Here is a 144,179-nt window from a genome sequence, read left to right on the forward strand (position 1 = left end):
GTGTTTTGTACCCACTGAAATTGCAGTGATCTTTTATGTTGTATGTGTTAATGCAGTGAAATGATGTGGGGATTGTGCAGAGCTCAACATGCTGTTGAACTGTAATCTATATTTGTTTGATACATGTATCTCATCTTTAATCCCAAAACAGGTTTAAGGTGACTTAAAAAAAATCAAAAAGATAAAATTAAAACAATTATTTTATAAATGTTAAAAGGGAATTAACATGTGAAGATAGTTTAAACACTTAAAATATATGTAAAGAAATTTCCAATAAAAGATAAAAAGATGAAAACATTAAAATATATATAAAAAATTTAAAAGCACACCTCTTGTACACATACAAACACACACACACACACACACTAGCATCATAATTGAAAATTTAAGATTCAAAAGTCTGTTCCAATAAAATGTTTTTCACCTTCCCAGCAGTCTTAACTGGCATATCTAACAGTGAGAAGTGCTGGGAGTTGTAGTTCAGTGATGACACACATATGCATACTCTTGTATTAAAGCTTCCTAGAAAGTTAGGGCCCTTCCAGACAGGGCCCATATCCCGGGCCCTGTTGGATTTTTACCTGAGGCATCCAAACAATGCCACAGGTAAAAGTGAAATATTTTGAGACAAAGAATGTCTCAATTATATCCTGAAAGCCCCAGTTCTAATGGGGTATGGGACCTGTGGGGACTCCCAGGTTGTCCTGGAACTACCCAAGGGTCCATTCCCACAACCCACCTCAGTTCTTCAGGCTTACAAAACCCCCAGAAAACCATGGAGGGCACCTCTTCTTACCAACCCCACCACCAAAAGCCTTAAACATAAAAGAAAATTTAACAGGTCATCATTAGGTCACCTTGGAGGTCTCCTGGAACATACCAATGACACCTCCCCCCCCCACTTCCTAGTGCATCATTGGTACATTCCATTTTTTTGGGAAGGGGACTTAAACCCACTTCAGAATGAGTTTCTTAAATCCATTCTGAAGTAGGTTTAAGTGTAGTCTGGAAGCGTCCTTTGAGAATACAGCTGAGGGACTGCTGCTTCTCAAGACTCTTGAAGACTCTTCCAGACAGCATGAAAATGCGGGTTTTAAATGGAGGATGGACAATAAAACTCTAAAAGAAATTAAAGGGGGTCCAGTGATCTCATCCCTGGAGTGCTGGAAAAATGGCCAGGTGAATTCCCAATAAATAAAGTAGATATACTCCCAGTACGGTTTCTAGACAGTAAAAAGGAACAGATATTTGGCAAAGTAATAAAGATCTCACAACCTCTGAGGATGCTTGTCATAGATGCAGGAGAAACGTCAGGAGAGAATGCTTCTAGAACATGGCCATATAGCCTGAAAAACATGCAACAACCCAGTGATTCCAACCATGAAAGCCTTCGACAATACAAAGTAATAATAAATGTGAAACAAAATGGAATGAACTTGATAAAAGATCTCCTAAACCCAGATAGGACAATTAAGGATTGGGAGACGATAAAGAACAAATGTGGTCAGTGTAACTGGCTCCTTTGAAATGGATTGAAACAAAGATTCATGAAGTGGAGAAGAAAGGAAGGCCCAGAAACAGATTTTGATCAAATTTTAAAGTGGAAATTAGAAAAGGAGAAAGGCCCGATGGGGTTCATATGCAAGTAATTAGTTGGAATTCAATATAATTTGAAACAAACATTGGTGGAGATATGGAAAGAAGAGCCAAATATACATCATGCCGAATCAAGAAGACCTGGGTTCAGAAATGGGGAAGATTGATAGATAAAGTCAAAGGAAAAGAAAGATATAAAGAGCTGAACCATTCTCTTTCCACAATTGTTCAATTAAAATAATATTTGAATGAAGACCAGTACTGTTCCCAGAGCGTGGGGGTGCGGGGAGGGGGTATAAAATCGATAGACACAAGTGGGAAATAAAGGTAGAATAGGTAAGGATAAGAACATTATGAAAACAATATTTGATATGTATTTGGAAATGGTGATATTATTCTACCTGTGTCAGCAATAAAAACATACATTTAAAAATTTGGAGGTCAAAAACCTAAGGACCTGAGTACATGACCCCTTACAGCACTGTGGGTCCTGGGATTTCTTCCGCCGCCATCCTCACAGGCTTCCTCTGTATAGGAACAAGATGGAGGGCGGTCAGGTGACATCCAGTGGAAGTGGTTTTTTTAAAACAAAATCACTTGGTTATGCACTGGACCATATATGCACACATATGAATATCTTAATATAAATATGCGGTTCAGCACATAATGGAGGGGTCTTTAAAAAAAACTTCAGCTGGATTTCTCTCTTCCTCAATTGTTTATTCAAACTCTGTTTAAGATTATAATTTTTAAAATAAAGAGTTTCAGAAAGTTCTAACTGCTCTCAGTTTGTGCTTCTTTTAAATCAGCTGTGTGTCCGTTTCGCAGCTTGATCAGCTGTTCTGGGCTCTTAAAAAGCGGACATGTAATGAAGCAGTTTCCACAGTGGGAGGGAAGGAAATCACTTTTTTTTTTGCTAGTGCAGGGATACACAGTGATACAAATATGCACATTTTCCAGCTGGAATCAGGATAAAAGAGTACCTTTTTACCTCAAGTTTCTGTTTGTGGCAGCTTAACAAAGTGGATTTACTGCTAGCATCATGTAGCCACCCCCCTCCTTTTAACTCAGGAAATCCCGTATTTTAGGTGCTGTGTAGATGGGCCCAAAGTTATAAATATTATTAATTTGTTCCCAGCAGTGCACCAAAATCCTCAAACTAAGGCCCGGGGGCCGGATGCGGCCCTCCAAGGTCATTTACCCGGCCCTCGCTCAGGGTCAACCTAAGTCTGAAATGAGTTGAAAGCACACAACAACAACAACAACAATCCTAACTCATCAGCCAAAAGCAGGCCCACACTTCCCATTGAAATACTAATAAGTTTGTGTTTGTTAAAATTGTTCTTCATTTTAATTATTGTGTTGTTTTAAGTTTTTTTTCCCACTACAAATAAGATATGTGCCGTGTGCAGTGGGATTCATTCATGCTTTTTTCAAATTATAATCTGGCCCTTCAACAGTTTGAGGGACTGTGACCTGGCCCTCAGTTTAAAAAGTCTGAGGACCCCTGGTTTAACTATTCAGAATTCAAAAACAAAATTTTACTAATGAATAACTTAATTAGTAATGATCAAGGGGGACTTTCCATTGCCTGAGCTGGGAAGGTGTAAAATTTCACAAAATGTGCAGAGAATACTTGTGCAAGACTCGGGTGGGATATTTTTATGCTGTATTTTTTGCACTGGTCACAAGAATTCACAACATAACAACATAATTCACTGTTGGATTCCTGCTCGATATTGCCACTCACTAAGATACTCTAAGATCATTTCCACTGCTCAGGCCCCTAGCCAGGATTTTGATTCGGGGGGGGGGGGGGGGTTGAGTCTGAGTGAAAGAGGGTCTAGCCTAGCAAACCTTTTGTATCGTTACCCCAATACCCCCATGCATATGGGATATATTGAGCATGGTGATCAGATCATGATATGAATAAACATAAGTTTTAATAATGTACCAGTAAGGCCTTCTCGTGGACCACCATGAGAATGTTGGGGTGGAGGGCTGAAGGCCCTCAAGCCCCCCCCCCCCCTCTACATGCCTGCCACTGCTATATGTACACACGCCCCACTGAAAAAACAAAAGGTGAATCCAAACTGCTCCAGATGAGCAGCTAAGATGCACTGCTCTTGTTCAACACTAGATGGCAGTATCCTGCAGGAATCCCAAGAGTGGAAGTGGTATTACATAAAGGTCCAATCTTGCTTTCAAAAGGACTAAACAACTGCTATAGGGCCCTTTCTACGCTGTCCTTATTTCCCAGGATCTGATCCCAGGTTATCTGCTTTGAGCCAAATTATATGAGTTCCCACTGCCATAAAATCTGGGATAATCAGATAATCTGGGACCAGATCCTGGGAAATAAGGATAGTGTAGAGGGGGTCTAGGCCTGTACTACTACATTACAAGAAACTGATTGGACAAAAGTGTGGTGGAGGCTCCTTCTTTGGAAGCTTTTAAACAGAGGCTGGATGGCCATCTGTCAGGGGTGATTTGAATGCAATATTCCTGCTTCTTTGCAGGGGGTTGGACTGGATGGCCCATGAGGTCTCTTCCAACTCTTTGATTCTATGACAGATACTTGAAACACAAAAACTGAAATATTTTGATATAAGAAGAGAGGAAGGGGCAACAGAAAAAAAGAAATAAGACAGATATAAGAAGGAAAAGGAAGAAGCCACATGGAAGATATCCAGGAGGTCAACAAACTCTTTTTTTTTTCTTACTCTCTCTCCTCCCCTTCTTTACTTTTTCTATTTTCTTCCCATATCCTTTCTCTTTATTCTCTGGCTATCTAAAGATTTTATATACGGTATATTATTTTGTTTTTATGGAAAATTCTCAATAAAGATTATTTAAAAAGAAAAGAAAATCCTTTACAGATATTTATGGAACCATATATTAAAAGGATATTGTACTGAAACAGAGGGGAATGAACGGTAGTTTCTTCCTTTTTTTACCCAGAATATCGAGGCAGAAAATTCCACAATATGTGCTTTGAACTGGGTTATCTGAGTCCACGCTGCCATATATTCCATTTCAGAGCAGAAAATGCAAGATTTTATTCAGCTCTATGGAAGGGCCCTCACAGATCCTAAACCATGGTTGGGATGGTTATATCTGAGAGTCCCGAGTCTCTGGTTTTCATGGACCATTTTCAAGCAAGAGGAAAAGGCTGTGTACAAATCTGCAACAGCTGGGAGAATACCTTGGACTACAATTGTCTAGGCCTAATTTATGCATCGTTGCAACCAGAGGCGGCCCTAGGTAATTTTCAATGGTAAGCAAACAGTATCCCCCCCCCCCCCCCCCAAACCAATCACTGATATATATTTTCTGTTCATCGTGGGAGTTCTGTGTGCCATATTTGGTTCAATTCCATCATTGGTGGAGTTCAGAATGCTCTTTGATTGTAGGTGAACTATACATCCCAGTAACTACAACTCGCATATGTCAAGGTCTGTTTCCCCCCAAGAGCACCTCAAGAGCGCCCCTGGGCAAAATCAACTATACTGCAAATGCTTACTTTGTGTAATGGGTTGAGCCGCCCCTGGTTGCAACTTGCAAAGATTTTTCAAGGAGTCTGTGGACTTACTTAATTAATTTCCTCCTTCCCTCCTAGTTACTGTGGCACCAGGTCTCACCTTCCATTCTGTTTTGCATTCATTCTGTAGCAAGAGGTAAGTAGACTAGATTAAATATCTTCATCTTATCTCCCTAATTAAGTGAGGAGAAATAATTCTATCACTTCCCTTTGATCTGAGACTCTTCAACTAAGATTTCTTTTGAATGACAAGCTGTGAGAAAGTGGCTGGCAGTCAAGGCATAATGCTCAATGGCATCACCAGGGGTCATCCCTAAGTCTCAAGGCCTGGGACAATCCTAGTCTTGGTTGTAAGCTGAAACCTTCACAGTGGGCCCTCCCACACAGCCATATAACCCGGAATATTAAGGCAGAAAAACTCACAATACCTGGAATATCTGTGTCCAGACTGCCATATATCCCAGTTCAAAGCAGATAATGTGGGATTTTATTCAGCTGTGTGGAAGAGGCCAAGGTCTAGTAAGACCTAACTTGAACAATACTGGCTTCCCACTTCCTTTCCTCTTAAAGAAGACCTTGACTTTCATAATCTAGTCGTGGTCTTTAAAAAAAAATCTCCTTTCCCTGCTGTCAAGCTGCTTTTGGGGACATCTTACAATTAAGAAACAAGAGATACTCAAAAAGACCTCACAACCTCTGAGGATGCTTACCATAGATGCAGGCGAAACATCAGGAGGGAATGCTTCCAGAACAAGGCCATACAGCCTGAAAAACCTACAACAACCCAGTGATTCTGGCCATGAAAGCCTTCGACAACACAGATTCTCAAAAAGTTTCAATATTTTTGGTAATGGTTGCTAAAGGAATAGCTGTTGCCACGGATTCTGAAATTAACATTTTAGTTTTTAATAAAAACTAATTGTGTGGATGTGTGGGTGGTGGGGGATTAAGCTCAACCTGATTCATCTTCACCCGCTTCCCTATTTCACAAGACTTACATCCTCTCAGTTTTGCAGGAGTTTCAGTTCCTTTGGTTCAAGTTCCTTAATGTTCATCTTTACAGCTTCTTAACACAATGCCTTAATTTTATTAACTTTATTTATAAGAGGGTCCAGTAATTAATTGCTTTATATTTTTATGTTATCAGATTTGACCCAACGACCTTCACATTGTCTCATCATGACCACTTCTGCTCAATCCAAACACATTTCTATCTGACAGCTTCATAACCACTTACATACCCTCCAAACTCTCCAACTGTCCTGATTTGGCAGGGATAGTCCCGTTTTCCCATTTTTTAAATCTGATTTTAAAATGTCCCAGTTTCTCTCTCCTTCCCCTTTCAACCCTGGTCCACAGATTATTTCAATTGTTGTAAAAATAGTTCAATGTCCAAAAAAAGTTTGCTCTCAACTAATGGTTTAGAAGTGGCTTAGGGAGCTGGGTGTGTTTAGCTCGGAGAAAAGAAGACTGAGAGGGGACATGAGAGCCATGTTTAAATATTTGAAAGGATGTCACATTGAGGAGGGAGGAAGCTTGTTTTCTGCTGCTCTGGAGCAATGAATTCAAATTGCACAAAAGATTCCTGACAGTAAGAGCTGTTTGGCATAGGAATATGCTGCTGCCACGGAGTGTGGCGGAGCCTCCTTCTCTGGAAGTTTTTAAGCAGAAGGTAGATGGCCACCTGTCAGGACTGCTTTGGTTGTATTTTCCTGCATGGCAGAATGGGGTTGGACTGAATGACCCTCGGGGTCTCTTCCAATTCTATGATTCTATCGAATGCACCAGTGGGATGATTTATTTATGTTGGGGTTTTTTTTTTACAACATTTATATCCCACCCTTCTCACCCCAAAGGGGACTCAGGGTGGCTTACATAAGTGGTGTTATTCCATGCCCAAACAACAACCCTAATTAAAAACAATTAAACAGCAATTTAAAACAACATTAAAACAACATATGTAAACATTAGACAACTATTGTGCATAGATCCAAAGTCAAATAATCAGATAATCATATTCTTCAATCCAGAGTAAGTTCCAGATGTATGGCACAAATAATTATGCTGGGCCAAATGCTTGCTGGGGTCCTTGGTGACACATGGATTAAACTGCTGAGCTGCTGAACATGCTGACCGAAAGGTTGCTAGTTTGAATCCGGAGAGCGGGGTGAGCTCACACAGTTAGTCACAGCTTCTGCCAACCTAGCAGCTTGAAAACATGGAAATGTGAGTAGATCAATAGGTACCACTCTGGCGGGAAAATAATGGCACTCCATGCAGTCATGCCAGCCACATGATCTTGAAGGTGTCTACGGACAAACTCTTCAGCTTCGAAATGGAGAGGAACACCACCCCCCAGTCAAGACACCACTGGACTTAATGTCAGGGAAAAACCTTTACCTTTACTAAATGCTTCCTCCCAAAGCCAAGTTTTCACTTGTTTGTGAAATGACAGGAGGGAAGGGGCCACAGCTGAGGGGCCACCACCAAGAAAGTCCTGTCTCTCATCCCCACCAGTCATGCCTACAAAGGTGGTGGCACTGAGAGCAGGGCCTCTTAAGAGACAGAAACTTGCCTTTTCAAGTAGGCTAAAGCAAAAGCAAACTGCTTTTGCTTTAACCTACTTGGGTGTTTTTCCTTGCCATCTTGACCAAGCTCTGATATTGCTTCTACAATGTCATAGTTTGTATCTAAAATGTTGGAGGGTACGTTCTTGGCATATTTTGGCTCCACTTGCTGTCTCCCTTCTCTGTCTTCTTCAGGCAATGCCGCCTTCATTTTAAACAAAACTTTGATGACTTCTAAAACACACACAGAAATGAGCTTAGTGGTATTTTATGGTTGCAATAAATCAGCAGGGTTTTCCATGAAATAAGTCAAGCCAGTCGGTCTGTTTATTCTCTACCTGAGATTACTGTACTCAGTTGAACTCTGCCTTGGGAGCAAAGAGCAACTTGTTACATGAGCTTGTTTTATCCCAGGTCTTTCTTTCACTGAAATGAAGCTGCAGGTGGCTTCAGGTTGAGAATAGGACTGGCAGGGCCTGTTTAGGCTGTTCATTTCCAGCTGCAGCTTTTCTTGGCCCTAAAGGATAAAATATATGTGAAGTTAGAGAGTTTAAAATTACAGTGAACTATCATCTCTCATATAACCAACAACACATACCTGTATGGATTAGTTAATCCATTCTCAGGCTCCTTTGACCATAACAGGATCTGGAGTCTGATGTTTTAGAGCAAAAATGGACAATTGTAGCAGAGGGAATTTTTTGTCCCTGTACCCCCACAGCTGGCTATTCTATTATTGCCTTTTGGCAAAAATACAACCTGGGAAGACTGGAAATCAAGTCAGCTTTGCTCTTCCAGGGTTTTCCAGCAGGTTTTGGGCATTTTTCTAACTCAGGGATTGTATTATATATATATATATAAATATACTTTAGAGATACAATAAAAGCCATAAAAGTATAGGATTGAAATATAAAAGGCGCTAAGAATGAATTAAAAAGAAAGAAAAGTAGTTGACTTCTGATCTGTCTTCATTCAGCTATTCAATGTGTGTGTGTGTGTGTGTGTGTGTGTGTGTGTGTGTGTGTGTGTGGGCATCACCCTCCAGGTTTCTTAGGGCCCTTCCAGACAGACCCTCTATCCCAGGATCTGATCCCAGGTTTTCTCTTTATCCCAGATTATCATATAATCCAGTTTAAAGCAGAAAACCTGGGATCAGATCCTGGGATAGAGGGCCTGTCCGGAAGGGCCTAAGCATTGACTCTTTTCTCAAGCAAAAACACTTTTTAAATTAGTCTTCAAAACTTAAAAATGCTAAATCCTTTTCTTCTTTTTATTACCCAATCTTTTGTTGTAGGTACTACTGAGTTCTTTCATTTCTGCGCATAGCACAGTCTGGCTACTGTGACCATATATTGCAACAGTCTAACATATTCGGCGATATACAAGGACAGTAAATAAAATAAAATAAATAAATAAATAATCATTTATATCGGGATTGTATTCTGGTGCATAAATCTCAGACTCCAGACAGTATTTAAAGCATTTTATGAGTGATTTTTAATCCCTTTCCAAAAGATAAAGGGACTGTGGGGTCACAAAAGGTGTTTGGAGATCACATTCAGGACATATATTGCACACTCCCCTTCTCTGTGATAATCTATTGCAGGAAAACCAATACAGTATAGAATATAAGAGTCTGTTTCATTGAGAAGCCTGAGATACATAAGGTTCTCTGTTTACAAAGCTTGTCAGGCCAACAGCAATCTCTCTCCCTAACACTATCACATTGGTGGTGCAGAAAATCAAGGGCATTTCTTGCTTTCTCCTCCTCAAAGGTTTCTTTCCCCAGAGAAAAAATAGAAATGGATTGTGGAATGAAACAAAGGAATAGGAGGAAAAAAATAAGTTTATTTTTATTTATGCCCCTGACACAGAAGCTACCTTCAACATCTTTGCAGAAACGTGTGAAAAGCTTGGCCTCTCAGCAGGCACCAAGCAATCCCTCTGCAATGCCAGAAATACAGCTTAAGGGTGTTTAGTAATAGTTCTGTCAGATTATAGTATGACCCCTGTATACACAGTGGATACTGACATGAACATACTGTGGAAACAAGAAACCCTGGATGATGGTGACCCCTATTAGAGTGAATGACTTTCAAAAGTAGTTTCCATAGAGCACTGCTTCCTGAACTGTGGGTCCCACCTCCAGATAGAGTCTCCTTAGTTCAGTGTTGGGGTCCTGTTAAAATAGGTAACAGTCACCTCCTGCCTCATCACATTAGAGCATGGATCCAATGACTGATATGTGCAGTGTGCATAGGAATTCATTCATTTTTTTCAAATTATAATCCGGCCCTCCAACAGTTTGAGGAACTGTGATCTGGCCCACTGTTTTAAAAGTTTGAGGACCCCTGCTGTAAAGGGTCAAAATATTCAATGTCTAAAAAAAATCATCATTTCCCTCTTTTTCCCAGGAACAGGGATGATTTCCCCCATTGTCATTTCAAAATTTCTTCAAATTATCTAGCAACAACAGAAAGGACTCTCGTCAATCTTGGGGCTAATTCAAGCCACATCAGCAACCTGAAAATATAATCTGAATGAGTCTGTGCTTTGTTTTGACTTGTGCCAATGCTGTCTTCAGGCTCCTTTAGCAATTTACAACTCAAGCTTCCTTTACCACAGAGATGGCTTCAATTACACTGACCATTTAATGCAGTTTCAAACCAGTATTGAAGAGAGTGGTTTAATTGTGCAGATGATTTCAAAAGAAATCCTGATGCAGATTACGTAAACCCCAGAGTACTGATGCTCATTGAGGGCTTTCTTTTGTGGGAGTTTGTTGTCTGGCCACTGCAGCTTGAAGCTAGCTTTGAACTGCAGTGAATGATGAGTGTAGATGGGGCCAGTGTTTCACCTTCTTCTGTCAGCAGTGAAAGTAGGCTGAGGCCCCTTCCACATAGCTGAATAAAATCCCACATTATTTGCTTTGAACTGGAATATATGGCAGTGTGGACTCAGATCACCCAGTTCAAAGCAGAGATTGTGGGATTCTCTGCCTTGATATTCTGGGTTATATGGCTGTATGGGAGGGCTCGGAGAGATAAAGTGATCATGTGATTATCTAACTATTTGAGGAGCTCTTTTATCTGTTTTAGCTTGAGATAGGCAAAGAACTGGTGCCTAATACTGCCATGATACTGTATAGATCTCAAGGCACATAGTTAATATATAACTGGCCTGGGCTCCAGTGGTAGTGCAGACCAGCCTTTAAGCATTTCTTCAGCCAGTCTCCTCATCCTATTGGAGTCATTCCGAGTTTAATAATCTGTAGCTTCCAGTAAAACATTGTAGTAGTTATCAACGAAATAGCTGTGTTAGTGTAAACGGAAATCTGGCAACACCTTTATGAATTATGTTTATTTTAGCTTGGGCTTTTGTGCATGTCAGTCCACTTCCTCAGCTGCAACAGAGTAATATTAAATCCTTGTGTTTTGAAACATATTTACGCAGTTGTAGGAATGGGATAGAGAACATATAGTATGATCCCTTATTTACATATTCCACCTGTCAGAGCTGTTCAACAGTGGAACTCTCTGCTTGGGAGTGTGGTGTACACTCCTTCCTTGGAAGGTTTTAAACACAGGCTAACTAGATGGCCCATGGGGTTGCTTCCAACTCTATTATCCAATTATTCAATGTTCAACAGTCATGGTTTCACTTAAGTAAAGGTAAAGGTTTCCCCTGACATTGTCTAGTCGTGTCCAACTCTGGGGGTTGGTGCTCATCTCAATTTCTAAGCTGAAGGGCCAGCGTTGTCCATAGACACTTCCAAGGTCATGTGGCCAGCATGACTGCATTACTCATGCTCTAAAATATATTCCTCCCAAACAGTGTTTCTGGGCCTTGGCATGTCCACAAACATTTTTGCAGTGATTCCAAACAATTAATTTGTACCATAATAATAATAATAATAATAATAATAATAATAATAATAAGAGGCCGGAGAAATCCCAAGGTGTAGATAAATCAATAGAGAAATGGATCTGTTCTTCCTGTTTAAAAACAAAACAAAACAAACTTTTATTGGGTGTCATAGCTACAACGGCAATAGGTTTTACAAAGATCAGTTTCACTCTACTCAGTAAAAACATGAATGATAAGCATAGAAGTAGAATTTAAACAAATATGTGAAAGGTTAAAGATAACAGAAATAAAGGATTTTGATTATATATATATGTGTGTGTGTGTGTGTGTGTGTGTGTGTGTGTAAGTAGAGTGCATAGAAGGTTTTATATGAACACAAAGCATATTCACATAATTGTCGAAGGCTTTCATGGTTGTAATCACTGGGTTGCTGTGAGTTTTCTGGGCTGTATGGCCATATTCCAGAAGCATTTTCTCCTGACGTTTCACCCACGTCTGTGGCAGGCATCCTCAGAGGTTGTGAGGTGTGTTGGAAACAACACACCTCACAAGTAGGGTTTCCAACAGAGCCTAGTTTCCAATGCTGTAAATAAATAAATGAAAAAAAAACCCCAAATACTTTTGTGACCTTATGTAATAAAATGCAGCTACCAAATTGAACAGCAGGTATCATTGGCTTTTTTTTTTAAAAAAAAAACAACAACAATATGGGGTATGCATTAACTGGTGTGTCACATTTGTGGCGTAATGTAAAATAAACCACGTGTAGTTCACGTTTGATCAGCCCACACACAGCCTTGCCAGAGAAAGAAAATATGCCACGCAGGTGAACAGTAAAGAACAAGTAGTTTACTCTTCTTAGTTGAGAACAATATATATAAAATGTGATCAGTTGCATTAACTTACATAAAGTCCTTTTTATGAGAGACTAGCTTGAGGACCCAGGTTATTTGAGAAAGGCATTATTTGTCTGTGCTCCAAGTTTAGTCTAGATCCAATGTTGACTGGGTTCAGTGGGTGTGGGTGAACTACAACTCCCATATGTAAGTCCCATTGTCTGTGGTCCATCCTCTTCCAAACGAAACCAGGATGTAGAGTGGATCATGGGCGCTCTGTGTGTCAGGTTTGGTCTTGATCAGTCATTGGTGTGAGTTGCAGTGGCTTCAGGAAGTGTGTGAAGGTACTGCAAGTCCCATCGTCCATGGTCTGTCATCCCACAGACTATACCAGACATAAAGTGGGTCATGGAGACTCTGTGTGCCATGTTTGGTTTTGATCTGTCACTGGTGTGGGTCACAATGTTCTCTGGAAGTTAGTGAAGGTACTATAAGTCCCATCATCCATGGTCCTGCCTCCTCCAAACCATGCCAGGATGTAAAGTGGGTCATAGGGGTTCTGTGTGCCAAATTTGGTCCAGTTTTGTCATTTGTGGGCATCGCAGTGGAGTGGGGGAGGTATATTGAATGAGGATACTGCAAATCCCATCATCTGTGGTTGGGTCCCCTGCCAAACTGCACCAGGACATTAAGTGGGCCACATTGGGTCTGTGTGCCAAGTTTAGCCCAGGCTCATCATTCCTGGAGGTTGTAGTGATATCTGGAAGTAAGTGAAGGTACTGCAAATCCAATCATCCATGGCCCATCCTCCTCCAAACTGCACCAGGATGTAAAGTGGGTCATGCATGCCAAATTTGGTCCAGGTCAGTTATTTGTGGAGGTTGCATTCGCCTGTGGAATTGGCAGCCAATCTGAAAGCTGCCACATACACTGCCTGCCGCACACATACAAACACTGCCTTTTATTATATACATAGATTTGAATGGTCTTTCTCGGTCCATGTGGATAAACTCCTTCAGCAGCTCATGAAGCGAGAGTACGCTCCAAACTGCTTCTCTCTTCAAACTGTTTCTCTCTGCACTTGCATAGCTAAAGCCTGAACAAAAATGTAACAGTAGCCAAAAGTCCCAGGCTTAGCCATTTCCTTGGGCATTGCCCGACGAATGAGCTTCATCTTATTTTACAGTTGACACACACAGACTCACTGATTCCTTGCATGCTCCAACAACATTGTCTGCAGATTAGTGGATATGAATGTTCCTTGATGGAAGAATTACTTTCAGGTGACATGTATAGACTGTATATGAAACAGAAATGTCATTGTTAGACTTGAGTCCCATCTGTAGTGCGGCACAGTGGTTTGAGTGTTGAACAATGGGTTTCAATCCCCACTGTGCCATGAAAACCAACTGGGTAAGTCAGAGAAAAAACTCAGGATGGGTTGCTGCAAGTAAGAATTGACTTGAAGGCACACAACAGTAACCGATCTCCATGATGTACAGTTGGCCTTCCATATCCATGGATTCTGCCTCAATGGATTCCACACCATTCACAGATGGGAAATATTTATTTATGATATATATGCTGCCTTTCTCACCCCAAAGAAGACTTAGAGCGGCTTACAAGATATATATACATAAGGTAAAGGTTTTCCCCTGACATTAAATCCAGTCGTGTCCGACTCTGGGGGTCGGTGCTCATCTCCATTTCTAAGCTGAAGAGCTGGCATTGTCCACAGATACCTCTAAGGTCATGTGGCCGGCATGACTGCACGGTGCGCCATTTACCTTCCCGACGGAGCGTTATCTATTGATCTACCCACGTTTGCATGTTTTCGAACTGCTAGGTTGGCAGAAGCTGGGGCTGACAGCAGAAGCTGATGCCACTCCCCAGATTCGAACCTGCGACCTTTTGGTCAACAAGCTCAGCAGCTCAGTGCCTTAACCCACTATGCCACCGGGTAATATATTATTAGCATAGTACAATATCAATATTAAATATTATTATAGTGTACTATTCCATTATATTGTGATATTACTAGTAATATTACATGTAATATAAACATATAATTATGTTTATTAGTATTATATTTCATTACATAATATTATATGTATATACAATATATTATATTATTAGCCTAGCACAGGAGACAAGGTGGAACTGTCTTCTGCTCCCCTCTCTCTTCACTCTGGCCCAGAGCAGCAGTTATTTCTTGGGGGGGGGGGGGGGGGGGGAGGGGTCCCCAACTGATGACATATTTATTTATCTACTATATTTGTATACTGCTTTTCTCAGCCCTCGGGCGACTCAAAGTGGTTAACAATAGCAAAATTCAATGCTCAGAACACCATAAAACAGTTAAAAACAATTAAAACAGTAGCATATTAAACACAATCATGCAGGAGACAAGGTGGAACTGTCCCCTGGCCACCTCTCTCTTCACTCGGGCCCAGAGCGTCTACACCAGGCCTGGGCAAGCTTGGGCCCTCCAGGTGTTTTGGACTTCAACTCCCACAATTCCACCAGCTATTAGGAATTGTGAGAGTTGGAAGTCCAAAACACCTGGAGGGCCCAACTTTGCCCAGGCCTGGTCTACACTGTGAGGTTAATTCAATTTGACCCCACTTTAACTGCCGCGGCTGTTAGGAATTGTGGGAGTTGAAGTCCAAAACACCTGGAGGGCCCAAGCCTGGCCTACACGGTGAAGTTCATGGAGTTTGACTTCACTTTAACTGCTGCTGCTGTTAGGAATTGTAGGAGTTGAAGTCCAAAACACCTGGAGGGCCCAAGTTTGCCCAGGCCTGGTCTACACTGTGAGGTTAATTTAGTTTGACCCCACTTTAACCGCCATGGCTCAATGCTATGGGATGTTGGCCCTTTTGCAAGGGTTTGAGCCTTCTCTGCTCCCTGAACTGCGACTCCGAGGATTCCACAGCACTGAGGCAGTTAAAGCGGTGCCAAAGTGGGTTTATCCTCCAGTGTGGACCAACCGCGAGGGCCTCCCGGCTCGGCCCCTCCTTCTCCGGGGGGAGGGAGGGAGGGAGAAAGGGAGAGAAGGCGGGGCAGGCGGCTGGTGGTTTCCCGGCAGGGAGGACGGACGGAGGGCGAGCAGAGCGGGACAGGGACAGCGGAGGAGAAGCAGGAGGAGGAGAAGGCTGTGTCGGCGTCACCGCCGGAGAGAGGCAGCTAAAGCGTCCCGTCCAGAAAAGGAAGAGCCTCAGTCCGCTTGATTCGTTAGGCGGCGAAGCCTCTCTCTCACTCTCCCTTTCTCCCCCCCCCCCCCCCGCACCCGGCGTGGAACCCGTTGCGTCATCGCCAGTGACGTCACCATGGAGGTCGAGATGCCGCAGGTGAGGCTCACTTTAGGGGTACTTGGATCCCCTTCCCCAGGAGGGGCGGGGCAGAGAGAGACCTCCGTGCGGGAGGAAAGGGGGCGGGGTTAAGGATAGGCCACGCCCCCTCGATTGCTGCGATCGCCACAGCGGTCCAAGCCGGTGTTATTTTTTTTCCTTTTTCTAAGCCACGCCCCTCTAGGCCGTGACGTCACAGCCAGGCTCGAATGCGCTGACTCACTGGCTCTTCGGTCGGCCTTGACAAGAGGAAGGGGCCCTGTTTTGGTTTGGAAACGAGGGAGTTGTAGTTTGGAGAAGTACCAGCACTCTTGGGCAGAGAAGGGCAAAGAAAAGCCAGAAGTCCTATAACTATGTAGAATGGATCAATAAGAGTTAAAGTGGTGTCAAAAGTGCATTCATTCTACAGTGTAGATCAGGCCTGAGCAAACTCTGGCCTTCCAGGTGTTTTGGACTTCAACTCCCACAATTCCTAGCAGTCCAAAACACCTGGAAGACCAGAGTTTGCCCTAGCTGCTGGGAATTGTGGGAGTTGAAGTTCAAAACACCTGGAAGGCCAGAGTTTGTCCAGGCCTGGTGGAGATGCGCCCTGGATCTGTTTTTCTTGTTGCTTCACCACTTTGTTTTCCCACATCTGGATCTATTATATACATATAATAATAATAATAATAATAATAATAATAATAATAATATGGAGCCCCCGGTGGCACAGTGGGTTAAACCCCTGTGCTGGCAGGACTGAAGACTGACAGGTCACATGTTCGAATCTGAGGAGAGGCCGATGAGCTCCCTCTATCAGCTCCAGCTCCTCATGCCGGGACATGAGAGAAGCCTCCCACAAGGATGATAAAAACATCAAATCATCCCCTGGGCAACGTCCTTGCAGACGGCCAATTCTCTCACACCAGAAGCAACTTGCAGTTTCTCAAGTCGCTCCTGACACAACAGCAATAATAATAATAATAATAATAATAATAATAATAGTAATAAACTTTATTTATACCCCCCAACCATCTCCTCAAAGGGGACTCGGGGTGGCTAACATGAGGCCAAGCCCAAAAATACAATACAGCAAAAAGTAAAATACAGACTGCAGACAATCAAAATTGCATCAGAATAAAATATGTATAGTAGCAAAAATAACATAAATAAAGCAAATTAGCACAGTATAAAATTGAAACAAAATGGACAGGCCAAATGAACGAGATAAAATGATAAAACCCTGGATGGGGTAGGAATAAAATATGTGATTGAGGGAAACCCAAAAGGATAATAAATAAATGCACAAAAAGATTGCAAAATGTGCAGTCTAGTAAGATATTTAGACTGTTACTGAAAGGAGGCAGACTTTCCATGGAGCTGCTGCTACTTTTTCAATACGTTCATAAAGCAGCAAATTCTTTACCTTTGTGCTTAGAAGGAATTATCACTTTTAGGTAACAGGGCTGTGCCCTTCATTTGCTTTCCGGTAATAATATGGGGCTGTGATGATGCAATGAGTTAAAGTGCTAAGCTGCTGAACTTACTGATTGGAAGGTCAGCGGTTCGAATCCGCAGGACGGGGTGAGCTCTGTTAGCCCCAGCTTCCAACCTAGCAGTTCGGAAAAACATGCAAATGTGAGTAGATCACTAGGTACCATGTCAGCGGGAAGGTAATGGTGCTCCATGCAGTCATGCTGGCCACATGACCTTGGAGGTGTCTAAGGACAGCATCAGCTCTTCGGCTTAGAAATGGAGATGAGCACCAACCCCCCAGACTTAATGTCAAGGGGAAACCTTTACTTTTACTAATATTACTAAAAATAAGAAAGCATAGGCACTTTGGTGGCACATGAATCCACTTAAAATCCAGTTTCTGCCTCCTGCAGAATGCTGGGGTTTGTAGTTTAGGGAGGATCCTTTAACAGCCTCACTAAACTACAAACCCCAGCATTCTGCAGGAGGCAGATACCGGATTTTAAGTGGATTCATTCTCAAGTGTGATGAAGAGTAGAGGGTGCATCCACATTGTAGAATTAATACTATATGACAGCACTTTAACTGCCATTGCTCCAGACTATGGAATCACGATAGTTGCAGTTTGACAAGGTCTTTAGCCTTCTCTGCCAACAGGAAATAGCCTCTCATATTTAGAACAATAATGTACATAATGGCTTTCATCTGATGTCAGTAGTCTACAGAGCCATGTGGAATATTTGCGGGTCTCTCACCAAACTACAGCTCCCAGGATACCATAGCATTGAGAGCCATGGCAGTTAAAGGATCAAACTGCATTAGTGCTACACTTTGCTATCATCACAGGGCCCTTCCACACAGCCATATAACCCAGAATATCAAGGCAGAAAATCTCACAATATCTTCTTTGAATTTGGTTATCTGAGTCCACACTGCCATGTATCCCAGTTCAAAGAAGACAATGTGGGATTTTATTCAGCTCTGTGGAAGGGCCCACAGTTTCCCCCCTCCATTCTTTTTGTGGGGGAGTTGATCTACTGGATTTCTCCCCTTCAGCCAGTCTCACCTCCCACTCTTTTGGTGACTTCCCCAATCTGCTTGAGCAACTTTTTGGAGGGACGGAAGAGCTTGCAAAACCCAACTTTGTCCAACAGTGTTCTTTTTATGGTATGCCTGAATCCAGCATCATACAAACGGCAATAAAATAGTGTTGTAAACCATGGAGACTACAAAAGCCTTCATCTGTTGCTAAAGTGGTAAAAGTTTGCATTGATTTACATGTTTGAGAAGGGCTCCATAAATGTGGTGCCACCACTATATCAAAAGCCTACTCTGTGTCTAACCAGTTTTAGTTTGTATATATTGTAGATTTTAAATTGTATTTTAATGTGAGCCACTATGATTCTCAATTAATAGAAAAAAGTGAAATAATAATATCTGGGTTGCTGAGTTTTCCAGACTGTATAGCCATGTTCCTGAAGCATTCTCTCCTGATGTTTCACCCACATTTATGCTAGGCATCCTCAGAGGATGCCTGCCAGAGATGTGGATACAACATCAGGAGAGAATGCTTCAGGAACATGGCCAGACAGCCCAGAAAACTCACAGCAACCCAGTGATTCCAGCCATGAAAGCCTTCGAAAATAATAGTATGTCTGCTATCTGAAGGAAGACCGAGCATTCATTCACCAAGCACCATGTATACAAAAAGGGAACTTCGGTCCTTTCTACTCTGTCATATAATCCATTATGTGAGTCTACACTGCCATATAATCCAGTTCAAAGCAGATAACCTGGATTCCATATGGCAGTGTAGAAGGGGCCTTCCATGAGGATAATGCTGCTCTCATAAAACTTCTAAATAGTTCTCTGTTTTGGAGAATGTTCTTACGAAACCACGTTCAAGGAAAATCATTTTAATATTCCCCTCAGTTTACATACACAAGACATTCTTTAAAATCCAAGGGTAAAACTCTAGCTGGTTTGACTTGAAAAATCTGTTTATAGTGCAGATCTTGAAAGTACTATATTGCTCTTATCCTTAATGCTGCCACATGACCTATGCGCTTTACCCACCAGCCCTATCCTCTGAATTGTGGTGCACAGTCCACACTCCCATATTGAGACTTGAATTATGCAATTGTTGTTGGTTTTGATGCTTGTATTATATATATTGTTATAATGTTGTTTAAATGCTGTTTTAAATTGATGTCATGCATTCTAATGTGTTATATTTTTAACTTGGTTGATTGGACTTAGCCCATGTAAGCCACCCCAAGTCCCTTTGGGGAGATGGAGGTGGGGTATAAAATTAAAGTTGTTGTTGTTGTTGTTGTTGTTGTTGTTGTCATGGTATTCCCTTTTGGATTATATAGCCCCCCCCCCCCCCCAAAGTTGCCATTCTTTCAGGAGGACTCTGGGAGTGGTGGTCCAAATAATATTTTTTTTGTTTTGCTCTAGAACAGTGGTTCTCAACCTTCCTAATGCCACGACCCCTTAATACAGATCCTCGTCTTGTGGTGACCCCCAACCATAACATTATTTTAGTTGCTACGACACAACTGTAATTTTGCTACTGCTATGCGTCGTCATGTAAATATCTGATAATGCAGGATGTGTTTTCATTCACTGGACCAAATTTGGCACAAATACCGATACGGCCAAATTTGAATACTGGTGGGGTGGGGGTGGGGGGTTGATTGTGTCATTTGGGAGTTGTAGTTGCTGGGATTTATAGTTCACTTACACCAAAGAGCACTCTGAGCTCCACCAACGATGGAATGGCACCCAGAACTCCCATGACCAACACAAAATACTGGAAGGGTTTGATGGGCACTGACCTTGGGTTTTGGAGTTGTAGTTTGTCTACACCCAGAGAGCACTGTGAACTCAAACAACGATAGATCTGGACCAAACTTGGCATGAATACTCAAAGTGCCCAAATATGAATGCTGGTGGGGTTTGGGGAAAATACACCTTGACATTTAGTAGTTGCAGTTGCTGGGATTTATAGTTCGCCTACAATCAAAGAGCCTTCTGAACTCCACCAACAATAGAATTGGGCCAAACTTCTCACACCGAACCCCCATGGCTTGATGGGACTCGCTGGCACAGGCCTCCCTCCAGCTTCACAGATTCTCCCTTGCCCGCACATGTAGACCATGCTGCCATGCTCTGAGCACGCCTGCTCTCCCCTCGTTGCTTGGAGTCTCAGAAAAAGTCCTCTCCTTGGCTGAGAGGCCAATCACAGCAGGAGGAGGTCTGTTTCCAAAAAGGAAGAGATGGACAGACGGAGAGATCTTCAGCCTTCTCTGCAAAGAAGATATATGTTTTCTGATGGTCTTTGGCAACCCCTCTGCAACCCCCTTGCGACCTACCCAGTGGTCCCGACCCTCTGAATCTCTGTGGCCCTTTCTATACTGCGATATAACATCCAGATTATCTGCTTTGAACTAGATTATATGGCAGTGTAGACTCATATAATCCAGTTTAAAGCAGATAATGTGGATTCCATGTGGCATTGTAGAAGGGGCCTTCCATGAGGATAATGCTACTCTGATAAAACTTCTAAATAGTTCTCTCTATTTTGGAGGATGTTCTTATGAAACCACGTACAAGGAAATCACTTGTATGCCGCCCCCTCAATTTACACACACAAGATAATGTGGATTATCTGCTTTGATAATCTGGATTGTTATAGCAGTGTAGAAGGGTCCAGTGTTTCTAGAAACAGACAAATTCTGACTGACTTGCTCTGTAGAGGCTGGGAAAATACTTTAATATTTCTCGGAAATATTATGGTGCCATAAAAAGAGAAAAGGTTTTACTGTAAAATTTTACTGAATGCAAGGAATGTCACACTTGTGTTCAGGAAAAAACGTCTCTTGCAATACTACTGACCTGCACCGCAGGGTGTGAAATTCAGAACATAGGGCAATAAAAACCTCTCTTGGCATTTCCCCGACTCCTCTTGCATAATCATATTCTTCTTTCTGACTTCCCAGTGACGGTTTCTCAGGGCTTCAGCCTACGTACATAAAGACTAAAAGCCTTTTTGTTACTTCAACTAGTGCAGGCTGGTTGTGGAATGTTGAGTCAACCTATAGATAAACCCTGTTGATTAAACGGAGATAATTCTATTCAATACGAATAATTGGATTTAGGCCAAAATTTTATAGTAATGCTTAGCAGTTAACTGTGTATGAAAATGTGTCCTCCAAGCATTAGACTACAACACTGGAGACCAAGCATTAGACTACAACTCTGGAGACCAGAGTTCGAACCTCCACTCAGCCATGGAAATCCACTAGGTGACTGTAGGCAAGTCACACTCTCTCAGCCTCAGAGGGAGGAAAACCCAGGTATTCAGAGTTTTAGTCCAGTGCTTGAACCATTACACCATACTGGCTCGCTGAAGGCATACACACATACAAATCTACTTACTACATATGCAAAGGTTGTCGCCTTATTTACTACTGGGGAAACCGAACGACAACTCCAAAAGCAGACCTGTTGCTGATGAAATGTGACTACTTAGAAATGAATAGCACCATTTATTATTTCTGGGCATACTGAAGTGCTATATTTGGGGAGCGGAGAGAAATATAAAGTACATTATCTGTTATTGCATGTAGATAATCCCTTATGTAGTATTAGAGAATGTTTATTTTTGCAGTATTGGCATGTTGTGGCAAAGGTGTGGCTACCTTTCTGGGCATTTCAAATCCTTTGCTTTCACACAAGTTCAACTTAAATGTCAGTGCTAGTGAGTACACACCTCCTGTAAACAGATTAAAGGTGAGCATACAGAATTTTCAGGCACTGCTTATTACTTCTAAAATTACAATTATTGTGTCTGTTCTCGGCAGAAAAACCTTTCTAGCTAATTCTCAATGATATACCTTTCCCTGACTGAAGTGTTATGTGCCTTCAAGTCTACATGTCATTAAAAAGTTAGACATATGATTTCAGGTTACCTATTTTTGGAAAGGCATGAACTTTTAGAGATCATAACTTTTTGGGAAACCAGAAATCTCCATAGCCTTTTGGAAGCATGACCTTTATAGAGATTGGCATTTGCACTATTTGGAATAATCATAACCCTTTTGTAAAGTATGATCTTCCTGAGAAGAATTAAATACTCGTTTTAGTGAACCTTCTCCTAAGTGGTCAATATCCACTAGTATTCATACAATGCAAATTAGGTTTCTCATTTGTTAGACTGATATACCTGGCTGTCTCTCTGAACTGCTAGGAACAAAGATATGCCAAATGCACAAAATATATAGCAAATCTTCAGAAGTGTTATTTCAGTTGTCCAAAAACATATCTCACATAAAATATATTGCTTTTAAATCGTGCTCTCAAGAGACCAAAAATAGGTATACAGTCTTCGTTAAAAGTAACATAGTTGATTTCCTTACAAACTTCATGTATTCAGCATACAGGTACATTGCTGTTTGGTTAAGAGTTTAAACCAGGGGTCCACAACTTTTTAAACAGAGGGCCAGGTCATAGTCCCTCAAACTGTTGGAGGGCCGGATTATAATTTGAAAATAATATATGAATGAATTCCTGTGCACAGTGCACGTATCTTATTTGTAGTGCAAAAAAACCCCCAACACTTTAGAACAATACAATAATTAAAATGAAGAACAATTTTAACAAATATAAACTTATTAGTATTTCATTGGGAAGTGTGGGTCTGATTTGGCTGATGAGATAGGATTGTTGTTGTTGTTGTTGTTGTTGTTGTGTGCTTTCAAGTCTTTTCAGACTTAGGTTGACCTTGAACGAGGACCAGGTAAATGACCTTGGAGGGCCGTATTCGGCCCCTGGGCCGTAGTTTGAGGACCCCTGTTTTAAACAGTAAGTTCTCTGTTATTATGCATAACCAATTACTATGTAAACACTGACAATGTCCTTTACGTCTTCTGTTGCAAACCATGACTTCTAAAATAGAGTCTCAGACTGAATAGTCCCAGATCTGGTCACATGGTCTGTAGTCCCGCCCACAACCTCAAACAACATAGAGTTAAGGGAAAACTGCATGTCAAAATATAAATACAATATAGTAAGCAATCGGGAGCCCCCAGTGGCGCAGTGGGTTAAAGCACTGAGCTGCTGAGCTTGTTGATCGAAAGCTCACAGGTTCGATTCCGGGGAGCGGCGTGAGCTTCCGCTGTCAGCCCTAGCTTCTGCCAACCTAGCAGTTCGAAAACATGCAAATGTGAGTAGATCAATAGGTACCGCTCGGGCGGGAAGGTAAAGGCGCTCCATGCAGTCATGCCGCCCACATGACCTTGGAGGTGTCTACGGACAACGCTGACTCTTCGGCTTAGAAATGGAGATGAGCACCACACCACAGAGTCAGACATGACTGGACTTAATGTCAGAGGACAACCTTTACCTTAAGCAATCTGAATTATATACATAACAAATAACTAGTATAGGAGGTTTGCAGAAGATTGCTATTTGCAACACCTGTCGAGATGTGGAGACCTTATGTACTTTATAGCTGGTTTGTTTTTTTTTTGCAAGGAGCGTCTTCTTCTCAAAAATACCCTACAACATCTGATATTTCTTGGAAGTTCCCATCCAAGTACTAAACATATACGACCATGCTTAGCATCCAAGGCGTCTTTAGGATATTTATTTGCTGTGGTTGCAAAATAGTGACCACAAACAGAAGGGAATTTGGGGAGGGACAGTTTATCCTTCAGAGGCAGGACATTCGTGCTCTTGAAAGCTCAGTTGTTTGATTAAACAAGAGCCTTGTGCACCTTTATATTTGGTCAATCTCAGATCAGGGAGCAGTGGCCTTCTCCAAGATAATGCAATTTCACTAAATACATTAGGCTGGTGTCACTGTGCTGTTGAACCCGACTCCCAGAAAGAGTGCCAATGCAAGTTGTAGAATTGATGCAACTGAATTCAGCTATGAAATCATGGGAGTTGCAAGGGTAATTGCAATTGGTTTTAATGTGTTTTATTTTATCTGTGATTTTCGGGCTTGTTCCCTTTGTAAGCCACTCCGAGTCCGCGTGGGGAGATGGTGGCGGGGTATAAAAGTAAAGTTACCTACTTACTTTCAAACATCGCTGGTGCCTCGCCAAACTACAAATCCCAGGATTCCAAAGTAGTGCACCATGGCAGTTATAGCGGTGTCACACTGCGTGGATTCTTAATTAAAAACCAATCCAGAAAGCTATTAAAGATAGAATTTTCCTAACATAAAGAGGCATTTTAATTATTTTCTCCTCAAAACCGATTGATTTAAGTTGGAATTTAGCAGCAAATTGATTCCATAATTAAGTTATTTAATTAAATTATTAATTATACCATAAATGGCACAGGTTTTACATTGCCCATCTAGTCCTCTACCCAAATACTTGTTCTCGTAGATATTTCCCAAACCACTTCCTGCTTTTTATTAGTTTCACATAGCTGGGGAATTACACTGTTTGGATCACTTTTTTCAGTTCTTGATTAGCTTATGACAGGTTTGTTAATTCCAAGGTGAAAATTCCAAGGTGGGAAAGGGAAAGCAAGCGATAGTGTTTGTGTTCGGAGCAGGGATAAGAAGTGATACTTTCAAAAATTCATGTGGTTCATTATTTTCAAGGCTCAAAAAGGAGACAAAGTAGGGCCTGACATAAAGTTTTGGATAGTATTTTTCAGCTTCTGTCTGGTGAGGATTTTAGTACAGGCTTTTGACCTAAATTACAATTTAATATAAATATAATAATTTAATTGATGAAAAGTTCTTAATGAATAAATCTGACTAATTAATAGTTAAAATACTGCTACAGGGCTTATTTCACGGGTTATAAAGAGGGAGGGAATGAGCTTCTTGCAGAATAATAAACCATGTTTACTTTCCACATTTCCTTTCTTTCCTAATCGCAGACATCAAAATAATGATGATAATTGTGAATAATGCAAAAGTAAACTTGGGAGGCACTGGCTGATTTCTCTCCCAGGCTGAGAATACAGTGAAATAGCCATATTTGTCAGCTTGGGAAAATCAAACCTAGTGCTGAGTATCTGTAGCACAGTACCGTTACCAAGGTCCATGGAAAGATATGAAGTGAACAAAGTTTCATTAAACGTCTTTATCAGGTTGGATATGAAGCCAAAAAAAGGTCAGGTTGTATCTTAAGCCAAAAATGTATTTTGCTTGACATGATTTATTATTGCTTGCACTTGATGTTTCTAAGAATGTAAAATGGAATGAAGGAGAAGTTATTCAGACTAAATATGATTAGGCAGTATTTGGTGCAAAAGGATCTCATGGTGTTTAATTCCACCCTTAATGGGCTTGCAAAATGCACCCAAACACAATTGCAGCTAATGCAGTTGTGGAGAGTTTTGCTCGGTAAAACAAATATTTGGATATTTTCATAAAACTATGGTGTGCACATTCCTCAAGAGATGAGAAATTGCCAAAATGCAAATACGAACAACAGAGATGTTTATAGTACAGTACTTAGTTGTGGAGAGGATTCAAACACAGCTTCAGTTTTGGGCCTGAATCTGTCAGTTGTCAGAGTTTCCCTAAAGCGGCCCTTTTTCTACTTTAGCGTGCAAACTTCTGTGCTTTCAAAGCCAGAACGAAGTAAGAGGGTTGTGCAATAATTTCTTTTCCCGCAGGGCAGCTTAGTTTTTGTGGAATGAGCCTTGCCAGAGTGCCGTTCTAGAAGTCAGCCCATGCTGGTCACTCAGAGCAAAAGAAGGGATGGTACAAACGGTCATAATTTAACATTGATGGCTGTATTTAAAAACTGAATTTTACCATTAAATCTTGCCCCTTATGAGAGTAGCCAAGCATTGCCACTTTTGTAAATGAGTTTTACAGCTATAAATCTTTACCAGTGACTTATATCCTTATGACCTTTTTGGAGCCAAGAATGTTAAGGCTATTTTGCAGTATCTTGTGCTATGAAAATACCGGCAGTCCCCAAATTACAAACAAGATAGTTTCTGTAGGCTTGTTCTTAAGCTGAATTTGTTTTTAAGTCAGAACAGGTACTTTTAAAAAGTGTAACACCAACCAAAAATATATCCTTGTTAAGCCTTGGATTGCTTAGGGAAGGGTGAAGACCCCTGTGGAGTTTGTTTTGCTATTTGGACCCCTGTTCAGAAGATTTCACCTCCTTTTCTGTCCATGTGATAATTGGATTTTGAAAATATTGGTTTATTGTGGAAACAAGGATTGGTGATAAGGCTTCAGTTTTCCCCATAATAACTCTTTCAGGAGTGAATTTCCCTTCCTAGGGGGAGATTTCTCTCACTTCCTGTAAAAAAAAGAAATTAATAGGTTTTCTGTTTTGTTTTGGTTTTTTTAATAGATTGCATATCTTTCTAAATTGTTGAGGGTTGCCTTTCTTTCTTTTTACTGGAAGCTGATTTAAAATAATTACATATCTACGGTATTTCTTAGTTGGGACTTCATCGCATTCACATTGTGTGGTAAAGTTTTTGTAGAAATGGATTTCTCCCAGAAATTAGCCATTGCCTAGATCAGGAGTGGGGATTTTGCTGTCCTTAGATCAGTGGCTCTCAACTTATGGGTCCCCAGATGTTTTTGCCTTCAACTCCCAGAAATCTTAACATCTGCTAAACTGGATGGGATTTCTGGGAGTTGTAGGCCAAAACACCTGGGGATCCACAGGTCAAGAACCACTGGGACCACCAATAGTGAGGAATGATAGGCGTTGTAGTCTAAAATCTAGAGGCTACATGATCCACACACCTGACTTAAGATAACCTTAGAATCAAAGGGTGAAGTTCAGAAAGAGAGAAGATTCAGTAGGAATCCCAACATGTTTTTATTTATGCTGTCCTGTTAATCCAGGAACATTCAGAAAGATATGAGCTTGACTAGACTAAATATTGGAGAGGACCTAAGATCACACAAGTCAGACACAATTGTATTGGCCATGCAGCAAAATCCACAAAAGAGCCGTGCCTTTATCGACCAACAGAAATGCACGGAAAACATCATGCAAGCTTTCAAAGTTGCACTAGCTTCTTCATCAGGCCAAGATGTTAAAAATCAGACAAGAGGGAGAAAGGTAAGGCACTCCCTTTCTTGACTATATGGAGATTAGGGACAAAGGGCAATAAAAGATAGGTAATAACAATTCAGAAACCCCTTGTTGTGCAGTGGGTCAAACTGCTGAGTTGCTGAACTTGCTGACCGAAAGGTCGGCAGTTCAAATCCAGGGAGTGGGGTGAGCTCCCATTGTTAGCCTCAGCTTCTGCCAACCCAACAGTTCGAAAACATGCAAATGTGAGTAGATCAATAGGTACTGCTCCAGCAGGAAGGTAATGGCGCTCCACGCAGTCATGCTGGCCATATGACCTTGGAGGCATCTATTGCAACGCCAGGTCTTTGACTTAGAAATTGAGATGAGCACCACCCCCAGAGTCGGACACGACCAGACTTAATATCAAAGGGAAACCTTTACAATTCAATAACAATTCAACAGCATAAAAGTGACTTCCCTTGAGATCCAGGGAAGGTGTTTGACTCTTTCCTCCTTGTGCCTCTTTACCCTAAATGGTTCACCTATCTACTGGTTTGGCAGCTCTCCCTCCACATACAAAAAGCCAATCATCTCTTTATTTGAAATCTCCTCCTTTGCTTTCAAAAGGCCATCAGGGCATTTCTGTGCATTATGTTGGAAGTCGGGGCACAAGTCTGAGCAGATATTGGTTGGAGCAAATTATACATTAATTTGTTGTAGGCATGTTCTGAATTCTGGCCAGAATGAAAAAGTAGAGCACCGATTAACAGCCTAGTTAAACTTTGTTTTGGCCCGAGTTTTAACATTCCATTCCAAAGCAACCGATTTCTTTAGTTTGAACCCACTTTGAAAACTTGGAAAAAGTACATTCTAATATTTTTTCATTTTTGTAATCGAAGCCTGCTCTGGGGAAAAATGTTGGACCCTGCACAGAAAAGTATATTGAGAAGTGTAAACGTTAGCTTGAAGCACTAAAAGTACGGCAAGATTAACAGTCTCTGGAAACATTTCATCTACTGCTTATGCAACCGGCCAGTTTGACAACAGGGAATGGTCAAGCGAGGTTTGTTCTACATACCTTTAAAAAAAGTAATCTCAACCTGGCAAATATGGTTCCAGGGTCCTGTCCTGATAGCTGAGAAATCAAAATTACCCAATGCTTGTTTGAATAAGATAAAACATTAATCTGGTTTCTAAAATAGAAAACAATGCAAATACAGATAAATATATATTATGATACTCCTCCAATACAACCTAGAATTTCAAGATTTTTGTGTGTGTGTATCCCTCAGTATCCCAAACCAGATTAAAGTATATAAGTATTTAAGGCAGAGGGCCCTGGAAAGACAGACCCTATATCCCAGGATCTGATCCCAGGTTTTCTGCATTAAATTGGATTATATGAGTCCCCACTGCCAGATAATCTGGGATAAACAGAAAACCTGGGATCAGATCTTGGGATATAGGGCCTGTCGGGAAGGGTCCCCGGCATCTGATCCCAGGTTTTCTGTTTATCCCAGATTATCGGGCAGTGGGGACTCAGGGCCATATAACACAGACAGAATAACCCACAATATCTGCTTTGAACTGGAATATCTGAGTCCACACTGCCATATATCCCAGTTCAAAGCAGATAATGTGGAAGGGGGCTCATATAATCCAGTTTAAAGCAGAAAATCTGGGATCAGATCCTGGGATATAGGGCCTATTTGGAAGGCCCCTGAAACAAATCTGAAAGTGTTATACAAAGTAAGCAGACATCAGGAAGAAGACTGGCTAAACTTGACACATTTTATCCTTCTCAGTTTACTCTTTTTTGAGTTCCGACGGGATGGTTCTGTGTCTGTAATCTCATCATTATTTGTCATTGTAATCTGTCCTCTTTCAAATCTATTCCTAAATTTGCCACTTTTAGATTAAAATAAAAAGGAATTGAGGTTACAGGGCAAGATAGACTAAACTGGTAGCACATAAGTCAATTGAACTCAGTGGGGCTTACTTCTGAAAAGGCACATCATGCTGGGAATTAGATAGACAAAATTGTATATGTGCTAGCATATGGACACAGACCTGTCTGTCTGTGTCCATATGTCGGGACAAGGGTGAACCGGGACAACAGTGAACCCAAATTTGAAGGACTTTTTGTGTTAACGAAAACACAGACAAATTGCCATAAAACTCAATCTTGCTACAATCTTGCTCTGATGGGTTGATCCCATAAAAGTTTATTAATAGTTGCTATGTGCCCTCAGATCAACTTTGCCTGGTGAGTTTTTATAGGGTTTTCTTGGCAAGATTTGGGGGTTTATCCCTGCCTTCCTCTGAGCATGAGAGAAAATAGCTTTTAAAGGGCCCTTCTACCTGCCTTATAAAACTCACATTATTTGCTTTGAATTAGATTATCTGACAGTGTAGACTCATATAATCCAGTTCAAAGCAGATCATGTGCATAATCTGCTTTAGTAATCCGGAATATAAGGCAGTGTAGTAGGGGCCAAAGTCACCTAGATTTTTTCATGGCTGAGCAGGGATTTGGACACTAGATTTCCAAAGCCGCAGTTGAACATTCAAACAACTACACCCACTGGCTCAAGTTCAGGATTATATAATAGCAAAACTGTCTTGTAATGTGATAGAAGACTCTTAATCGGTTTTGATTATCTGTTTCTTCTGAAATATACTAATGTACTGACATCTCTGTGGAGATTGCATGCATACTATAGTTATTAAGGAGTAAGTTGTATTGAACTTGCTGGGTATGTTTATGATTCAAGGTGCATAGAACAATATTCTTGGTAGTTTTTGATCTATTCCTCCATTGAGTTTGCCTGTAGGGAATTTGGCTGGGCTGACTACACCAGATGCTTTTAACAGAACAGCAAAGCATTGCAGTTCACTCAATGCTTTGCCCAATAATTTTCCATAAATTAGTAGTATTATCCTGTTTGTCCAATGGCTATAACTGGTGAAGAATTGTTTAAAGCTACAGACAATGCTGTCGCTGTTGCCCATTTTTGGTCTAAAATTATTTAGTTGCTTGTGCTCCCTCTATTTTATCAGTTTTAATAATAATAATAATAATAATAATAATAATAATAATCTCCCCCAGGGGGACTCCGTGTGGCTTACATGAGGCCACGCCCATCAGTACAGTACACACAATATAACACAAAAACATAACAAAACCAAAAAATAAAATACATAAAATGCAAAACCAATATAATAAGTGACACAACAATGCAAAATCAAACATTAAAATACAAAAGATTTCACTGGGCAGGGCCAAATTCAAGGATAAAATTTTAAAACACTGGGAGATAGGACACTTATTTATGTAATGCTTTTGAGACAAAATGAATAAAAACTGTTGGCCATGCTTATTTTTCAAATGCAGGAAATTATAGCATTGAATCTCTCCTTCATTATTAAAATTCTGATATATCCTCTGGTGCAAATGGCATCCTCTGGTGCAAATGGTATAAGCCACTGGTTGAAAACCATTAATACAGTATCAAATACAAGCTTTTTAATCACAAAAAGTTCACAATAAACTTTTTTTTTGTAAGCCAAGCATCATCTTACTGTAGGTGACAATATCCAGTTGTTTCCCTCTCTCTTCCATCTGTGAGTCCTCTGATGGTCATGTATTTCTCCCAGTTAACAGCCATTTATTGATGACATTTGGCTTTTCTCAAGTATTGATTCAGCTGATGCGGTATGTTTGACACCTGCAAACTACACAAGGATGGTGCCCTCCCTTTTTTGCTGCCCTCGGGAGCTGTGCTAGATGAGAACACAGAGCTCATAAGACCATTGGGGGTAGCCCTATCCAAAAGCTATGTGCAACTTCATACTGTTTCATACTGTAAAGAGGTGCTAACATTTATTTTTTAGCAATGCACTACTAAATTAGCTTCCATTAAATTGTTTTCTGGGCCCAGCCCTATGCATATGATATGACTGTAGATCGATAACAGGGTTAAAGAGAGTTTGAACATGATAGGACAGAGCCAGTATTGCCTGTGGGGTAAACACTTCCTTTGTCCAGCTATTGCCTTTCGCCAGACTAGTTCTGCAGGTCCTTTGAAGCTCTTTGAAAGATTTCATCAAGGACGTGGGAGGTCATCTGCTCTCCATGTGAGGGGCCCAGGCCTGTACAGAACACACCAGGTTTTTCACTGATAATGTAAGGAAAGCAAAGTTTTTAAAATCAGCAACAACACAGATGCATCCTTTCTAGCCATCTGTCAGTGGATTCATAACATATGAATGCCTTGTTTAGGCTGTTCTTGAAGAGTAAAGAAATCTACACATTTTTACCTGTCTATATGTGCCTTCAAATTATCTGTTGACATGAATTTCATAGGGATTTCTTAGGCAAAAAAATACTCAAGAACTAGTTTTGTTTATTTCTTCCTCTGAAATATAGCCTGCACAAGTTGGTATTCATTGTTGGTTTCCCATCTAAGCAGTAACTGAACTTGCTTAGCTTCCAAGATCAGACAGGATCTGATGCCTTCAGGGTATTAGCACAATGTAATTATATGCCAGTATAATTATGCTGGAACCCACCAATTGTACAATAGATAGGGCAGTAAGTGAAATGACCTTGGTTAATGAGATCACTGCTCACCAAAGCCAAAAGTGAGAAAGAGGACTGTGCTTGGTGCATGCATGTGCAGTTATTGGATTTGACCAATGTTATGGCATTTAGGACAAAGTGCAACTACTGGCTCATATATATGTATTACCGTATAAACTCCAGTATAAGCTGAGTTTTTCAGCCCCCTTTTTAGGTTGAAAAAGCCCCACTTGGCTTATACTTGAGTCAAGGTTATTTATTATTTTACTGGGTTATTGTTGTTGTTGTTGTTGTTGTTGTTGTTGTTGTTGTTATTATTATTACATTTATTATTTTACTCTATTTAATATTATTATTACATTTCCATTACTTTATTATTGTTCTTACATTTATTATTTTACTCTATTTATTACTAATATTACATTTATTATTTTACTCTATTATTGGAAGGATGCGTAAGCACATTTACATTGAAGAAGGTTAGAATAATGATTTAATTAGAGTTGGATGGTCTTATCTTAATTTGCAGTTTCATGTAAATATTCAAAAACATTTAACCTACAGATGCCTCAATTAATTTTATTGGTATCTATTTTTATTTTGAAATTTACCAGTAATGGCTGCATTTCTCACCCTCGGCTTATACTCAAGTCAATATGTTTCTCCACTTTTTGTGGTCAAATTAAGTGCTCCGGCTTATATTTGGGTCGGCTTATACTCACGTATATACGGGTATGTTGGCGCAGTACAGCAGTGGGATTTTAGCCTAAGGATTATTTACTGAATATTATCTTGCTGGTCTGGCAATGTAGTAGGGTGACAGATGATTTATTTCATTTGCGGTTTTAAAAAAGAAATCCTCACAGCGATTCTGCTCATTTGCAAAGCTTAATTTGTGTAACAAGAGCCAAAAGAAAGAAGAAACACGACTTTGCTGAGTTTTTTCTTTAATGACTTGTTCTTCAAACACATGCCTATGTTAGTCTGTTGCAGAATAAAAAGAAGGGGGAATTGATGATAAAGCAGTCTGGTGGCATCTTAAAAATTAACTGATTTATTTTGCTATCGCCTTTTATGATTTTCATTCTATATCGTTGGATGCACTGATTGATCTGGTGCTCTTGAGCCAGAGATCCATCTGAGCGTCTCTTACACATGGCAAGTGAACCAAAGTGCCAGTCATTAATATTGGATTCAAATATTTTGTTTTATTCAAACTATTTTGAAAATTAGCTACACTAAAAAAGTCTAAAATCTTTTTACTTAGGCAGCTTTTACCGAAGAAAGTTTTTGAATGGGGCAGCGGGAATGTTTGTATGGTGGTTTTAATTATTTTAACAGTTTCTAAGTGATTTTAGCTGACATCTAGGTTTAATTCTATTTGGATTTTTACATGTTGTCAATTTTAAATTGCATTGTATTTCTAATGTTGTGAGCTGCTTTGGGTTTTGATTAAGAGAAAAACCAGTGTATAAATAAATATATTAATAATAGTAGTAAGTTCAATTGAAAGTGTGTGAGAAGGTGCTGGATTCCTTGCTCTTTATTTATTTATTTGATTATATAAGTAGAGTGTAACGTTATGTTTATGATATACTAAATCAGTGGTTCCCAACCTTTTTTTGACCAGGGATCACTCACCAACATTAGTACCAAAAGGGTTACGAATCAGTTTTTGGTCAACTTTAGATTCTGTTCGGTTATTTGGGGTGCCGATTCCGAAAATTGCATTGGATAGACCACATCAGTTCTAGTTTCTGATACAGAACATATGTCATCCAGTAGTCGCCCTCTTCTCACCCACAGAAAACCATATTTAATAAGCCTTGGCACTATAAGAGGGTTTTGCAAGACCAGTCACTCTTGTTGCAACAATGTAGTAATGGTGAGGCATTAGACCATATTTTAGTTCTTGCGGACCACTGGTGGTCCGCGGACCACAGGTTGGGAACCACTGTACTAAATGATGGTTTGTATGATGTCCAAATACATGCACAAAGAACCCAGAGTAATACAAAATACGATTTAGTATTTTGTCCAAATACACATATTTTCGGTTTAGTATTTTGTCCAAATGCACATCTGTTAATATTACAGTATAATGGTGTAGTACAATATAGTAATATTAAATACTAATATTGTGCTATGGTAATAATATAATATATTGTATTTACATATTACTTGTAAGCAGCTCTGAGTCCCCTTCGAGGTGAGAAGGGTGGCATATAAATGCTATAAATAAATAAATAAATAAATAAATAAATAAAGGTAAACTGTATGGGCAAAAATCTATAAGTCTTTTTTCTCTTTCTGTAAGAAAGTTCTTCAAGACCTATCAATAGTTTTTCCGTGGGTTTTTATGATGTTATGGTATTGTGATATTGTGGAGAATACAAATATAAATGGCTAGGTTTTGAGTGTCATGTATTTTCACAATCTCTTAAATTTTTTATTGTTTTGGCAAAGACAACATTGTTTTTGGAAAAATAAGGAGATCACCTTCTGCCCCAACAGCTCTTCCCAAGAAAGAGGGAAACTCTTATTTTATTGTTGTTAGTGCGTAATGACCTATTAAATAGTCCAGGAATAAATATTTTTAATTGGCCAAGGCATCTTTTAATAGGCCAAAACATCTTCTAACCAAATAATTGCCAGTTAAATTAGTTCAGGAGAAGAACTTTTTAATAGGACAAAATTTCTTCTAATTGTCTGAGTTATAACCTCATAAGCGTAACTTTTCAAGACAGTAGTAATCCAATGTGTGAATGTGGATCATGAAGGCTTCCCAGTATGGGGTAAAACGGTTAAAGCTAAGCTACTCTTACTGCTAATGCTTAGCAATTATAGATAACTTCCTGAGCTGTTCAAGTGCTTTCAAACATGCCGTCTTCTTGTAATTCCGGCCACACCTCTGTAAAGTACACCAATATCATTACCCCAGCATTGCGGGTGAAAGGGAGCGAAGGATTGCTTAAGGCACTTTGCAAGTTCTTGACAGAAGTACAGTTTTAATCATGTTTGCCCTGTTTTGTTTTCCAGCGTGGGTGCTTTGAAAATGTAATTACATTTTTATATTTTGCTTGTCACTGTATTAGGTATTATTATTTTTTACATTGTTTGAATTGGAAATTGGCCAATTTATGGCACTTTCATATGTGTCCACCCACGATTCTCATTTGTCCTTTTTTGTTACCAGTCTGTAAATACTTAGAATCACATTTAATATTTAATTTGCACTCTGTAATACATTTTCCCCATAGCATTTTGGTGTGCATTTCCTCCCAAAACATCTATTTTATAGACATCTTTGCACACTTTTAAAATTCAGAATTGTATTGCAGAATTCACAGAAACATGAAATCCAAAGAACCCCGGTTTTTAACCTGCAGATGAAACTGGGAGATATGAAATAAACTAGGGATCCATAAACATCCCTAGTTTAAAATCTTCTGTTGCAATAATCTCCTTTCTGGCTTCAGTTTGAGGTGGCGGGAGAATAATTTAACCAATTGCTCGGATTAATGTATTTACTTTACATAGTGATTTACCATATATTGGCAATAATGTGGACAATACATGCGGATGGAGATAATGTGTGAGCTCTGCATTGGTGGAGAGGTATGGAATTAGAACAAGGTTTCTCCTTAATCTTCTACTTAAAGTTGTACTTGAAGTTTCAGAAACACTTTTGACTATCCAGGTAGATATCTCATTTTCCCAAAGAGTACGTGTTCAAATGATCAGCATTGTTTAATTGTCCTATATAACAAGTTTTCCTCCTTAAAGTTCCCTTTTCAATTTTTTGCATTTTTTATCTTCTGATCTGTTTTACCATAGTTTGTTGTGGCATGCCTTCAAGTCAATTTCTAGTCAAATCCTAGCCTAAGATTTGTTCAGGTGGTGGTGGTTGCCATTGCCATGGACTATGATCCGCCCAAAGGCACCCAGTGAGTTTTAGGGCTGAGTATGGATTAAAACCCTGGACTTGAAGATTCAAACACTGACATATACTCCAGATTATCAAAACACATAATCCAAATTATCTGCTTTGAACTGGATTATATGAGTCTACACTGCCAAATAATCCAGTTCAAAGTAGAGGATCTGGATTTTATATGGCAGTATAGAAGGGGCCTCGGTGTCCTAGTCCAACACTCAAAACTCCACATGGGCCCAACCGTAGTATTTACTGTAACTCTTTACTGAAAAATATTGTATTGGTTTACTTTTTTTCAAAATGTGGTTGAACTACAGTATAATAGATGCCTCTAGAATGGCAGAAATTGTTCAACATGCTATATTCACAATAATGTATACCTCGCATTCAACTATTTTATTTTGATCTAGTTTTGCTCACTATTAATAGTATCAAATGTATTTTTTTATTTTAAAGATAGAACCTGGCTTTTTCTCATTATGAGATCCAAGGATGTGATAAATTTTAGAATGAGATCAATATATGTGATAAATAATTTATACATTTGTAAGAGTAACATTAAGAAAGATCTTTAAGATTATTTAAAAGATTAAGACTGGTAAAGTGCCTAGGCCAAATGGCTTATCAACTCACTTACTTTGAATGCTTTGAAGAAGTGTTTCTATTGCCTTTACAACAGACTTTGAATTCTTTTTCATGTATTTGGATGATTAGTGAAGCATGGGAGGAGGTAACTATAGTATTACAGTAAATTTTTAAAAAGTGTCAAAATCTGACAGTAACAAAGAACTGTATGCCTATTTGATCGACAAACAATAAGATTCTTACAACAATTTTGGTAAATAAATTGGAAACATTTTACAATATTTTATTTATAGAAACCAATGTGATAATATTAAATTCATTTCAGATATTTTGGAATATTTTGTATGATGTAATGAAAAGCAATCAGCATTGTTCTTTTTATATGCTCTTTTTGGATGCTGAAAATGTGTTTGCTAACTTGAACTGGTTTTTTTTGTTTAAAATTCTGAGTTTAGTTTTCATTAAAATTGTATTACATGGGTAAAAGCACAGAAGATACAAATATTGATGACTCAGAAAAAACCATGTGAAATACAAAAAGGAACAATATGATGTTGCCTATTGTTCCTCTCTTATTTTGACTCTAGAGATTTTGAACAGAGCTATAAAATAAAATGATGAGATTAAGGATATAGAGATTTTAAAAGGTTTCAATTAAGGGCATTTGCGGATGATTTAGTGACTGTGTTGCAATATCATTTGGAATGCATAGAGGCTTTACTGGAGAGATTAAAAGAAAAAAGATAATGTCAAAATATGAAAAAAAGATCAAGACCAATTGGTGGACAAATCTGGATTTAGAATTCAGAAAAGGGTTAAATGCTTAAGTATTACAATGACAAACATGAATTGCATGTTACTTCAGAATAATTATGTTAAAACATGGAATTAAATTAAGAGAGATTTACAAAGCTGGAAAAATTGAATTTGTAACTGCTGCAGAGAATTTCAGTGATAAAGACAAATGTCTTGCCTAGCATGTGGTCTTGATTTGAAACAATACCAATTTTGACTAATGGCACGTCATTCAAGCAATGCCAGAAAGATTTGTCAAAGTTAATATGGCAAGGAAAGAAACCAAGAATTAAATATATAGTTTCATAAGATGCAAAACTAAAAAGGGCTGGGTTTACTGGTTAAGAAAATGTACTTTTTTGCATGTATTTTGTTTTCACCGAAAGATTATATTGTATTGAGTAGTAAGAGTTTACTGGATCTAGAAGGGCATGACCTGAGATTTGGATGGCATGGATATCTATGGTACAATAAAGCTAAAGGGAATATCAATTTTAATAATAATTTTGTGAGATACACCTTGTTAAGAATTTAGAACAGAAACAAACTGAAGTTGTGCCTTAAAATACTTTCATGGGTCTCATCACAAGTATTTAATACAAAGGAAACAATAGCAAAAAAGATAGATAACTTAGCAAAAACTAGAAGAATATAGAGTTAAATTAAACAAGGTACTGTTGTCAGAAGGTGATGGTTTTCATCAATTTATATTCTTATAAATTGAAATTGGAAAGATTTAAAATTGATTAAAAGATGTATGGTTTTGAACAGAGCAAATCTGAAACCTGAGTTATTGTTATGTACTCACAATGGATATTTGATTGGCGGGATGTATAAACTTTTGTAAAAATTGGATATGGAAGAGGAACAGATTAAAGATTATATGATAAAATTGGTTCAGAATTTGAGATATAATATCCTGATGGATCCCCTGGTGGTGCAGTGGGTTAAATTGCTGAGCTCCTGAATTTGCTGGCCAGAAGGTTGGCGGTTCAAATCCATGGGACGGAGTGAGCTCCTGCTGTTAGCCTCAGCTTCTGCTAACCTAGCAGTTCAAAAACATGCAAATGTGAATCGATCAATATGTACTGCTTCTATGGGGAAGGTAACAGCGCTCCATGCAGTCATGCTGGCCACATGACCTTGGAGGCGTCTATGGACAACGCTTAGGAATGGAGATGAGCACCCCCCCCCCCAGAGTCGGACGCAACTAAATGTCAGGGCCTTTACCTTTACTATACTGATGAAACAACAGGAAAATATGTTTTCAAGGTGCTGAAGTTTTTTATATTAAGGTATTAAGAACATTTGTGTACAATGATACATGAGCAACCCCAGAAAAAATAGCTAGAATGGATAAAATTGCCTCCAACATATATTGAAAATATGATCAATATTCTGGGATAGATACCTTACGTGGTTAGACATATGATAAAACCGGGGGGGGGGGGGGGGGGAGGAATCAGATACATGGTTATATATACACTATTTTGAAGGCTTATACTCAATTAAAACATGGATGACCAAAAATATGGCAACTGTGTGCATGGATCATTGAGTTTAGTAGAAGACGTGTATGAGCCGTCGCAAACTCTGTTCCTGCGAGAGAAAACCTTGCTAGCATGTCCCTGACGTCACGAGACTCCGCCTCTCTCCCCGCCCCTTTCTCTGCCCCTTTCTCCATGCGAGCGTGGTTTTTCCTTTGCTAGGGCAGCATTGCCCGCATTTTCTCTCAGTTGGCAGAATTCAACTGAGAGAAAATGCGGGCAATGCTGCCCTAGCAAAGGAAAAACCACGTTCGCAAAGAGAAAGGGGTGGAGAAAGGGGCGGGGAGAGAGGCGCAGGCTCATGATGTCAGGGACTTGCTAGCAAGGTTTTCTCCAGCAGGAACCTAGTTTGCGACGGGCCTTAGAATAATTTTTTAGTTGGAGAAGTAAAGTTTTATATGTTAAGACTTATACCCATCGTAAAGAAAAGTAGGAAGTAATGGTACATTTTCTTGGTTTTGTTTCTTGGTTTATTTTCTCTTTTTCCACTGCTTTCTTTTTTTCTTTTTATGTATATTTTTTTTCTTTTAGTGTCTTTAGAATTCCTTTGAAAAAATAAAAGTGGAAGGATATGATTAGTTGATCTCGTATAGCAGTAATAAATAATTATTGGTAATGAAAATCATTCTTACAAACCACTGCAGCACATGGCACTTTGCATTGCTGCCCCTGACTAGTCTCAAGTATTTTCATAAAACTTTTTTTGAGTTATATCACATCACTTTGTATAAGTCTAAAGGGGGAATTTGTTGCTTGTACTTTAGTTACATAAACATTGAGTGGCCTGAAAAAAAAAACCCACTGCAAAAAGTGACTGTCCTATGACAAAAAGTTTTGTTTTCCAGACTTCCCATTTTGTATTGCTTAACAGCTGTTCACTTACTGCAAATCAGCTAAAAACTGGTTCTTTAAAAATTTGCTACTTTAAAAAACTCTTTTATGCAACAGTTCCAAATCGATGAACACTATCCTTGCTACTGAGTTGTAATATTTTTCCCTTCCTGAATTCAGAGAATAGACTTGTGGTAAAATTCTTGGAGCATGCAACTATGTTTTTCTTTTAATTGAAACACCCAGGACTGTTGGGTAATCCATATGTGGTGCTGCTGATACATAACTTTGTACAGAAAATATACAGAAATAATTTGTGATGAGGCCTATTGAGCATTATGACATCAAATGTAATAGCTGAAGCCAAGTAAGCCCTTGTAAAATTATATTTTGACTATTAAATTGCAAGATCAAAATGTATTTTAGTGAGATGCAAATCTACTTTGCTAATGTTCTTTCTTGAATCCCATTTTCCTTCTTAGCTTGATATTTAAATTATCTATTTTACCGTTCCTTCCTTCCCACATGGATGAACACTAGGTCTGCATATGGGATAGAGAACCTGGGGGTGATGGATGGGTTGTATAGCTCTTCATATGTAGCAGTGCCCAGCTTCCAAGAGTCATTCTTAAGAGGAAAAGGAATGATAGTCGCATAATACAAGTTGCATAATAACAGTAACATAATCCAATCATATACATCCTTTATCTGGAATTCTAAAATACTCCAAAAACCGAAATTAGCTACATGGATGGCTGAGATAGTGACACCGTTGCTTTCTGCTGGTTCATTGTACACAACATTTGTTTCATGCGAAAATTATTGTGTGTATATAATTATCTGGAGTCCTGGTGATGCAGCGGGTTAAACCACTGAGCAGCTGAACTCACTGACCAAGAGGTCAGTGGTTCAAATCCAGGGAGCAGGGTGAGCTCCTGCTGTTAGCCCCAGCTTCTTCCAATCTAGCAGTTCGAAAATGTCCCGATGAAGATGAATGCAGACACCGACGCGGAAGCTTTTTGCCTTTTGCCAAGGAACAAACTCAGTCATCTGTTTTTTGTAGAGTTTATGTAAAAGAACATATACACATACAGAGTCCAAATGTTCTCTTTGAGACACAAGGCTTGTGTAACTCCAAACTCTTTCCAGGAAACTCCTCTAAACGCACCTCTCCAATAATCTACCTCCAACAAACCACAGTAAGGAGTTGTACTTTGGTTCCTTTATTCCCCCTGCAGCTGCCCCACCCTGGCTGTAACTACACAATGTTGGCCAGGTGGTTTGGCTTATTCCCTGCTGCATTAATCTTTACATCACTTACTACTTGTTACTTCAGAAATGAACTCTAACAGAAAACATGCAAATGTGAGTAAATCAGTAGGTACCACTTCGGCAGGAAGGTAACAACACTCCATGCAGTCATGCTGACCTTGGAGGTGTCTATGGACAACTCCAGCTCTCCAGCTTAGAAATGGGGGTGAGCACCACCACCAGAATTGGACTTGACCAGACATAATGTCAAGGGAAAACCTTTACTTTATATAATTATCTTCATTCTGTGTGCATTTGAGATGTAAATGAAATTTGTGTTTGACTGGAATCCCACCTCCAAGATATCTCATGATGTATGTAACTGCAAATACAGGTATTCAGAAAATCTAGTCAAACAAAAATCCAGAACATTTCTGGTCCCCAACATTTTGAATAAGGGATACTCAATATGTAACAACTCAGTTGTCAAGAATTTAGCCTGACTACCAGCCCAGGTCCGACCATTTCATGTCTGTGAAAGGATGACATCCTCCAGTAGCAGCTTCCTTGCATTTTTTGTTGTTGTAATCTTAGGGTTTGCACATGAAGATTGCAAGAGCAGTGTGCTTTCAATAAGATACATTTGAATATTTATGAACTGCACCCTATCATTATCCTATCTGTATTGGCTTAATAGACAAAGCACTGTTAAGCCTGGTTGAACTGATGGTGAAGATGAACCTGGCCAGGCTTAGCAATTGAGAGTGGGGTTCCTACATATTTAGATCACATGAATACCATCCTACTTCACATCCATTTTCACCTGTCAACAGGGCATTGTGATAGATAAGATTTATAGTGAACTGTTGGGGTTTGGTTCCAGAACACCAGTGGATACCAAAATCTGTGACCCAGCTCCATTTCATACAATGGCATAGTAAAATGTTATCTCTTATGTAAAATGGCAAAATCAAGGTTTGCTTTTTGGATTTTTGTGGGGAGGGGAATATTTTCAAGAAATAGATGGTTGAGTCCATGGAAATGGAGGACTGATTGTGTCTACTTTCAAGGGAATGTGCCTATAATCAGCCCCTCACATTTGCTGGGGTTAGGGATTCAGGACCCCCATGAAAGTGAAAACCTGTGAATTTAAAAATGCTATTTTTTAAATCTTAGAGAACACTTTTTGAGGAATCTTTGGGTCTTTCAGCATGACTGTATGGTCAGTGTCTACTGGAAGCCATAGAATCGCATTGGAGAACCTAGATTTTTTTTTTAAAAAAAATCAAATCTATGAATACTCAAACTTGCAAAAGTCACACCAGCCAATATAGAGGGCCAACTGTACTTCAAAATTGTTTCTAGATCCCAGTTGCCCCCATCTCAACTTTTCCTGGTTCACTTTGGAACAAGACTTCAATGTGGGAACGCATGTAATGTGCATGAGGTGCCAACATTATAGTCCATCATTTGAACCACATGGATAAAAATATTAGAGATTTTTTCAACATTTGGTGTATATTTACAAAATTTAGAAAACCCTGATGGCACAGTGGGTTAAATCACTGAGGTACTGAACTTGCTGATGGAAAGGTCGGTGGTTCGAATCCGGGGATGAGCTCCCACTGTTAGCCCCATCTTCTGCCAATCTAGCAGTTCAAAAGCATGCAAATGTGAATAGATCAATAGGTAGTGCTCCAGCGGGAAGGTAACAGCGCTCCATGAAGTCGTGCCAGCCACATGACCTTGGAGACATCTACGGACAATGCTGGCTCTTCAGCTTACAAATGGAGATGAGCACCAACCCCCAGTGTCGGACACGACTGGGCTTAATGTCAGGGGAAAACCTTTACTTTTACCGTACAAGATTATGATTTTTCACTTCCTTCCAATTTATATTTTTAACAAAATAAAATGTCTGGTTTCCACAAATGACAGCAGCTTTGGTTTATAGTTCAGAAAGAATAGAAATGTGCTTTTTGTTTCTGTAAGAAAGATTTCCAATCACGGCACAATAGCTGTTATAATCTTCCATACAATATGCAGATGCTTCTTTCATGCGCAGGTATGAAAGACGCCACATGCGAAGTGATCTTTTCAATAGTGGTGTAATTGCACATAGGAAAATGAAATGATTTCTAGAACAGCAGTAGTTCAGTTGGAAATGTTTTCCTTTATGGCTTGAAAAAGACTTGGGAGTTTAAAAGGTGTTTTTAAAAAGAAAAATAATAAAATAAACCAGCTTGTAGAACTTGCACTCTCTTAACAATTCCCCCGTTAATACTACTAATAATTTTTTAAAATAATAAAAATGCAGTAATTATTGCCACACTTCCAACTTCTAGGCTTGAGAGGGCCTTAGCTTTGGCTATAAAATCGAAAATGCCCATTTCTCAGTAGATGGAGCAAAATGGAGTGTTTAATTGAAGAGGCTGAAATCCACTGAGAATTATTAAAAAGGTGGCGTGTGAGGAAAGCAGATCACACGGATTCCTAAAGTACAAGAAAGAAGTCTACAGTACTTCTAACCAATGGTACCAGGCACAGGCATGCATTGTATGTACCGTATATACTCCAGTATAAGCCAACCTGCATATAAGCCGAGGCACCTAATATTACCACAAAATACTGGGAAAACATATTGACGCGAGTATATGCTGAGGGTTGGAAATGCAGCAGCTACTGGTAAATTTCAAAATAAAAATATATACCAATAAAATTGCATTAATTGAAGCATCTGTAGGTTAAATGTTTTTGAATATTGACATAAAACTGTAATTTAAGATAAGACTGTCCAACTCTGATTAAATCATTATTCTCACCTTCTTCAATGTAAATGTGCTACTGTATCTTTCCAATAATCACCATAGTTCATTGTAACTATACATTTTGGGGAAAATGATGTGAGTATATGCATAAGGGCTGGTGCATTACTACACTACAACTCCCATAGCATTGAGTCATGGGACTTAGTGGTGTCAAACTGCATTAATTCTACGCTGTAGATGCACCCCTAGTTTCCAAAAATCTTTTGCTTGGTCATTTATATCTGGATCCTGGTAGATCCAGGGCTGGTTGATCCAGGGCAGAGACACATGGCACTGAAGTAGTAAGAAAACTGAAGAAATGAAGCCATCAGCCTCAGAGATTTTTTTTTTCATGTCAGGAGTGACTTGAGAAACTGCAAGTCACTTTTGGTGTGAGAGAACTGGCTGTTTGCAAGGATGTTGCCCAGGGAATGCCTGGATGTTTAATGTTTTACCATTCTTGTGGGAGGCTTCTCTCATGTCCCCGCATGGGGAGCTGGAGCTGACAGAGGGAGCTCATCCATGCTCTCCTCGGATTTGAACCGCTGACCTGTCATCAGCAATCTTACCAGCACAAGAGTTTAACCCATTGTGCCACCGGGGGCTTCTTCTCCATAGAAGATCTAACATCTATAAATGGCAGCCACCTTTAAAATGAAATTATAAACAAGTCTGACAACACACCGTTGACTTCTTTTTTCTTAAAGTAAACAGCTTCATCTGTTTTTCATTTACTTTTAAAACAAGTATTCTGAGAGTTTTCCGCACAGCTGAATGCTGACAATGCCTTTCTTCAGGAATCAGGCAAAACAGAACAAACGTCATTTTTATTACAATTTTACATTTGATGTGATTTTTTCACTATCTGGGCCAGTTTACTTGGGGTCACAATCTGAATTACTTTTTATTTTTTAAATAAGCGTGCGAGCGAAGGTTGATGGCGGTCCACGTAAGTGGGTCTGTTCTCCTTCCGTCCCCAAATTTCATTACGCACTTTCCTGTAAAGATCTTCTACCCTATAATTAATTTATTTTTTAAAGCCTCCTGGCAGGGATTTATAACGTTTGGACCACAGAAAGCTTTTGTTATACACCTAGTATAAAATTCTAAATATGAGGTCGTTGCCTTGCTCCTTTGTTTATCCTGATGCAAATATGTTTGCTGAAAGAGCCATAAGAGTTAATAGTCAAACTTTACAATGCACGCCGAGAGTTTCACATAAAATGTATAACTGACTACCCAGATGGCAAATGCTGATATGTAAATCTAAAACATGAAATTTTCCGTTGGGGTCCAGATGGCGGCTTAATGTGAATTGTTTAACATTTATGTTTATCTTATTAAAACTGCCTTTTATAAGTCCAGACAAAGCTCGCAATGTGGCTTGGAACAGACTCTGGAAAAGCATATCAGTAAATGAGTAAAAACACCAAATGCCAGTCAGCATTTAATTTCTCAAAAAGAGAGGTCTTCATACACAAGCCTGCTGAGAAATCCAAAGCATTTTGCCCGGGAAGCCCTCGTCTTTTCATTGCTGAGCGTGTAGGGACAGGTTGCGATGGTTCAGTGCCGAGGGAAAGGCACTTTTTGTATACGATGGGGAATTTGCTGTGGTTTTGATCCAGGTTTACACAGAGCAAAGTTTACTCATGCAACGCTCACACTGGAGGAAGAAACACTGATTGATTCCTCCTTGCTTGTGTAGCCCTTGTGTCCTCCATGCTGTTCCCAAGTTTAAGAGATGCCTTAGGAAAAATATGGGAGGTATGGGGCAGGAGGAAAAATGGGCCAAAATGACTCCATCCCCATTGCTCTACTATTAAAGCAGCTCGTGCTGAATGCCTTGGGCAGGAGATTCGGAGTGGCATGAAAGTGGTTAGTTACTTAATTTTGGGTGTGTTTGTTTGTTTATGTACTTCCAGTGAATAGGGAAATACACTTGTGGGTTTTTTTCTGCTAGCCAAGTAATATTGGTCATAATCTTCGTAGAGAGGGAGTGGCATTTGTTGCTTTGTAAAATATCATGGGGTTGTCTTCATTGGAAAGAACCTCCTGGATCCTCAAACTGGAACTACATTGCTATATAATTCAATTTGAACTGCATCATATGGCCAGTGTAGACCCATATAATGCAGTTTGAATTGCACTGAAGTGCATTATATGGCCATGTAGAGCCAACCTCGTCATCTTCAAAGAGGGAAAAAGCACTTATATTTATGGAAGAATAATAGAATCCTAGAGTTGGAACAGAAGCCAAGGGCCATCTGGTCCAATCACATTCTGCCATGTAGGAATGCACAATCAAAGCACTCCCAACAGATAGTCTGGATCCAACCCTTGGCTGTTTCACAGATTCTAGGACTCTAGTGACTGAGAATAGATTTCAGGATTAGTAAAGGTGAAGGTTTCCCCTGACATTAAGTCCAGTCATATCTGACTCTGGTGGTTGGTGCTCAACTCCATTTCTAAACCAAAGAGTCAGCGTTGCCCGTAGACACCTCCAAGGTCATGTGGCCAGCATGACTGCATGGAGCGCCGTTACCTTCACGCAGAATCAATACCCATTGATCTACTCACATTTGCATACTTTCAAACTGCTAGGTTGGCAGAAGCTGGGCCTAACAGCGGAAGCTCACCTTGCTCCCCGGATTTGAACCACCAACCTTTTGGTCAGCAAGTTCAGTAGCTCAGCGTTTTAACCCACTGTGCCACCAGGGGACAATATTACAGGATTAGGGTCAATCAAATTCTTCAAATTCAAGGCCTGTACAAGAAAAGGACCTATTTTCCTGACACATCACTATCCATGTTTGCTTTTTACCCCATCTATTTTGAGCACACCTGATTTCCAACATTAAAATGATTAGAAAACAGTACAAAAAGGGGGAGAGTGCAATATATATTGATTAATTCAATCAGGGAAGCCACAGTTTGCAAGATCTGAGCAGGGAAGTTGATGCCTGGGGTGTTGGAGGTTTCTCTTTCATAGAGTTGCCACAAGTTGAACTTGACTTGATAGAAAATAACAATAAGTACTTCCTAGTGAGGTTCAGTTTTAAAACTCAGCTTAATGATGAAGTTAATTGAATAAGTTTAGGCCTGAAGCCATGTAGAATTAATGCGGTTTGACATCTCTTTAACTGATCAAAGCTATGAAAACATCGACGCCGTAGTTTTACAACAGTGGTTCTCAACCTGTGTGTCCCCAGATGTTTTGACCTTCAACTCCTAGGAATCCTAACAGCTGGTAAGGTGGCTGGGATTTCTGGGAGTTGTAGACCAAACACCTGGGGACCCACAGGTTGAGAACCACAGTTTTCCAAGGTCTTTAACCTTTTCTGCCAGAGTGTTGTTGTCTCATCAAACTACAACAGCCATGATTCCATAGTGTTGAGCCATGGCAACTGAAGTGGTGCTCAACTGTATTCATTCTACAGTGTAGACGCACCCTATCTCACATAAAGTGGAAATTGAGGAAAGGCTCATAGGCACTAGTCACAGCTCATTGAAGGATTATGGGAGAGAAATATAAAAATCAAGAATAATTAATCCAACCTACTGAGAATAAAGCTGTAGTACTTAATAATCATGTTATTGTTCAGTGTAAGACTTTCTTCTAAGAATAAAGCATGCTTTCACATATAGGTCTTGACATTACTGAACGTCTACCTTAGAGCCTGTTTGTGCATTACAGAAACATGTGCTAATTGAAAACCTCTCTTGGCCTAAATACAGATTTTTATAGGTGTTCAGAGCCCATAAGCTTTTTCCTTGGGCATTCCCCTTTCTTGGAGTTGCCCAAACAGCTATTTCCTCAATTCTAATGTAGGCAATCGCAAAACGAAAAGAGAACAAAACACTTCTTGTGGAGCGACAAGTCATGTGAAAGGTCATTATACATTTCTTGATCAGGGATTGATGTCAAAGCCCCCTGGTAAAAGTAAGATACGTACACACCATTTTATACTATTAGTTATAGACATGCTGAGACTCGTTTTAACAGGAATATGGATTTGTAGTTGACACTAACATTTATGGAGCCTTTAACATTTATAGTGAAAATATATTTGGGGAAATAATATAGGATTTTACATTAAAGGGTTTTTAGAAAGAAAAAATATATTAAAAGTTAATGAAATAGTATATATGTAAGACTACAAAATTATATGTATCTTTACCAGTGAAAAAGATGTATTTGAGAAGTTTAAGTGTTTAAAAGGAAGTTGCTGCCATCTCTTTTTGTATAGAGACTGAGCTTATATTTTCCCTACGATTTTGGACAATAACTAATTTGGGCTTGCAATTTTTTTTGCCACAGTTTGCATGAATTTTAAGCCGTGTTACTACTGGAATGGTATTTCATATTCCGTTTTGCATTTTTTGGTTCATTTCTCTATTTGTGATTTGAAATTGAAATTCCTTTGAAAGGCCTAGTGTGTTGAGGAGCAAGGGAAGGACTGAATTCACGAAGCTGTGTTGTGTAAAAGTAGCGGCAGCATCAGTTATAATGGCACCCTGGAAATGAATGATAGAGACATGGAATCTAAAATCCAGATCCTGCAGTTTTATCCAGAACATATTGCAAATGCTCAGACATGAAGAAGCCATTTTAAATCGGCTGAAGCGGCTGAGCAGCTGGTAAACTACTGGCCTTTAATGAAGCCCTGCCATATTGCACCATCTTCAATTACTGCCAGACTTAATTAGTTCATTTTACCATGCCAATCTGGAGGGACCAAACCCTTATTGTGGGCAGCCGTAATAATTCGTTCAACGTCTTCACCGTTGCCTATTGTAATGAAAATTTGACATCTTTGTTTAAGAGATTTCCAAAGGTACTTGAATTAGAAATAAGTATGCTGCCAAAAAATTGGTAAACAGAGATATCTATGGAAGGTGAAAAGGAGAAACGTGTCAAGAGGAAAGCGTATCAAGCCAACCCTAGTCAAGGCCACCTTCCATCTAGAAGTCAATGTCCTCACTGCGAAAGAACCTGTGGCTCAAGAATAGGTCTCTGTAGTCACCTATGGACCCACTGCCAAGACCCTACACTTGGAAGGCGATCATATTTAGCCACGAGGGATTGCCACTGATTATGATTGTCCCTTCAGATTAAGTCCAAGGTTCATTGGCCTAGCATTGTTTATTTCTACAGCGGCCATCCAAACTTTTCTGAAAAGTTATCAAAAGAACAGGACAAGCCTTCTCTAACATTTTGATCCTCTGAAAATCATAGAATCAAAGAGTTGGAAGAGACCTCATGGGCCATCCAGTCCAACCCCCTGCCAAGAAGCAGGAATATTGCATTCAAATCACCCCTGACAAATGGCCATCCAGCCTCTGCTTAAAAGCTTCCAAAGAAGGAGCCTCCACCACACTCCGGGGCAGAGAGTTCCACTGCTGAACGGCTCTCACAGTCAGGAAGTTCTTCCTCATGTTCAGATGGAATCAATAAGTTATTTATGAATGTTGTCATTGATCAGAACATAGAAATACTACTTTTGAGGATTTACATTCAGCAGAATGTAAATTTTCCATGTTCAAAATATGTTTCCAAAACCACCTAGGACTGCATTTACTATGGAATAAATAGTTTAACTCAATTTGAACTGCCTTGAGAGTTATAGTTCTACGTGGCCTTTAGGCTTCCTTGCCAAAGAGTGCTAGTGTCTCACCAAACTACAACTGCCAGGATTTCATAACATTGAGCCATGGCCGTTAAAGTGGTGTCGAACTGCATTAATTCTATAGTGTAGATGCACACTAGGTCAGTATTTCTGAACATAAATTGGATCTATCCAGTCTTCTCATCAGTGGGCGCTTTTGCTGAGTGTAGATGCACGCTATATGCTTTTATCAAGTGTACATGTATGTATAATCTTTGCCTTCCTTCATACTCACTTGGTCCTTCAGCCCCCAGTGCTTCCGTGAGCACTTCTGTAGAAGGTTGGGGGGGCACTTCATAGCAGTTTGGGGAATCAGGATTTCACAGAAAATCAATAAAGATGCCCCTCTCTCCATTTTTGTCAAGAGAAATGCTCTGTTGGTTCAGAAGCCTTTTGTATACAGATCTCTGCATCAGCAAAAACAAATCCTAGATCCAACCCTTCATCTCTATAGCAGTAAATTACATAATTATGCATTGTGTGAATTAAATTCTTCCTTTTCTCACTTCTGATCCTTGGCTATTGGTTGCATTGGTTAACTTTGAGTTTTCACATACCATAAATGAACTATTTTCTCACTCATTCTCTTCGTGTGGATTTAGTGAAGATGCAGAAATGTAGATATGTCTGTGAATGCCAAGTTATAGTAAATGTGGTTCTCATCTTGCATTAATTAAGATTTGAAAAGTTTGGAAATGTGTTCTTATGGATATCAATAGGACATGCTCCTTTGCACTTATAATGCTTCCTTGTATACAATGCTCCCCAAGTCCCTTTGGGGGAGAGGATGGGTTATAAAGTATTATTATTATTATTATTATTATTATTATTATTATTTTACTGACACAAAAGCACAGTATGTCACAGCAAACGAGATCTATATGCTGGATTTCATATCACAAAATCACAAGTGGAACACTTCCCAAGCAATAATAATAATAATAATAATAATTATTATTATTATTATTATATACCGATACCCCTTTCCCTTGTCTATATTATTGACAAGTAAATGTTTCTGATGTCAGTTAAGTATTTATAGGATTGCCACATGAGTTCCAAGCAAATGTTCAGTCTTATTAACATAATATGACGTCCTTAATCATTAGCTGCTCAAAGTCACATTTTCTAATCAGTTAAAATAATTTAAACTAGCATGCTACAAAGAACACCCAGAAGGCCATTTTGACAATAACATCAGACCATAAAATATTTCAGGCCAGCAAATAAACATAAGCATCTTGTTATTTGATTCCATGTAAATCAGCTTAGATATGAAATGCTTGAGCATCCATAATACTCCTGTTTTTGTCTCTCAAACACAGGATATGAATCTGATTGACATTCTTTGGAGGCAAGATATTGATCTTGGAGCACGGCGTGAAGTTTTTGATTTTAGCCAAAGAAAGAAAGCCTCTGAGCTTGAGAAACAGAAGAAGCTGGAAAGAGAGAGACAAGAACAGCTTCAGAAAGAGCAAGAGAAAGCCTTCCTTGCTCAATTGCAGCTGGATGAGGAAACAGGTGAATTTGTTCCTATCCAGCCTACTCAAGCCCTTGAATCAGGAAATACTGCCATATCCAACAATTATTCCCAGGTAAAAGTACCTTCTCTTTTCTTCATGCTGATTTACATGTAACTTCCTGTGTAGTCGTTCTCCTTCAGTAGACACAAAAGCAGTTGTTATCTGAACTGAATCAATGTTTAGCAGATTTGTATATTAATATTTCCTGTTTATTTATCTAATACAGAATGTACACATTTCCAAGCAAGATGCAGACAATCTGTTTAGTGACGTATTTGATGACTGCATGCAAGTATTGGCAGAAACGTTCTTGTTTGTAGAGGACCCAAAGGTATATATTAGCTATGTTACAATCCTGTTTGTCAAATAGTCCCCTAGAACTGTTAAAAATCCCGATGTTCCCCTTTCTTTGTTAATGGTCGCAGTCTTAATACTGTGCCAATAATTCATTCGACTGTATTTGAATATTCTTTGGAGGATTGTCTGTCAATGTTATAAGCGCCAAGAGATTTCAAGGGTAACTGATGAGATCTGTTTCATAATATTCCAGGTTCCTCCAGTTGAATTTCAACAAGTGGCACCATCTGACATTGAGAGAAACCAAGTGTTTGTTGACTCCAATCATATGCAGCCCCTTGATTCATCTGTCCTTCAGCCCGCCATTTCAGAGTTTGCAGTGACTCATGGTGAGAGTACACAGGACATGGAACAAGTGTGGGAAGAATTGTTGTCTATTCCAGAGCTCCAGGTAATATTTGTAATCAGCACTTGGTTATACGGTTAATAAGAATAAGAACAATGATAATGCTGAATTTGTATCCTGCCACCATCTCCCCAGAGGGACTTAGGGTGGCTCACAGAAAACGCTCAATAGTGCAACAATATACAACAAAATTAAAAAGATAAAATTAACCCAGTTTTACACTAAAGCAGTGATTAAACCCCTGTTCATTTAAAAGATACTATAAAACCCAGCAGGCTGCGAAAATGGTGGCTGAATACAGTAAAGTGCAAGAGTGAAGTGGGGGCTACTCTAATCTCTAGGGAGGGCATTCCAAAGCTGGGGAGCCACCACTAAGAAGGCCCTCTCTCTCGTTCCCACTAACCGTAATTGAAACAAAGGTGGGATCGAGAGGTGGGCCTCCCTGGCAGATCTTAAGGCTCGTGGTGGTTCATAGAAGGAGATGCAGTCTCCAAGATAGGTTGGACCTGAACCATATAGGGCTTTGTAGGTAGTAACGTGCACTTTGAATTCGGCCCAGAAACTGATTGGCAGCCAGTGGAGCTGATTTAATAGGGGTATGGTGTGCTCCCTATAACTAGCCCCAGTTAGTAATTTGGCTGCCAACATTTGCTCTAGCTGCGGTTTCCGAGCCTTCTTCAAAGGCATCCCCACATAGAGTGCATTGCAGTAGTCCACTCTAGATGTGACTTAAGGCATGGAGCACCGTGGCCAAGTCAAGCTTTTCGAGGTACGGTTGTAGCTGGCGCACAAGCTTTAGTTGTGCAAAGGCCCTCCCAGCCACCACCGACATCTGAGCTTCAAGCGTCAACGCTGAATCCAGAAGGACCCCCAGACTGCGGTCCTGTGTCCTCAGCGGGAGTGTAATCCTGCTGAGCACAGGTTGCCACCCTATACCCCTATCGGCCTCACAGCTGACCAGGAGGACCTCTGTCTTGACTTCAGTTTTAATGCTTAGCATTATCATTGTATCTGAAATACCCTGAAGGCACCAGATCCTGTTTAAGTTTGGAAGCTAAACAGGGCCAGGGTTTGGAAGGGAAAGAGCCAAGGAATGTTAGGTGCTGTAGGCTGCATTAAGAAGGCATATAGTACCAAAAAGAGTGGAAATAGGGGGAACATGCAATCCTCCCAATGAACTGCACCCCCCATCGTGGATGCTATCAGCTATGCTGCTAGGATTGATAGGACATTGGTACTAAACAACATGAGGAGGGTTAAATGTCTCTCACCCAATAAAGAAAACGCAAAATTGATGACTTGGATGGTGTTTCTGCCAAGGTGTAGTTGTGCTGTAATTTTCATAGATTGTGAGAGAAATCTTTTAATTGTACTGAGCTTTTCTTATAAATGGAAAAAATAACCCCCTACTACTACTGATTGCATATTAAGAGTGACAATGGTTTCATAGATACTGCTGTGACGTTTGGTGATGACTCTCCACGCCTATGCATTAAAAAAAATAAGGGTTTAAACTTTTGAAGCATAAGTGAGTGGGCACTGCCTTAGTATCTGTGGCACATGAACAGTCATATCACAGGTCTCTGGTAGCAATGAGCATTTCAGCTCTGTACGCTTTCCGTCTAAACCTTTTTATTTGGACAGGCTTTGGGCTGTTAACTGATTGTGGCAGAACGGTCTTTTAATGGCTGTGCTGTACTTACAGCTTTTTACTATGCTATAAATGTGTTTTAAGCTGTTTTAAATTAGTGTTTTTAATAAGATAGCTTATTTAATGATTTTTAAAACTTCTTCCTAATAGGTTTCAGGCATACCTCATTGTAATCTGGGTTATAAGATGCCTTGGGTCTTTTCCCAAAGGCAAAAAATATTTTAGCCTGAGTGAAGGCACATTCCTAGACTACGTGCTTCCTTGAAGACGTTTGGGTTGCCTCCAACGGTTTTGTAGTATTTGTAGATATTGTCTGAAACAATGTTACAAAGGCCTAGGTAGCACTGGCATTACATTGTATTAAAACAGACATGGATTTCATCCAGTGTTGTCAACTTTCAAAATGTCTGTATTCAACTGAATTGTGTGGTGGCAGACATGCTTTGTAACATCTACATGGCTTTTAAAAAGGAAAAGGCTGCCAGTTACACAAATGCCTTTTTCTTCCTTCCTATCAAGTTATTAAAATGCCTTTCTTTCTTTCTATCCAGTTAGTCCCACCCTCTTCATAGAAATTTTCAGAAGTGAAGGAGTGCTTCTTTCTCCTGCTCCTTCTTTTCTCTGGTTAGGTTTTATAACCCACTAGAACAGTGGTTCTCAACTTGTGGGCCCCCAGGTGTTTTGGCCTACAACTCCCAGAAATCCCAGTCAGTTTACCAGCGGTTAGGATTTCTGGGAGTTGGAGGCCAAAACATCTGGGGACTCACAGGTTGAGAACCACTGCACTAGAGCATAAGGAAGCAATAATGATAAAAGGGACAATAATTGAACGTTTGTCAGTAAACATCATCAGACCTAGGTAACAGTGAAGATGGTCTAGGCAGTTCGATTGCTGAGGTGTACAATATGAAGTTTGCACTGTTGTAATGCTGAACATCTTTGTAACATTTCTTTTATAGTGCCTTAATATTCAAAATGACAACCTTGCAGAAGTAACTCCAAACACCTGCACAGCAAACACAGTCCCTGAGGCTGCGATCGATTTTACTTTCTACAACCCAGTACCCACTATGGAGAATGAAGTTTCCACCTGCAGTCCAGAGTTTCTGAAGCCTTTGGAGGCATCCTATTCCGGCATTTTGCTTCCAGAAGACCTTAGCCAAAATAACACATCATCCACAAGCACTGAATTTTGTGAAGATTTCTACCCTGATTTTATTGATGTCAAGATGAACAGCAGCATAAACAGCCCACCACCCAGTTTTGTGGACCAGGCTCTTACTGGCTTTTTAAATGAACCTATTGATTTGTCCAGTTTTGCTCAGTGCAAAGCTTTTAACTGTGATCTTGCAGGAAACCCACAAGAGTGTACTGACTCTGACTCTGGCATTTCACTGAACAGAAGTCCCAGTACAACTTCTCCAGCTCATTCTGTTGATTCATCTTCTATCTGTAGAGATACAGGCTTTGGATGCAGTGATACCGAAATAGAAGAGATGGATAGTGCCCCTGGAAGTGTGCAACAGAGCAATACTCAAATGCATATGTTTCCATTTCTGGTTCCACTCTCTCCACCTGTAGAGAAAAGTAGCCCCACAGCAGGTTCACCGCTGAAAGGTGAGGTCAAAAGAGAATTGCCTGCCAACCCTGGTCACTCTGAGGCTCCGTTCATGAAGGACAAATCCTACAGCCAAGATGAAGCTCATCTCACAAGAGATGAGCTTAGAGCAAAAGCTCTGCAGATCCCTTTCCCTGTTGAAAAAATCATCAACCTCCCTGTGGATGACTTCAATGAAATGATGTCCAAGGAGCAATTCACCGAGGCCCAGATTACTCTTATCCGTGATATACGAAGGCGAGGCAAAAACAAAGTGGCTGCTCAAAACTGCCGCAAAAGGAAATTAGAAAACATTTCGGAGCTGGAGTATGATTTAGGTTACCTTAAGGATGAGAGGGAGAAACTTCTGAAGGAGAAAGCAGAGAATGATAAAAGCCTACACCTGTTGAAAAAGCAGCTAAGCACACTATACCTTGAAGTCTTCGGCATGCTCCGAGATGAAAATGGAAAGCCTTACTCACTTAACGAATACTCATTACAGCAAACAAGAGATGGTGGTATCTTCCTTGTTCCAAAGACCAAGAAACCAGGGACTAAAGTGTGAAAAGCAAGGAGGCAAACAACCTATTATTTTTACATTTCTTTTTTCTACAGTGGGGCTTCCTATGATGCAGAGTTTGTCCTGCTTTTAAGTGACTTTATATAGCTCTTTCCTTTAGAGTTAAGTATATGAAAACACTTTAAATCATTATCATTACAACAAATATATGCACAATTGATAATTCTTCTGTAAGACACTAGTTCCTACTTTTGTAATGGCAGCAGAGACTCGTTTCTTTTCTACTGTAAATATTTCCAAATTATTTATACTCTGTTCCTATAGTTTATTTTACTCAAATGTGTATCAAGCATGATTTAAGACTGGTGACCTTACTTACTACCAAGACTAATCGTATGCTTTCAGATACATTATTTTTTAAACATAAATGAAATGTGTGCTGTTTCTTACCAATTTTTAAAAACTTCTTTACTTTATTGTAAGAGCTTGAATGTAGTGTAAACACACATAAAGTGACACCATTAAAGTACAATCTTATCAAAGCCAAGCATTTTTGAAGGCTTAAGACCTTCTGTGGCTGTGTTAAAACACAAGCAGAGTTCATTGAAATGAATGAGACTTCAAGATGTTGAAGTTTGAGCTTGACTGGGTCCTTCAAGTCTGTTCTGCATACAAAAGTATGCACTAAGGAATGCTGATCTTTAGATTTTGTACTTTTGAAATAAAGCATGTATGGTCTTAACAGAGTTTCATTAGAATATTTGGTTACAAAAATGTCTTGAAATGCGTAAGTAATCCCAGTGCTGTGTATTCCTACTGGCCAGTAGCAATCCTGATGTTTACATAAATGCCTTTTTGTGTAACAGCCAACAAAATGCATATGCTGCTGTTAAGTCACCAGCAGGAATATGTCCACAGTAGCTTTGCAAGACACCACAGGAAAATCTGAAGTTAACGAGTAGGGTTTCTAAATGCAAAGGAAAGATACTGAGAAAGTAATGGCCCAATTAAAAAAAAAAACTAAGAAAGGGGAAAGCAGGAGAGCTTTAAAAAAAAGACAGGGAAAGAACTTCACCATTAAAGAGTTTGTGTGTGGGAGAGGAGTCATTTTTTGCGTGGTGAGAGGAGAGGTAAAGCAACAGCTACTGGCCATGGTAACGGTTGAAAAGACACACGGACCAAGGAAATCATTGCTAGATCTCTATTCCCGGCCCTTCTGCTTCCAGGCATTCCAGGATAATGTATGTGATTCTGCCACAAAGATATTTTACAATTTGTTTCTGGAAAGTTGTTATATACCCAGCTGGCATTTTAATACAAATCTAGGACTGAAATACACAATGTTTCAATGTAGTCTTGTTCTCAATGTGTGTACTCATCTTGAAAATAAAGGAAAAACATTATATTTCTGTCGACCTTACAGCAGCCTATGACATGGTGCAACATAGGAAAATGCTACAGAAAGTCTACCATATTACCCGAGACTATGATTTCACAAAAAACTATCCAGACTCTCTGTGGTGAAGTGGGAGTTTTAATGTACAGTTATGTATAATTATAGATAGGTGTTTAAAAGGGCAAGTATTTAAACTAGCATAACTGGGGGATGGTAGCCAGCTTACCTCACTTTGAGCTGGGTTGCCATGGAAAAAGGGGCGGAGCCAACTGCCACTTGGCAGGACAGCCATTTTAAAACAGTTAGCCTGTAGTCAGCGAACTATAGGGAAGGCTGGTTCTGTTGTGTGTTGAGAACCAGAAAGGTAGTCTGTAGTCTAAGAACTACAGCGAAAGGCTGATTCTACGGTGTTGAGAATCAGGAGGGTTTAGGCTTTTAACCTGTGAAGTTTAGATAGGTCAAGTTGACTTATTTAGGATGGTAGTGTATGAGTAGAAAGGGTGAGAGAACCCTAGTAAGAATCTTTACTGCAAAAGAAATAACACAAGGAAAGAATAAGCTTGTACCTGAAATAATCGGTTAAGGAAAGAAACACATTTTGAAGGAAAATAAGTTCAAAACCTGTTTAGTAAAAGGAATAGTTCTCTTAAGAGTTGTTTTATGAATTGTTATAAATGTAACCACTGAAGATATGTGCCTCTAAGAGTTAAGAAACATTGAAACCATCAAGTTTCTTCTATACTTCAATAAACTTGGTAGTTTCTTCTAAAGCCAAGTCTCTGTTACAAATACTTTCAAGTTAAGCCATGCTACACATTGAAGTAAGACCAATTCAATATTACAAGCCATTTGTTGTGTTATCAATTTAGTAAGTCCTTATAAAGTGGTGGCTCGTTTACAAACAGTTACAAACGGGTGCCTTCTTTACAAATTGGTGGCCCCGTTACACTCTCCTAGAAAACTAGCTTCTATGTGGCGTTTTAGGGCAGGAAAAGTAGATGGAGGCAAAAGAATGGTTTACTCCAAGGCAGCTTTCTTGCACCAACCTCGTTTAATATCTTTACAAACCATCAGCCACAACCACCACTCACAAAGTTTTATATATGCTGATGACCTTGGCCTAACAACACAAGCAAGACTTTGAAACAGCTGAAATCCAACTTACTAATGCCTTGAAAGCTCTCTCCAGCTACTCCAGCTGAAGCCTAACCCCTCCAAAACACAAGTATGTGCTTTCCATCTATGCAACCGTGAAGCCAACAGGAAATTGAAAGTCACCTGGGAAGGTCAAGAACTTGAACACTGGCAAGAACTTGAACCTAAATATCTCAGTGTCACTTTAGATTGAACACTAGTATATAGGAAACACTGCTTGAACACCAAGCACAAAGTAGCTGCACGCAATGACATCCTGCGAAAACTTAGTGACAGCACATGGGGTGCAGACCCAAAATTAATAAGAACATCAGCCCTAGCCTTGTCTTACTCAACTGCGGAGTATGCCTGCCCTTTGTGGCATAAGTCTGCCCATCAAAGCAGGTGAACATAGCATTGAATGAAACATGCAGAATAATCGCAGGGTGTCTTAAACCTACACCTGTTGGTAAACTCTACAAGCTAGCTGGCATCCTCCCCCCCCCCCCCCCCCCCCGGGCTGCCTGGAAGTCCCTGAATAGACTCAGAAGCGGAGTGGGCAGATCAAAAGACAACCTGGTAAAATGGCACTACCTAAAAGAATCCCATACCTTGTGTGACTGTGGAGCAGAACAAACTCTGCATTTGTATGCTTGTCTATTGTGCCCTGCTTCATGTACAGAGGAGGAATTGTTGGGAGGCAACAGACAATGCCATTGCTGTTGCCCGTTTTTGGTCAAAAGATATTTAGCTGCCTGCACACCTTCTATTTTATCAGTTTTATACTAATTTATGCAGTGCTTTTGATATGAAATAATAAAATTACTATTATTGGTAAGTTATGCCTCTGAGATAATTGGGCCCAATTCCTCCTGTGCCCTTAAATTTGCTTTTCTAAAAACCTTCAGGATGGTTGCTTGGCTTCTACTGCATGCCAACTGTGCATTCTACCTACTTCACAGCAGCTTCCTTATGAGGAATTCAGAAAAAACTGGCCCCTCATCAAGAGCTGTAGTCTAATAACACCTTAAAGACCATGTGTGCTTCATTCCTGTAATAAAGGAACAGAAAGAGGCAAGTTCCTTGGCGGGAGCGGAGGGCTTTTACCAGGTACTTAACATAGAAATTTGCCATATGCAACTTTAGAGGATGAGAATGAAACTGCATCTGTGGAAGTCTACTCCATGCCAACCAGAATCCTACTCCATAAAGAATACTGCAAGGAGGTTGCTGTGTGCCTTCAAGTCATTTCTTCAGTAGCTTTTCTTCTACTGAATCGGAGTGTGGCTTCCCTAAAGTCACTTAATAGGTTTCCACGACCAAGCAGAGATTCAAACCCTAGTGAGCAGAAACCAACTCAAGCCACTGCACAATGATGGATCTATGTATGGAGGCCCCATCAATTTTAGTGTAAAGAAGACAACAGGCTAAAATAAGTATTTCAGTAAATACTCCTTCTAGCCCCTGGTGGCGCAGTGGGTTAAGTCCTTGTGCGGGCAGGACTGCTGTTCAAATCTGGGGAGAGCTGGTTGAGTTCCCTTTGTCAGCTCCAGCTTCCCATGCGGGGACATGAGAGAAGCCTCCCACAAGGATGGTAAAACATCAAGCATCCAGGCATCCTCTGGGTAATGCCCTTGCAGACGGCCAATTCGCTCACACCAGAAGCGACTTGCAGTTTCTCAGGTCGCTCCTGACACACACACACACACACACACAAAAGACTAAGGTTCCTCTTCCTCTTCCATCTTTACACAAAGTTTCTACCAGGTAGTTCTTCTTTCACTAACTCTGCCTTTCATCAGCTTCACCACTTTTCTTCTTTTCACCATATATTTAAAATTCTAAATACTTGGCAGTTACGATTGTAGTCATGTCTGTCACATTTCTATTTTCTGCTTAATTAAAATTGCCATCGTATGTCTTGGGAATCATATCTCTACTAAAATAGAAGTTTTAATAGGAAGCAAAGTACAAACCTGCAGAAGTGACGGACTGCAACACCTGTAATTCCTCACTATCCCCCACCTAGAATATTCCATCAGGAGCTAGCTGAATAGATCCCTGCAACTTTCCAGGATTTGAACTGCATGTTTATATGAAGACATATTTTTTTCAGTTTTAGCCAGGAAATCATTGCTCTTCCCAAGGCTGAAGATGATTTACAATTTAGAGACAATGAAAATAAAATCTGCTACAGCGTAACAGAGGGTTTTGTACAACTAAGGGAAAAATGCCAACCCAATATTCCCTCAAAATTCTCAAATTTAATATGTTGCAGAAGCAGAATTCAAGCAAGCTGCTCAATGACGCAGAAATGAAGACCAAACACCCACATGCAATTAGAAGACTTGCCAACTGTCACAGTAAAACTTTATTCTAGGTATTTTTTTAAAAAAAATTGAGATTACAACTTCAGTAATTTTTTGATGTTAATGGTCTCTCCAGTTTTCTTGTATATTATAGTGCAAATTCTGCATCTTATTTTAGCGTGCTGAAAAGACATGGTCACGCTGGTATAGACAGGATTAGTCAACCTGTAGAGCTGAATAAAATAAATAAAAATTAGCACATTATGAATGGAACAAGCCAGACTTGCCAATATTTACTTAGGTACACATTGACTATTCTGATAACGGACCACTCTTCTCTCCCTCCCTTGTTGCCTCTACCCACCCAAGAAATGTGTAAGTGGCTAAAGCCAAGGCCTTCCTTTTGGATCTGTGGAGTATTAGCAAACCTCTGAAACCTGGGCAGATAGGAAGAAATAAATGTACATGCACTCACCCCTTTACTATCTTCTTTTAGGGGGTGCTGAGATTCACAGCCAAACTTGACCTTATCCTGTTTTAGAAGAGGGAAAGTAATCATAGGGACTCACATTAATAAATGTCTTAAATAAGTAATAAGCTGAAGAACATATTCTAGTACAGTGGTTTTACACGAATTACTGGTTCAGATTTTGCCCCATTATTTAAAACATTTGTACAACAGGTGACAATATGATCTAAGCTTGTAAGAAAGGACAAGTCCATAATACTGTTTCCACTGTCAAAGTTAATGGCTGAAATAAAAGTGAGAATGTGATGGTATGGGCAGCATGACTTCAAAATACAGAAGAGTTGGGATCATGATTGTACCTTCAGTGACATGCAGGGCTAGTACATATAAAGCAAAACAAATTTCTAAATACTCACCAGTGTATTTAATCTTCCGGACTAAAGGAACAATTGAAGGGAAAATACCCAACAGGATGTTCTTTTATCTATTTGATACCTGAAAGAGAGCCAATGATTTGGAGGGTGCACCAGTTCTAGATAAGCAAATGGTTGGTTTTATTGCCATTTTCCTTTCTATGTTTGTTAATGAATATTAGTGACAAACTATTTGTCACAAATATATAAAAAATGATCCGTTCTTATATTTCCCAAAAGCATGACAAAAAACATGGCCTACAGAAATCCAATTTTAGCCAAAAACCCAACAGTCAAGTCATGACTCCTTTAGTCATTCATCTGCAATATATCAATCATGCTGACATGCCTTCTATAGTTCTCGTAAAAGTTATGGGATTAAATGAAACTATTTCAGAATCATAAAATATACTACATATAACTCGAGGTATAAACCAACCAGATACAAATATTAGTTAACTCAGAAAAAAACCTTTAAAATGTAAAAATAAATACTGGCACTCACCGCAAATTTGTGTTATTTGTTCCTTATCAGAAGATGGATTTTCAAAGCCCAGAATATTATCATGGAACATCAATGTTTATATATTGTATTACTGAGTCTTACCGAGCCAAGAATTTTCCGAATGGTAAAAAAATCTGGTATCTGATCAAACAGATTTCTTCAATAATCTGCAAATCAATTAAATTTTTATTATCTTGTTCATAAAAATAGTTATTCTTTAATTCATGAAAAGTGTTACGAGACAAACCTTACCTATTCTTATTCCCCTTCCTTTCAGGTCTAAACGCTAGACCTATGACTTTGGTCAACTCAAGTAGCTATGCCTCAAGGAGGTTCCAAATGGTGAAGACTTGCTAGACTTTCTTCGATATTTCAGCAGATTTAACTAGCTTTTGGAAAGCTGCTCACTATCAGCATAGTATTTTATGCCTTCACTTTTTCTGGAAGTTGAAGCTGGTGCTGTCGCTGCCTCGTTTTTCTTTAATTATGCTGACTGGTCCACATACACAACAGGCTGCTGAAGTCCTGTCTGAGTTTCCTTTGATCCACACTTTGGCTAAGAGATACATCCTAGAGTCTTTAAAGCTGGTTAATCACTGTCCTTGGCTTGCACTTCACCAAATTCAGAGAACTAGAGCTAAATCACTGGTGCCAAAAACTGACAACTTGTAAAAACTGCAAAACAGATTAATACACTAAAGAAGCGTTTCCCCTGTAACATTAAAATTCCCCCTCCGTTAAGAACAGAACAAGTACCTCAACCCAGCCTCCAATTCTGCCCCTGCAATAAAAACCACTTCTAGAAGGGATGGTTTACATCAGGTTTCAAACACGTAGCCGTCCAGATGTGTTTTGGACTTCAGGTCCAAGAATTCCTGACCACTGGAAAAGCATGCTAGGGCTTCTGGGACTTGGGTGAGCCCAAGCACCTGGAGGGCCACAAGTTTAACACCTCTGGTTTAGATCGTAGTTCGGCATCCTAAGGCCTTTCAAACGCTGTCAGGCCCCATTTCCTGTTAGCACTGATGGCATTTGCACTGGCACCATTTGGAGACTCAAAATGTACCCACCCTGGAATTAGATTTAATCCATTTTTGAACAAAGAAATGTACAGTTTCATAATCTCAAGATTCCATGTAATACCACCAAGCCTTCACATTTCTCTGTTTACTGTAGCATGGGGAGTTTCCTAAAAATAGAAAGGACATGGTGGGAGGCCAAACACCCATGCCCCAGAGTAATATAGATACTATGGAGTGTCAGGGGTGTACCAGTGCTCTTCAGCTTGTTTAGCACATTGTTTTGCTTGAGGTTTAACAACCATATTCTATACCCAACAACTATGATTATGTGCCATGTTCGAGCAACATTTTTCTTAAAGCTGACAATCCATTCCTATACTGGAATCACGTTTACCTTATACTGTTTCCTTTAGCCTAGAGAAGTAGTTAACAGGTGAGAAATTCCAGCATCATACTGGCAAGTATTTTTCTTCTACTCACTGTGCCCTACTCTTCTGGATGTGTACTGACAGAAAGCACTGCTCTGGCAATAGTTAAAAGAGAAGTCTGGTCAGATTGATAAGGATAGCAAATTATTAGGGAACACGGCTATACACAAATTTGTGTTAGGTGAAGGAGTAAACCACACGAACCATTATGAATGTAATAAAGATTTGATCATATCATTCCGATGCTTAAAAGTAGTGACTTGTTTCAAGCCAAAGGACTCACATGAGTCATAAATATATTAGACCATATATTCCCTGCAACTAGACTGGGAACTTGTTTGCTTTCACATCACCTTCAAGGCCTATAGCTGGGGCATTAGAAAGTGTGTGAAACTTCACTTGAAGTCAGAAAATCAATACCCCACAGAAGGAATGAGCCCATACTGTGAGTCTGAGTCAGTTGAAGAGGGCACACAAAATTACACACAACAAAAGGGTTACATCACAACAAATCCATGTTTTGGGGCAAAAGGTATATACAAATGAAGCTATACAGTTATAAACTAAGTAACAGACCCAGACTATTGGCTTCAAAGTTTTAATTCAATTATATCTGTGAACTGAAATCTGTTTACCATGGGAGGTGGGGGAATCTCAAGCATAATAAAAAGGCAGAAACTTGTTCTGCCGGTGCTTAATGGATCTCCTGCACATATCAATGAAATGGGAAGCAAACTGAATAAAACTTTAAAAGATCTTTCAATGCTTATTTACTTAAACTAAGAAACAAAAGGCTACAAATTAAGATATCCACAAACCAGAAGTATCTGGAATTTTCATTTTAAAGTAAGGTTTACCATTCACAAGCACTAGTTTAAACGACTCAGTCCTAATTATACAGCTAAGCAAGCTTTAATGCAAACATCTCTTCTCTCCCTTTGCGTGTGCAACTCATTTCATTTGGCTACATATGCAGAAAAACTAAGGTTCTTAAACGATTCAGCATTTCTATAGTTTAAATTAATACAGATTATAATGCACTGATTTTCCTCCTAGCAAGAATATACCCTAAAACTACATTTCTTTATTTAAAGAAGTTTCAGTAAGAAAAAACTGAACTACACAAGTATTGAAAAAATTAAAAGTTCCTCAATTATTTTTAATTCTTGGTACCACTACCACAAATTTACAGGGCAATATACCTGATTTATGAAGAAAAGACAAAGCTACAACAACAAATTAAAAAAAGAGAGTCAGGAATGTACATCTAAACACTACATTGCATTAAATCAATAGCTGCACTCTTTGCAAACTGTGGCTATGACAGTCCTTAAGAAGGGTTTCCTGTTTAAGCTGCAGTATTTTTTTCTGACTATGGTTCATCGCTCCTTCTGTGGCAGATTTTACAGTTCCTCTAATTCATTTGGGACGACTGTCTCAAAGTAACCTGCAGCTTTCCTGACAACTCCTCGCTTTCTCCTGCTAAGAACTGTAGCCTGTTGAATATAGGATAAGAAAAGGATTACTCTCAATGAAATGCTACAGTCTTCACATACAACACTTGTTTGTAGCATACCTACCCTGATTCTGGTAGGATTTTTAGAATCTTCTTCCACCATAGCCACCACTTCCTCCGCCGCCGCCTCCTCCTCCTCCAGAACCATAGCCACCTATAAACAGAATTTTGGATGTTGAAGTAATTGCTCCTCAGAAGTCTTAGCCAGATGCATATTTTAATGTTCTATTTACCACCATAGGGACTGCCAGAGCTTCGGCCACTGAAACTGCCACCTCCTTTCATGGGCCCATAACTTGAAGTTTGCTGTCCACTGTAATTGCCAAAGTCATTATAGCTTCCACTGCCACCATAGTTGCCTAAGAAGAGAATTTAATTTTTATCACTTGGATCAAACATGATTTCACAAGGCTTCAGATGTACTACACTTTATTTAGATTAGGCATCCTCAAACTGTGGCCCCTCCAGCTCTTTGGGCCTGCAATTCCTAGAAATCCTAACCAGCTCGTTCAATTGTCAGGAATTCTGAGAGTTGAAGGCCCAAACAGCTGGAGGGCTGCAGTTCGAGGATGCTTGATTTAGAGTAAGTACATTAAGCAATTATCAAGTAACAAAGAAATGGTCATGGCTTCAATTAGATGTTGCAGTGCTTGCACACAAACTTTTTCCCCGTCCAGCAATTCCAAGTATTGGAAAAAGAGTGAGCATACTATGACTTTTCTTAATTTTTAAAGTGCCACAATCGTTTGCTTAGGATACCCAGGCCTCCCCATTTTTGTTGTCCCCAAATGTCCTGTTTGGCCTGTTGCTATTCTTTCAGGCACCCCAGGCCTTCCAAGTAACTCCTTATACTCTATGGAAAGAAGGACTCCCCCTAAAGCAGCTCTTCCCCACAGGAACATAGCATATTTGCCCCATGGAGCACTAAGAAGTATTTTAGGTCAATAGAGGTTGAGCCTCCCAAACTGACAGCTGTTCATCCCTGCTATAAACAAACACATGTGACCCTTCCAAGAAAGAAAAAGCCATCACTGAATTCTCCTTATGGATAATTATCCAGAAGGGTAGTTCAATCAGAAATGGGAAAACGTTTGTTAAGTTAAATGTCTGCAAATATACTAATCAAAGTGTTAATTAGACAAAAACACTACCTGGGTAGTAAACTGTATTACTTTCCTAATTTGATTTTTAAATTTTTTTTGAAACACATTATTTTGTAAGCCTATTACAGTGACAGCTTTTTGTTTTATAGATCTCCCCAGGAGGGAAAAAATATCCAAAGCTTCCATTACCTAAAACAATTCAACTTAACGAGTCTAGTCTCAACCTAGGTTTACTTTATAAAACATTCTTAATTAGATTTGCACAATTTTTCCAAAAGGAAGGTAACTTGTCTTTTTTATCTATTATAAGAAACACAGACAAAAGTTACAGTTGATTGAGGATTCTTACCACCAAAGTTTCCTCCTTCGTTGTAACCATCATAGCCTCCACCTCCTCCACCATATCCACCACCTGGGTTACCATAGGTTGGGCTGCCACCATAACCTCCTCTGCTCCCACCATATCCAGGACTACCTCCATAGCTTCCACCTTGAAATACAATTAAAAATGTCATCATGAAAAACACTGTGTTTGTGGCAAAACATATGTGATTTCTAGATACAGCTTTCAAGACTGAATAGCATAAGTAAGACATTTTACAACATCATGACTACCAATCAAGCCCAATGTTTTGCCCTTCTGATCATGCTGGCTAAACCAAAACATCTGGAGGGCTGCAAAAAATTATTATCTTGACATAAAGCTTCTAGAAGTCACTGTGTCATAAAGTCACATTTGAACAGATCACTTCATTTGCATTAATAATAATAATAATAATAAACTTTATTTATACCCCGCCACCATCTCCCTCAACGGGGATTCGGGGCGGCTTACATAAGGCCAAGCCCAAACAACAAATTACAATAAAATAAAATTATTAAGTGTTTATTCTTAGTCGGAAAATACATCACCTGATTAAGTGCAAGTATTATATTTAAGACGGGCAGAGTTCAGTTTGATTTTACATAATTCATTTACTATTTCATGTGACCAAATACATTTGCAGACTTTTCTGCTGGCAGAAGCAGGTCGAGAAGCTACTTTAGTCAGTTCACCCTAAATCATCACCAACTTCCAAACACTTCCATAACTTTCCCCAAAGTTAATAGCTTTTAATGAGGCTTTGGTGGAAAATCACCTTAAATAAGCCAGGACATCTCATGAGTAAGTTGTACTGCTGGAAACAAGGACTCAAAAACATTAGGCTAAATTAGTTATCCTTTAATAATTTTAACAAAATTACTGATTCAACTGGAATAAGGAATATTTTCACCTGAGTCCAATCCCTCACCGATGAAATTGTCTATAGATTGTCTCCTCATATTAACATGACAGAATTGCGAAGAACAATTTATACTTAGTATGTAACCACAGCGCTTTTTGCATCTAAGTGATATTATCAGCTGTACTTACCATCACCAAAGCCGTTGTATCCATCCCCGCTACCGAAACTTCCTCTGCTACCACCACCGCCACCACTTCCACCACCATACCCTCCTAAATCAGAATAAAAGCATTAAAATACAAAATATAGAAATTTAAAGAAATATTCTGCAATGAGGAAGAGAAGAAAAACGCCTACCTCTGCTTCCAAATCCTCCACCTCTGCCATAGCTTCCACTACTACCTCCAAAATTTCCACGACCCACAAAGTTGCTTGAGCTGCTCCCACGGTCTAAAAATAAACAACAAAGAAAAATTGACTGGAATGTCTCCTTTTACCATTCTGTATGCTGTACGGTCATGTAAAAAACTTACTTCTCTGAGCAGTGGCTGTCTGCATTTCTTGCTTGGAGAGAGCTTTCTTCACTTCACAGTTGTGCCCATTTATAGTGTGGTATTTTTGAACTAGAAGAAATTTTGAGAGACTTTGTAAGTCAATCTAGTTTTCATAGTAGTATTGTTTAGATTTAGTTACTGTTTAATTAATAAAGAGTAACTCCTTTTAAAACATAAAACACTGTCAAACAAAAGCAAATTAGCAACTTTATGAAATAAAAACACTACAATTGGAAAAGCAATATATGTCATCTAAAAAGCAGGGAGGCTTAGGGAAAAAAATGTAATCCAACTGACAGGACAATAATGATCTTTCTTAGAATTCCCAATGATGGTATTCTATCAACAGGAAAAGCCCTCCTTGCCATTAGTATTAATTCTATTCTTGTGAAATAAGGTTTTTGGGAAGACTGTACTATTCTCTCCAATAATGTGGGAAAAATGAAGAATGTTCATAGTGCAATTCATAAGATTTCCTTTTCCAATTTTAGACAAACATGCCTTTGCTGCAGTTTTCTGTATGTAGACTGTGGTCAAAGGTCTACAGAAGCTCCCAGCTTATTTGACAGGTGAGGAATCACAGCACTAGCAAAAAGCAGGAATTGTCAAAATGTGGAACCTAAGTCACATCTTAACAACCATGGAAATAATGTACTATTTCACCACTTAAGACATTCTTCTTAAGATCCTACAGAAATAGAAAGACACAGAAACGCTGTTCTAGGGTGTTTTCAGCAGCCTTGACTTCTTCCTTCCTTTTGCCCCAAATTGGGTGGGCTGACTGCTGCATCTCTCAAACCAGAGGACATTGCTGGGTTGGTTTTTGATTATCTGCTCCCTTGACACACACACATACACCTCGCCCCCAACAGCCCAGTGTGGGATGGATCTTCCCCCAACCTGGTTTATTATACAGGCAAAGTAAGCAAATAATCCAAAGTGAACATCCATAGGCAAGAACTAACTAAAGAATGGACCCCGTAGCAAAGTAATGGACTTCTGTGTTATTTTCAGGTGTCAAAATAGTACAATGTTGAAAAACAGACTGGTCAAAGGTGGAAGACACCTGCACTCTAATGCGTTTCCTCTGGCCTGCAACTGGGCAACACTACAACAGGGGGTGCAGCTATTTCTCCTCTGTGCTGTTTCCAACTGGCACTGAAGTTGATGTCTCCACAAACGATTCCCTATAATCATTTTAATTCCCCTGCTGGAATTCAAGAATACACTTGGTTTGGAGTTAGTGAACTTTGCGTTCCTTAAACTGCCTTAGATGCCAGTTTTAAAGAGTTTGCACTTGTTGAGAAAGTTCATTCAGCCAAAGCGGCAGGAAATTTAGACTGACAGCAGGGAACAAAATATATGGGAGGATAAGTGCAAGGAGGAAGCAACTAGTTTCTGCAAGGGGACATAGCATGTACAGACAGTCTAGGTTTTAAAAATGCAGAGCGGTAACAGACAGGCAAATAACCCAAAGCAGAATAGAGGGAACAATGATAAGTATACATACCAACAATTTTGTCAACTGTATCATGATCATCAAATGTTACAAAGGCAAAACCTCTTTTCTTTCCACTCTGTCTATCTTCCATTACTTCTATAGTTTCAATTTTGCCATATTTTTCAAAATAATCTCTTAAATTATATTCTTCGGTGTCTTCTTTAATTCCTCCAACAAATATTTTCTTCACTGTTAAATGGGCACCAGGTTTCACAGAATCCTATAAAAATTTCAATTTACATTTAGTCTTCCAAAATACTAAAATGTTTAAAACACATTTAGATGCATAAACAATGGTGTTTATACTGTAAAATAAAATCAAGGATTGATACATTTGGTATCCAGAATAATTACTTACTTCTCTAGAAACTGCTCTCTTTGGTTCCACCACACGGCCATCAACCTTGTGTGGCCGAGCTGCCATTGCAGCATCTACCTCTTCAACACAAGAGTAGGTCACAAAGCCAAAGCCACGGGAACGTTTTGTCTGTGGGTCTCTCATCACCTTTAAGAAAAGTAGAATGTGGATAACACAATTTCAGGGATTGATTTTCAAAAAATGTTTGCTTCAGTATTATGTAAGGTATCTGGAACTAAGTCACAGTCAAAAGTGTGACCTGAGGTCAAGTGTACATGAAATTTCATGTGTAAACTGAATGGTGATAGAATCACTTACCACACAGTCTGTGAGTGTCCCCCATTTTTCAAAGTGTTCTCTTAAGCTATCATCTGTAGTTTCAAAACTCAAGCCACCAATAAACAGCTTTCTTAATTGTTCTGGTTCCTTGGGATCGTGACCCTGAAAGAAAAAAAGTCTCACTATGTGGCTATACATGGATAATTTATTGCTGAGGGATGAAAACAAAATAATGTGAAGACACCAGTACTAATTTAAATTGATTTATTCTTGGTTTCAAAATGAGTACTCTTAACTCAAGTAGCCTTATGTCTCAAATTGTTCTTTGCTTATTTGCATGAAGAATGACATGTTTGACTTCTGGACAACCTAGAATTACCTAACTTTATGAAGACCAGAATTAATCTGGGTAAAACACAAAAATAATGCTTCAGTCTTCTTGATAACATTTACTGCATTTGCTCATAGCTCAGAAAAAAGCTGAGGACCTGAAAACTATTTATGAGAAAATGCAGGGTATAATGCAATACATGGGTAATATTCTAATACACCATTCTGAAGTCAGGGAAGTTTTTCTTAAGTCATTTTTTCTTAGTCATCTCCCTTTTCTATATTTTATACACTAAGAATACTACCACAGTTAGGGAATCTTGTCTGGATCATTCACTTATTCATATTAAAGCTACAGAAATACTGAGAGACATGTCTTATAAAATCACTAAGGTACATTCGATTGTATGTAGAAAGTGCATGTTTCATAACAAGCACAAGAGTATGTGTCTTATTTTAAAGCCTACAAGCAGAGGTGATGCAATTCCCATGGATGGAAAAATGTAAAATATTACCATTCTCTTTTTCAGGGGTCAACCTATACTTCACAGATCAAGTTTAGAAGCTCTACCTCTGAAGCAGGTCAAATATTGCATGACTCTTAGTATCCAATGCTTTCTTTTTTTTAAAAAAAAATCCACAATAATTTGCAATCCTTGTAGAATTTGTACTGAATATCATGATTTCTCCCGCCTCTGTGGCATGAGACTGTAACGTCTGAACCTCTACACTAGATTCCGCAAGTCACAAAGAAAGGATCCAGTCATTTCAGCAATAGCTGTACATTTCCAGAGAAACCCGTGATAATCTTATATCCCATGAGATTTAACATTTAATGATCAAGGGAGAAATACGTACCTAGCCCACAGAGTTGTACAAGAATAGCCTATTCCATACCACTATTTCTTTGAAACATTATTGAATCTCATCATGGACTTCAGGGTCTATTTTGGAAAACTAAGGCCTTAACACCTGGATAATGGAAATTAGATGCCAATGGAGAAAACAAAGCTGAGCCGTACTGAAAGATATGTGGATCACCATGTTTAGGTGGCACTGAAATATCAGTTAAATATGTCAGTTGTGTTCAATTGATTCTATTGAAATTACAGGATAACCATGTTCTCTGATGTGCCTTCACAAGATTAGGCCAATCTGGGAGCAGATGGTCAATGAGAACATGTCCAATTCACTGTCTTGTTCTTCCTCCCCTTCCCTCTATTCTAAGAAGCACTTTTTCTTATATAAACATCTCTAAAAATGTTATGTGTCTTAGAACTGCAGGTGTATCTTATGTATATTTGTTGTTGGTGGTGGTGGTACAGAAATTAGGGTGCATCTTACAATCCATGAAAGATTACAATTGAAAAATACAGTATTTTCCTGTGGCTATCTGATATGTAATTCTGCCACAAAGATATGCCTCATCTCAATTACATATAATTTTTATCTAGTCTATAAAATTTTATTCTACAAAACAGATCATCACCCAACACATTTCTGAGGCTAAAATTTACAAAGGATATTGTGCCTGGCAGGGGAATAATGAGAAATACGCCGGCAGGGATCCACTGAAACATGTAGGGCAGCAGTTTTTACATGTTTTGGATTTAGAAATCTGTCACTTAAGTAAATGACACTTTTGTTATTCCTAGTGTTTTCACTTTCATGTTTAAATGCCTAGTATAGTTCTGCCTTTTCTTTTACTATATATCACTTCCTTGGTATCAATAATTTCTTAAAATCATAGTTAACATGGCATCAAATGACTGCAGTGTCAAAAACAGTTTTGTTGCAAAACATCTCTAAAGTATTACACCAGTCAATTGGCTTAGAAAAGTGAGCAAGTAAAACTGTCAGCCCATTAACAAATGGTATTTGGTTCTATTCCCAAAGAAGTGGTAAAATTGTCATGTGAACTATACTATTTTAGCCTGTAACTGGAAGTTTCAATGGTATAATGATCCACATTTCAGCATACTGAATATTTATCTCTGATAAGTTAGTTTTCTGTCTGGCATTTCTTTGCATAAGAGTATTGAATTACACATACATAGTCACTTCTGAAGTCTGAAGTAGTACACCACAAAATTATTACCTTGGTGAGAAATGGATCCAAGGTAACTAGGAACACAGCAAGGACCTCAACAAATTTATTCTACCCCCCCCCCCCCAAATTAAACAGAGTTCACCTGGTTCTTCTTCATTAAACCGTATCTTTTTAGAATTTAATAACCTTTACATTCAGTTAGTTAACATTTAGTAAAATACGTGCTTTCAAAATTTAGCCTGAAATTAGTATTTTGATACACAAAACTGCAACTTATGAGCTTACAATAACTATCTCAAACCAGTGCGGGGAATGAAAAACAAAATATACCCTTAAGAGGCAAGCAGAAGAGAGTAGTACAATATAAGATTTGAGCTACAGATGGAAAAACCAAAGCAGCAAGCAAGCAAAAGTTCTGTTTAGCCATGAAAAGGAACATAAAAATAAAGCATTCCACCTGTGAAGATCTTCTTCCCCTCCTCTTGTAATCTTCAACCTCTCTCTCCTCTTTACACGCCATTTTGAGAGGATGTTCTGACTCAGTTGCTCCTCTTAACCTAGGTAACAAGTAGTACTAGTAACTTACCCATTTCTATATGCTTTTTTAAAAAAATCTCATAAAAATGAAAAAAAACTTTAATTTTTAGTGGAGCAAATATTGGGGAGCCACTTTAAGTTTAATGGATGGATCTATATGAGAACATAGATCAAAATACATGTGTGCCTTTGTCTCAAGCCATTTACTCTGATAAAGTTAATGGATTTAACCACAAATAATAACTAAGGCATCATCTTAATAGGTCAGCCAGATTTAGTCTAGTAATGCTATTTATTTGGTTACTGTGTGAAAATATCATAGTATCCCTGCAACAGGAACAAGTACATTCATCATTATTTGCTATTAAGCATTGCAAACTGAACTGCTGGAGTTAACTTTTTCTGAAATGTGAAAATTATGCTTATCTGGTTAAAGTGTTTTCTGCACTCCAGCCTAGGTTATTTCAGTATTCTGATCAATTGTGTAGGCTAAAAAAAGGAAGGCACGGGGCTCTTCTTTCCCTTCCTTCTCCCTTTACTCAACTCTCTGGAGAATGAAATTCTCTTGACTAAAATATCAATGCCTCATACTCCAGAGGAGGTGAAGCTGTTGTTCCCTATCTTAGGTTGCCCTCCCTTCCCCAACAATGAATGCCAAGGGAACACGCCTATGCTTGAGTAACTCCTAAGTGCACCCCTTTTCTTCAAACTTAGACCATTGATCTGTACAGGATGCTTGTTTTTTCCAAGGATCTCCTGAGACATCTAGGACTTTAGGCCCAACAGCTTTCTGGAAGCTGAATGTCTGCTGTTGCGGCAACAGTAAGAACTACAGCATGATCAGTAAGACATATTCATTCCCACTGGGAAGCCATTCTCAAATATTATCTATTCTTCCCAAACAATTCCATGGGAAAACACTGGTTTAGACACACCAGTGATAAAGAGTACAAAAGAGGAAAATTTGCTTTTTCTAACAGGTTGACTTGGTGCAAAACACCATAATGATTTTTCAACTTTTTTTTTTTTAAAAAATAGTGCTTCCAAAATATACTAAAATCTATTCATTATCCTCATATTTCAGCTTGGAGGGAACTATGGGTCAGAGTGAGGTAGGACAAAATCAGGTTGACTGATTTATAACAATTAAAAGCTGTAATTAAATAAACTATGTCATGTGATACGCAGTTTGTGCATCACAGAATGTTGGTAGCATTGGGCATGCTCTCATATAGCAGCTACACAGAAGCAGCAGCATCCAAATCCACAATATGGATTACTCTTGTACTTCTATTTCTGATAGGGAAGTGTGACTATATAATTGCTATGACAGCCCTAAAAGTAGTCCATAGTTATCTCTATAGATTTCCAGCAAAAAATAGCATTAAAGTTCAGTTTACTTAAATAACCTCTCACTTCCCTTTCTAAATCCAATTCTACAATTCAACTGTATGCTGGAAAAAAATTTGTGCCACTGACCTCCACACAGATTAGTTCTGCTTTCATACTGTTAACAAATAGTTTCTTAAAATTAAGCAGAGTAGAATTTCCAGATTTTGCTTCTACCTTCTTTAAGGCTGAATCACAGCTACACATACATCTTAAGACATCTATACTAATTAGTACAGTGAACTCCAATTTTTGTGCATAGAAATAGTAAATGTCTATTCAAACCAGAAATTCTAGCCCTCTATTTTTTACAACTACAAGACACAAGATGAGTCACTTGTTGACACAGGTCTGTAATGCCCAGCTCAGATAAGCAAAGATACAGATAATGCAAGCATTGAAAGAGTGCAAAAAAACCAAGATACAACAGAGCCCACACAACTGGTTTCAGCAATAAAAGCTTCACTAGAATCTTAGGATGAGTAACTGTACACATTTATTGCCAGAGGCATAATACAAAGTTTCCACTCCTACAGATATCTGTTATGCTAGATTATTTACTGTCTGAAATTAAGCTTAGAATTTTTAATGAATTTCTAGTTTTCAGATGCAAAACATATGTTAATGTTATATTTTTAAGTACTTCTGAAGCTTAGTATTATGATAATATGTCTAAACTCCAAGGCTGGCAATTAAAGTTATTCATCAGAAAAAAGTGTTTCATTAAAGTACCTGTAACACAATCCTATGAACCTTTTAATTGTATTGTTTTTTAAAGTAGTGAGCCACTGCGAGTCCCACTCTTGTGGGGGAAATGGAACATAAATATAGTAAGAATATCTACTTTGAAGGAGACCTAATTAGGTTTTGTGGATTTACTCTTAGGTAAAAGTCTATAGGACTAATGTGTTCACTACAGTTAGTGCTTGCATGACATGGTCCATTGTGTAATCTTTCAGATACATTGTATAGAAACTTTGATCAATAATTATTTCCAGATGCTCCAAGTAAAGTATTTTTTTGAAAAACCAGCCCTTCTTCTATAGAAAAAATAATGTATCACTGACCTGAAGAGGAGGAAAAATGATTACTGCAGTCATAAATTCAGGCTACATGTTAATTTTAAGTCTCAAGGCAATAATGAAAACCCAATTCTAAAAGCATTTTAAGTCTTTTAATTTCTGTGTCCTATAATTAATTTTGGATAAGATTTAATGACAACAGTCTCGCGAGACTTAATTCTCAAGTAATTCTGAACTGTATCCAAATGTACTAATTCAGTGTGTACTGGATAAGCCTATAAGCACCCTAGTTGGTGAACAACTCTCATTAGTCAACAGAACTGTATCCATTAATTACACTACAAACTCAGATTTCAGGAATTTTAAATCACTCCAAAGAAAGATCAGTTTGGCAAATTATTATTATGTAAGATCTTTACATGGAACAACCTCAGGCTGGATCTACGCTGCCATATAATCCAGACGACAGTGTATTATGAAAATAAGCCTACACTGCCATATAATCCAGTTCAAAGCGGATAAATTGGATCTTCTATGGCAGTGTAAAGGGAGCCTCCATTTCTAGTTTAGTGGCAGGAAGAAAGAAATCAAAATTGGAATTTTAAAAGAGGAAATATAGGAGAATCCATTAATTTTCACCTCACGTTTTAAAGGAAAAAGTGAAAAAAATCAAATTCCTCAAGAGCACTGTATGGGAGAGAAGTAGTCTGTTTTAGCTCTCAGATAGTGCCTTTTCCTGTTGTGGGCTAACCATTTTACTTTCATAAAGTTAAAACATAAACATTGGAATTGTTAAAGAGAATGTCTGTTTAAAGAAACATAGGAGGGGGGAGAATCCATTCATTTTCACCTCATGTTTTACAGGGAAATGTTCCAACACCAAAAGTGAAATCAATTCCTCAAGAACATTTGTTAGCCTGTATTTATTCAAGTCTATGTGCCATCCAATCTAATGTGCACCTCAATTTTCAAAACCCCAAAACCCAAAAGGGTATTTACCGTATTACACAAATCTAATGCACACACTAATTTGGGAAGGTAATTTAGTAAAAAAGAAAAAGATGAACATTAGATTCGAGTAATTATGGAAATTTCAGCTTTAGAGAATTATATCTATTACAATCACATACTAATAATTTTACCTTCATAAAGATACAAAAGGGATATGTGTGCAGAGACTACCACTATGAAGCTATGATTAGATAATTTACAATTTCCAAAGGTAAGGTAGTTAGTTAGCTGCTTCTCTTATAAGGACCTATTTAATCATTCCTGCCCATGGGTCCTTTAGAGAAGCAGTAGTTGTGTTTGGAACTTTCTGCAAAGGAAAGCCAGGGCCCTTTCACACTGCCATATAATCCAGAATATCAAGGCAAAAATCCCACAATATCTGGGTTATCTGAGTCCACACTGCCATATATTCCGGTTCAAAGCAGATAATGTGGGATTTTATTCAGCTGTGTGGAAGGGGCCTATGGGCCCTTCCAGATAGGCCCTATATCCCAGAATTTGATCCTAGGTTTTCTGCTTCAAACTGGATTATATGAATGTGAACTGCCAGATAATCTGAGATTAGAAAACCTGGGACCAGATCCTGGGATATGGGGCCTGTCTGGAAGGGCCCTCAGTTCACACTGCCATATATTTCAAGTTCAAAGCAGATAACGTGGGATTTTATTCAGCTTTGTGGAAGGGGCCCCAGAATGTCTAAAACAGGGATCCTCAAACTAAGGCCTGGGGGCCGGATGCGGCCCTCCAAGCTCATTTACCCGGCCCTCGCTCAGGGTCAACCTAAGTCTGAAATTACTTGAAAGCACACAACAACAATAATCCTATCACCCAAAAGTAGTCCCACACTTCCCATTGAAATACTAATAATTTTATATTTGTTGAAATTGTTCTTCATTTGAATTATTGTATTGCTTTAAAGTGTTTTTTGCAATACAAATAAGATATGTGCAGTGTGCATAGGAATTCATTCATGCTTTTTTCACATTATAATCCGGCCCTCCAACAGTTTGAGGGACTGTGACCTGGCCCTCTGTTTAAAAAGTTTGAGGACCCCTGGTTTAAAACGATAGAGGAATGTCCTATATGTCTGTCTGTGTGTATATTGACTAGGTTTTAATACTTTCAACTATTCATTTTCAGATAGTTCTAGATATAATTGTGCTTTAGTGTAATTTTGGTTTCTTTAAATGTACATTTTACCATTATATTGTAACTTTGAGTCTCTTTTCAAAAGAGAAAAAGCGGGATATAAATAATAAATGCCCCACTTGAATATCTATTTCTGTATGTTTTAAAATTTATATGCTTTCTAAAGTTGTGCCCAGTTTTGTATCTAGCCTTGGGAGGGGTAGTGAATAATAATATTACACGTCACATTTGATGCACTTCCTGAACAAGGCACAAAAATGGGAGAAAAAGCGGGGTTCAGAGACAAAAGGTTCATGAAAACAGGACCGGAACAACCCATGCTTCGAAATTTGACTGAGCTTGGGAGGGGGGGGGGTGTGCTATTTCAACCTCTTCATGAGCGGGAAGCCCTCTGTCACACTCTGAGGAAGGAAAGAAGGAAGACCGCGCAAAATGACGCGCCTCGTCGTGCTGCTGCTCTCACTCAGGCTCTGCCTCTTCTCCTGCTTTCTCCACGCAGGCCCACAATGGCGCCCGGAAAAGACCAGGCCTCTCCCGCCCTGCTGTTACAACCGCCGCCGCGGCGCCATTTCAGGGAAACGGAGCGCGAGGAGAGCGCGAGGCACCGCACCGGCCAATCACCCCTCCCCTCCTCCTTCCCTCTCGCGAGCCTCGTCCCCCCTCCCCTTCTCCTCTTCCTCCCGCGACCGACGCCGTAACGGACTCTTTTCCCGCGCGACGCTGACCATCGTTACCTCCATTTTGTGACAGGAATTTTTTTTGCCTCCTTCAAGCCTCAATATGGAGTCGAGAGGAAGAGGGTGGGCGGGGCCGTCCGGGAGGGTCACGCGGGAGGGAAGGCGACCAATGAGCGGCGGCGCCGGGGGTCGCCAGGCGGGGGCGGGGTTTTCGGAGCGCGCGAGAGCGAGCTAGTCAGCGCCGCTCGGGGAGAGAGGGCGGGAGGCTGAGCTCCGTCAGTTCCGGGTTATTATGGGATAGCTTGCCTCGCACCGCCCCTCCCCTCGTGCTGTCTTCTCTTTTCTGCCATTGAGATATAGAGGCCTGAGGAGGTTGCGGCCTTTCTTAACGTACTGTTGCGATAAGCAGGCCCATGGCCAGAAAATAATAATAATAATAATAATAATAATAATAATAATAATAATAATAATAATAATAGGGAGGAGTTGAAACATGGTTATATAGCCCGGAAAACTCATAGCAAACCGATTGAAACGTTTTTTTCCCCCTGATATGACTTTTGAGGTCCGTGTCTCCTCTCAACAAGGCCCTGAAATTACTCACCATCATTGTGCAAAGGTTATTCACAGGCAGGCATCTCCAGCTCACCCCCTGTTTGGGTATCAGCCAGCATGTCAACGACTTAAATCAAGAAATAGTTTTCTAAGGTCTACAGAGACACTGCTGGAACACCTCAGCAAGCGAGAGTCCAAAAGTGGCAGGCTCAAACCCAGAACCTCAATCCATGGCTGATACCAAATGAGAGACTCCCCCCCCCCCGGGCACACAGAAAACTGCGCGACATGGAAGGCGCTGAACAGACTGCGCTCAGGCACCAAGAGATGCAGAGCCAACTTTAAGAAATGGGGCTACAAAGTGGAACCCTCGACATGCGAGAGTGGAGAAGAGCAAACCACTAACCACCTGCTACAATGCAACCTGAGCCCTGCCCCATGCACAATGGAGGACCTTGTTGCAACAACACCAGATGCACTTAAAGTGGCCAGCTACTGGTCAAAGGACATTTAATCAACTACCAAGCTTGCAAACTTTGCATGTTGTTTGTTTGTTTGTTAAAAAAATGCAATGCAACTGTTTGGTCTGCCCATGACACAACAAATAAATAACAGGCAGGCATGTAGCTGGGGGGGGGGGGACTTGAGGGGCTTCAGCCCCCCCCCCCCCCGAAATTCTCAGGGTGGTCTGCGAGAAGGCCTTACTGGTACATTATTTAAACTGTTCTGTTTATTCATATCATCATCTGATCACCATGCTCAATATATCCCGTATGCAGGGGGTATTGGGATAACGATACAAAAGGTGTACTAGGGTACATCCTCACACACACACACACACCCCGCCTCCATCTAAATTAATAAAATTTAGAAAGAGAAAAGAGGATATATATATATATATGAGGGTCGGTATACAAGGAAAGTAGGAGAACAATATAATTATAACAATATAATAATAATAATAATAATAATAATAATCCTTTATTTATACCCCGCTAACATCTCCCGAAGGACTCGGTGCGGCTTACAAGCGGCCGAGGACAGATACAACAGTAAAACAGTAGCATAACAAATACAACAATAAATAAACTCATAAAACAAAGCAATAAACATTAAACAATAACCCCACGACGCAGTTAAAATCTAAGGCCGGGCCAAATGTAATGATTAAAATTTTTTAAAAATGCTGGACATGACCAAGTGAAATGGATAGGTTTTTGGAGATAGGTGCGGTATGCAAATAATCTTAAATCTCTAGTTTAGTGCATTTGGGACATGATTTGAGAAAAGTAGGAAATAAAGTAAACATGGCTATTCTAGACTTACGTTCATCTTCCTCACATCGTTTTTTTTTTTAATAGTTTCTTGTTAGCTAGTAAAATTGTCTTTTCCCTCTTGGTAAGTTGAGTTATTAAGTCATTATTAACCATGGTTTCTCTCAATGTATTCTTCAACCATAGTCCAGTCTGTCTGTGTTGCGCCTCTGCCATTGTTTTTCTTGAGCAAGAAAGTTCATCTGTCCATGTTATTAATGTCCAATATTTTCCTCTTTCTGGTTTCCATTCTTTTGCAAAGACCATTCTAGCCGCAGTTGCGAAGTAAGTGAATAGTTTTTCTGTATTCAAGTCTGCAAAAAGGACTTTGTCCCACACGCCTAATAAATAATATTCAGGTTTCATCGGGAATTTCCTTTTTAAAATTATTTGACATTCTTTGTGTACCATTTTCAAATAATTTTGTGTTTTTGTACAGGCCCACCACATGTGGGATTTTATTTAGCTGTGTGGAAGGGCCCCAGTTCAAAGCAGGTATTGTGGATTATTCTGCCTTGATATTCTGGGTTATATGGCTTTGTGGAAGGGCCCTTAGTCAAGTCAACTTTATATCCCATGCCATATCACTTTAACTGCTCGATGTTATGGAACACTGAGATCTGTAATATTACAACCTATTTAGTCTTCTTTGCCAAAGAGTGCTGGTGTCTCGTCTCAGTACTGCATAGCATTGAGCCATGGCAGTTTAAGTGATATTGCAATGGTATTAATTGTACAGTGTAAATGCATCCTGAGGTGGGATCCATAAGAACAAAATACACCTGTGCACTGTACTATATTCTAGACATAGGCCCCATCTACACTGACCAAATTGTGATGGCCAAACAATAAACTCCCACACACTTTTTGAAAGAGAGGCTTCACTGTGCATCTGCTCTAGTTTATGCTATCAACATTTGGATCTCAAAACTGGTTCCAGGACTTGCCATGTAATCATCTGCACAGTGAAGCCACTGTCTTTAATACCGGCTTAAAACTGCATGAAATAGTTACTGCAGATGTGCCCTAAGGGTGCAACCATACTGTAGAATTAATGTAGATTGATACCTGTTCTGCCTCTGTGTTGCCATGAGTTTCGATTGGAAGGAATTATAACACAAAAACAGATTGGAGGCTATATGTAAATTAAAACAACGTTTTATTGAAACAAACTAAATTTCCTTTCCTTAGTTGCCACTGAAAAGTCTTTGTGAAAAGGAAATCTCATAAGCTTCTGCAGCCCTGTTCTTAAAATGTGACTGCTGTTGTTTTACTATACAGATATTAGATGTGACTACTACTACTTTACTATCTATAAACTATAATGCCACTATCTATATCTTTTGCTACCTATATAACTATTTAACTCCAACATGACTATCTTTGTATCTCTGACTGGACTATGTATCTCCGACAGGATATGAATTCCTGTGCACTTTCCATCCCTCTGTTTCCTTCCACACCTAAACTCCAACTGATCTGCCTAACTGTAAAATAACTGCAATTCTTGAGTGGAAGCTCGAGCTCCTTCCCCCTCCCATATCCTTAAAGGCACTGGCTACAAATTATAGATTCTTGCTCTGGAGGCAGGACAATACCATTTTAACTGCCAGTTATGATGGGATTTGAACTTTGGTGAGGCATAGTACCTTTTGGCTGAGAAGACTTAAAGGCCTGGTAAAACTACAGTTCCCACAATTCCATAGCATTGAACCATGGCAGATAAGGTGGAGTCAAACTGCATTAATTCTGCCCCCAGCCTGTGCTGTTACTAACTTCGTTCTCTCAGTATTTTAAGGCACTGCCCTTTTGCAGACTTTACAGGTCACTCATTCAGCCAAATAGACTCCTGAAAGCTATGATTCAGTTTCACTCTGGCAGATTTAATAGTTCTTGAAGCCATGCTTTACCTAAGCTTGCTCTTGTTTGTTCTAGAAACTGCCTGGATTTTTGTTGTTGTTTTGCTGTTGCTTTAAATAAAAACTTCCTTGCTCTGGAGGATTTGCTGCCTGGCATTTTTCTCATTCCGCCTCGGACTCCTTCCCATCCCAGTGTTCCATTATGGAGGACTTTGGTCTATCATGAAAACCATTTCTTCTCCCAAGGGCTGTCTCAGGGTGCACAGCTGGGCAAATACCAGGCAGTGTTTGCCTTTTGTGCAGCAGGGAGACTCTTTTGCGAATGGCTCCTTTGTGAAGCTGTTAGGGTTTATGCCTCCCACTTCCCCAAGGAACTCTCCTTTATTCTGGCTGTGCTGACCAGGGAACAAGAGAGAGAGGAAACAGCTGTTGCTACCATTTTTTTTTCACTTCTCCCCTCCATTTCTGAGAGTCTTTCCAGAAGCAATTTCAACACACTTAGAGCTGCTTTTTCATTTAAGATTTTGAGTGAAAAAGAAGATCAAGACAAAAGAAGCGGTGGAAAAACATAGAGCAATGTTTTTTTGACATTCCATGTAAAATTCAATTAACATGGCAGGAGTGTATGATAAATCCCCCAATCTAAAACTGTGCTCAGTCTCAGCAGTCCTTTTTCACATTTTGGTGTTGATCTACTTGAACAAATTGGGCAGGAGCTGCCACCACTTGCTCTTGCTCATCTCGAAGGGGGTCTTCCTCAGGGCAGTCTGCACTGCATCTACACTATCAAATCAATGTGGTTGAACACCACTTAAACTGCCATGGCTCAGGCTATGGAATCCTGGGACCTGTAGTTTTACAAGGTCTTTAGTCTTCTCTGCCCAGCCTAAGAGCCGTCGCAAACTCTGTTCCTGCGAGAGAAAACCTTGCTAGCATGTCCCTGACGTCACGAGACTCCGCCTCTCACCCCGCCCCTTTCTCTGCCCCTTTCTCCATGCGAGCGTGGTTTTTCCTTTGCTAGGGCAGCATTGCCCGCATTTTCTCTCAGTTGGCTGAATTCAACTGAGAGAAAATGCGGGCAATGCTGCCCTAGCAAAGGAAAAACCACGCTCGCAAAGAGAAAGGGGCGGAGAAAGGGGCGGGGAGAGAGGCGCAGGCTCATGACGTCAGGGACTTGCTAGCAAGGATTTCTCCAGCAGAAACCTAGTTTGCGACGGGCCTTAGAGTGCTGGTGCATCACCAAATTACATGGTTCCATGGCATTGAGCCATGGCAGTCAAGTGGTGTCAAACTGCAATCATTCTACAGTGTAGATTCATTCAGTCTCTTTGTGAGGCTCCTAATAATATGCCCTGCACCCTGGATGAATCTATAATGTGCCATTAATGCAGTTTGACACCACTTTAGCTACTGTGGTTCAGTCCTGTGGAATCAAAAGGGGCTATACTTTTTAGCCCTCTGCCCAATAATGCTGGCACTTTATCAAATAATAGCTCCTATGGTTTCATAGCACTGAGTCATGGCAGTTAAAGTAGTGTCAAACTCCATCAATTCTACAGTGTGGATGCACCCCATGACACTCAGGATTTTGCCAACTGAGGTAGCCGTATCACTTTGCTTAATAGTAATGGTGCCTGCCTCTGTCCAATGCCTCACCACTGCACATTCCAAGTGCTAGCAGTCCCTTGCAGGCACTACGGCTGCCTGTCCCCAGTTGAGGTGTTGGTCTTTTCTGGATTTGAGTATTCACAGATTCAATAAAAATAATTTTTGTTCTGGGAATCTCTAGATCATCCAGTGCAATTCTGTACTGACCTTCCTGTGGAAATTGACTATACATTCATGCTGGTGGACCTAGATATTCCTAGAGAGGTGTTCTTTCAGGTTAAAAAGTAATTAATATACAGGGTTAGTCAAAATGCATAGGCCAATAAGCCATTGAATTGAATGGCTTATTGGCCTATGCATTTTGACTAACCCTGTATATATTGAGATTTATATAATTCCAATAAGATAATAAAAATCCAATTAAAATAGCATTTTTATTCATGGTTTTTAATTTTCATGTGTGTCCTATGCCCCTAACCCTAGCATGTGTGGGGGGCAGGTTTTAACTAGAATGCTTTTATCTAAAATGGTATGTGGATATAATACTAAATATTGTAACTAAGCCAAAAGGCCATGCTCTGTATTTGCTCACAATTATTAATATTTCTGCCTACTTTTCAGCTGAAAATCAGTGCCCAAGGCAACATACATTTATTAATACCCACTTTTGTAATTTGAACACTTGCTTGTCTTCCTCTATGTAAAAGCATTTTAAATGATAAAAAATACAATGGTATTTCATAAACACATTAGTAACCAGTGTGTTAAAAGCAGTCTCAGAATATTTAAATTGTGGTGCATCAAAAGGGAACAGTGTTTAAAGAAAGTGTCATCTGATCCATATTGTCTCATAATATCCTAGTTTCTACACTTGCAGAGCTAGATCAAACTGTTTGTCAGTTTGATGTAGTTGTCCAAACAGTTAGAATACAAATATACTGTACATAAACACATACACACAAATACTAGATTTTCACAGATAGACATAGATGATATGCAACAAACTACTGTGGTGGCATCTAGAGAGGAAATTATTTAGAATACAATTGTAAAACATCAGTTGATTTAGGTACACATTTCAATTGTCTTCTGACATTTTGCCAAAAATCTCCAACGGCTGTGATATGCTTCACTTCAACCTGTCCTATCTATTCTTGCATGTTGGAGAATTGGACAAAATGATATTGTTAAGGTTGCATCATTCTGACAGCTATTCAAGAAACCCGTGCAAGCTTATTGGTTTAGAAACTGTCCAGCTGGGATCTGCATTCAGAGTGGCTCAGGGCTCTGTCTGATGTCATCACTAGTTGGTCCTTTGTAGTGGCGAGAATTTTGATAAGTTATAGTTGGAGCATTTGAAGTGTCAGTCTGTTTATTGATCCACCCAGGAGAGGGGCACAGTTGAGGAGGAATGCGGTGTGTCTGGTGATAATGCACTGGGATGGGACCCATATCTTCAGCTCTGATGTGGACAATAGTCTTAGGCTTGATAAATAATAAGGTGCTTCAAGGTGTTGGCCAAGTCAATACGTTTCTCCATAGGGGTCCTATATAGAGGGGCATTCCCAGGCTAGGCCAGATCATATCAGGCAAACCACACAAAGGGGACCTAAAGGTTCTGATACTAATTCAATTTGTGCCCCCCCTTCTCAATTTATTGTGTGAGAATTATGATAATTTCCTCTTGGTGAAGGTGAGGTGAGGTACCATTCTGGGGAATTTCCAGGAAATTCCATATAGAAGTTACTATAAGACAATCAGAAATAACCACGTGGCTAGCTATGTTTCCCAATGGAATCACGCCTCATAATTCATAATTTTGGGGTCTAATTTTTGATAACATATACAACTGAAATGGCAGATTCTTTTAAGAATAAATCCATCTGTTGGATTTGCCCATAGTTTAATCAATCCCTCTTATCTTCTTTGTGATTAATTTTAAAAAATGCCAAATGGGCAATCATTCAGGCATCAGTGATTAATTAGAGGGAAAAAAACCCCTGGTGAAATTGCTCTTGAAGTGTGAATATTTTTTGCAGGGGGGGGGGGGGGGGTGCCAAAAGTCATTACCTGATCAACTGCATATTGCCGTTCCTTCATAGGTGCCGATAAATTGGTTCATTGAAATGAAAGTTAATTTGGACTGAATCCAATGAGGGCATTGCCCAAAAGTATTGTGTCTTCAATAAGACAGGGTATGCAAATATATCAGACTATAGAGCAATAATAGTTTACAGTTGCCAAGTGAACATTTGTGGAATTGCTTCCTTATATCTGACCATATACTGAAACGTACAAGTCTCCAGATATGGCACAATCCAGACTTTAATCAGCTTTGTTACCGGATTCAGAAGCATCTTGTTGCATTTCTCCTGGTCTCGACAGTGCTACATATTTAACCTGCACAACATATCGGGGTTGTGGGAACCCAGCTAGAGATTTATGAAATATCCCCAAATGTAATCATACTAGGGAGGAAGGTTGTTGAAGCCTAACAATTTTGGCTTTTTTCAGGAGGAGGGAGAAAAAAGCCAAAACTTTGGAAAGTCTAAACACCATATTTCACTCTTAAGACAGCTTTATACGGTAGTGAATAGTGCTACAATCATATATACATTTTGCTGTTAGTAAGTCCCATTGAAATAAATGGGTCTTCCAAACACACACATTGCATTGCAGGTCTATCAGTGTCTAACATGTCTTGCTTATCTTTCTAATAATCTTTTACTGTTATGTTCATTAATAAATTTGATATGATAATAAACCATGCCTAGTCAATTAAAAATAAAGTTTCCAAATAGCATTTTCTAGTTCTGAATTTTAATATGTGCTATTAAAATGGTAAAATGTTTCTTTTGAAATAATATCACGTGGGTGTTAGGCTTCAACTTTTGTTTTCCCACATTTTCATTCTCTTATTTCATTTGCTGGCATTTCTGTCCTATGGAATTTATTTATAGTTGCAAATATATATATATATGTTTCAGTACCTTCACGTGTTGCGATACCACACGCCTGCGAAACAACAAAGATCAGGTTCCTAAAAATCTAATGAGCCTTAAATAATATACCAAGGTACTAAATACAAAATAAAGAAGAGATTGCTTTTCTTTTCTCACAACCGTATATATATATATACATACATACATACATACATACATACATACATACATATATTCTTTTTAGTTGAAAGCATGCAGAGGAAAAAGAACAAGATTTTTTTAAAAATTAAATTCTAAGCATTTTCAGTTGGCACCCATGCCCATTTATTAATATTGATATAAGACAAGAAGGTGTGCTTGTTTTTGGAATTTTCTTTTGTACTGCAGTGCAATCTTTGGTTTTTGCAGCCTGAGCATTTCCCAAGACTGGGCCTTAAAACATGTGCATGTTTGGGAGGATGTAATTAATGGAATGGAAGGGACCAAAACAGTAAAATTCAATTTCTTGGATTCCGGTTTCCGATAATGACATCCAGCAGCACAATTGCTTTGTTCCATTGAATGATCTCCCTTTGTTTCATGAATAAATTTGCAAGGAGAACATAGATTTACCTTAATTATTAATTTGAAGACTCCATGATTGTCTTGCTATTTTATTTAAAATATTTACTCTTGAAGATGAAAACCAGGGAGAATGCTAATGTGTTCTTTCTGGCTCTCTTCACAGCCACACTGATGAACCGGATAGGAAAAATAAATCTCATTCCTTCCATGACTGCAATGCAGATCTGATTGTGGGAGTGGTTCTCAGCAAAAGCTGTGGGTCAATGTTCAGCCAATAACAGTCAGCTCTCGGGCTGAATTTAAATAGGTGATGTTGATTTTAATTGCCTTTCTCTGGCTTCTAAACACAGAACAAATCCCTCACTTTTTCCACTGGCACAAACATTTTTTTCATCACGCTGGCAGGTATTCATTGAAAAGAATACAGAATTGTAAAGGCTGTTAATTTTTGGATTGAATTTTAGAAAAGAAATCTGTGCCTTGAGGCATTCTGCTATTAGGATGAAGCTGGATGATTTATACATGTTAGCCCAGTGAGAGTAAGCAAGCAGTCATGAGGTCATGATCGCTTACATCCTGGTAGCTTACATTCACTTGGTGTTGCACTGTACACTTAAACAGTTGCATGCAGTTTGTCATTGCTTTCTTACATTCTAACAGACATGGCTCATATCTGGACTGGGATGATTGTAGTTGGGGAAGGTCTTCACCTCCATCATGATTATTTTAATTGAATCTCCTCTTATATGGAGGCTTCAACACAACAACCCTTGGGCTCCTATGTATTATTCACAGCAAAGGTGAGAAGAAAACTACAGAAATACAAATTATAGATAGTATAGCAACTCCTAACAAAACCCTATGATAGGGTCACCTTAGAGTCATCATAAGTTGGAATAACTTGAAGGCACACGGTTACAGCGCATTACCTGGCGTAGATAGCAAAGCTTGAAAAACAGTGGTCTCCAGATATTGATCTCCTATTCCAAGCTGACTGTGGGTGATGGGAACTAGAGCCTGAGTCCCGGAGAAACATGAATTTCTCATCCCATAGCTATATAGCACATATTACTCATAAAACAGTACACAGACTAAGGAAATCCACACACTACAATGGCAGAGAAATAAATCTGTAGCATCACCGCATAAAACAATGTACATAGTGCAAACAGCAAGAGCATGTGAACAAGAGCAACTTGAAATCCTTGCATGCAGGAAATTGACTTTAGATCACTCTCGCACATGGTAAAATTCATGTCCATTGCCACAGTGGGTGGGTGGTCAGGTCTGATTCTCCGTCACCAATCCACTAACCTTGCCGATGGTGGCAAATTTACCAAGAACAAATTTCTCTGTAGCTGCCTTGTCTCCTGCTGCTTTTGGTGCCAGACTTTGAAACAGGAGGAGAAGGCATTAGATCAGACACCAAGGATCCTTCTATACATGTCCTGACACATGGAAGAAACCAGGATAGATTAGATTAGTACAAATCTGCCTCTCTTTAAGTACTTGGTATGTTTAAGAGAAATATTAGGCTAGGCATCTGAGGCAGCTACTATCTTCTCCCTGAAATGCCTTAGAGCAGTGGTTCTCAACCAAGATTTGTATGCAAACGAGGTCAGTAATGGAGTAATGTGATCGGGTCCTCAGTTGCTGAAAGTGGGAAGGCAAATTACATGCTGTGGATTTCATTCAGCTTCAAGACCATATTTTGCTCAAATTTCTCACTAAATTTTGTATATGCCTTTTTGTATGTGTGTGAGAGAGATGCTTCTCAGGGCTTCCAGGAATAGCGTTTTGTGTATAAAACAGATTGTTTGGGGTGTGTGAAGTATTTTGCCCTTTTCTCCATCCTTCCAAACACTTCTGGATCTGGTATAGCCACAGTAGCCTGCCAAAGTTACCCACTGCTAGTTTAAATTTCTTTGCTATCAGGGTCAAGACTGATTTGTAAAAGAACATAGGATTTGTTTGCCTAGCTTGTCTTGTAGCACTGAAAGTGAACGACTGCCACAGCACTTACTTGGTATTGTGGATCACCTCTTCTGTGTTAACATCTTTAACACTTTCATAACTGGATTCCGGAGTTGTTTTTGAACTGCTTTCAGGGTTTTTTTTTTAAAACAAAGAACATTTTAATATGTTTTAAAATGTTTTATTTTTGATTTGTTTTAATTGATTTTTGTTTGTTTCTTGCCTTGAGATTGCTTGTGGTGTGAGAGGCAATACATAACATGTGTAAATGCATTACCCCGCAATGATTATTTTTTCCTCAGTTGCAACAGTTCTCTCTTTAACCCTCCCAGTTTGATGGGACATGGACGGCTGGAGTGGGGCAGTATTGTGGGATCATAACGCAGCAAAGATGTAGAGAGGAGGACTGGTAAGTCCCATATGTTCAGCCATTTGTTCACCTTCCATAATGTGCTACAGGGTCCCAATGCTGAATTTTGCAGTTAAATACATTATTTTGTAGCATTGGCTGGCATCTCACCAGCAGCCAGCAGCTTCCTGCTGCCTTGTCATATGATCTGTCCCCATCACTGTAGATCATCATCATCATCATCATCATCATCATCATCATCATTTATAGACCGCCCTCTTTCCCCGAGGGGACTCAGGGCAGATTACACACAAAAAAGGCAAACATTCAATGCCCTTAGAGTAGATTCCTGCCATTTCTTATGATGTGTCATCCATTAATACACCATGTATGGGCAAAGCTTTATTTGTGATTGTGTCAAACATGAAGGACTTTTTTTTGGCAGTAACCAAAATATTTTCTGGAATGTAAAAGAACTCCACACCACTTCCAGAAAACAAGGCCATTTTATTCTGAAAACCATAACAGTACAAATACTGGTGTGTATAGCAAAATACAAGTTCCTTGGTGTGTCATTGATATGTTCATGTTTTCCCCCAAGTAATGCACACTCAAGTGCTTGATATTGTAGGTCACATTGCAACAGGCACAGTTAGAAACTGCTGAATGCTACAAATATTTATGGCAATATATAACCTGATGACATTTCCTGCCTTCAGGACACTCATGATTTGAGTTCTCCTGCTTTCATAGACTGTATGATTAATCATATTCTTACACTAATAAGAAGGATAGTAATATAAGCAGTTTACACAAACAAAAATCTAAGTGGAGGTCAACTGTATAATACACAACATGGAATAATATCTAAGTGATTAATTCTCAGACATGGGATTTCATAAAAGTGAAATAGCCTTCAGGTTGAAAATACCTCACAGAGGCAACACTCACCTTTCAAGATGAACAAGCATACATAACCTTTAGCATTATTTCTCTTGAAGAAGTAGGGAAAGTGTGCGGTGTTTGGGGAGGGCTTGTGTTCCAAGCTCTTGCAACAGTTTTATGCTTTCTTTTAGGTTAATAGGCTGGATCTAGCATCTACCTTCTGCTAGCACTTTAAACAAAAAGGGCCTCCTCCTTCCTACGGTGCAACTCAATGCACTCAGAGCCTCTGCAGAGCATTTGCAGAGAGCCAGAAGAATTTCCATAGAGAAGAATGGGCAGCAACGTTTCCTGCTGTCATCCCAGCTTCACACACCTAAATCTGGAACTGACTCAAAATCAATATCCAGAATGAAATAATATGTTGAAATTTCAGGTGTCCTGGAAGAGATTAACAAATGGCTGTATTGTGCAGTAAGTGTTTAATATGCGTAGAACACGAATAATATCAAATACTTATAAACACCAGACATGTCCAAACAAATGTTCTAATTTTATTGAAATCATTAGGACCCAAGCATTGGGTGCTTTCACTGTAATGGATATACCAGCTGAACTTAATTTAAAATGGTAATCCCAATCGAGGTACATTTCAAGTCTAAATAAAAATATTTTGGACAGTGTCCTGAGAACTTGGGTTGCTCCAGTATAAATTGTTTCCCTGAAATTTGTTTCCACTTTGGGGCCCTTTTCACTAGTTTGCTGAACCCTTGCCTTTCTGCAGCCAGTTTGAAATTGGGTGAAACAGTTAACCCACAAAGCACTGAATAATAGCCTTTATTTAGACTTTTATTTGCTATACAAATCTGGGAGTAGAAAGAAAGCTACAAGTTGCCGGACAGTGATATGGAAAAATGGGGTATTAATTGAATTGGCCTTGCTTATGAATAACAAATGTGCTTACTTATAAGCAAGGCCAATTCAATAAAGGTCCCTATTTCTCAATATGACTGTTCTGCAACTTGTAGCTTTCTCTCTAATCCTTTCTAAAGGGCTACTTAGTTGCTTCCTGATCAGTCACTCTATGACCCCATCTTTCTTGAATCAGCCTAATTGCTGCAGGGTTTTTTTTTTGTAACTAGATTTTTTTGTGTCAGGAGCGACTTGAGAAACTGCAAGTCGCTTCTACTGTGAGAGAATTGCCTGTCTGCAAGGACATCTGGATGTTTTACCATCCTGTGGGAGGTATCTCTCATGTCCCCACATGGGAAGCTGGAGCTGACAAAGGGGAGCTCACCCCACTCCCCAGATTTGAACCGTCAACCTTTCGGTCAGCAGTCCTGCTGGAACAAGGGTTTAACCCGTTGCAGCACCAGGGGCTCCTGTAACTAGATTATCTTGCATTTCTTAATCCCCAAGAGTTAAATATAATATTTTGATAAATTGCTCTGGCCCTCTTCCATGGACCCAGTTGTTGCTTCTTTGATTGAGACTGCATTCACACAGTATGAGAAATGCATTTTGATACTGCTTTAACTGCCATGGCCTCACAAAACTATAAAACCTATAATTGCATAGCGTTGAACTGTGGCAGTTAATGTGCTGCCAAACTACATTCATCCTATAGTGTAGACATGTCCTCAGTCTATCTGGAATGTGGCCTTCACTCAGCATTATTGGCTTATGTGGGCCAAAGTAGTCAAACAAGAAGCAGCTAGTTTAGTCTTTGAACAAAAATGGGTGAAGTAGAAATGTTCTTTTTTTAAATTAAAAGGCACAACTGAACCAGGGAAGCAGCATATGATCAGCATGCTGTCTTGTTTGTGGCAATGCCTTATGTCCTTATGGAGAGAAAAAGCGATATAATAAATAATAATAATAGTAATAATAATAGCACATCCACATGGCACAATAAAAAGAAAGAACAACTTTAAAGTGGTAGAAACACAAAGATGTGGAAAAGAATCACATTTTGATTATTGATGTCACCATACCAGGTTGCATTGAAGAAAAACAACAGGAAAAACTCAGCCATTATCAGGACCTCAAAATTGAACTGCAAAGACTGGCATAAACCAGTACAGGTGGTCCCAGTGGTCACTGGCACACTGGATATCGTGCCAAAAGATCTCAGCTGGCATTTGGAAACAATAAACATTGACAAAATCACAATCTGTGAACTGCAAAAGGCCACCTTACTTGGATCTGCACACATCATTCAAAAATACATCACACAGTCCTAGATGCTTGGGAAGTGTTTGACTTGTGATTTTGTGATACAAAATCCAGCATGTAGATCTCATTTGCTGTAACATACTTGTTTGTGTGACAGTAAAATAATAATAATAATAGCACATCCATATGGCACAATAAAAAAGAAAGGTCAACTTTAAAGTGGTAGAAGCACAAAGATGTGGAAAAGAAGCACATTTGAGGCAACAAAATGTGTGTTGGCCAGTGTAACTGCATGGCGAAACCTGTATATTCACATGAAACAATAAAAAAGAAAGATCAGCTTTAAAATGGTAAGTTGTGTCAAGGAAGCCCAAAACACAAAGTGCAGAGGCAGATGCATAATTTTCTTCATACTGTGCTCATCCCAGCCTCCCTCCCTCCCTTCATGAAGCCAAACATACCAGGAATAAAAACCACACAAAATCAGCCAACCCAACATTCCTCAAAGTGGACAAGAGCAAAGTGGACAGCAATCTCCCAAAGTGGACAACAACACGAGGCACGGAGACACGAGGCATGGAGGCTGCTCCCTTGAAGCCCTGTACTGCCATGCTAGCACTTCCTCTGGCACTATCTCTTCTCAGAATGCTGCGCATATGTCAAATCGAAACCCAGGCTGAGCGCCGGCTCTTAACTCAAAACACTATTAAGTTGGGAACTCTTGAATCGAGGCATATTGTGTGTAACAGAACAAATATAGTAGTTATGAATGTTTTTTTATGTGAGTAATTGTGCGTTTAGAGCTGGAGGCTGAAGGGGAAGAAAAGCCTCTGGCCAGAGGTAATTGCTGTTTGTGATCACTGGAAGCAAAGCTCATTCCTCTGCACCGAACCCCCGAATCTGTCCTGGAAGCTACCTTTGGAGAGCTGAGAACTCTTCCTGGTTTGGGGCCTTGGAAAGGGAAGGCATAAGTCTCATTGTGGCTACCGGCATAAAGCTAGATTTAGCCATTAGAGTCCAACTATTCGCAGCTGTTACTGAGTTTAATTGATTCTAGTCTGAGCATATTTATCAGGTGCACATATAAATAAAATTGATGTTTCCTTGCTAGTATTGCTTCAGCAACAGGAGTCATGAAGCAGGAAGTTGAAAGCAAAATAATGAACAAATAATTTAATATGTGGATATTTTATTTGTTTTTATTTGCCTCCCATTTATAATACCATCTTCTAGCGCAGCCTTTTTGGATATATTTTACCTTTGAACAAACTTCCGGGTTTCAGGAAATCCCTGCATAAAAGTTATTGTTATCTACAGAGATTCAGGGAACCCTAGTTGAGAAACCCTGTGCTCATTCATGGGATTGTTGAATAGTGAGGTTCATGTACTTGGTGCTTTTGGTGCTTCTGATTTTAAATGTTATACAAATAGTCCTTGTGTAAGAGGAGATATTAGCCTTAAAGGGTCGCTAAAAGAAGAAGGCCATTAGCAAATTAGTAACCAGTTAATGGATGGCTTCTTATCTGTCACCCGCAAAAGTTCAGCTTTTGACACACAGTCCTCAGTTGCCTTGGCAGACCAACCTTCGTCCACCGCAAGTACTAACATGTTGAGTCACATAGAAGGATTCCTTTCTGCAAGTAGATTTCACAGATACAGTTTTTATATGCGTAGGGTTATTATGTGAAGAGTAGTAAGGATGAAGTAGGTGCGCGTCTGTGTTTGCCTTTGTTTGCCACAGCCGTTTTAATTTTAGCTCAGCCTTGAAGTTATGCAATGGAAAGCTTTCAATGTGCACATTATATTTAGACGGATGAACAAGTGGGAGAACAATATGTCTGTATTTATGCCTTTCAGGAGATGAGAAAGCTTTCTGTGATTCAAAATGACAAATAAATAGAGAGGAGGCCCTTCCATATAGCCCCGTATCCCAGAATATCAAGGTAGAAAATCCCACATTATCCAAGTATGGACTCAGATAACCCAGTTCAAAGCCAATATTGTGGGATTTTCTGCCTTGATATTCTGGGTTATTGGGCTGTGTGGAAGGGCCCTCGGGCTTTTCAAATATTCACATGGTAACATTAGGGCCCTTCTACGCTGCATATACAATCCAGATTGTCTGCTTTGGATTGGGTTATATGGCAGTATAGGGCCCTTCTGGACAGGCCCTATATCCCAGGATCTGATCCCAGGTTTTCTGCTTTGACCTGGATTATATGAGTCCAGATCTCAGATAATCCGAGATAAACAGAAAACCTGGGATCAGATTGTGGTATATAGGGTCTGTCTGTAAGGGCCATTAGACTCATATAATCTAGTTCAAGGCAGATAATGTGGATTATCTGATTTGTAATCTGGATTATATGGTAGTGTAGAAGGGACCTAAGAGTTCCCCAAGTATAATATGGATGAGGCTGGATCTGGTATTAAAAGACCTCTCTTCTAAGTGCTCACTTAGAAGAGAGGTCTTTTAAAATCCTACATTATCGGCTTTGAACCGAGTTACATGGCAGTGTGGACTCAGATAGCCCAGTTCAAAGCAGATATTGTGGATGATCTGCCTTGATATTCTGGATTACATGGCTGTGCGGAAGGGCCCCAAAACACCTCCATTCACACAACTTCGAGGCTGTAATGAGCAGTTATAAAACTTATTTTTTAAAATATACCAGAGCTGTCATAGTTTCACTTCACAGCATTGTGGGAAATGGCAGCTCCTGATTTCACCATCCTCGTGGGCATAGGGAGAATTTTAAAATGTCAAATTCCAGATGCGAGCATAGTTTATAGGGCCCAGCTCAGCTCCCAGCATTCAAAGGCTTTTTCCTGCTGCCGAAGGGTGCTGGGTACAGACACCTGGCCTGAATATGTGAACCAGCAGCTGAGACCTGCTTGTTTCAAATGTAAATTCAGAGCATTGTCCTGTAGGGATTGCAACCATTTGTGAGTAAATTTCAAAGACACAGCTGTGTTAGTATGGATCAGTATGCAAAGGGATCTTATAGCATCTTAGACTATGACCATATTCAGATTATCTGCTTAGAACTGGATTATATGGCAGTGTCTACTCATATAAAGCAGATAATGTTGATTACCTGCTCTGATAATATGGATTATATGTCTTAAAGGTCTTACAAGATTCCATTGCACAATCCTTTGGGAGAAACTGTTGAGGTAACAATACCTGGCATCCCATTTACCAAGTTAACCAAAGAAGGGCTCTTAAAGCCTAAATCCACTTTAGCAAAAAATTAATATAAAAGAGGTATATCCCTGTTTTCTAAATTATGTTCAGGGCTGCAACAGTGGGTCGTGTGGTTGGGAAGGATTGAATAATATGTGTTTACATAGCCTAGCTGGTCTCCTGCTCATTCCTAACATAGAAGGTCGCTTGTTTCTTTTTTTTTCACAAGAAAGCATGGTCTTGGATTATTGGAGGGAGGGGATTGAATGAAAAGCAATCATCATAAGAAAAAGGATAAAAATGAAGTGTCATAAGAGAGGGTGTAAAAATCTAGCTTGCCCATCAAAAGGAACAGGGGGTTTATTTTGGGAGTTCTGATTGTGCTTCCCTGCCTGGCAGAATAGTGTTAGAGTGGATGGTCCTTGTGGTCTCTTCCAACTCTGTGACTCAGTGATTCTATTTTTCCCCTCAAATTCTGTAAACCTTGAGGGAAGATCATGTAGGGAGGTTTAAATGCTGTGACATAAACCCATTTGTTTGTGTGTCAAGAGCAACTTGAGAAACTGCAAGTCACTTCTGATGTGAGAGAATTGGCCATCTGCAAGGATGTTGCCCAGGGGATGCCTGGATGTTTTACCATCCTTGTGGGAGGCTTCTCCCATGTCCCTGAATGGGGAGCTGGAACTGACAGAGGGGGCTCATCCATGTTTTTCCTGGATTCGAACCTCCAACTTGTCGGTCTTCAGTTCTGCCAGGATTTAACCCATTGTGCCACCGGGGGCTCCTATAAACCCAATGAGTGGGCATTTAATTTTCCCAGGGCCAAGGGCCAAGGGCGAAACATCCAATGAGAGTGAAGGTGTGGCCAACTGGCCATCCCATTGAAGTGTATGTACGGAATTGCAATGACAAGAAAACAAGAGAGTCTTATGGTTGGCAAGGGATATGCCATAAAAACGTATGCATGCCAGGTACTGTTATGCTCTGACTCAAAAATAACCAGGTTACATTAAAAAAGGGAAGACTCTTACAGCACCTTTAAATCAACTTATCCATTTTAACATGCATTTTTGTGGATAACAGTTTATATGGACTGTTATTTTTGAAAACTCATTCTAAGTAAACCAGTTTGTCTTAAAGCTGCTGTTAGATTCTGTCCCCACTTTCCTTTTTTATCTCTTGCCTAGAGAGGATATATTTTGTCAGATGTGGAAAAATGAAAATATGGGCATTGGTTCCACAGAATGAGAGGTCACACTGTGCAAATGTTTAAGGAGTAAAATACAAAAGCAGAAGAGAGCAAGTGCTGGTTTTTGTAGGAAAGCATAGTAGTTAGCGCTTCCTTTCTCTCTCCCCTCCCCTCTCTGGCAATCATAGATTAGGAAGTGAAACAAGCAGGGTGGCAGACATGGTATTTCGATATTTCAAGATCAAGAAAGCAAGCACAGGGACTAAGGTCACTGAAGCAGAAATGTAGCTATGATGCTAAAGAGTGTATTGACATTCTTCTACCTTTCTGAGGATGGGGGAAGTGTTTTCAGGTGGAATGCTTAAAACAACTGACCAGTGTGATAAACATTCAAGTCCGGCAGGGAGGCAGGCAAAAGGAGAAAACCCAAGAAACCAAAAGAAGGAAGGACTCATATTATGCAATGGATTACTACACACACATACACCCATCCCTTAGTTCCTTAATCTCAGCGGTTCTCAACGTTCCTAATGTGCAACCCCTTAATACAGTTCCTCATGTTGTGGTGACCATCAATCATAACATTATTTTTATTGCTACTTCATAACTGTAATTTTGCTACTGATATGAATTGTAATGTAAATATCTGATATGCAGAATGTATTTCATCCACTGGACCAAATTTGGCATTTGGGAATTGTCCTTTTTGTCCTTTGGGAGTTGTACTTACTGGGATTTATACTTCACCTACAATCAAAGAGCATTCTGAACTCCACCAATGATGTAATTGAACCAATCTTGGTGCATAGAACTCTCATGACCAACAAAAATTACTAGAAGAGTTTGGTGGGCAATTACCTTGAGTTTTGGAGTTGTAGTTCACTTACATCCAAAGAGCACTGTAGACTCAAACAATGATGGATCTGGACAAAACTTGGCATGAATACTCAATATGCCCAAATGTAAACACTGGTGGAGTTTGGGGAAAATAGACCTTGACATTTGGATGTTGTAGTTGCTGGGATTTATAGTTCACCAACAATCAAAGAGCATTCTGAACCTCACCGACCACAGAATTGGACCAAACTTCACACATAGAACCCCCATGACCAACAGAAAATACTGTGTTTACTGATGGTCTTTGGTGACCCCTCTGACACTCCCTCGCAACCCCTCCAGGGGTCCTGACCCCCAGGTTGAGAAATGCTACTTCATCTAGACAGCACGTGTGCCATGTTCTAAATATATGCACAATGTTCCATCACTTATCGTGCATGTTACGTTCCTGGGCCACCCGTGAAAAGTGAAAATTCGCAAAGTAGAGACGCTATATATGTATATCATGTTCTGAGGGTGAGGCAGAAGCAATGAGAGATTTAAAGGCACCACACAACTTTTTTTTTGCTAGCTATTTCTGCTTTTCTTTGCAATCTCTCTTGATTGGCTGCCTCTATCCTGAGGGGGAGGGTGAAACCCCCTTCCATATTCCATTGTTGCCAGGAGGTGGGATTAGAACACTGCTCTGGGCAATGGCAACCATTCATAAACTGGGAGGCAAAAACCCACAAAACAGCAAGTCTGTGAAAAGCGAACTGCGAAGTAGTGAGGGAACACTGTAGAGCCATTTTATTCTGTGTAGTAGGGTTTGCCCAAAATAAAGCTGTGGAAATCACTGTTTTTGTATACCTAGGAGAGGAAGGGTTTTCGTCATGCAAGTCCCACTCCTCTCTTTGCAATTCTCCATGTGAATTACCGAGACACTTGCTATAAAGAATATAGCCCGGGGCATATATCATAAAACTTAGAGTGCAATTAAATGGGCAGTTTCTATTGGAAATGAAATGGGTAGGTGATCAGATTCTGAGCTAAACCAAGCAAAAACAGATCGTCCCTGTGGTTATTTTCAGCACAAGCCTTTTGAGCTGGCTGGTCTCAATGAAGATCGGCAGTGAAAGGCAATTGGGAAAAAAAGCTGGCATTTTAAAAAAATCAGATGTTTCACATTTTGATTGATGTAATTTCAGTGCTCCAGAAAGTGTACATGCATAGATCAGCAAAATGAAGGGAATGGGAAGGTGCTTTATTTTAAATCTGCCCATTGGTGGTTCTTTGAACTCAATGCACTCCAGCATCTCAGTGAAGTCATTAAAAAATTACCTCTGCACTGAGTCAGACGAAAGCTCAGGACTCACTTGCCACAGCAGCCAGTTATGTGCCAAGGAAAGCTCATCAGCTAGACCAGGCCTGAGCAAATTTGGGCCCTCCAGATGTTTTGGACTTCAACTTCAATTCCGAACTGCCTCAGACCCTTTCCTTTCCCCCCTCAGCCGCTTAAGCAGCTGAGGGGGAAAAGGAAAGGGCCTGAGGCTGTTAGGAATGGTGGGAGTTGAAGTCCAAAACACCTGGAGAAGGACCCAAGTTTGCCCAGGCCTGAGCTAGACACAAGTGCCATAGAAATCTTCTACTGATATTGCCCAGCAACGAGTATTCAGATAAATGTGGAATTTAGTACTACGAGGATTCAATGAAAAGTTACTTGGGTTGGGATGGGAATATTTTAATAAATCAAACGCAGAAATAATCCTTAGAATGTGCTCTTTAACTACCACTAATCACTTTCCCACATAATCACCAGACATTTGAATACATTTCTGCCAACGATGAACAAGTTTTCTGAAGCCGTCACGGAAGAAGTTGATATTCTGTTTCTGCACTCCATTGTGCACAGATCTTCCGATAGCCAAACAAAGCAATAATGTGACCCACACATTCCTATGAAATGCCAATTATGCTTGAAATTTCTCTCTGAGTGATACGACGATTGTCCTGAATCAGTCTTTCAACCTTTTGCTTGTGAAACTCAGTGGTTGCTGTCACAGGACGTCCAACTCTTTGTTTGTAACGCAAGTCAAATGTTCCCACCTCAACATCTTTAAACTTACTTGTCCAACAACGCACAGTACTCACATCAACACAATCACCATAAACAGCTTGCATTCTCTGATGAATCTCCTTTGGGGTGACGCTTTCTGCTGTCAAGAATTAAATAACTGCACGTTGCTTAAGTTGCATTGACCGACTGTCTGCGCAGGGTTCCATAAAAATTTGCAGGAGGTGCAGTGTAGATGTTTGTGTGTGTATACAAATCTTTTCAGCTGGCACTAGAATTATCAGATTTTAGGGCCTAACCCTAGGTGTCCAGTCTTTCTAGGGCATCTCTAGATGGGAGACATTCTCCTGTTCTGTGACTCAGAGCCCTTCTACGCAGCGCCTAAAATGCGGAAGTTAAACCTTTCTTTTCCGACAAGCTTTTGATGGGTGAATAACCCGGGACTATGTCTGTTCTTGTTTTTATTGTATTTTGAAATTAATTGTATTGTTTTAATCTACTGCTGTAAACCGCTCCGAGCCAAATTGGGAGTAGTGGTATACAAGTCAAATAAATAAATAAAAATAAAATAAAATAAATAAAACTGTCACTCTGTCAGCCACCCATGCAGATGATGTTGAATACCCGGCAAAGGGATGCTCAACCTTTATTGGCTCTCCTGCATGATTCCTGACTTTCTGGTATATAAACCGAGTCCATCAGTTAGTAGACTTTTCAGCAATCATATTACAGGGTATATATGCTTGTTACGGCTTGGATGTTGCCATGATTATGTGGTTTTCTGCCCCACAAAATGGAGTTGCTTCCTAATTAGTATAAACCAACTGCGGTAAACATACAAATGGCATTTTTAAAGCGATGGTGCCAGCTAGTGGCTGAGAGATGATATACCGAGGTGGAATCCCAGGCTTGACATTTATGTAAGGATATCGTACATTTTTATTTGCATCATGATAATGTGACATTAAGTTTTATTTGTCAGTTATCACTACATTGTAACTGAAGGTAAGGAGGGAGATAGCAAAATGAAATCTGGCAGCTGCCACCTTCACCCCCTCCTTTTGGGGCAGCAGGAATTAATTAGGGATTATTTATTTGAAAATCTTCATGCCCTTATTGATAGAGAGATTGTCTCGTACATCAGACCATTTACCGGCGAGGTCTTTTCATATCGGGTTTTACGTCTGCGGACATGGCTCGCTGTATATTCCAAACATGTAACTGCTGTAGCACTTTGCGAGATATATGACATTTCTTGCAAAATGCAGTAAGTTTTAACATGGTGCTTTTTAAGGAAGTCATTGAGAATATCTCCTCCGTGAGAGTGCCTCTGCCCCATCTCTTGAGCTGATTCACTTGTGAACATAAGGAGAGTGATAAAGTGGCTAATAAAAGGGAAATGTCTGTAGTGGCTATTTTTTAAAATTTGATTTTAAAGATACAACATTGAGTGATAATAAGCAGCTTATGTTTCAAGAAGGGAAAAAAATGTGCTCTCCTCCCTCTCTACCTGGTGTTTGTTTACAAATCAGGATTTGTGCTGAGCTTGAAGAGAAACGTGCTGGAAGATTGAAATTTCACTGCAGGTATTTTGTGTGCAAAGAACAAGAGAGTCACGGGCAGGTCATCGTTTCTCGTTTAATTAAGCAATAACGGATCTTAGAGGAGCGGCGGTGAGCCCTCGAATACTAATAAATAAAGCCAGGGATGGAGGCATTTCTTTCGTTAACTAGTGGGAGCTGTTTATAACTCTATTACTTGCTGGCTGGAATCAATTATTATTACTGATACTCGGTGAATAATTTATAACCAAAAATACAGGGAAGGCTGGAATGCAGACCTTTTCTTGAAATGTCATATGGACCTATGAAGGTCAGTCGTCACAAGGAAGGACATCCCAGATGAACATACTTGCAATAACGTTTTGGGAAGTCAGACCAAGTGATCATGATGGCTACTGGCTGCAAGCAAAGACACCACGGCCATCTTCTTCTGTCTGATCAAAGCTGAAAAGGGCAGTAATGTCCACCCGGGTGGATAATTGTTGATATTACTTTGGGAGAGTAAAAAGAAAAAAAGGTAATTTTTGATCTGTGAGTGGGAGAATTGCTAAAGAACACAGGTCTGTTGGTGGTTTTGTTGAAAGAAAAAGAAATCCAGAGAAGAAGTCTTCAAGGTAAAGGAAATTTAGGCTTCTACACTTTGGGTGCATCTACAACATAGCATTAAAGTAATTTGACACTACTAACTGCCATGGTTCAATGCTTTGGAATTCTGGGATTTGTAATTTTGATGAGGCACCAGTACTCTTTGGAAAAGAAAGCTAAAGGTCTTGTAAAACTGCATCGATTCTACAGCAGGCACGAGCAAACTTTTTTGCCCTGAGGTTGCCTTGTGAATCTGGTTGCAAGGGCTAGACAGGAACTGAGTGTAGGTAGGGCCAGAAGATGTGGAGTTCTGGCCCGGAATGGGCAGAGTCAGGGTGGAAGGGCAGGGCTGGGGCCAGGAGAGGGAAAGGGCTGGTCTGTCTTCAGAGAGACAAACACACCACTGCCACTTGGCAGTGTTGTTTTCTCTCTCCAGCTATCTTCCTTGGGCCCTGAAGAGGGAGAGAACTACGCTGCTGCTGAGTGCTCTGCAGAGAGCACTTAGCAGAGCCGTGTCTCTGCCTCAACCTTCCTCTCAGTCTGGGGGCATGGCGGGTCACTGTGTCCGCATACTGAAGAGGAGGCTAAAGCGGATTGGGACTGGGGTGAAGAGCCAAAGAGCCATGTCCAGCCCGCGGGCCTGGTTTGCCCATGCCGTTCTACTGTGTAGGTGAACCCTTCATCTAACACAGGGCTCCTCAAACTTTTTAAACAGAGGGCCAGGTGACAGTCCTTCAAACTGTTGGAGGGCCAGATTATAATTTGAAAAAAAAATGGATGAATTCCTATGCACACTGCACATATCTTATTTGTAGTGCAAAAAAAAAACCACATTTAAAACAATACAATAATTAAAATGAAGAACAATTTTAACAAATATAAACTTATTAGTATTTCAATGAGAAGTGTGGACCTGCTTTTGGCTGATGAGATAGGATTGTTGTGTGCTTTCAAGTAGTTTCAGACTTAGGTTGACCCTGAGTGAGGGCCGGGTAAATGACCTTGGAGGGCCGTATTCAGCCCTTGGGCCTTAGTTTGAGGACCCCGACCTAACATTTCACACTGTTTAAATGTTTTAAAACAGCCTTCCTTATCCTGACATTTTTTTCACATCTGTGAGATTATGACTCCTATCATTCGCAACCAGCAATGGTGATGCTAATAGGCTGAAGTCTGTAAAAATAAGAGGGTGCTGGATTGAAGGTAGTTCTTTTAAATGTTTGTAAAACCTTTACATTTAGACTGTTATATTGACACAATCCACAACACTTTTGCACATAACGTACCAATTTTAGAACTGTGGATGTCAGTATTTGTAAAGCATGTTAATTGCTCTTGGACTGTTGATACTAACCATACAGATTGTCCAAGAGAGCACAGAGATGCCCTCTACCAAGGGATGGAGCTCTACATAGCTTGACAACCAGGTTGTTCCTGCAGATGGAAAGCTACTGATCCGTTGGAAGTTGTAAACATAAAGCTGTGAAGTTTGTGGTTCTGGCATCAAGGTGGAATGAGGCCAACTTAAGACCTTCTGACTCCAAAGCCACTCTATGGCATCCCCCTAAGAGCCCAGACTGGATTCTTCAGACACTTCAGTGAAAAACTGCCATAGTTACACCTCCAATGGTTTCTACTAAACTAAACTAAACTAAACTAAACTAAATTAAACTAAACTAAACTAAAACAAAACATTTATTAGTCTGAAGAAGCCCAATAGAAAACCCAGTGATAGGTTTGCAATATGGTCACCATAAGTTGGAAACAACCGAAGCTACACGGGAACAAATGGATCATTTGGCCTCATTTTGGATGTGGGAAGGATTGAACTGTCATTGCTCTTTGGATTTTAGATTCCCAATGACCTTTTGATATTTCCATTTCATAAATGATAGGGATGATTAATTATGATTCACTCCCTTGCCTTGCAGCATAGAAGAGTTTACTGAACAATTCTGTCTTTTTTTTTTGTTCACTCTAGCTCTCTAACCCTTTTCAGCTAGTGAGGATCACATCCGGTCCCATGTATGGTCAGAAAACCAGTCATCCAGTCTTTGTGCCTTTCAGAAAACAGCACTTGTAGCAAAATCGCCTAGAATTTTGAGTGTGAGTCTACACCGTAGAATTAAAACAGTGTGACACCACTTTAACTGTTATGGGCCAATGTTATGGAATCAGGGACTTTTACAAGTTCTTCAGTCTTCTCTGCCAAATAGTGCTGATATCTCACCAAACTACAACTCCCAGGTTTCCATAGTATAGGCCATGGCAGCTAAAGTGGTGCCAAACTGCATTGATTCCACAATGTACATACACCCAGAGGTCCCATCTGCATTGTCATATAAAATCCAGATTGTCTGCTTTGAACTGGATTATATGGCAGTGTAGAGTCATATACCCCAGTTCAAAGCAGATAGTGTGGATTGTTTACTTTGATAATCGGGATTATATGGCAGTGTAGAAGGGGCCTCAGTGGTGAAAAGCAAGGCATAAATTGTGTGCTGGGGAGAACAGCCACATCCAATAGTTAAACTGCCTGTTCTTTATTTAGTGTGCGGTTGCCACAACTTCCCATGGATCTTTCCATTAAAAGATGCATCTCAGTATGGTGGTTTGCCACATCTGTTAGGAAATAGCTGCAGATGGTTTGACTCATTAGCTGACAGAACTCTTTGCGAACATCATGAAAGAGTCCGGGGACCTCAACTGACTAGCGGCAAAAAGTGCCTCCTGTTCAGTCTCATATTTCCTCCATAGTAAAATTCTTGCCTGGCTCTGTGGCACCCAAGACATATTTCTCAATGCAGGTGTAATGCTACCCTGCTTCATACAGGCAGCAGACATAGCTAAGTCAAACACTGTAAATCTGCAATCTTTACGAGTGCCCTCAATTCAATGTGCGGTGTATTTTAATTCATTTTTAAAAACACAACTATATATTTTCCTCGTGATAACAGGGCTATTAAATTATAAGGGTGTTTATTTTTTTTAAAAAAAGAGAGATAAAAAATAAAGGTTTCAAGATTTGGATTGGAAGCTATGGCAGTAGCAGGTTCTTCATCATTTTTGATGTTTGTATTCGAACAATAAGGTTAAAATCAGATTTGGGGAGTTTGTGAGTTGACATCTTCAGGTCGCCCAGAAGAGGGTGCTCACATGTTATTTTCGAATTGTAGCGGCAGGTCAAATGTTCACGCTCAGATTTGTTTGCGCAGAGACTGGAAGTGTCTGATTGCTGCCTTCTGGAGTTATCTACCTGCAGCAGCAACTTTATAACCTTTGACTAAAAAGCATGCCTCGATATTTTACCCCTGATTGCACTATTAAGAATTAACACAGGCCACCCTTTAATTAGTTTCCGTGGGGCCATTGAAATAAATATGCATTTATCAGAAAGAGCTGATCCAAACAAACATAGTTCATTATTATTTCTTTAAAGATAATATGCCTTCCTTGTTGTTCAGAATGGCACTGAAAAGACTGAGCTGACGATACACTATAGAAAATATGTTTTATGCTGTTTATTTCTCCCTGTCTCTGTGCATATGTTTGTGTGCACATACACGCACGTCTGTTGCATTCTTAGCAACTTCCACATTCAAGGAATGCATTGAAAGAATTAAAATATATTGCGTTCTTCTTCTCTGAACAAGCACAATATTGCATGTGGAGAGATCTGGGCATATCAGACATGGGTCATCCACAGGCTCTTGGTTTATTTTAGGAAGAATTTTAAACAAGGCATTTTTGCAGTGAAAATAAACATGACTGTAACCATAAACACCAAGCCACTGTTTTCCATCGTTAATAGGCATATGTGAAGGGCAGAGATAGAGATTAAAATAGTTTTTGTTTTGTTTTGAATTTTTAAACTGGTTTGATATTCATGTCGGGAGATTGATTTACAGTCCCATCTCAGCTTTTTGTGCGGGAAATCATTTGTGAAACAGCCATATCCAATATTTCATATTTTACCCAGCATGCTGTAAAAAAAAATAAAATCTGTGAATGGCTGTTTCCACATTATAATCTCTCTACTTAGGCTGTAATGTTTCTTATATCACTTATCCACAGATGCGACACAATGCTCCTACTTACTGTCTCCTATATTTCGTGGCTTGCAGGTGTCTGTGACATAGCTCTTTCCCTCTCTGTGGAAGCTGATGAGACCATGGAAGGGGAAAATCTATTGGTCCTAATAAGCTGACAAAGTATAAGTAATCTATTTGATAGATACCACATCAGTTCAAAATACAATACTAGTGGTAACGGTAAGAAAGTATTAACAATAGGTGTCAGTGTGACTATGCATACACATAGCGGTTTCATGGGGAGGGGGAGGCGCAAGAGGTATGGATAACCCTGGGTAACACCGTCAGGGAGGGTGATACCAACATGACTGTCTATAAATCGTTGTGCAGTCTTTCAGCAGAAATTTACTATTTTGTAATAAAATAAATATTTATTGCAATTTATTCTTTGAACCCTCTAATGTGCACAAGCTTCAGTCAGAGTTGTCATTATTACCCAATTACAAGGACACTTCAAATCACTTGGCTTGGTCTGCTAGCACATTTTTTTTTTACTGCTGGTTTTTTATATATCCTTCTGAAGGAAAGCAGTCACTCCATAACTATGGAATTGACAGGGATTTCCTTAAGGCCTGACAAGAGCCAGCCATTTCTGAAATTGGCAAGATTCCCTGCCACTTGTTTCAGTTGCATAGGAAATGGCATTTTGGATTAAAATGACATTTTGTTTTGTAATCTCATATGTTTCAACAGTGATCAGTGGGCTACAGAGTGAAGGATGTCACAATGTGCAAGTAATACAGAAAGTGGTGTTAAATGCAGCATTTCCTGAATGTCATTGGCCATGTCATGACAGACCTTTATTTACGGAGTTTATCATATAAAGAAGGCAAAATATAAATACAGCAGGACACAACAGCATAGCCTTGGACTTATCACATGGCATTGTTCCTTTTCTCACCATTTCTTGGTGGGAGCCTGCTGGAAGGAGGTCATTAATGGATTATTAGTGTTTATAAAATGAATGTTTTCAAGGCTATTTCCCAATGGAAGAGCGGCAGGAAACGAACAAAACCATATAATAAGGCAAAGATGCTGTTGTCCTGATATAATTGTGATTTGCCTGCCTTGTGTCATGTCATAAAGTCCTTTGTTACTGAGCAGAATAGGCCTAGCAAATAGCAAAGCTCTTGCTCAAGCCAGGTTCATGAGATTTAAAGCAGCGTAAATGTACATTGTGAGTAGCACTAGTGTGCGGTAATTGAAAGAGAGTAAGATGTTCAAGGAATCCTTCAGGCATTTAAATTATGATCAAAATTATCAAATATAAAACCTGTGAATTTACTTATGTAGATTATTTAGGCTGGGTCTTACTTAGCTGCTAAGATACAAATCCATAATTGGATCTTGTTCAATATATTTATTAGTTTGCTTAGTTTGCACAATTAGGTTTGTTAGTTTGTCATCTTTTTTTGGAAGTGGAGTTGAAAACCACTTCATGAAACCATTTATCCTTTTAGGGAAAAGGGGGTCCCTGGCTTGGAAATAGCGTATTTCCATATAGGAATTTCAAATACTTTATTTTGTTTTTTTCTTGTTCTGTATTCAGTTAAAAATTCAGGACATTTGATGCCAACAGAATAAGATAACTCATACCACATACAGTTAAAATGCACAATGCAGCTGTGTCTCTTTTTTTGGGGGGGGGGGGAATCTGGAAAGAATAGCAAATGGAAGACCTGCTCAAAGTCACCTGTAAACCATGAAATTGCAATGCAAATGCCTTGGTGTGAAACATATTTTAAGACAACACATTCTTTACACAATTCATAATCTTATGTTCACAATATTATGTTGAAAAATCTGGATAAATTTAGAACTTTGGAAATCTTCTTTAAAGTTTAGACTAAAACTTGGACTGTGTTCATTCTCTAATCAGCATGAAAATCATGCTGGTTAGAGAATGCTTCTGAAACATGGCCATACAGCCTGGAAAACTCACAGCAACCCAGTATTCCTAGCATCCAGTTGCGTGGGAATTTTAGTCCAAAAATAGACCTTGTAATCATGGTACCTCTATTTTTCAATTCTATCCTTGTACCGATTGGGCTGAATGCTTAGTCCCATGTTCATCTGAATGCCATGTATTGGAAGTGAGCTATTTAGTCATGATTGTTTTTAGCTCATTGCTGTTGTTTTAAATTAATTTCATATGGCATTATTGGTACTTTGATTATTTTTTACTTTAGGTTTTTTAAGCCTTTCAGTCTTAAGAGAGTGAAAGCTGAAAGTCTCAAAAACATGTAAGTCTCTGGTAGTACTGTAAATCATTGGACTGAAAACTTGAAATACAAAATAATACCGCATGTTATTGATTCTAAGACACCATTGATTTATTTTATTTTATTATTTTATTTATTTTATTTCTGGTACTTTTACCCCGCCCTTCTCAACCCCCGGAGGGGGACTCAGGGCGGCTTACAAAGAAGGCAGAATTCGATGCCGATTCATAATAATACATAGTATACAGAATATAAAAACAATATACAGAATGTAATTAAAACGATCATCACAGATTAAAACATCAACAACCGGTGCATAACACATTATATAAAATATCATAAAGAACATTCTTATAATCAGCGTTTCGTTTCCAGAGTTCCTCATGTCCAGTCCGTTAGTCATTTCCTAGCCATCAATAAAGTTCTTTCTTTATTTGCCCGCCTGCCCAAATGCCTGGTCCCAGATCCATGTTTTTAGTTTTTTCCTAAAAGAAAGGAGCGATGTTGCAGATCTGATTTCCCCGGGGAGTGAATTCCACAGGTGGGGGGCCACCACCGAAAAGGCCCTGCTTCTCGTCCCCGCCAATCTCACCTGTGATAGAGGCAGGGTCGAGAGCAGGACCTCTCCAGAAGATCTTAGGCTCCGGGGTGGGACATAGAGGGAGATCCGTTCGGACAGATACACTGGGCCGGAACCGTGTAGGGTTTTATAGGTCAAAACCAGCACCTTGAATTGTGCTCGGAACTGGATCGGCAGCCAGTGGAGCTGACACAACAGGGGGGTGGTATGCTCCCTGTATGACGCCCCGGTGAGCAATCTGGCTGCCTCTCGCTGGACTAGTTGGAGTTTCCGAGCAGTCTTCAAAGGCAACCCCACATAGAGTGCGTTGCAGTAATCTAACCGGGATGTGACAAGAGCGTGGACCACCGTGGCCAGATCCGATTTCCCAAGGTACGGGCGCAGCTGGCGCACAAGTTTTAATTGTGCAAAAGCTCTCCCGGCCACCGCCGAGACCTGGGGTTCCAGGCTCAGCGATGAGTCCAGGATCACTCCCAAGCTGCGAACCTGCGTCTTCAGGGGGAGTGTAACCCCATCTAACACAGGCTGTAACCCTATACCCTGTTCGGCCTTACGACTGACCAGTAGGACCTCTGTCTTGTCTGGATTCAATTTCAATTTGTTAGCTCTCATCCAGTCCGACACAGCAGCCAAGCACCGATTCAAGGCCTGGACAGCCTCCTTGGTGAAAGGTGGAAAGGAGTGACAGATTTGGACATCATCTGCGTAGAGATAACATCTCATTCTGAAACTCCGAATGATCTCCCCCAGTGGCTTCATGTAGATGTTAAATAACATCGGGGACAAGATTGAACCCTGTGGGACTCCACACAACAACGGTTGTGGGGCCGAACAGGTGTCACCCAATAACACCTTCTGGGACCGTCCCTCAAGGAAGGATCGGAGCCACTGCAAGGCAGTGCCCCCGAGCCCCATATCCTTGAGGCACCCCAGAAGGATACCGTGATCGACGGTATCGAAGGCCGCTGAGAGATCCAGCAAAACCAACAGGGACACACTCCCCCTGTCCATTTCCCGGTAAAGATCATCTACCAATGTTCAATGTATTGTCGAAGGCTTTCATGGCTGGAATCACTAGGTTCTTGTGGGTTTTTTCGGGCTATAGAGCCATGTTCTAGAACATGGCTCTATAGCCCGAAAAAACCCACAAGAACCTAGATTTAAATGTTGTTTATTCATTCAGTGACCACCTGGACCAACCCACGCCAGAGTTCCTTGTTGGCTGTCACCACCCTCAGATCCTTCAGAGTCAAGCCAGTCACTTAAAGGATGCCATCCATCCATCTTGCCCATGATTGGCCCCTCTTCCTTTTTCCTTCCATTTCCCCCAGCATCATTGTCTTCTCCAAGCTTTCCTGTCTTCTCATTATGTGGCCAAAGTACTTCATCTTTGCCTCTAATATCCTTCCCTCGAGTGAGCAGTCAGGCTGTACTTCCTGGTGTATGGACTGGTTGGATCTTCTCGTGGTCCAAGGCACTCTCAGAATTTTCCTCCAGCACCACAGTTCAAAAGCATCTATCCTCCTTTGCTCAGCCTTCCTTATGGTCCAGCTCTCACCTCCATATGTTACTATGGGGAATACCATTGCTTTGACTATGCGGATCTTCATTTGATTGATTCTAAGATGTACACGAATTTCAGTACCATCAACAGAAAAAGCACCCATGATTCTAAGAGACACTCCTTGCTTAACATGCTTATAAGGCAAAAAGTGTATCTTAGAATTGATGAACTATAGGAGTATACACTATGTTAGATAAAACAAACATGATGATTCCCAATTAGTTTCTGAGAATGGCATTACCCTGGCTTGATTTCCAGTATTTTTCAAATCTATATAAAACAGTTCACAAAGAAAAAAATGCAGATACATCTGGTGGGAACATGGCAGAGGGCCTTCTCAGTGGCTGCCCCTAGGCCCAAGAGAAGTAAGACCTTGGCAGACAAATGAAGCCTTTTCCGCTTAGACATGCATTTGATGATTGACTATATAAGGCCTGTCCTATCAAAATAATGTGTTGGATCATGTTCTGCCAGTGTATGTTTAATATGTTTTAACCTGGTTAAAAATTTTAAATGTTGTTTTTAACGTATCTTGCAAATGTCTAACAATGTTTTAAAATTTATTTTAAATCACTTTGATACCCAAACTGGGGGGAAAGCGGGAATAAATATAACCAGAACAACTGAAGAAAGCTCAATTAACGGTTCTGTAGAAGAGGGGATTTCAGCAAACGTTGCTTGTCCCATCTTCTGAAATTGCCACTTCTGTAAAACAAGTAAAGGAGCCATCTCCTATTTTTAGTCTTGCTGCCATCTGATGTGAGTATCAAAGAACAGGAAAAATCCCTGAGCGTGGGCTAGAAAAAAATCATGGCAGAGCTGCTCTTGCATCTATAATCCATGGATACAGAAGCGGTTTTGGATACAGTGGATGCAAAAATACTTCTAACACACCTGAAAAATGCCTCATTTGGGTTTCTAATTATAGCATTCTTTCAGCCTAGAGCTATCTGTGGGCACATCTAGGAGGGATGTGCTGCCACACTGGAAAACTCTTGGTGGACTTGCACTTCCACTCCATCCTAAACTGGATATACACTGCCCTATATCCCAGGATCTGATCCTAGATTATCTGCTTTGAAATGGATTATATGAGTCTCCACTACCATATAATCAGGGATTAATAGGTAATCGGATCAGATCCTGTGATATAGAGCAATGTAGAATGGGTCTCAGCCCATGGCAGGATTCTTTTCCAGATGAGTGATTAAAGAAATAGTATCTTAGTCATGTTTTCTTCCCTGTGGAAAGTGTTGCGATATTACCATTCAAATCTGTTACTACTTGTAGAGAACATTTCTAGACTTGGTAACACTGTTGACTATGAAGTGGAGAACATTGTATGTGAAATTCTCAAAGGGTTCTTTATTTTTGGTAGCTGGGTTTGATTCCTTGTTTGGCTGTGTAAACCCATTTGATGGCATTAGGCAAGTCATATACTCTTAGGACCCTTCCAGACAAGTCCTATATCTCAGGATCTGATCCCAGATTTTCTGCTTTGAACTGGATTATATGAGTCAGCACTGCCAGATAATCTGGGATAAACAGAAAATCTGGGATCAAATCCAGGGATATAGGACTTGTCTGGAAGGCCCCAAAGTTGACTATAATGAATTTTATTTGTCTGATTCTGAAATTTGAATTTTATGGTTTTTGTTTGTTATTGTCATGGCCTTAAGTTGCATTTAAAGTTGCATCAGTGGGTTGTTTTTGGGATTATTACACTCTTTGCTTGGTTAAGCCAGGCTCTTGATTATCATTAAAATGTTATTTATTTCTATTTTATTAAACCCCTTTTTACATTCATGTTACAGGTTAATTTATACTTTTATTTCATGCACTACTTGGCTTTACTGATTAATATGCCCCATGGCATTCAATAAAGCCAGTCTGTGGTGGAAATAAGAGTGGTATTAATTTCTAACATTGCTATAAATTTGCCTTAATAAAACTAGCTCAATAACACTGCAGCAGTAATACAACGGACGCTTCCAAATTGTTAACAAAGTATTGAGTGACAGGAAAAACACATTTCCCTTCCCCTAATGTGGTATTACCTGGGTACTGAATTTTTAAAGGGTTTTTTTTTTTAAAAAAAGTCTGTATTTGTTTCCTCTGCTTTTGACTTGCAACATTGCTAATACGAAAAAGACCATTGAATATTAACGGATTAAAATGTGCATATTCTCTCTAAAGATTACTGAATTGAAAGGAAATATTTTTTCAATCAAGAATAAAACTGCATGCTAGAAGGTTTTGGAATGTGTAACCTGAGAAGATATGAGGCTTGCTTTCTCTCTCCCTTTCTTTCTTTCTTTCTTTCTTTCTTTCTTTCTTTCTTTCTTTCTTTCTCAGCAGTAATATAACTAGTATTGATTTACATTTGCCATTGCTTTCCATTGATTTACATCATTGCTTCACAGAGAGGAAAATGCTTTCCAGCTCCTGCTAATCAGTCTGCATTACTATGCAAATATTTTTTTTTCAAAAATATTTCTTATTATGGATCTCATTAAGTGCAAAGCCTTATGGTCGTAGCTGGTTTATTTAATGAATCTTTAATATAACCACACTTCCGCCGACAGCCATCAAAAGAAAGTGGTGAAGGGGGCGAAGTGGTAGCCTCTCTTAAAATCTGGTCTTCAATTTCATTCATCAGCAAAAGCACTTGTTGACTTCCTTCGATGTTAAGCATCCACTGGTGCCGGGTACAAATTATTAAAGAGCCAAACTGTAACATATTTTTGGACCTGATATTTCTCTGGCCCACACACTGCATGTCCTTGGCATCCTGAATTTGTGTGATGAGGCCGATGCCCAGGTTGGGAACAATTAGGTTTTCTAGATCTGCAAATGACACACACTGGTATCCTGTCTCGTGCCTTTCACTGCAAGCGGAGATGAGGGGAAAGAAGCTGAATGATATTACAGCATGATGGACAATTAAGAAATTGCATACTAAACAACTAACAGTCCAGTTCACAACCCAATTAAACTGAAGCACTTGGGTTTAAACCGATTTAAGTCTCATTGACTTTAATAGAGCTAAATCAGGTAGTATTCTGCTTAAGTAGCCCGGCTGTCCAGCAGTATTATTTATTTCTGCTTATAATAAGTGGAAATGAAAAGAATGACATCTTTAAGAGCCTGGGTTTTATATAGAAAAATAAATAGTATACATACTGTACTTTGGAAAAACTGGCATTTAAAAGGCTTTATGGTTTTGGTATAATCAAGCAATTTTACTTTTGGGTTTTTAACATTTGGATGATCACAGTTTGCATTATTGGAATGTGATCGCAATAGAGAGAGCTATGTGTTATGTGCGAAAACGTCTCAAGGTTTAAAAAACCATATTCTATGCAATCAAGCATTTCATCAATGTTAAACTAAGCCCACTTCCACACTGCCCTTTATCCCAGCATCTGATCCCAGAATATCTGCTTTAAACCTTTAAAAGGTTCTGGCCCTACATACCTATCCGAACGTATCTCGGCCTATCAGCCCACCAGGACCCTTAGATCTTCAGGAGAAGCCCTTCTCTCTATCCCACCTGCTTCACAGGTGCGGCTCGTGGGAATGAGAGATAGGGCCTTTTCTGTGGTGGCCCCCCGGCTTTGGAATGCCCTCCCTACTGAATTAAGATCAGCCACCTCGCTAATGGCATTTAGGAAAAAACTAAAAACCTGGATGTTTGAGCAAGTCTTCAATTGACCTTCGATGTGATGTTTTATCTGACCATGGATTAGCAATCAAGATAACGAATTGGATGATGATTTTAACTATGAGATGTCCCGATCTGTATTGGTGGCCCAATACTGTGTATGTTTTTTGTATGTATTTTTATTTTAATTTTATATGCTTAAATGAATTGTATATTTTAACATGTTGTAAACCGCAATGAGTCGCCGCACAGGCTGAGATATTAGCGGTATACAAGCATACCAAATAAATAAATAAATAAATAAATAAATAAACCGGATTATATAAATCCTCACTGCCAGACAACCTGGGATAAAAGATAATCTGGGATCAGATTTTGGGATATAGGGATAGTGTGGAAGGGGCCTAAGAGAAGCTGAGCTTTACTAAATTAAGCTAAACTAAGTTTAGTTTATAACTAAAACATAGATTTACGAAGTTGTGATTTAATAGGAAAATATCGGTATCTGTTTCTTTCTAAGAAATGCATTGTTGCAGTTGTTAACTGCCATCTATGTGGAGTTTCAAGGTAGAAAAAGTAGATGGAGGAGGCAAAAGAATAGTTTAACCCAAGGCAGTGTTCTTGCACTGATTTTATTATTATAGGGAGCGCACAAATGCTACTACTAAAACAGCTTCACTGGTTCATTAGTTGCCAGGCCCAATTCAAGGTGCAGGTTATGACCTATAAAGCCCTATACAGTTCAGGCCCTGCCTATCTCTGTGAACACATCTCTCCCTATGAACCAGTGCGAAATCTAAGATCTACCAGGGAGGCCCTCCTCTTGCTCCTGCCACCATCTCAAGCACAGTTGGTGGGGACAAGGGAGAGGGCTTTCTCGGTGGTGGCCCCTCGCCTCTGGAAAGCCCTTCCCTAGGGAACTAAGATAGGCCACATCACTCTCCTCTTTACAGCCCCCCTTCTATTCCTCACTACTGAAGGGATTACCCTTTGGAGGCTCATTTAATCATTGGCTGGAGTAATGGGGCTCATTCACCCTACAGAATTATAGTGTTGTTATTCCACTTCAACTACTCTACTTTACAGTACCACAAAGGTGCCTCATCCATTTCATATGAAATCTGCTACAAAACAGGGGCTTTTTGTTGAGTTCCAGGGCCAGAGAAGCAGATGGTGAAAACAGAAGAACGGCCTGCCTCAGTGGAACGTGCTTGCTCCATCAATGTTGAACATTTACACAAAAAATCAGCCACTGCCAGAAGGGACAGATAGTTTAATCTATCCTAACGGTGATGCCATCACCGCTCAAGCAGGGAACTTTGAAATGGTTGAACAAAAGCTCTCCGAAGCTTTAGGAGCTCTTACTGCCTATTACAAGAAAAACCAGCTGATTCCTAATCCATCTAAAGCACAGACATGTACTTTTCACCTTAAGAACAGACAGGTATATTGAACTCTGAGGATTACCTGGGAAGGAACTCCACTGAAGCATTGAAGTACAGAGCATGGTCCAGAGTCACTCTGGACCATGCTCTGACTTATAAGATGCACTGCTTGAATATCAAGCAAAAAGTGGGTGCTAGAAAGCTGACTGGCAAAACCTGGGGATCACAACCAGATACAGTGAAGACATCTGCCTTTGCACTTTGCTTCTCTGCTGCTGAGTATGCATGCCTAGTGTGGAAAACATCTCACCACATAAAACAGTGGATGTGGCTCTTAATGAGACCTGCTACATTATCACAGGATGTCTACGCCCCACACCACTGGAGAAATGACACTGCTTAGTTGGTATCACACCACCTGACATCCGCCGGGAAGTAGCAGCCAGCAATGAAAGGACCAAGGCATTGACATCTCTGGCCCATCCTCTGTTCGTATATCAGCCCGTATGCCAATGGCTTAAATCAAGAAGCAGCTTCCTAACATCTACAGATACTTGCAAGAACACCTCAGCAAGCGAGAGTCCAAAAGTGGCAGTCTAAAACCCAGCACTTCAATCAATGGCTGAGATCGGATGAGAAACTCCCTCCTGGGCACACAGAAGAGTGGACGACCTGGAAGTCACTGAACAGACTATGCTCTGGCACCATGAGATGCAGAGCCAACTTTAAGAAATGGGGCTACTAAGTGGGAGTCGACAACACGAGAGGGTGGGAAAGAGCAAACCACAGATCACCTACTACAATGGAGCCTGAGTCCTGCCACATGCACAATGGAGGACCTTCTTACAGTGACACCAGAGACACTCCAAGTGGCCAGCTACTGGTCAAAGGAAATTTAGTATAATGCCAAATTCTTTACTTTTTTAAAAAAACTTTAATGTTTTTAAATGCATTTAACTGTACCCTCAACTCACTTCTGACATGATAAATAAACGACTCTACCTCTGTCCTATGGAATCCTGGAGTTTTCAGGTGACGGGCGGGCCTTTAGGATTCTCATGGTCCATCTACCCCATAGGATCAATCCAGTTTGATACCACTTGAAGTGCCATGGCTTGATGTTATGGGATCTTGGGAGTTGTAGCTTTACAAAGGTCTTTAGCCTTCTCTGCCAAAGAGTGCTGGTGCCTCACTAAACTACAGCTCCCAGGATTCTGTAGCATTGAGCCTCAGCAGTTAAAATGATGTCAAATGGCCTTCATTCTACAATGTAGACTCAATGAAGTCACAGAGCTTTTCTGATGCCTCTGAAAAAACAGTCCTTCAATTCCACAGGACAGCTCCCAGGACTTTCTTGTGTGCCAATAAACAACCAAACACATCCATAAATTGCGGTTAATAAAAGGCAAGATTTCATGGATGTGATAACATTAAAGAGGAGCTATTGGAAGCCTGTTTAAGAGCCTTCATGGCTCATAACCAAGGAAGGATGCTCCGTGCTGACATTATTTCCACATCGACTGGCTCCTTTACCCACATCCTCTGCCATAGTCAAAAATGGACTCTCCTCCTCTTGTTTCTGTTGATTTTGGGGGAATCTATGGGTGCAGCTACACTGTAGACTTAGCACAGTTTGATACCACTTTAACTGCCATGGCTCAAGGTTGTGAAAGTTGCAGCTTTACAAGGTCTTTAGCCATTTCTGCAAAAGAAATTGGTGCACCAAATCACACATCTCAGGATTCCAAAGCAGTGAAAGTGGTATTAAAGTGAATTAATCCTACAGTGCAGACACATCCTTTGTCATTTTTTTTCATGTCAGGCGCGACTTGAGAAACTGCAAGTCGCTTCTGGTGTGAAAGAATTGGCTGTCTGCAAGGATGTTTGCCCAAGGGACACCCGGATGTTTTACCCCCCTGTGGGAGGATTATCCCATGTCCCCACACGAGAAGCTGGAGCTGACAGACGGGAGCTCACTCCACTCCCCGGATTCGAACCTCCAACCTTTTGGTCAGCAAGGGTTTAACCCATTGCTCCATCCAGGGCTTCACCCTTATATTCTGAGTAATGGGTGCTTATTGAGAACAAAATATTTAAACGTTCCTATGGTTTTCACTGAGAATGCCATATTGCTGAAAATGTAGAAATCTATCCAGCAACTGAAACTGCAAGTTGCTTCTGGTGTGAGAGAACTGGCCATCTGCAAGGACGTTCCCCAGGAGATGCCCAGTGGGAGGTTTCTGTCATGTCCTCACATGAGAAGCTGGAGCTGACAGACGGGAGCTCACTCCGCTCCCTGGATTTCAACCTCCAACCTTTTGGTCAGCCGTCCTGCCAGCACGAGTTTAAACCAGGGGACCTCGAACTTTTTAAACAGAGGGCCAGGTCACAGTCCCTCAAACTGTTGGAGGGCCAGATTATAATTTGAAAAAAACATGAATTCCTATGAACACTGCACGTATCTTATTTGTAGCGCAAAAAAACACTTAAAAGCAATACAATAATCAAAAACAACGTTATTTATACCCTGCCACCATCTCCTGAAGGGGACTCGGGGCAGCTTACATGAGGCCAAGCCCAACCGATACATCAATAAAACAACAAAGCAAATAAGCAACTAATTAAAAAGAAAAACAATTTTAACAAATATAAACTTAATAGGTTGTTGTAGGTTTTTTTGGGCTATATGGCCATATTCTAAAGGCATTTTCTCCTGACGTTTCGCCTGCATCTATGGCAAGCATCCTCAGAGGTAGTGAGGGTTTGCTCTATGCACTGTCAGGCCATTATATGCTAATCAAGATGGTAAGTTGAAACATTCACACCTAGCTCCAGCAGACAAGAGTCCTTTGTCCCACCCTGGTCATTCCACAAACCCCTTTCCCTAATTCCAACAGACCTCACTACCTCTGAGGATGCTTGCCATAGATGCAGGCGAAATGTCAGAAGAGAATGCCTCTAGACCATGGCCATATAGTCTGAAAAAATCTACAACCTAGGTGTGAATGTTTCAACTGATCACCTTGATTAGCGTTTGATTGCCTGGCAGTGCCCAGAGCAATCTTTTGTTGAGAAGTGATTAGATGTCCTTGTTTGTTTCCTCTCTGTTGTCGTGCTGTTCTAATTTTAGAGTTTTTTTTAATACTGGTAGCCAGATTTTGTTCATTTTCATAAACTTAATAGTATTTCAATGGGAAGTGTGGGCCTGCTTTTGGCTGATGAGATAGGATTGTTATTCTTTCAAGTCATTTCAGACTTAGGTTGACCCTGAGCGAGGGCCGGGTAAATGACCTTGGAGGGCCATATCTGGCCCCCGGGCCATAGTTTGAGGACCCCTGGTTTAAACCATTGCCCCATCGAGGGCTTCACCCTTTGTTATAAGAGTGGGCAATCGAAGAGGAGGCATTCCTCTTGAGGCCACTAGGCGGCGCCATGAGCCTCCTCTTCTTCGCTGTTGCGTGATCGTCCCCTTTCCCTCCCTCCCTCCTCCCTTCCCCCCCTCCTCCACCTAGCCGGCGCCTCTCCTTCCCGGCTCGGAAGCTGCGGAAACCGGCTCTCGATAGATCAATGGGGTTGATGGCTAATAGTCGCCCTTAAGACCTGCGAAAAACCCGCAGTAAATTGGGGGGGGGGGGGGGGTGAGCTGACACCTCCGACTTTAAGCAGCAGGGAGGGAGGCTCTTATATTGGAGCATGCGCAGTGGCTCTCTCTTGAGCTTTGCAGGAGAGAGGGAGGGAGGACTGGGCTCAGCTCTGCAGCCTCCTTGTGCTTCATGCTGGTGCATCACTGCAGGGATTTGTCTTCTGATCTGTTGCAGTAAGGAGCCTCAGGACCATTCCACGCAGCCATATAATCCAGAATATCAAGGCAGAAAATCCAATGATATTTGCTTTGAACAGGTGATCTGAGTCTACACTGTCATATATTCCAGTTCAAAGCAGATAATGTGGGATTTTATCCAGCTTTGTGGCCTCAATGCCTTCTTTGTTTCCTTAGGGCTGGAAGAGACCCCAGAGGCCATCCATTCCTACCCCATTCTGACAATGCAAGAACACACAAAGCACTCCCAACAGATGGCCATCCGGTTTAAAAACCTCCAGAGAAGGGAAATTCCACCACACTTCATATTCCACTGCCAAACATCTCTTCCTAATACTCTTACTAATACTGTCTGAGCTTTCTCTTGCATGAAGGTGAGGAACATGTCATTTGTTTTATTTGTGTGTCAAAAAGCACAGTGGCAGCACAGGGAAGGGGCATGCACTCTTCATGTTCTCAGGAGTCCCCTTATTACCTAGGAGGGCTATGTGGAAAGGACACACCAAGAGTTGAATCTCTCTGAAGATTCGTGAGTCAGTCCTCAAACCTCTATTGTAGGTTCAGTTGGGCATGGGGATTCTGAGTGTCAAGTTTGGTCCTGGTCTGTTGTCAGTGGGGTTCAGTGTCTTCGGATGTAAGTGAATTACAACTCCCAAATGTCAAGGTCAATTCCCCCCAAATTTGGGCATATTGACTTTGTGTGCCAAGTTTGGTCCATATCCATCGTTGTTCAGTCTCACAGGGCCCTCTAGATGTAGGCGAACTACAACTATCAATTAAGGTCAGTCCCCCCCCCCCCCCCCCCCCAAAAAAAAAAAACCTGATCATGGAGGTCTGTGTGCCAAATTTGGTCCAGGTCCATGGTCAGTGGGGGTCACAGTGCTGTGTCTTGATGCAGGGTGAACTATGGTATGGCTGATCTGAGATCAGCCATACCATAAAACAATTGATTTTAAAGTGGAGATAATTGAATTTAGTGTTTATGTATATTTATAGTTTATTTTATCTTCTGTCATTGAATGTTTGCCGTATATATGTTGTGCTCTGCCCTGAGTCCCCTTCGGGGTGAGAAAGGCAGAATATAAATGTTTTAAATAAATAAATTAATAAATAAGCTTTTATTTGTCGGCTGTGCAAATGGCAGCAGGTGAACCCTAGGCATAAACAAACTGCCGCACCTGAAAAAGGGGCTGCAAACTTATAGAAATCCAAAAAGCATGTTTTGTTTGGTGTTAATACATTGTCCATCTAATTGGTCTATGCTCACCTAATACATTTTGATTGGCTCATTGGCTATCTAGGACTAATCAAGCAAATAGGTGCTTGTGATGATGCAAGTGGCGCCACCTATATATAGAACTGTTAGTTGCAAGATTTAAACTGTTGTATCATGCTTAATCCTGCCCCCTTTTCCCTGCTTATGTATAGTTGTATGGATTGGTTACTTATAGTTGTCAATCAGTACAGTTTGGCTCCACCTCTTCCTGCAGGAGGGGGGTGCTTCCTTTCTTTTTCATTCTGCCATCAGAGTTCCTACCATATGGACGTGAGTAAGAGACTTGACTCTAAAGGACCCTGATTTAAGTTACCTCTTAGCACCAGTTCTGAGGTTTTTTACCCTAGGGACCCATGCTTTATATCCAGATTGTCCTGGACAACATTGAGGAGACCCAAGCGCCTTCAAACCGGTTCTTTTGTCACCAAAGGAAGATCCTGAGTCTTCACAACCTAGGTCATCTGAATTGGGGTTGTGGTTTGCTCCGGCATTCAGAGCCATTGAGGAAAGAGGAAACTTGGTGAGTCTTCTCAGCTTCAAACCCCTTGGACCAAGGACTAATTGAGACTGTAACGTATATCTTCCTTCACCCCTCTGAAGTTTCCAGTTTATTGCTTTAAGAAATAACTCTTTGTGATCAATACAACTTATTTTGAGGTATTTGCAGCGTTTTGGGTTTTTGGAAGTTCCAGTTTCCTATAGGAGGGTAAGAAACAATTCCTTGGGGGAAAGATGCCACGTCCATCCCTCCTTCTTTAAGAAAAATAGCCCCCAAGTGCGACTGCACAGTGCTGAACAACAGAAACTGGAAAAAAGTTGACTTTCATCTTCTCCTGGTGACCCTGACACAGGCACCAGCTTATCTCTATGTTACAAGTGAAAGCAAGAATGCAGTGTGAAAGTTTAGGAAATTTAGGAAGTTTAAGCATGAGAACCATTCTTCAAGCTGCAATGGCAGGGCATTTCCACACAGCCCCATATCTCAGAATATCAAGGCAGAAATCCTAGAATATCTGCTTTGAACTGTGTCCACACTCAGATAATGTAGGATTTTCTGCCTTAATATTCTGGGATATAGGGCTGTGTGGAAGGGCCCGCAGTCTCTTGTAACTACACCTTTGACTGTATATGATATACAGATGGGACTTTCAATCACATATAGCATTTATTAAATCTAATAAAATAATGTCTACTTTGCCATGGACCCATTGCTATCCTCTCATTGCCAGGATTAAATGTATGTGACTCTACATCAGGGGTCCTCAAGCTAAGGCCCGGGGCCCGGATGCGGCCCTCCAAGGTCATTTACCCGGCCCTCACTCAGGGTCAACCTAAGTCTGAAACTAATTGAAAGCACACAACAACAATTATCTATCTCATCAGCCAAAACAGTCCAACATTTCCCATTGAAATACTAATAAGTTTACATTTGTTAAATTTTTCTTCATTTTAATTATTATATTGTTTTTAAGTGTTTTTTTTTTTTGCACTTAAGATATGTGCAGTGTGCATAGGAATTTATTCATGTTTTTTTCCAAATTGTAATCCGGCCCTCTAACAATTTGAGGGACTGTGACCTGGCCATCTGTTTAAAAAGTTTGAGGACCCCTGCTCTACATGAAGGAGAGGACTATCAGTGGTTACTAATCTGCACTGCTACTAGTTCAAGTGGCTAGATGTTTTGTTAGTATCAGAGACAGCATGACACTGGGGAATACATGCAAGAAGGGGTTGTGTGCTCCAGTCCTATGGGGCTAGCTTCCCCTAAGCAACTGGTTTCTGGGGGACCATTGGTCCAATCCAGAATGTCTCTTTTATCTTGCATAAATCCTGAGCTGATTGGTGTGGGGATGGCTGAGAAACAGAGCCTGAAAATGTGCATTTCTGAATGGCAACTACCAGAATAGCCATGTTTTCTAGGGGAGATATAGTCCAAAGAATAACTTTCCCAAGATCTGAGGGAAAAAAAATATGGACAGAGCTCAAAGCAGCACAACACAACCAATGTTTCCTACAAACTGAGTAAGCCAGGCTCACATACTAGACTGATTCCTAGCCCTCAACCTTTCGGCTGGCAGCCCTTTCTTCCTGGCCATTTGAACCTGCAGCCCCCAAGGTCTGTGCCATCCTCCGCTGGGCCTTTGATTCAGAGGGATCTCTCTCTGGAAGGTCTTTGTGGGCAGCCAAAGCCATTTGCTACAGTTCAGCTCAGGTATCAAGCTCCGCTTTAATTGCAGTGCAGGCGCAGGCCTCGCTAATTGCAAAGGTATAGCCTTTTAATTAAAAATCAATGAGCCTGATTTTATTGTGCCTTCCTTAGATTGATGCAGGAGAGCCACACACTTTCCTTTGGATTTAATTAAAGTTTTTGGTGAGATAAATAACGGGCACTTTTATTACCTGGTTCGTGTAGCTCTTTTTTTTTTTTTTGCCCAAAGAGCACACGACAGGATGATTAGCAAATTTCAAGGCCAGCAGGGAAGGAAGGAAAAGCCGTTGCAGCTTCTGGGCAATTTGTGGTCCCCATCAAACTTCTCGCTTCCTCTCCAGCTTCCTTTCAAAGCCACAAGAATATATTCAGGATGGAATCAAGGGTCGTTCTAATTATCCTGCTCTTTAACACGATGGTTTGGGGCGCAGGAGGAAACGGCAGGACATTGTGGCATCAGCCATACACTATGGAGCCATCCTGCAAGATACGGCTTCATGTCTTATCTGGAGCTTAATTTACGATGGGGTTTAGTCCTACATCACATAAAATTATAATGGAACACGGAGCTTGGAAGAGTTACTTTGTGGGATTCGGAGCCATGCTTGATGGGGTAGCACTTTTCAAAGCTCTAGTAGAGCCCCTTTTCTTCTCAAGGCCAAAGTTCACAGTACAAAGTTGTAGCACATGTGGCCTGCCTAGTGTGTTGGGACCACAGCTTTCATCAGCCCCAAAGAACTTGGCCTGCAGTTGGGGAAGGTGGGAGTTTTAGTCCCATAATGTGAGGAAGAGACAGGTTTTTTGTGCCTGCTCTAGTAGATTAAGAACCAACAACCCACATCTCAGTCCTCTTCTACAATGTTATATAATCCAGATTATCAAATCTGATAATCCAGATTATCTACTTTGACTTGGATTATATGAGTCTACACTGCCAGATAATCCAATTCAAAGCAGATAATCTGGATTTTCTATGGTGGTGTAGAAGGTACCTCAGATAAATATAACCAGAGGGGAGAATTGAGATCTAATCTCCCAAAGCAGCCTCCAAACAGAAAAAGGCCAAGTTGGTCAGTTGACCTTGTATATCAGGTATGGGCAAGCTTCAGCCCTCCAGGTGTTTTGGACTTCAATTCCCACAATTTCTAAAAGCTGGTAGGCTTTTAGGAATTGTGGGAGTTGAAGTCTAAAACAGATGGAGGGTGGAAGTTTGTCCATGCCTGTTGTATATGCTTATAACAAGGTATGAAAAACTTGTTTCCTCCCAGATGCTTTTGGATGGAAACTCCCAGTATTGCTCACCATTGGCTGGAGTTGATGAGAACTAAAATCCATCCATCTTCAAGGTCACATATAGGTTAGCTTTAGCTTGATTTGCCTTTCTGTTGTGAAAACGATAATTGGGGCAGCTCATACTCCTGAAAATGAATCAACCACATTTATGTAGTAAAACAATGTGAAATAAGACAAGCAGGACACAACCTGACTAAAACTAACCTGACTAAAATGGTAGGGTCAGCTATTGAAATTCTAACCTGGCGGTAGATTTTAATAATTTTGTGACATGTGTCTTCGTAAGAATATGGAACAGATACAAATTGAGATCATGTGCCTTTATGGGTCTCAGCATAAGAAGCTTTGCATAGAAAGCAAACCACTGCAAAAGAAAGATGGGTAACTTATCAAGATCTTTTGGATTTAGATCAAGAGAAATATAAAAATAAATTGAATGAGGGACTAGAATCAGAGGGTGGTAGTTTTCAATGGTTCTCTTAGCAACAAGTATTTGAAAGATTTAGGATGAACAAAAAGACAAACAAATTGGAATTTGAGCTGGAATTATGTCCTGATGATGGTCATTTGATTATTAACATATATAAACTTCTTAAAATTTTACATGGAAAAGGAACAAGGTAAGGTTAAAACTAAAATAGGTTCAGAATTTTGGATATAATGTACAGATGGAACAATGGAAAAAGATGTAGTCAAAAGAATTGTAATTTATGCTGTGAGTTTAAAGATCCTTTTAATAAAATGATGTACATGATCCCTGAAAAGTTTGCTAGAATGCATTAAAATATTTTGAATGTGTACAAGAAGTGTGCCAACATGCCAGAATATTTTTATTTTATGTGATGGACATGTAAAAAAGATAAACAGTGTTGGGCTCAAAGGAGGTAGAGAATCCTCAATATTTTTCAGAGTAGATTGGTATTTTGATTTTAGAATAATCAATGTTGGGAAGGAGCCCCCAGTGGTGCAATGGGTTAAACCCTTGTGCCAGCAACACTGAAGACCAACAGGTCGCAGATTCGAATCCGGGGAGAGCATGGATGAGTTCCCTCTGTCAATTCCAGCTCCCCATGTGGGGACATGAGAGAAGCCTCCCACAAGGATGGTAAAAACATCAAAACATCATCCGGGTGTTCCCTAGGCAACATCTTTGCAGACGGCCAATTCTTTCACACCAGAAGCGACTTGCAGTTTCTCAAGTCGCTCCTGACAATGGGAAAAATGTTGAGAATACCATTGAACATAAATTCATACTAAAAATGAAAAAGTATGTTTAGGGCAATTTCAGAAAATATTGTAAATTCTGTCCCAATTCCAAACGAAAATCCTTTTAACAATCTGTTTTCGAAAACTCAAGTTTTAAATTTGTATCGCTTGAAAACTAGGCAAATTCTTCCTGAACTTGATTATTAAAGTTTTTGATTTCAGTTGAGTATGGTTTATAAACTAAACTTTGATTTTTTTGAATCAAAGGTCAAAGGAAAGGATTCTTGGAAATGAAAAGCAACATTAGCATTTGACAGACTTGCCAAGCAAGGCAAGCTGATCTTCCCTTTTTTTTTGAGGCACAGCTAAAGCATTTGCTGCAAGTTGCTGCAAACAAGTTCATGTAAATGCCAAAAACAGCCACCAAGTGGAATTCACAAATCTTTTACTGTTGTCAAATATTTCACAATCCCAACATTTGGTCACAGCAACCCCATTTGGGATCGTGATCTACAGTTTAAGAAGCTTTGATCTATCACACCACCCTCACTCAATGTGGCATTCTCCATATAATTTGGTTGCCACCACCAGCTAGCTAGACTACTGGAGACTGATACCTTTTGTAGCACCAGCCTGCAGAGCTAGGTGGCATCCATGGGAACTGGAGTCCAGTTCATCAGGAAGATGCTTGGTTGAGAAGAGGATAGTGAGCTCCGCTTAAAGGATGGTCACAACTGAAACATGGAGGCTATATTGCATCAGGATTATGTGAAATAAAATTACATATGTCATTAGCCATAGATTGTGCTATTTGGCCCCTTTTCTTAATGGCAGTGCTGTGAAGCTGAATCTATATCTGAATGTGCAACCAAATGCACCACCAGATATGCATAGGCACCCACATTAATGTGCAGATTTGCTTGCACAATATATGCACATTCAAACTTCTGCTTGTGTAGTCTTGAACTGAATGGAAACATCGGGGGAAATGTCCATTTGCTTCTGTAGATAAAGTCCTGCATATGTTAAACACCAGCAGGATTCCAGCTGTAGTCAAACACCCTTCAGCCTACTAGCAGTACATTTCGCTCCATGCAGCATTGTTGCCAAAGTATTTTGTCCTTATTGTCTTCACAGTAGGTCATCTCCACCTGTGAATTAATGTGCACACCTCTTGAGTCAATCCTTCAATTGATTTTCATAACACAGTTGATTTAAGCAATGCTAAAATGCCAATCTTGATTTGCCTTATTGCTCATGAAGTAGTTAATCCAAGCATCTATTGACTGATAGCTTCCTTCTTCAGCTTTTGTGGAACAGCTAATATCCGGAGAAAAATTGATTGGCTAGAGTGTGTTCGTCACATCAGTTACTTTGATAACAATTTCTTCCAGAGGAACAGTTCCATTTCTTTTGAAGGAAAATAATAGTACAAGTTTTTTCCTCTTTAAGTCCTATACATTAAGTCCTTTTCAATGACTGCTGACACATTTTCAGTTCTGAACACATTGGCAGTCACTACAAGACCCAATAGATTTGCATCCCATTTGGATATACACATTTACATGTGGAGATGCACTGTTATAAATCATTTTTACAATTGGTCCTCCACATTTGCCTTCACCTTCACCTTTGCAGATTTCATTTAGCTCCTCCAATGTAATTTTTCCAACTTTTGCTGGAAGATGCTCATATAGATCTCTGAAGACAAAGAGATTTCTAAAGAGGTGTTCTCCTAGGTAAAAACAATAGTGCTTTCTTATTTGTGGTTTTTCCAATTTTGGAGAAGTCCCTGCACCACCAACTCCAGCAAATGTGGAAGGCTGACAAAAAAAAAAAAAGGCGGAAGGCTGACTGCAAAAATGAAACAAATGTCCCCACAATGGCAATGATAGTGGTCAGGGGTCCTTTCACATTAAATGATTATAGTTATAATTCCATGATTCTGTCCAATGGAATCCTGAGATGAGCAGGGCCTTTTCAGTGGTGGCCCCATGACTCTGGAACTCTCTCCCTAAAGATATCAGACAGGCCCAAACTCTGGCAGTCTTTAGGAGGAGCTTGAAGATGTGGTTGTTCCAGTGTGCCTTCCCGGAATAATGATCCCATAGCACTTTGTCCTCCAAGCACTTTATATTTTTAGGTCTGCTCGTATGCCCTTCCACAAATGCCACTATCACTTTTTCGTCCATGTACCAGCATTATTCCCCATTTTAACTTTACATTTGGCCTTCCCACTGTTTTTAATTGTGTGTTGTCTTATTGCTCATGTTGTATATTTTATTGTCTGTGTTTTTATTTAACTGCTTGTACTGTTTTGTTGTTATTATTGCTTGTACTGTTGTATTTGGGCTCGGCCTCATGTAAGCCGCACCAAGTCCCTTGGGGAGATGGTAGCGGGGTATAAATAAAGTATTATTATTATTATTATTATTATTATTATTATTATTATTATCTGGACACTTCCCCAGGAAGGTGTGGTTTTTACCAGTGTGGGGATAAAAGCCTGGCCTGATCTGGGCTTATTAAACCTGGGTTGAACTGGACTATTCCCCTGTTTGGAACCACCTTGAGAGTTCCTCTGGTCCTTAAGCCAAACTACAAATCCCAATATTCTATGGGATGCAGATATGGAAGCTTAAGCACTATAACTGTAGCATGAAAGAGCCCCAGATGATCCGTTTATCTGTTCACTCTGCTGATGTCTGTGGCCCCTTCCACGCAGCTGTATAAAACCGCACAGTATCTGTTTGAACTGGGTTATATGGCAGCGTGGACTCAGATAACCCAGTTCAAAGCAGATATTGTGGATTATCTGCCTTAGATGGGTTATATGGCTGTGTGGAAGGGCTCTGTGTCTATCTGTTAATTCCTAATTGGCAGTTCCAGGGTTTCTGTTCTCCTTTCTTAGGGTTATCATTAAACTGGCCAGACCATGCAAATGCAGTATGGCTTTAGAAAGATGTACTCTTACGGATGCGTATCCGAAAGAAAATTCTGCTGCCATCAATGAGACTTATTTCTGGGCAACCATGCATAGAATTGCACAAAGTACATTGGAGTAGTTTGTGCTTGCAGTGTAATGAATTCTGCTAATAACAGAGGGGAAGTTTTAGAAGCAAAAAAGAAGGCACAGTTGAAGGTACTTTGCAGATTTAATTATTCATAGATTTTATTAAAATGGTACCTCTAGGAATTCCTAGATCCTCCAGTGCAATTCTATGGTCAACTTCCAGTGGAACCTCAAGATTCCTAGAAGACTTATGAGTTTTGGAGACCCCCTTCTACACTGCTCCTACATCCAAGGATCTGATCCCAGATTATTTTCTTATCCCAGATTATCTGGCAGTGGAGACTCATAATTCAGGGCAGTTCCAGACAGCACCAAATTGTGCGCTTTAGAATATGTCCAGATATAGACCTGTTGGTCCCAGGATTTCTGCCTCCATCATCCATACTTGCTACTTTGTTGCAGGATTTTGCAGCCTCCAATATGGCCACCGTGGAACTTCAGTCAGAAATTTTGGCTTTTAAAACATTTAAGATGCTAACATGTGAAGATGCGAATCATTTTATAAGTTCCATTACTGGGTTATATAAGCTGCAGGGCCATCTGTGCAGTCAAGGTGCTGTTCCTGGGTCATACATGTCTGTTCCTGATTGCTCTTATTGTGAAAAGATGTACAAAGTTGACTAGGGGGCCACAACTTTGTTCTGACCAGAGAAAATGTGCCCTCCACACATTTCATGAAGTGTATGGCACCCAGAGAAAGTTTTCATGTTCTACTCAACTGTCACCTTCTTTTTAGGAACTGACCAATCAGAAACAAACATCTAAAATCCAGGAACAAACCCAGATTTTTAAAAAAATCCCACAATTTCTGAGTGTAGGGATATAAAGACATTTGTAGAGCGGATTGTCAGCTCAGAACCGGGATATTCTTGCACCTTGAATTTTTTGCTGTTTATAGCGATTGCTTCTGTGTTTACAGGGAACAGCATTTGGCCACCCTCCAGTTTGCTGTGGGAGCTACAGCGATAAAGGTAATGTCTGGACGGGCCCTCAGTTTAAAGCAGATAATCTGGGATCAGATCCTGGGATATAGGGCAGTGTAGATCTAGTCCTAGAGAAGTATTTTTTGAGATAAAAAAAATCCAGACATATTGTATTTGTGAGTTTTCACTTTTGTATGGGTCCTGTGCTCCTAGCCCCAGTGAATGTGGAAGACTGACTATACATCCAATCCAGGTTTTTGAATCCGTGTTGCAAAACAATTGAAAATAAAGTTGTTTCAGGTCTTACATGTGACCATAAGAGACTGTTCACAGGGGATGCAGTTACACTGCAGTTCGAAGCCTCTTTAACTACTATGGTCCAGTGCTATGGAATCCTGATTTTTTGGTGAGCCACTGGCACTCTGTGGCAGGAAATGTTAAAAACCTTGTAAAACTACAAATCTTGGGTTTCTATAGTATCGAGCCATGCCAGTTCAAGTGATGGCAAATTTTATTATTTCTACAGTTTAGATGCAACCTAAGACAGTTAAATCTCATATTTTAACTTGAATGCCCTTTTTTTAAAAAAAAGGTACAATCTGTTCAGCTATCAGTCATATTAATGGGAAAGAAGCAGTGTAGTCTGTCTTGCGCTTTTATGGGACGGAACTAAGAAACTATGAACCTAATATCTCAAATTCCTATTAACTCCCTCTGTGCATATTCTCTTCCCAATGAGACATCTAGCTAAAAACGTGCTTTTGCTTAGCTTCTGATTTCTGTTCTCTGTTAACTGGTCTGATTTTGAGAGACAGTCACGGTATAAAAAAAATATTTCAAGCAACAAGGATTTAACTGAAGAATGTGAACTTTAGGTTCTGGAAAGAGGAACCAGCCATTAATTCTCTCTCCTTTTGATGTAGCTGGTAAGGCTGTAAAATACGAATGTGGAAAATCTGAGGAAATGGGCAATGAGACCATGGAATTTCAAATAGTGACATTAACTTAAATCTAGCAGTCACTCTCTGCCTGTGAAACTTCAAAGCAGAGCTTGGACCAAGATATATCTCACAGGGCTTCTCTCCAAAGCCACAACACGACGATGAGTCCACAACAAACAAGATCACTCTGCTGGCTGTTGTATTGGATCACACGTCGGATTATTATGGTACGCACACCTTTGTATATACACATCCTGAAAGAGGGATTGTGGGGTTACTGAGGGAAAAGACAAGGAAAGTGGGGACGAGGGAGCGGTATACATTCCATCCACTAGGAGAGGAGCTGCATGATAAAAATGAGAAAAAACAGGTTTTACCTGGATATACGCATATGTGATAAAGGAAAAAGAAATCCCTGCAACTGCTGTGGTTGTGTGACTAAAATTCAATAAAAAACGATGAACATGTGACCATACTAAAAATGCCCTTTTGTACTATAGTAACTTTATGGTGGGGGAATTGTGTAGCTTTCAAGACCAATCTGAGATTGGATTGAAATTGTGCAGAAATGTGCATTTCAAGACAAAATGCATTCAAAAGTATGTAAATTAAAAAGGCAGATTTTTTACATGGATGCATCTGGACCACATGCAAAAGGGGCACAGGCCAGAAATAGATTAATCCATCCAGTTTTGCTTCCAAGAAAACAGGATTATGCTGCTAGTCCCTTCGTGGAAGCAAATTCTTTCCTTACTCATTTACAAGAAAACAATTCAACTCAGCGAGCCTTCGACAGAAGAAGGGTCAAGTCTTTATTACTGAATTGTGATGTGAAAGGAGGGTCTGTGTCTGAAATAAATAAGGGGCCACTTGGATACAGTGGGATTTATATGATTATATTAGATTGGAGTTGGGATATTTTCACAAATCAGATTCTGAACAAATGCGGCAAGCATAATAGACGAGGTTGTCAAGGAGGAAAACTTAACGGCATGTAATGGAATAGATGTACTAAATTAGCATTGACATCTCTTTGTGGCTCTCTTAAATATACATTATTATCTGGAGAAAATGAATCCTATATACTTGTCTCTAGCATGTTGCACAGCAATATTTCAAGGACATACTTTCTAAGGGTTTCTTTTATTCATTGAGGATGAGACACAGACCATAATAATTTGGGTCCCCCCCCCCCCACCGCAGTTTGATTTCCTGATTTTTTTTCTCTCCCCTCTCCTCCCCCCTTTTCTGTTTATGTTTTAGCCCACCCCCACCTAGCTTTTCCTAGTAAAAGCTTCTTCCAATACTTGGAAATGGTCTTTAGGCCCCAGTTGGTTTCAGCACCAGTTGATGAATGGGATTTGTCAGAACAGTCAAAATTTGCTGACAAAAACAAAATATTCAGTGATGAGAACAATGAAATGTTCAATAAATACATTGGGAAAATAAAGGAAGGGCACAAGAGCTCAGGCAAAAACTAGATCTTGCACATAGAAACAGCTCAACATTACTGTTAATTGGTACAAAGCCCATTAATTAAATTTCCTTCCCAGCCCTTGTGTGGCTGGCTGTAGCCAAGCATCATTTGCTGCTCTTCTGGGTTAAACAGGCCGCGTGTGTGTGTTTGCGGGTTTATTCCCTCTTGTATAGAGAATAAACATACAAGGCAGGGGTGAGGAATCTATTTCAGTCGAAGGCTAAATTCATTTTCAGAGAACTTCACAGAAGCTACATTCCAGTGGTGGATGGGAACAAAGACAAAAGGGTGGAATGAAAAAATTCAGTGTATTTTACTTTAAAGCTCCTGTTGTCAATGAATCAGCCTTTAAAAAATGATTTCTTTTTAAAAAAAAAACAGAGAGAAAACCTATACTGAAAGTTCTCAGCTACCAAAGCCACCAATAAAGAAAAGCTCCTTTTTACAAAGGGTTTTTAGATCTGTTCAGCCTCCTTCTCCTTGTCCTCTTGCTTGGTGGAAAATTTCTAGCAGCATCTGCACTGAGAGCATGGGGAAAGATGGCTGGGAATGCAGGCTTTCAGTGATGGGCTGCAGCAGCATATCTGTAATAAAGAATATGGTAAAAGTTTCAGCTGGGAAAGAATGGGAGTCTACTTATGGCCCATCCAGACAGGGCCCAAAATGCATGAGCTCTTGTGCTTTTACAGGAGGTGTCCAAACAATGCCTTCAATAAAAGCGAATTAATTTGAGACAATGCAGGAAACCCTGCTTTATCTTGAATTAGATAGCCCATTAAATCTGGGCCTGAAAGGCCCAATTCTAATGAGCTATGGGCCCTGTGGGGACAGACTAGGCCCCACATGCATCTTGCACCTTTTGGGCCCCTGGATGGTGCCTTCCCCCCAACCCCCCCTAAAAACTGTTAAAAACTTACTGTGCTGCCCTTATGCCTCCCTGCCTGCCTCCAGAAAGCGGGGGGGGGGGGGGGGGGAAGAGGGCAAATTGCTCCTGCCCTGCCTCCTCACATGTCATTGGTACATTCCATCATAACACCCACGCATTTATCTGGTTAGCCTGGTACATTTTAAACAGTTTTAGGTCTTTTGGTGGTGGGGTGGAGTGGGGTGGCTGGACATGTATGTAGCCACTCCACCAGGAAAACCTGCTTTTTGGGGGTGGGATGGGGACTTAAACCCACTTCAGCATGGGTTTAACTGTAGTCTGGAAGCGCCTTTATAATTCCTATTACTGCTGTGTGTGCTTGCCAACAACAAGCAAGGTAAACAGCAGCTTCCTCCAAAATCCTTTGAGCACACGTGAATGCTAAAAGACAGAAAAGAAAAGAACAGATAGACATCTCTCACTTACTACACCCTAGCACATTACAGAAACAGAGATATATGTTTGGCTACCAGAATGGACATTGTAAGAAAGGTAGAGACTAGTGAAAAGAGGGGGGGGGGGAATCCTGGGATGCACTTTGAAGCAACTTTTAAGTGATCACTAAAAGGTTCACAATGTTTTTCTTCACATAGGCAAGGCTTAGCTGGTCTGGTTGTTTCATTTTACAAAAAGAAGTTTGCTGCAACTTGGTGAAATGTTCTTTTTTGTGAAATGAGAAGCTTATGTTTATCATTTCCACATTAATTCTACCTTTTGGTACCAAATTTTCTGTTAAAAAAAGCAATGCCCTGGAACATATCAACTTCACAGACAAAGATATACAGTACAAATTCTGAAAAATCACCAAATGTCATTTGTGTATACCATGCCCATCTCTGTAGTGCAGCATCTCCCACATACATGAATCCCTAGCGGTTACATTATTGGAAGCTTTTACACTATTAAAACCTGCTGAATAGATGCCAGGTACAATTTCATTTGTTGGCTAAATATTCACCAGATTTGATGTCATGTTCGTCATAACACCCAAGCATCTATCTGGTTATTCTGGAATCTTTCCTCCTTTTCTCCTTTGAAATACTGTTGTCGGGAGGACATGGTATATAAGAAGGATAGTTTTGCGTGCATGCACAATCCCAAAGAAATGTTCCCATCTAAAAATGTAAACGCTTGTAAACAGTTTGGTGAGTGGGGTGATCTTTTTTACTGTGACGTTGATTATAAACCCATCACTGAATTTACACTGTCGAGCCAACATACTTGTTCTCAAAATCAGCCCTAATTTTGTGACACACAGAGCTTGAGGAAGTTAATTTTGGGATTTCAATTCTAGACGCTCCCAATGTTGGCTGGGAATTGCAGTCCAAAAAAGTTGTTTTCTTCAGGATCTGGTTTCTTGGGGCTAAATCTCAAGTAACTGCAACCTCATACCATATGTTTATAAACATCTGAGTTGAAACAGTTTTTGATTGAAGTGCAAAATCTTTGTACTTCCCTACTGTAGAACAAAGCAAGCTGCCTAATGTTGTCCAAACAATTGTCCATCTTCTACTTCAGTATTTTCCACAGTTTTGTGGCAGCAGTTCTTGAAATTTTTATTAACCCTGTCTGGAGATGCCATGGATTCAACATGGGACCTTATGCTGTTAGAGACCAATTTCGCTCAAAGACCCTTTCAATGCAGACAAACCATTGTTGTTATATCCTCCAAATATTATGGACTACACCTCCCATGATCCCTAGCTAGCACAGTAAATGGTAACAGATTCTATGGTTTGTACAACAAACCTGCGGTATCTGTGTGGGTTTTGTTCCAGTACCCTCAGTGGATACCAGCATCTTTGTATGCTTATGTTTTATTATATACAACAATGCAGTAAAATGGTGCCCCTTATGTAAAATGGCAAAACCAAGATTTGCTTTTTTGGATTTTCCCCCCAACATTTCAAACTATGGATGGTGGGATCTGTAGATGCAGAATCTGTGGATACGGAGCGCTGAATATGGTCCAAAAATATGGGAAGGCATCAAGTTACCTGGACTGATGTACACTAATGTCATGAGCCATTTTATAATATGACTATTTACAGTTTTGCTTGCCTCTGCTTGCCTAAGCAATAGGGAAATTAGGTGAATTGCAATGGTTTCTCAGCATAAAAGCCAATGAAAGAACCTTGGAGTATAAAGGTTATTGAGAGATCAATTATATTGTTGAGTCCACAAGTACATCAGAATGTCTCCACCCTCAAATGATCCACCCAGTGAAATCATTCCATTTCAGAGGTCTGATGAATCTGTTCTAGGTTTTGCTCTGTTCTTTCCAAGGTGTTGAACCCCTTCTCTAAACAGGTTCCTTGTCTTGGATAGTGCCTTTAAAGTCTGACATAAAGGCAGTGGCACTAGCAGATCTGCAAACCATTCGAGATAAAAGAAAGCCAGGAATCTTCAACTTATCTTTCCAGAAAAGCTACAGAAGAATTATCAGGAGCAACAAGCAATTTCTGCTTGGGCTGTTTTATTGTGAAAATGCAATTTGAGAAGAAAACTGGCTGCTTCTTTGCAGTTAGCACTCAATTATCCAACAATAAGAATGTTTTTGATAGCAAATCAGGGCTTTGATAGTCAGGAATTGAAACTCTGAATCATCCCAATAAAGTATACAAGTTTCTATTTTTAATTATGCATGTTATGGATTGGTGAAAGTCACAGGACTGCAGAAAATTTCAAGAGGAAATCTGTCACCTCAAATAACTCCTGTAACTCCTGAGAACCAAGACTATTGTCAACAAATATAATAACTTATAGGAGGCGGGGAAAGTGGGGAAAGAAGCGATGCATATTTATAACAGGACAATCATTTCCAGTTGAAGGCTGGTCTCCTGAGATCATGGCACTTTCCTTGCGAAACAACTCTTGCTTAAATCCGATAAGACCTCGGAGCTCCCTGCTGTCCTAGCATTGTCCCCTTATCTGTTACAATGCTAATTTCTTCCCCTTTGACCACCTGAACTGATTCCAATGACATTAAAGTAAGCTCAAGTGATTAAGGATATAATTATTGGACAACTGACATCCCCGCAGCAGGGTTCATATTTACCGGAGGTCTTCCTGCTTGCTGGCAATACAGTTAATGGATTCAGAAAGCCCTTTTTTTGTATTATGTCTTGACTGGCGTGATCTTGATCAGATATGCTTCACATGTTAATGCTTCAAAGCAGCAAAAGAAGTGGGAGAAGGAAAAGCCACACACTGCTGCTACTGATATAGGTTTGCCTCCACCCATCCCCTCCCCAAAAGGCAAGCCTGACCACCTTTTTTAGATGACAAACAAGGGCAGAGATTGATGGTTATATTACAAAATAGTTACCAGATTAGTAAGTAAGGAGTAAGGGAATTGGTGCATATTTAAGGAAATCATTATTCTTAATTACAGAATTTAACAGTATTCTTCTCTCAGTTGCTTTCTCGTTTTGGTTTCTACTTTTGCCGTTTATTTATTTATTACATTTCCATCCTCTCTCTCAGCCGTGAAAATGAGCCCCCATGGGAGCTCTCAACTGTTAAAATACCAATAAAAGCAGCAGTCTAAAACAATAAATATTTAGAACATCAACAAGAACAAAACACCCAACAGTAGGTAGCAGCATAAACATGACAATTGAAAGTAGCGTAGTCCATAGCCATGTTCTTTGCCAACTCCTTCACACAATTTGTGCCCATTTTATTATTTTTATGAAACAATATAGCCCTAGAGGGAAGTCTGCAAATGTCACCTGGTGACATTGTTTGGGCCATTCTGGGAATTGTAGTCCCCTTAAATAACATTTCCAGGTTCTACATTTCTTCAGGTAAATAATGAAATTAGTTTTTTTCCATCTAGTATGATTTGTTTATTTTGAACTCATCCTACTTCCAATATGAAAGTCAAGCTTAAAACAAAGTAAAACAAAAAACAAGAATTGCAATTAAAAACAGTTAAAATAATTACATTGTTCTGTTAAAACAGCATAAAACAGTGGAAATTAATGTCGCTACCAGGTAATATTAATCATAAATGACATTGCTATATCATTCTGTTCTAATGTAGCACATTTTTTACATTAATATTGAAATCTAAAATATATACAGAAGGTCTGCTGCCTGCTTGGTCTTCAATATTTGGCTTTTTCTTTTTTGTCATTAACTAAAAAATGTTCTGTTTCTATGATAGATGTGTTTAGGCATCTGCTGGGGTCAGGTGGATGAAAAGAAACACTAACAGCAACTAATAATAATAATAGTATTAGTAATGATAATAATAACAACAACAACAACAACAACAACTTTATTCTTATATCCCGCCACCGAAGGGACTTGGGGTGGCTTACACAAGGCACAAGGTGCCTAAAACAAGACATGACATAAAACACAATATAAAACACAACTAAATAAAACATATAAACATGTAACAACAAGATAAAACTCAGAATAAAAACAGCACACATCAGTCAGCCGCTATAGCTAATGTAAACATGGCAGGGTATAAACAATAGGGCCAGGGAATAGGAAAAGTACAGACCTATAACCACGGGACGAGGGCATAGGATAAAGTGCAAGGCTGCATAACAATTTCATCAATTAGCTAGGAACCAGTCATTCTGAAAAGCTTCCATATCCCTACGGAAGGAGGACAGTGTAAGGGCTTGCTTAATCTCTCTGGGGAAGGTGTTCCAGAAGCAGGGGGTTACCACCAAGAAGGTCCTCTCCCTCATCCCCACCAACCTCACTTGAGACAGTAGCGGGACCTCAAGGAGGGCCTCCCCGGCAGATCTTAGGGCCCGTACCAGTTCATGGGGAGGGGGGTGGATGAGGTCATGAAGATAGGCAGGACCCGGACCATTAGGACCTTATAGGTGACAACCTAGACTTTAAATTGGGCTCGGAAACTTATTGGTAGCCAATTGAGCTTTAAGTCTCAGAACAGCAACTCAAGCAAGCAGGCAATTGCACAGTGAGACAGCTGTATTTGGAATGACCCACAGCTGCTTCCATGCCTTCTTTTTATACCTCAGTGGAGGAGCAAGAAGATGGACGTAAGAGAGCCCTGAAAGGGGGGAGAGCAAGAGAGCAGTGATGTCACCACTTTCATGTGTTTTTTAAAATAATATTTCAAAAACCATTAAATATAATTACATGGAGTAAAAACAAATGAAACAACATAATAACATCTATAATTGTGTTCAAAGTTCATGAAAAAATGTTGATTAGACTCAGAGATACAGCATTTTGAAAGATTTCTTGCATATCTATCTATCTATCTATCTATCTTCCGGAGTATTAGCTACTTTTGGTTATAGTTGTAGTAAGGCAAAAAAGGTACAAGTGTACAATTAAATATCATACGAGTCACCTTTGGGTTGAGAGAGGTGGTATATAAATACGGCAAATAAATAAATAAATAAATACTTGATTTACTCTAAAAAAATTCACACAGAAGAGTTTGTGGTCCTCTTGAGGTCCTTCAGTGCGATTGTAAGGAATGCTCCCAACTTAAGTATAGCTAAAATATAGGTTCACTGTGATCCATAGTTCCAGGTATCTATGACGAATCTTGGAATGTATTGCCATGGATGTAATACTATATAGGAATTGTTCTAGCTTAGGCACAAATCCTTTATCATAAATAATAACTCTGATAGTTAGACCAGAAATCCACAGAGAGCATTGCAGATTTGCCACTGTCTTCAGCAGAAAGGGCTTTTTATATCTCATAAATCTCCATGACAAGAATGATTTTATGGTTTGTATTGGTTTTATAGTGATGATTTAATTCCATTTTAATGTTGGCATTTTGTATGTGTTAACTATGTTACATTTGTTTTAATCCGTAAATTGCTTTCAATCCCAGTTTTGGGAGGAAAGTGGGATATTAATAAAATTATGGCTGCAGCTGCAGCAGCAAGAAAAAGGAGGAATAAAAGGAGGTGGTCAAGAAGTCCTGTGAGAAATAAGACTTCCACAATAGTGAATTTATCTTTTGAATAATATTATTGTTATTGTGTGCTTTCAAGTCATTTCTGTCTTCTGGCAACTCTAATGTGACCCTTTCACGTGTTTTTTCTTGGGGGGAGGGAGGGGGCAAGATTTGTTCAGAGGAGTTTGCCATTTGTCCAAGGTCACCCAGCAGGTTTCCATGGCTGGGTGGGGATTGGAACCCTGGTCTCCTGGCATCCTAGTGGTGCCCGAGTAGTGCTTATGAATACTTATTTGGTGAATGCGGCAAGACCTGTGAAAACGATTCAACTGAATTTTTGGGGAATTTCACAGTGGTGACTGGGGGACCTCTTTAGGTCATCCATCCGAGCCCCCATGGAGACTTCATTTTGGGGAGGGGGGGTAGGCTTGACAACAGTAGTATGACACTCAGATCACATGGGTGTGTGTATGTGCCTTCAAGTCACTTGTCATTTTATGGCAACTCCATGTAGTTCATAGAGTTTTCTTAGGCAAGAAACACGCAAAGATAGTTTTCTCAGGTTCAAATATAGTCTATAGCATTTGATAATCCTAGTGTTAGCTTCCAAGATTAGGTAGAACCTGGTGTCTTTAGCGAATTTAGGTCATCAAACTACTTTATAGATATCATAGAATCATAGAATCATAGAATCAAAGAGTTGGAAGAGACCTCATGGGCCATCCAGTCCAACCCCCTGCCAAGAAGCAGGAATATTGCATTCAAATCACCCCTGACAAATGGCCATCCAGCCTCTGCTTAAAAGCTTCCAAAGAAGGAGCCTCCACCACACTCCGGGGCAGAGAGTTCCACTGCTGAACGGCTCTCACAGTCAGGAAGTTCTTCCTAATGTTCAGATGGAATCTCCTCTCTTGTAGTTTGAAGCCATTGTTCCGCGTCCTAGTCTCCAAGGAAGCAGAAAACAAGCATGCTCCCTCCTCCCTGTGGCTTCCTCTCACATATTTGTACATGGCTATCGTATCTCCTCTCAGCCTTCTCTTCTTCAGGCTAAACATGCCCAGTTCCCTAAGCCGCTCCTCATAGGGCTTGTTCTCCAGACCCTTGATCATTTTAGTCGCCCTCCTCTGGACACTTTCCAGCTTGTCAATATCTCTCTTGAATTGTGGTGCCCAGAATTGGACACAATATTCCAGATGTGGTCTAACCAAAGCAGAATAGAGGGGTAGCATTACTTCCTTAGATCTAGACACTATGCTTCTATTGATGCAGGCCAAAATCCCATTGGCTTTTTTTGCCGCCACATCACATTGTTGGCTCATGTTTAACTTGTTGTCCACGAGGACTCCAAGATCTTTTTCACATGTACTGCTCTCGAGCCAGGCGTCCCCCATTCTGTATCTTTGCATTTCATTTTTTCTGCCAAAGTGGAGTATCTTGCATTTGTCACTGTTGAACTTCATTTTGTTAGTTTTGGCCCATCTCTCTAATCTGTCAAGATCGTTTTGAATTCTGCTCCTGTCCTCTGGACTATTGGCTATCCCTCCCAATTTGGTGTCATCTGCAAACTTGATGATCATGCCTTCTAGCCCTTCATCTAAGTCATTAATAAAGATGTTGAACAGGACCGGGCCCAGGACGGAACCCTGCGGCACTCCACTTGTCACTTCTTTCCAAGATGAGGAGGAAGCATTAGTGAGCACTCTCTGTGTTCGTCCACTTAACCAATTACAGATCCACCTCACCGTAGTTTTGCCTAGCCCACATTGGACTAGTTTCCTTGTCAGAAGGTCATGGGGGACCTTGTCAAAGGCCTTACTGAAATCCAGGTACGCTACATCCACGGCATTCCCCGCATCTACCCAGCTTGTAGCTCTATCGAAGAAAGAGATCAGATTAGTCTGGCATGACTTGTTTTTGATAAATCCATGTTGACTATTAGCGATGACTGCATTTGTTTCTAAGTGTTTGCAGACCACTTCCTTAACAATCTTTTCCAGAATCTTGCCCGGTATCGACGTGAGGCTGACCGGACGGTAGTTGTTTGGGTCGTCCTTTTTTCCCTTCTTGAAGATTGGGACCACATTGGCCCTCCTCCAATCTGCTGGAACTTCTCCTGTTCTCCAAGAACTCTCAAAGATGGTTGCCAATGGTTCCGAAATGACTTCCGCTAGTTCCTTCAATACTCTTGGGTGTAGTTGATCTGGCCCTGGGGACTTTGGCAGAAAAAATGAGATGCAAAGATACAGAATGGGGGACGCCTGGCTCGAGAGCAGTACGTGTGAAAAAGATCTTGGAGTCCTCGTGGACAACAAGTTAAACATGAGCCAACAATGTGATGTGGCGGCAAAAAAAGCCAATGGGATTTTGGCCTGCATCAATAGGAGCATAGTGTCTAGATCTAAGGAAGTAATGCTACCCCTCTATTCTGCTTTGGTTAGACCACATCTGGAATATTGTGTCCAATTCTGGGCACCACAATTCAAGAGAGATATTGACAAGCTGGAAAGTGTCCAGAGGAGGGCGACTAAAATGATCAAGGGTCTGGAGAACAAGCCCTATGAGGAGAGACTTAGGGAACTGGGCATGTTTAGCCTGAAGAAGAGAAGGCTGAGAGGAGATATGATAGCCATGTATAAATATGTGAGAGGAAGCCACAGGGAGGAGGGAGCAAGCTTGTTTTCTGCTTCCTTGGAGACTAGGACACGGAACAATGGCTTCAAACTACAAGAAAGGAGATTCCATCTGAACATTAGGAAGAACTTCCTGACTGTGAGAGCCGTTCAGCAGTGGAACTCTCTGCCCCGGAGTGTGGTGGAGGCTCCTTCCTTGGAAGCTTTTAAACAGAGGCTGGATGGCCATCTGTCAGGGGTGATTTGAATGCAATATTCCTGCTTCTTGGCAGGGGGTTGGACTGGATGGCCCATGAGGTCTCTTCCAACTCTTTGATTCTATGATTCTATGACTTGAACTCATTAAGAGCGGCCAGGTATTCCTGGACGACTTCTTTCCCAATTTGGGGTTGGATGTCCTCCAATCCCTCATCCACTCCATCTTGCTGAGGTTAAAGACTCTCTTTTTGTGAGAAGACCGAGGCAAAGAAGGCATTAAGTAGTTCTGCCTTTTCCCTATCCCCTGTCAGCATTGCCCCATCTTCTCCTCGAAGAGGTCCTATCGCCTCCTTGTTTTTCCTTTTTCTACTGACATAAGAATAGAAGCCCTTTTTATTGTTTTTAATGTCCCTGGCAAGTCTGAGCTCGTTTTTTGCTTTAGCTTTGCGGACCTTTTCCCTACAGGTGTTGGCTATTTGTTTGAATTCTTCTTTGGTGATTTCTCCCTTTTTCCACTTCTTGTGCATGTCTCTTTTGTGTCTTAGCACAGTTAGAAGTTCTTTGGACATCCATTCTGGCTTCTTTGCACTTGTCCTATTTTTTCTCTTTGTTGGCACGGTTTGCAATTGCGCCTTGAGTATTTCACTCTTGAGAAGTTCCCATCCATCTGTAGCTCCCTTGTCTTTTAGTATCTGTGTCCACGGAATGCTGCTCAGCGTTTCCTTCATTTTTTGGAAATCAGCTCTCCTAAAGTCCAAAATGCGGGTTTGACTTGTCTTAGTTTCGGCATTCCTTTGTACCTCAAATTGCAGGAGCACATGGTCACTTGCCCCTAAGGATCCTACCACTTCGACTGCATCGATCAGGTCCTCCGCATTTGTTAGGATGAGATCAAGAGTAGCCAATCCCCTTGTTGCCTCTTCTACCTTCTGGACCATGAAATTGTCTGCAAGGCAAGCGAGGAATTTGTTGGACCTTGTACTCTTGGCCGAGTTTGTTTTCCAGCAAATATCGGGATAGTTGAAATCGCCCATGACTACTACATCTCTTTTCTGTGCCTGTTTGGTCAACTGTTGGCAGAAGACTTCATCAAGATCTTCCTCCTGGCTTGGGGGTCTGTAGTAGACGCCTACAACGACATCTTTTTGAGTCCCAGTTCCCTTGATTCTTATCCAGATGATTTCAAGCTGGTTTCCCAGATTGCTGTCTTGAATTTCTTCTGCAGCATAAGAGTTTTTGACATATAAGGCTACTCCGCCTCCTCTCCCCTTTGTTCGGTTTCTGTGAAAGAGGTTATACCCTTCGATATCTACATTCCAGCGATAGGAGTCATCCCACCAGGTTTCAGTGATGGCTATGATATCATATTTGTGGTGTTGTGCTAGAAGTTGGAGTTCGTCTTGTTTATTTCCCATGCTCTGTGCATTAGTGTAAAGACATGTGAGCCCCTGGGATCTTCCCTTGAGCTGTTTAATTGGGATTATTGTGCTTTTGGTACGTGGTCCTTGTTGTGTTTGTGCAGCCCTCCGTTTAGCCTTCTGGCGATTCCCAGACATTATGGGTAAAGTAGTGTTCGCAAGGCTGTTGTCCCCCTCCCCCGGTGGACCTAGTTTAAAGTGCGTCTAATGAGGTTTGCGAGTCTGTGAGCAAAAAAGTGTTTTCCTACTTGTGTGAGATGCACCCCATCCCTTGCCAGTAGGCCATCCTCCTGGAATAGCAGGCCATGGTCAAGGAAGCCAAAGCGTTCCTCCTGACACCATTTTCTAAGCCAGTCATTGACCTGTACTATTTTTCTGGCTCTTGTGGGTCCGTGTCTTACAACAGGGAGGAGGGATGAAAAGACCACCTGTACATTACATTCTTTTAGCATTGCTCCTAGAGCTCGAAAATCATTTGTGATCTTTTGAAACGTATGTCTTGCAGTATCATTGGTTCCTACATGAATCAACATGAGGGGAGGATGGTGATAGGGCTTGAGGAGCCTGGTGAGCCTCTGAGTGATATGGTGTATTTTTGCCCCCGGTAGGCAGCATATTTCTCGAGCCATCCCATCTGGTCTGGAAATGACAGCTTCCGTTCCTCTAAGGAGGGAGTCGCCTACTACCAAGACCTGTTTACTTTCGGGAATGACAGCGCCCCTTTTGTGCAATGTAGTGTGTAGGTCTCCAGAAAAGTGATCCTGTTGGTGTGAATTGTGTAGGTGAAAAGTGTTGTCCTCCTCCTCGACATCCCCGGTGCATTCGTCAAGGACAATCCATTGAGATTCGTCCGAGAGCCTATGGTTCTCCTGTATGTGTTCCTGTTGCTCCTGGTCTATGGTTGGGGATGGTACACCTGCAGGATTGTGCAAGTGTGAATGTTGTGAAGTGTTGTCCCAGTCAGGGCTATCCCCCGCACACTGATCAAGGATGAGCCACTGATCAGTATCTAAGCCATTCTGGTCTTCCCCAATATGTTGTGTTTCTTGGTCAGGTGCTAGTTGTGTGAGAATTTGGAATCTATTGTGTAACTGCAGCTGAGCGGAGGTATTCTGAGGAGGCTTCTGGGTCCTATGTGTCCTTCTAAGGGTGACATTTCTCCAAGCCTGAGGGTTGTCCACATCTGAGGTGCTGTTCTGTTGAGCCTCCCCGTAATGTTGGTGTGATATGGGCTGCGTGTCTAGGCCAGTGTGGTGAGTGGTGTCTAAGAAGAGCTCAAGTTCCTGAATGTCCTTAAGGGTCTTAATACGGTCCTCGAGTTGTCGTATCCTGTGTTCCATGCGAGTGATCTGTGTACACTTGGGGCAGATGTAATTGAGTAATTGTAGTGTGAAAAAGCTGAACATGCCACAGCTTGTGCATTTTGATGTAACTCTCCATTCTTCTTTGTCATTTTTGTTGTTGTTTTTCTAGGTTTAGAGATGAAATGTCTGAGAAGATGAAAGTGTTCTTCACTTCACTTCACTTCACTTCTTAATTAGTCGCTCTCTACCAAGGTGCTCCGAGCGACTTACAATTTAAAATAGCATTTACACAATATAAAAACATTCAACATAAAAACATACAACAGTGACTATTTGGCAAATTAGATCTGATCACTTTACTTAAATGCACAACCAAATAGCCAAGTCTTGAGCACCTTTACAAAACTTTCTGAAACTGGTTTTTGTGGATTCCCTTTTCTAATACAGGCATGTCTTTGTATAATATCAATAATGTAAAAGTGGTTTGTTCTGTTGCTTTAAATGCAGTTCCTTCACACATTGTCTTAGTATACTTGATTGCAACCAAGCTGGGTGCTTAGCCATGAGATTACAGCTTTGCAATTGGAAAAGGATCTCCACATATGCTTTGATGCATGTGGAAGAACTCCATGTGTGTGTTCATGTTTCTGAATCTGTAACCGTCCACCAAATGGTCCATGTTGTTTATTGACTTTGTGACAGCAGAACTTGGGAACAGTTGAACTTTAACTCCCAGAATCACCCATACAGCTTGGTTGTTTGGGGCATTCTGCGAGATGTAGCTGCAAAAATAACTTTCCCCAATCCTTTAGTATT

At 40.1% G+C, this 144,179-nt stretch overlaps 2 protein-coding genes and 1 long non-coding RNA gene across 5 annotated transcripts; 1 reads left to right on the plus strand and 2 right to left on the minus strand.

Annotated features, from left to right (window-relative positions):
* Window positions 1-15,454: 15,454 nt before the first annotated feature.
* Window positions 15,455-55,980, plus strand: NFE2L2 (NFE2 like bZIP transcription factor 2). Of its 2 annotated transcripts, XM_060779609.2 has the most exons (5): window positions 15,456-15,757; window positions 50,570-50,839; window positions 50,994-51,098; window positions 51,318-51,515; window positions 54,081-55,980. In XM_060779609.2, the coding sequence occupies exons 1-5, from the start codon at window positions 15,737-15,739 to the stop codon at window positions 55,281-55,283; spliced, it is 1,797 nt and encodes a 598-aa protein (XP_060635592.2). In that variant the 5' UTR covers window positions 15,456-15,736; the 3' UTR covers window positions 55,284-55,980. The 2 variants fall into 2 exon arrangements, with proteins under 2 accessions (XP_067327439.1, XP_060635592.2); XM_067471338.1 differs by lacking the exon at window positions 50,994-51,098 and having other exon boundaries at window positions 15,455-15,757.
* Window positions 55,981-60,107: 4,127 nt separating this feature from the next.
* Window positions 60,108-61,458, minus strand: LOC132777243 (uncharacterized). Its single transcript, XR_009631654.2, has 3 exons — window positions 60,963-61,458; window positions 60,553-60,609; window positions 60,108-60,310 (listed from the first exon to the last, which is right to left on the minus strand). It is a non-coding gene; the product is annotated as an uncharacterized lncRNA (long non-coding RNA).
* A 2,040-nt stretch (window positions 61,459-63,498) lies between these two features.
* Window positions 63,499-77,778, minus strand: HNRNPA3 (heterogeneous nuclear ribonucleoprotein A3). 2 transcript variants are annotated; one of them, XM_060779589.2, is made up of 12 exons: window positions 77,674-77,778; window positions 72,289-72,388; window positions 69,491-69,613; window positions 69,173-69,319; window positions 68,824-69,034; window positions 67,293-67,382; window positions 67,117-67,209; window positions 66,948-67,031; window positions 65,883-66,023; window positions 64,664-64,789; window positions 64,495-64,584; window positions 63,499-64,410 (listed from the first exon to the last, which is right to left on the minus strand). In XM_060779589.2, the coding sequence occupies exons 2-11, from the start codon at window positions 72,349-72,351 to the stop codon at window positions 64,514-64,516; spliced, it is 1,149 nt and encodes a 382-aa protein (XP_060635572.1). In that variant the 5' UTR covers window positions 72,352-72,388; window positions 77,674-77,778; the 3' UTR covers window positions 63,499-64,410; window positions 64,495-64,513. The 2 variants fall into 2 exon arrangements, with proteins under 2 accessions (XP_060635572.1, XP_060635579.1); XM_060779596.2 differs by lacking the exon at window positions 72,289-72,388.
* Between the last annotated feature and the right edge of the window lie 66,401 nt (window positions 77,779-144,179).

The sequence above is a fragment of the Anolis sagrei genome, chromosome 1 (assembly GCF_037176765.1).
Source record: "Anolis sagrei isolate rAnoSag1 chromosome 1, rAnoSag1.mat, whole genome shotgun sequence".
Lineage (NCBI taxonomy): Eukaryota > Metazoa > Chordata > Lepidosauria > Squamata > Dactyloidae > Anolis > Anolis sagrei.

What these genes read in the sequence shown, in the direction of transcription:
- NFE2L2 (XM_060779609.2), top strand. Translation starts at nt 15,737, where the DNA reads ATGGAGGTCGAGATGCCGCAG. An exon ending in TGGAGGTCGAGATGCCGCAG is followed by an intron (nt 15,758 to 50,569) that starts GTGAGGCTCACT and finishes TCTCAAACACAG; the next exon opens with GATATGAATCTGATTGACAT. An exon ending in TGTTTGTAGAGGACCCAAAG is followed by an intron (nt 51,099 to 51,317) that starts GTATATATTAGC and finishes ATAATATTCCAG; the next exon opens with GTTCCTCCAGTTGAATTTCA.
- HNRNPA3 (XM_060779589.2), bottom strand. Translation starts at nt 72,351, where the DNA reads ATGGCGTGTAAAGAGGAGAGAGAGGTTGAAGATTACAAGAGGAGGGGA. An exon ending in GGACACTCACAGACTGTGTG is followed by an intron (nt 69,320 to 69,490) that starts GTAAGTGATTCT and finishes CTTTTCTTAAAG; the next exon opens with GTGATGAGAGACCCACAGAC. An exon ending in CGAAGGAGGAAACTTTGGTG is followed by an intron (nt 64,790 to 65,882) that starts GTAAGAATCCTC and finishes TTCTCTTCTTAG; the next exon opens with GCAACTATGGTGGCAGTGGA.